At 42.5% G+C, this 144,179-nt stretch overlaps 3 protein-coding genes and 1 non-coding gene across 10 annotated transcripts; 2 read left to right on the top strand and 2 right to left on the bottom strand.

Annotated features, from left to right (window-relative positions):
* Window positions 1–4,169: 4,169 nt before the first annotated feature.
* Rbm18 (RNA binding motif protein 18) lies at window positions 4,170–25,305 on the bottom strand. Of its 2 annotated transcripts, none has more exons than XM_026410348.2 (6): window positions 25,217–25,305; window positions 22,308–22,426; window positions 14,660–14,786; window positions 11,226–11,312; window positions 9,448–9,533; window positions 4,170–6,083 (listed from the first exon to the last, which is right to left on the bottom strand). In XM_026410348.2, exons 2-6 carry the CDS (start codon window positions 22,418–22,420, stop codon window positions 5,924–5,926), a joined length of 573 nt encoding a protein of 190 aa, XP_026266133.2. In that variant the 5' UTR covers window positions 22,421–22,426; window positions 25,217–25,305; the 3' UTR covers window positions 4,170–5,923. The 2 variants fall into 2 exon arrangements, with proteins under 2 accessions (XP_026266133.2, XP_026266132.2); XM_026410347.2 differs by having other exon boundaries at window positions 22,308–22,436.
* Window positions 25,298–75,841, top strand: Mrrf (mitochondrial ribosome recycling factor). 5 transcript variants are annotated; one of them, XM_026410345.2, is made up of 8 exons: window positions 25,298–25,442; window positions 30,060–30,271; window positions 36,683–36,838; window positions 41,656–41,774; window positions 46,795–46,886; window positions 67,782–67,941; window positions 68,191–68,325; window positions 74,876–74,964. In XM_026410345.2, the coding sequence occupies exons 2-7, from the start codon at window positions 30,088–30,090 to the stop codon at window positions 68,290–68,292; spliced, it is 813 nt and encodes a 270-aa protein (XP_026266130.1). In that variant the 5' UTR covers window positions 25,298–25,442; window positions 30,060–30,087; the 3' UTR covers window positions 68,293–68,325; window positions 74,876–74,964. The 5 variants fall into 5 exon arrangements, with proteins under 5 accessions (XP_026266130.1, XP_026266131.1, XP_026266128.1 ...); XM_026410344.1 differs by having other exon boundaries at window positions 25,386–25,442; window positions 30,149–30,271; XM_026410342.1 differs by lacking the exon at window positions 25,298–25,442 and adding an exon at window positions 27,025–27,043.
* Window positions 63,838–63,906, bottom strand: Trnas-uga (transfer RNA serine (anticodon UGA)). The gene has a single exon. It is a non-coding gene; the product is annotated as a tRNA-Ser (tRNA).
* A 37,512-nt stretch (window positions 75,842–113,353) lies between the features above and the next one.
* Ptgs1 (prostaglandin-endoperoxide synthase 1) lies at window positions 113,354–133,502 on the top strand. Of its 2 annotated transcripts, XM_026410366.2 has the most exons (11): window positions 113,354–113,433; window positions 113,524–113,613; window positions 120,228–120,344; window positions 120,737–120,877; window positions 121,074–121,217; window positions 123,250–123,431; window positions 123,543–123,626; window positions 125,538–125,784; window positions 127,568–127,854; window positions 130,763–130,910; window positions 132,434–133,502. In XM_026410366.2, exons 1-11 carry the CDS (start codon window positions 113,427–113,429, stop codon window positions 132,787–132,789), a joined length of 1,803 nt encoding a protein of 600 aa, XP_026266151.2. In that variant the 5' UTR covers window positions 113,354–113,426; the 3' UTR covers window positions 132,790–133,502. The 2 variants fall into 2 exon arrangements, with proteins under 2 accessions (XP_026266151.2, XP_026266150.2); XM_026410365.2 differs by having other exon boundaries at window positions 113,427–113,613.
* Window positions 133,503–144,179: the final 10,677 nt, after the last annotated feature.

Genomic DNA, 144,179 nt, shown 5'->3' on the forward strand with positions numbered 1-144,179 from the left:
ACAGAACCAATAATACTCAGTGCATGGCATTCTGTAACCTCTATGCTGCTTTTTATTTTCTGTGTACCCCCAGAATTTTGACACCACAAAGGTTTTTCAGTAATGCAATGTCTAGAGCCACTCTCTGTTCTGTAAAAAAACAGATAGTAAATATTTTAGACTTTATGGGCCATACAGTTTTTGTTCTAACTACTCAAATATGCTGTTAAAGTAGGAAAGCAGTCATAGACAATATGTAAATGCATGGATGTAAATGTGTTCTAATAAAATTCATTTATGGACACTGAAATTTGAATTTCACATCATTTTCTTGTGTCAAAAGATTGTGTTCTTTTTTTCCCCCTCAACCATTTAAAAACGTAAAAACCATTTTTAGCTTGTGTGCTGTATGAAAAGAGGTGGCACAGGCCAGTTAAGACAAAGCAATGAACACCAGGATGCGTGTTTGTAGGTCTGGGTTCTACCTAAAGCTGTCCCATTATATTAGTCCATTTTGTATTACTAAATGGAATGCCTGTGGCAAGCTATTTTATAAAGAAAAGAGGTTTATTTTGGCTCATGGTTCTGGAGGTCCATCCAAGGTTGAGGGGGGTCACATCTAGTGATGGCCTTCTTGCTGGATGAGGTTTTTTAAAATTTTATTTATTCTAATTTGTTATATATATGACAGCAGAATGCAATTCAAATCATATTACAGAAATACAGCATAATTTTTCATGTCTCTGGTTGTACACAAGAGTCACACCATTTGTATTTTCGTTCGTGTATGTAGGGTAACGTCTGTCTCATTCCATCATCTTTTTGGTGGCTGTTTTGAGAAGATAGTATCACATGGCAAGATGGGGAGTAGGTGTGTGTGTGTGCTCTGGTCTCTCTTCCTCTCACAGTTACCAGTTTGTAATCATGAGTACATCTCTCTGACTACCCTGTGCAATCCTCATCACCTCCCAAGGGCCCCACCGTTAAACGTTATGGTGTTGGCTTAGAGTAAACTGCCATTCTTGTAATACTTCATAATGGGGATTAAAGTTCAACACATGAACCCTTTAGGGATACACTCAAACCATAGCACCCATTAACTATGTGGTCTTGGTCAAATCACTTTGTTTCTAGGTTTCTATTTTTTCCATATGGACACTGAAGGGGTGACATGGAATGGTTTCACAAGACCCTTCAATTCTCAAATACCAAGATTCTGATATTTTATTCAATATATATTTACTGAGCAGGTATTACATGCCAGGCCCTATTTTAAATTCTGGTGATACAGCAGAAGTAAGAGTTCCTGCTTACATTCAACTAGTGAAGAGACAAAATTGATTTATATATCATGTTGGGTAGTGATAAGTTCATTAGAAAATGATGAAAAGTGACGGGACTGTACTTTTAGGAGGGAGGCCAAACACAACCACTTAATCACTGACATTTGAGCAGACATGAGTCAAATGAAGGCGTGGGCTCTGTTCTGTGGCCTTGTGGCAAGAGTATTCCAGGCAATCAGAGAACTGCTGATGTCAAGGAACTGAGGTAGGTGCTCCCTTGTGCTATGGAACAGCACGGAGGCCAGTATGGCAGCAGCACAGTGAGCAAGGGGAGAAATGGAGGCAGCAGGGTCAGACAAGTAGTCAACAACAAGTCATTGCTTTCTTAAGTGGACACCTAAGTTCAGGAAATAATGCCAAGAGTTAGTAAATGGGACAACATCAAATTAAAAAATTGCACAGCAAAGGAAACAATTAGAAATGTGAAGAGAGAACCCACAGAATGGGAGAAAATCTTTGCTAGCTACTCTTTTGACAGAGGATTAATATCAAGAATATATAGAGCTCAAAAAACTTTACACCAAAAAAATCAAGTAACCCAATTAATAAATAGGCAAATGAATTAAGTAAACATTTCTCAAATATATGAAAAAATGTTCACTATTGCTAGCAGTTAGGGAAATGGCAAATCTGAGATATCATCTTATACCAGTCAGAATGGTAGTCATTAAAAATACAAATAATAATGATAAATGCTGGAGAGGATGTGAAGGACACTGTTGGTGGGACTGCAAATTAGTATAATTGTTATGGAAATCAATGTGGAGGTTTTGACATTGAGGAAATCAATGTCAAAAGACTATGCATGGAACTACCATATGACCCAGCTATATCACTTCTGGGTATTTATCCTAAAGAATTAAAGTCATCTTACTAGTGATTCATGCATACCAATGTTTATAGCAGCACAATTCACAATAGACAAACTATGGAACCAGTGTAGGTATCCTTCAACAGATGAATGGATAAAGAAAATGTGGTGTATACACACAATAGAGTTTTATTCAGCCATAAAGAAAAATAAAATTATGTCATTTGCATGAAAATGGATGGACCTAGAGACCATCATATTAAGCAAAATAAGTCAAACTCGGTTTAAGGGTTATACTTTCTCTCATATGCCGAAGCCAGAGAGGAAAAAGGAAAATGGGTGGGGGTGGATCTTCTCAAAATCAAAGGGAGATCAAAAGAGGAAAAGGACCAAAAAATGGGAGGTGGGAAGTGCTGGCGAGTGATATTAGCCAAATTATATATTATTATGTATTATGTGCATGCACATATATGCAACAACAAATCCCATCAATATGTACAACTATAATGACTTTTGTCATTTAAAAACTTATAGTTCTTTGGATTTTATTGTAGGTGTGATGGAAAGCCCGGGTTGGTTATGAACTGCCAGGCTGAATTAAATCTCCTGGTTCAGTCTCTTGAGTAGTTGGGACCACAGACATGTACCACCAAGCATGGCTTGAGAAATTGTTTCAAAATAATTTAAAAGGATTGCTCCAGTTACTGTGTGGAAAACTGGCTATAGGGGGCAACAGTTGAGGCAGGGAGATAATTAGGAAGATATTACAACAGTTCAGGAAAGAGATGACAGTGGCTTGAACAAAAATGGTACTGTGGGACTTGATGAGATGTAGTTGGACTCAAGATGTATTTTGGATAATTGACAGGACTTATCCAAGGACTGGATAGAGGCAGGAGAGAAAGAGAAATCAAGGATAAATAAGATGGGATCAAATGGTATTTTAGGAACATAATGATTACACACAGGAAACGGTTAATATTTAACTTAACTTTTTGGTACTGAGGATTGAACCCAGGGGCACTTCACCACTGAACCACATCCTCAGCTTTTTTTATATTTATTTAGAGACCGGGTCTTACTGAGATGCTCAGGGTCTCGCTAAGTTGCTGAGGCTGGCTTTGAAATTGTGATCCTCTTGCCTCAGCTTCTGATCTGTTGGGATTATAGGTGTGTGCCATTGTAGCTGGGTAACATTTAACTTATAAGGCAAGAAGAAGAGATCTTGTTCTTTTATACAGTAGAAAAATCCACAGATATATTGGCTTATTTGAAAATTAACTGCACATCTTAATAGACAAGGGACAGGGTTGTGGAATATCTAGATTCATAAAACTGGGGCAAATGATTTAAAGCATATTTTGGAAAAAAAAATTGCTCTTCATTTGATCCTTTCTCCCATTACTGAGATGCTAACCACAGAAAGTCACATTTTGCATTTGATAAAATAGGAGCTGAAATTAAGAAGACAGTTCATAATTCTTTCCTGAATATTTTCTTCAGTTCTTCACTCTTATATAAATAAAATGATAAGTGACATGATTTTAGCAAGAGTAAACCAAAGAATAATTTTACTTAAAGTACAGGTTACCTCTTAATAGTAGACCAAGTTAACACTTGTATTTTACAAGCCTTTCATGAGACTTCTTTCAGCATATTTATGATACACATATTTCTTCTGAAACTTCTATTTTGAGAGGGAGACTCACTAAGGTATGAACTGTAAGTTCAAATAGTCACATTTGCAATGAGAATAGCTAGTACCTTTTCTTATCGCTAACAATAGAGGAAGGTAGGCAAAAGGGTGAATTCACGCCTCTCAGGTGAATTCTCCAACTGGAGCCCTCTGCAGAGAAGACACTTGGAAGCAGAACTCCACCTGGACCCCCTGAGTGGAAATAAGCCTACTAGAGAGCTGCAGTCTTCATTCCAATAAATGGACCAGAGAAGACACAACCACACAGTCACTGTCTAGCATTTATTCACACGCAAGGGTAAGAATCGGTACAAATAATAAACAGTGCTTTAAATACAAATAAATAGTTCTGGTTTCTAAAGAAAACAATTCTATATAATTCTAAGTTAAGTATTTTCTAAATTCCTATTAAAAATAGAAGGCTATTTGCATTAAGTTCTACTCCACCATAACCCTTTGAGGACGTAAGGATAAGTGGTGAATTCTATACTCCAAGAAGTCACCAGAAAGATGGGAGATAGTTTACCCACCTCCCTGAACTATAACCCTCAACTGGAAAGAGAATTACTTGCATCATAGATAACATAGCTAATAAATGCAGAAATTATTTGCTATCTAAAGATATCTAAAAACACTGACCTTGGGTAAAGTGATAAGAATTTCTCTGAATCAGTTCTGTGGATTCTGAAACTTCACTGAACTGAATTTTGATTTCCAACGTCTTAAATTCATTTAAACTCAAGGAAGACTTAAATTCCCATAATGAAAGCTTCCTCTTGCTAGGAATGATGGTGGAAAACAGTCTGTAATCATCATGAATGGCACCTAGAGTAAGTAACAAAGTGATTTACCTAGTAAAGAAGCAACAGTGCTGCCCAGTGAAATAGTCGGTCAAGTGTGGCACCAAAATGACCACAACTGTGAAGGAACAAATCTCAAATCTGTCAGTTTATATATCTATCTAAGTTGTTATGTTTTGAATGTTCAAAATGGAAAAAATATCTAGGGTAAAGTATGTTCCATAAATGAAGGATCACTTTCAAGTCATGCAGTTTTTTAAAACTACATAAAACATGAGGTGTTTGAAATCTTGGTGCCAGAATGGTGCCTGCTCCACTGACTTTCTGCCCAAGATCATTTGACCTCTTCTACTCAGACGTCTACATGATTATCAGAAAATAACATATTTGATAATGACCAACATAGCAATGTTTAAATTTTCCAAAAAATTTTGCTTTCTATTCAGATTGATCATGATACAATTCCAAATAGAACAATCTCATGCTTTAAAAACAATCTCATGCAATAAGTGCAATTTTAAAATTCCTGTGTTAATAACAACATTTGGTATTATAAGAGGCAAGATTATTTGGATTTAAAAAAATGATTACTATAGAATAAAAATTAGATTTCCAAACAAAACTTTCATTGTGGTATAAAATGCTAAATTTGATTCTATAGTCCATTGATGCAAACAATTTTAAGATCTACACCGCATTTTCCTAATTGGGATTTTGAAACAATAAGCATAATTCTTAAGCAGATTACTACAATGTTTGCTCAAAGGACAAGCTCCCTTTTGCCAAGAACTCTCTTTTTTGGTTTAGTTGGAGGAATTTCTGTTATAAATTCTTGAACAGCAGTTCTAAACATGATTTAAAAGTCTTACTTTCCTCCCTGTCTCTTAACTTTTTCTTTATGTTGTAAAGACATGTGCACAGAAAAATGTTCTTTTGACAGAGGTTAATAAATTTAGTTTCCTGATTAAATAATAACATTTTGTATGTTTGACTTTCTCTCTGGCATACTATATAATGTTTCTGTAGTTATGAATCCAAACAAACCAGCCAACTAGAGCATCCCAGTGTTCAAATCAAAATTTTGGACACAATCCTATTTATTCTGGATGATGCTCAATTCTATACATAGTTCAGGGAAGACACATCCATAAGAACATCCAAAATGTTATGTTATCAAACTCTAACATGTGATTGTGCTCTGTTGGATAGTACCATCCACATCTACAAAGTACCAAGGCAGAGGAGTCAGGTGTGGAGACCAATTTGCTTTTGCTGCCACAGTAATTCACAACCATCATCTTCGAGATTTCCAAGCTGTTCTAGAATAAGGAGTAGTCCTTTTTTTATCTGGTGGCTTAAAGTAGGAATAAACAGGTGCTGCTGGATACTCCGCATCAGGATTTTCTGCCATCATTTTCAGCTTTGCTTCAATGGCTTTAATCTTTGCAGTGACACTGAAAAACAGCAAAGGATCAGAATGGGCCTATGTTCTTTCAGAACGTACTTGTATATTTCATCTCCTTGTGCCTCTTTAGAAGCAAAGAGATATTTAATTACAAACACTTAAACATTTCATATAAAAGAGAGAAAGAGGTAAAAAACAAAACAAAAACAAAACCCTGTCATTTTAAGGAAAAAAATCAACTCTGAAGCATGATTAAATTTTTAATACAGGCCTAGACATTCTTGCTGAACATGCAATCTACCGCTAGGCTACCCCCTCAGCCCCAGGCCTAGACATTCTTAACTTCATATGTTGTTATATTTAATTCTTTAATTCTTCACAGATGCTATTCTGCACCTTAGTGCTTAGCAGAGTAGGTGCTCAAGGAGGATTAAAACATGGCATCAGTTTATAGTCTTTATTTTCAATAAGAAAGTGAGACAGAGGGAGGTTAATTTGACCAATGTTAAATAGTAAATGATTGAACTGAGATTTGAAAACAAAGTGATTTCATAGCCTATGCTATTAACCATCACACTGCACCACCTTTTGAATCACTGAATAATAATGGAAAAAAATATTCTGGAGATCCTATGAAGTCTCCCTTTATTAACAGATATGTTTTATTTACAATGAACCAGGCATAGTATCCAGCATTTTATTTATGTTGTTTCTAATCCGTATAATAAGCCTATAAGGTTTACCATTCATATTTTATGGGTGAATAAGTAATTGCACGAGCAGAAATATGTTCAAGTTTCACACAGTTTACAAACTGCAGAGCTACAATTCAACCCCAGTTCATCACCAATGTCTTCGCTCTTTCCTCTCCACCAAAGTGGGAATCCAGCAACTTTGTATTACATAGAAAGGAGAGGCTGTGAAGTTGTGAGGAATCTGTTTCTGACTGAGGTCACTGCTAACTCCACACAAGAAAGCACTCAGACAATGGGAATTTTTTGGCTCATGGATTCCTTTATTTTCCATTCTTGATGCTGGCAATGGTCTATTGTAGTGAGAGAAATTTGGAAGCAGTGTATATATGGTCTTCTAGGGATCCTCAATAGGTATACATCTGCTATACATATCCATAAATTTTCAGAGGCAAGAAATTTAAAACTAAGTTCTCATAAAGAAACAATTAAATGTTTAAACATATGTTTATCCTGACTTGAATATTACACAATATACACGTGTTGAACATCACATAGCACCTCATAAATGTGCAATTTTATGTGTCAATTAGAAAATTTAAAAGAAACCCTCAAGTTACAATAAAAAGAGTATTGAGGTATTACCGGGATGCATTTTGGCTCCACTTCTATTAAAGTGACAGCCCTTCGTTCTGTTTAAAAAAAAAACCTTCTCTAGTTAGGCTTAGATGTTAGCAGAAAAATGTAAGTTGAGATTCTTTGGATTAAAACAGAGATGGAAAACACTAGGCTATCTGGTAAATAAGTAGCGAATACTGGTCATAAGAAGCTAAACACATGTTCATTGTAACATGGAGATATTAAAAAATGAGTCCAGTCACTCATGCAGTAAGATTTATGATAACCTCCATGGAGATTGACCTGTGATTGAGGAGGTTCAGATCTTATGGGGAGAAGAGTATAGTGGATATAAACTCCCAGTGAATCTAGAAAAATCCATAAATGTTTTGTAAAACCTTTATTTTTTAAAATTTCCAGAAGCACAGAATAATAAAGGCAATATAAAATAAAGAAAAATCATGACATTAAACTTATATAAATAAATATAAAATTAATTTCAATTTACCAGTTTATCATTCCTGAAAATATTCCAGGATCAATCCCCCTTCAGTTTAGTTTGGTGGAGATAATATATGAGAAAGGCATTTTCCTCTCCTGTTTGGTCTTTCATCCAAATAGATATCACTTTCCTAACTTTATGACTATTAACTTCTGATCCTTATGTACTTATGTTCCCTCACATATCTTCTTCCCCTGCCCTGGAAAAATCTTTAGATCTATATTCCTACATTTACTGTCTGGAGCGACCCTGAAGTAATAACTAAAGGACTGATTATATATATATAATATATATATATATATATATATTTTGGACTAGGGATTAAATTCAGGAGTGCTTTACCACTGAGCTACATCCCTAGCCCTTTTTATTTAATTTTGAGACAGGGTCTGACTAAATTGCTGAGGCTGGTCTTGAAATTCTGATCCTCCTACTTCAGCCTCCCAACTTCAGCCTCCCAACTCGCTGGAATTACAAGCATGTGCCATCACATCCAATATAAAGACTAAATTCTCAAGTCTGTTAGATCTTGCTTTGAATTCTAACTCTGCTATTTGCTACTTACATAATGGCCAAGATATTTCACTTCTCTAAACTTCAATTTTTTCATATATAAAGTGATTTTTATTATACTTAAATGACATACTGCATATAAAGTGTTCAGCACAGTGCTTGCTTCATAGTAAGGTTGTTAAATCCTGGGTATTATTACTAAAAATTTCTCGTAGGCTACAATGTGGGAAAAAAAAAAAGAGGGGGAGAAAGAAAACAAAACAAAAAGCCCAACTTCTACTTCTGTTCTACTACCCATTTACCTTCCCCTTTCTCTACCCAACCCTTAGTGTCCCTGTTTTGAATTAGCTCCAAAGAAATAACTGACAATTCACAGAAACTAGAACCAAAACTATTATAGTTGATGAATGGTACATAGAATTAAATATCTGAAAATGAAAATTCATATAAATGAACTCAGGGATAGTGAGGAAATCAGTGTATAATGGCAAATGCCAAAGGGACCCAAGGTTTTACTAAAATGCTTGTTTTTAAGGTGAGAGCTGTGTCTGATATATCTTTGCATCTCCAGTGTTAAGCACAAGGCTTAGTGTGTAGCAATTTTTTTTTTTTTTTTTTTTTTTTTTTTTGGTACTGGGGATTGAACCCAGGGGCACTTAACTACTGAGCCACATTCCCGGCCTCTTTTTATTTTGAGACAAGGGCTTTCTAAGTTGCTTAGGGTTTTGCTAAATTGCTAAGGCTGGCTCTTGCCTCAGCTACCAAAACTGCTGGGATTAAAAGTGTGTGCCACTGTACCAAGCTGATGTGTAGTAACTAAACCTGCCCTTTTAAAGTGAGTGCATTCTATAAATGGGGAGTACAGGATTATGGGGTGTACATAATCTTGGGGGAGATGTACGGAGAGGAGAATTTATACATTCTAGAGGTTAACTGAACCCATTTCTCAACACATCATGTTAGCAGATTCTATTCTAAATTAAGAGTCTGAAGATCCACTATGTTCTGTGTAAGTGAAGGTGTGCAACAAAGAGAGCTCGGGCTCTTGAACAACTGTGTCCTTCTATGGTACCTTAAGTTAGACTTACCTTAAGTTAGACTGAGTAGGCTCAGTGCTTGAGGAAGGTTCAAGACTGATTGGAAGAATCTTGTCATTTTTGTTATGATCGTATCTCTGAAAGAAAAGGGGTATTACTTTATGTGAGCAGAAACCAGTCCTTTATTTCAGTGCATGGGTTCAAAAATGCTAATCCCACCCAGTTTTTCATCAACATTTTCCAGATAATTTTAGGACTGCTTTACCTAGAATTAATGCAAAACTGTATACAAGTTGGTCTGAAAGCTGCAAGTTTAGAAAACAGTTGAGAAGCTTCCATCTAGCCATTAGTCCTCCTTATTTGGTAGGAAAAGAATTTCAATGTTTGAATTCACAGATGGTGCAAATAAGCAGCAGGGTTGCCCTCTTACATTTTTATTTTAACTGTCACATATCTCCTCTTACAATATTTGCTTTACCCAAAGCACTTTAAAATCCTGCTAGCTTTTGCAAAGTACCAAGCATAATATTTAACTCAACAGGACTGAGTGGAAGAAAAAAATATTAACAGCTTTCAGTTGCTGATACAGAAAACATTGTATAGTAAAGGAATTTAATTTGATGCCAGATAATTACATATTTCTTGTAAGAAGTAAATAAAATATTAAGAGAGCAATCAGGAGCCTCTGGTCAAAGATTTATAGGAAGAGAACCACGAGGTACAGATTTTCAAATGAAAGACAGGAATGAAGGATGATTTCTCTTGCATGCCTTTTCAATGAGATGCAGAGCAAGAAAACGACAGCCAGTTTGGCAAAAGAGACTTGATTTTCTTTTGAATAAAAAAGCATTTGGTAATTCTTCTTGTTTCTATTTTTAAGGCAAAGTGTCCTAGAAATTCAGAAGGCTCTGTGATTACCTGAAATGCTCATAAGGATCCAGTGTCTAAGCTTTTGTTTTTCAGTTTGGACTTGGTGCTTGAAAGTCTGTTTAGTTTCTATGATTCTTAACGGGGAAGCTTGTTGGGTAGGGTTGAAAACTATGCTCATATAGCTAACAGCCAAAGCCCCAACTCTGACTGTCAGAATTTTTTTTTGCAGGCAGGTCTGTCAAGACACACTGCAGAAGGAAAACTGATTCTTGGGACTGCTCCAGTCCACACACTTCACCAGCTCTGTGCCAGCTGGAACAGAATACCATTCATCTTCTTTTTCTTTTTTTTTAATGGCTACAGCTTTTCTAGTGCCTTCTCCCAAGAGACCAACTGCAGGATGAACAGGGCAGTTTGCCACTTCTCAGGGTTGGAGACAATATAGGCACTGCAAAGTCCCACAAACTCGCACTCTAATAATTCTCAAGATCTCTGGAGTAAGGAGATGCCAGTGCTATAAGCACTCAAGAGAAACTACCCATTTCTCAAGCATTTAGAATAAACAAATTCAAACTCTCCATAGAGACAAGAAGCTGGGAAGAGTCTAATAATGCCTAAAGCAACTAATTTTAAAAATAAATATATTTTTTCCCTCTGAAGAACAACCCCCACTGAAAAAATGATAGAGGTCTGAGTATACACATCAACCACATGGAAAAATCAATCAAAAACAGGATCTGTGGGCATGTGGACAGAAACAACGAAGGAACTTAATCCCTACTGAGATGCTTCTCAAAAGAAAAATCTGGCAACACACATGGTAAATACAAGTAGGAGACCAAAGTATGGCTGTTCCAGATGCGAAGAGGCTGGGATGCAAATGGAGACATGGGCAACTGTCTTTCAGAGACTCCCTGAAGATGAGGCAAGAAACTGTTTTTCTAGCCACTTAGCCATACCTTTACTTGAGCATGTGCCCATCGTACCACCAGCTTCTTAGACAGTGCCAGCTTGCCATTGAGACACTGGATGGCTTGTTCTGCTTCCTGTCCAGAAAAGAGATAAAAGTTGGTCATAAATTCAAAAGCTTACTTATCACTTTGTATTCTTACAGGGCCTTATTAGCTTTGATGGCTGAGTTTCTAACCAAATTACTTTTGGTAAATGCTTGGCAAAGGGTTTATAATTTTAAAAGGCAGAGTTAAAAAAAAGGTTTAAGTCTTTAAAAAGTAAGACAAAATTCAAATTCTGGCTGTTACTTGTTGGCAGTATAATGTCTGGCAGGTCACTTAATGTCTCTAGCTTTGTCACCTATAAAATATGGTATACTATTACATGCTCCTCAGTGGTGGCTGTAAGGATTCAGAGTGCATAGAAAGTGTGGAACATATGGTAAGCAATTAACAAGTGTTAGCAAACATCATGGTTCTTATTCAGTGATACCTTTCTGTACACCTCCAGAAATTTTAATCCCTACATGGACAATAGAACTACATCCTGGACCAGGACTTACTCCCTGGATCCAAAGTGAAAAACAGCAATGGCTTCAAAGGATATGGGAGTGAAGGGAACTAGGCCGGAAAAAGCAGGATTGAGTCAAAGAGACTGAACAAGGTATCTGTGTGAGTCAATCTATGCACCTGGTTTTAAGAGCTACAAGTTCCCTGACCCTTTCCCCATCAGATATTGGAGCAACAAGGTTGAGAGGAATTCCTGAAGCTGGATAACAGTCACTCTAGGTCACTCCCAGGAAACCTGGCTATACTTTCTCATCCTGACACATCTGTTTTGCCCTATTTCTGTCCATGAGGCACTGAGCCAAATGTAACCCAAATTTAGTGGAGGCAAAGAAGTCCTTAAGGAACAGAAGATGAATAGAAAGTCCTAGAGGGCAGGGAGAGTCTAAAACTGAGCATAAGACAAATAAGCACTCTAGTATGGTTTTACAGTAAAACCAGTGCTTATTTGTCTTATGTTCTGTCCCTCCAAAGCTCATCAGCATGGCATTCAACAAATATTTTTTTTGGTACCCATTGTGTGTCAGGCATTGGATATTAATTGACCATCCTGGTTTCTCTACAAAATAATAAGTCAGACTGCTAAATAAGAGACACATTATCCTTTTTAGATTTCATTTGATAAATTAGAACTTATATGGTATTCTATTAGTTCTGAGGTATTAGCAATAGTAAGATGTCAGCAAGGGATAAGTGTTTTTAAAAACAAATAATCTAAAACATTATTTCAAAGTTCAAGTATTCGATGACACTGAATGTCAACTGTGTTTTAATTTATTCTTTCTGTAACATAACATCCCATTATAATGTACATTTTTCAACAAAAATTGAAGCCAAAAGAAGTTGAGACATATGCTCAAAGTCAGTAAATAAAAGAGTTGAAAATACAGGTATGTTTTGTGACTTTTAGTCCAATGTTTTTAAACCAGCATTTGTTCCCAACATGACTTCTGATTTTAGGAGTCTGTAAGAATCCTCACCACACTATTATTAGTAAGGAAAATAAAGTATTTAAGAATACTAACTATATGGGTATTCTTTCACTTCTCTCAAAAAACTTGAATAATTAGAATAACATATCACTTATTACTATTTACAAAATTAGAGAAAATAAAAAATACCCAGGACTGACAGGAACAAATAACACCCTCAAACAGTCTCAGAACATATTGATACAACATTTCTAGAAGGCATTTTGATAACTGTATAAAATAATAAAAAAACCCTATATGCATGACCTTTGAGGTGCCAATCCATTTCCAGAAATGTGAAAAACATATTTATACATATAATTACATACATATAATATATAATTACATATACACATATAGTTAAAGAAGATATTCATTATTGTGATGTTTACACTAGTCAAACACTGGAGAAAACTTAAGCAGCTTAAGACATTGAATACTTGAACTTTGAAATAATGTTTCAGATTATTTGTTTTTAAAAATTTTAAGAATTTGGGATCAGTCGTATGTTATATAATGAAATATACAGTCATAAAAATGTCATTAGCTGGGCTGAGGTTGTGGCTCAGCAGTAGAGTGCTCACCTTGCACATGCAAGATCCTTAGCACCACATAAAAATATATGAATAAAATAAAGATATTGTGTCCAACTACAACTAAAAAATAAATATTAAAAAAATGTCATTAACTTTTATTTGCACTGTAAGTCACATGATGACAAAAAGTTTTAATATATTTTGAGGGGCTAACATAATAATATGATCTTATTTGTTTATCTGTATATATGTGTACGTGTGTGAATGTGAAGACAGAATAAAACTGGAAAGATACATCACTAAATATTAAATGATTTCTGTGTATTGGGCTTAGGGATTGAAAAATTTTTTGGTTTCTTATATTCATCCAAAATAAGCATGTATTACTTTGTTTTTTTGGTACCGGGATTGAACCCAGGGGCACTTAACTACTGAGCCACATCCTTAGCCTTTTTTATATTTTATTTTAGAGATAGGGTCTTGCTAAGTTGCTGAGGCTGGCTTTGAACTATGATGCTCCTGCCTCAGCCTCTCAGCTAGTGGGATTACAGGCACGTGCCATTACACCTGTCTGTAAGTTATTATTAATAAAACAGTAACTAGGCAATGTTGCTAACATATAACAAAGTCATAGAGAATACCAAGTGGCATCTTTATATATATAAATATATTTTTACATTTATTTTGTTTATTTTTATGTGGTGCTGAGGATCGAACCCAGGGCCTCACACGTGCTAGGCGAGCACTCTACCGCTGAGCTACAACCCCAGCCCCGCATCTTTACATTTAATAACATTCCAGTTCTATCTCTTATCAATGTATTTCTACTGCAAAAACTAAATTTAAATATAAGAAGATATATATAGATGGACACAATACCTTTATTAGATTTATTTACTTTTTATGTGATCTTGAGAATTGAACCCAGTGCCTCACACGTGTGAGGCAAGCACTCTACCACTGAGCCACAATTCCAGCCCTGAGAAGGGTACATTTTTAAGAAATCAAAATAAAATGAAGTTTGTGGGTGGCTCACTACAAAGTTTCTGTACCACAGGGCAAAAATTCTGAAAGAAAAGGAGGTTTTGTTGGCCAGCCAATAAAGAAACAAAACAGGATAGGAAGGGGGAATACCCACACACTCCATGTGGGTATCCCAAATCCTTTGCTAAATAAAGTAGGTTGGTCGCCTTATACCTTGAGCCTGGGGAGAGGAGATCTTGCAAGCCATTCCTTAACTGTGCATCTTTTTTAGTATTTGCCATAAGGCACACAGGCAACAAGAAACTGCTGGTCTAGTACACAAGAGATGCACAAATGATTATGGAGTGTGGCAATTACCAGGAAAGGGGGAGGAAAGCAAAATTACCTGCTTAGTTTCAAAGTTAACAAAACAGTACCCTCGAGGCTGTCCCTCCAAAGCACCTGACTTGTGGAAGAGGAAGTCGAACTGCTTCACCTTACCAAACTTCTGGAGGAGTTTGAGGAGGTGGTATCTGTGGAAAAAGAAGAGGTTATGAGATCACTGGGAATTCTGCTGGCCTCTCAGCCTCAAGTGAGAGATAAGAGTAGGAAATAATGTGTCTTAGGGATAAATCTCTTGCCCTTGCCCCTGCCTTCCTCCAAACTGCTGTTTACTTGGCAATCAGAGTTGTTTGACTCATTGGAATGGGAACTAGGAACTCTCATACCCATGTGTCTGTCCAACATAAAAACACCAAACAAAAAACCCACATGTAACAAACAGCTGTCTGGCCCACAAGCATCATTTGTTTTTCTTTTGGAGAAAAGCTCAAAAATAGTGTCAATTTATTTATTTTTAATTTCTTGGCAATGAAACTGTATTTGTGAATAACTGTTACTTGATCAGAAATATATGTCCACACTCCAAAGGCCAAAGCCTATCCTATCTCAAAGATAAACAAAGTAACAAACACATATACATTCATACAAGCAAGCACACTAAAACAGGGCTGGAAGACTTCCCTAGATTTTGTAGTTAATCATTAGACCCAAATTGTACTTGTAAGAAATACCAAAAACTAAACTATAGCTAGTGGCACTTCCATTCAGTGCTTGAGAGTTTCAATCCCTGATGTCCTAGACATCAGAACTATATGGAATTATGGGACCAGGACTAGTCTCACACAGGGCAGGGGAATCAGGCTAGACCCTGTGAATCATCCAGCTATACATAGGTAATTAACCAACTTCAGTCACCTTAATGCAGTTTATACTGTGGGGTATGATCAGTAAAGAAAGTAGATTGTCAAGGAAGAAAATTTATTCCTGGCAAGATGTTCACTCCAAGCTATTGCTTGCCACTCTGCTCTTCATCCTTTTCTTGGATTCCTTACTCTAAAAGGTACTTAGTTTCAATAGGGCTTTTAAGTTATTCAAACAGATGTGGCCTTAACAGGTTGCTGGGCCAATCTCAATCCCGACTTCCTGTCATCTGATGTAAGAGTGAGACAAACCAACAGCTCTCCCGTTTCCTTTTCCTTTGGCCTTCCTCCTGGCATCCTCCGTGCTATTGAAATGGAGTCAAGGCTTTCTCTAAACAATAATGTCCCTGTGATACTAAAAAGGTATCAGCCCACATGCTAAATCTGTTATTACTGGGAATTCTACCCCAGAGGGAGTCAGTCAAGATGTCATTATAGCCACATTTATATTTACATTGTTTTCTAGGAGAAGCTCATCAGAATTTTATTCTTGAGCAAGAATCTCCTTTGGGAGGCAGAAAGATATCAAATAGATCATAAGCTATACTAAATTTGATACTAATGTACATCAACAAGTAAGCCCATTATCCTGGATCAAGTATCTGACACTGTGGAGCAAAGAAGAAATAATACAGACTAGTACTGGGGCAGGATGGAAGGATCCCAAGGCATATTGTGGATAGTAATCCAGTTTTGGGAACTTGTTTTGAAGGGAAAAAAAACAGGACCCCCTACTTTCTTAATTCCCAACTCCCATCAGAAGACCTCAACAACCAGTGAGAATATAGGAGGTGACTCTACAGGAGAAAGGGAGGCACCTTGAGTGCAAATTTCTTTTGTGACTTGATTATCTAAAGGGCCAAGTCTCTCAGACAATAGACAAGACAGGTTAGAGTCTCCCCAGGGTCTTTCATTTGCAGCTGCACCTTCCACTTACTATACCCATTCAACCTTTATACAGTGCTGTGGAATGGTGGGTGAAACCCATTAAAAAAAAAAATCTAAGGCTACTGTGGGCTGGCCATCTTTTCATTAGTTTCATTCTGCTTAATAGCAGGAAGGTAATGTGATTGGCATTTCCTAGGAAATGAATTTTAATTTACTCAGGAAAAAAAAAAGCCAACAGATTATTCATTGTAAAGCTAACAAACACATTCTGCCTGAGAAGTGCGACCTTAAGATTCCAAGAACATCTGCTTAGGTCTGTGTCTTTCAACTTCTACAGGATTTCTTTTCTTGTTTGATAATTTCTTGAAATTATCGGAACACCGAAACAAAAGGAATGAAATGTTTACTATTTTCCTTCCTGGAGATGGGGACTGCAAGCTCTGATAGTGAAAAAAGCCTGAAGATCTTGCTCTCACATCTGCAAGCACTTTTATCTGCTGCAGGAGCACAGGAGAGCTGCTACTCAACAGAGGCTTGCTGCACTTATGAAATGTGTGCCCCACTGCCCTCTGGAGTGAGAATTAGCACTGTAGTTCCATCATATCTCTGCAGCTTAAATCAGTGTTTCCCGTAATGAGTTTTTAAAAAGTGTTCCTGCCCGGTTGCACAGAAGTAATCTATACAAATATTAAAACAGACACCTACTATGTGTCAAGAACCAATTTAGCACTTGGACTATTCAGATGAATAAAACTGTTTTTAAGGCCCTTACATTCTGGTAGTGATGTGTAATCAAACAACTGTAAAATGGTGTGATGCTTACAGGCACAGATGAAGAAAGTTCAATTGTGTAGGGAAGGTGGTAATTCAGGAAAGATTTGTGAAAGGTGTGGCATCTGAGTGAGGTGTGTCAGTTTGAGTAGATACCACACATAAAGATACAAAGATAAAAAAGAGTCCGATCCACGGGAGGAGAGTCTAACAGCAGGCAGGGGATAGGGTATGAAGGATGTTGTATGCTTAGGGAATTTAAATTTGATGTTGTATGCAGTAGGAAGTCAATGGAATGACATTTACAATTATCTCTAAGAGCTGGGGAGTTCATTGGTGGAGTGCTTGCCTAGAAGACCCAAGGTTCTGGGTTCAACTCCCAACCCCCCCAAAATAAGATTTTTGTTTTTTGAGATGGGGTCTCACTGTGTTGCCCAGGCTAGCCTTGGTCTCTTGCAATCTTCCTGTCTCAGCCTCTGAGATAGCTAGGATTACATAAATGTACCACTGTGCATGATTTAAAAAAAAAAAAAAAGGTCTGTTTTTTTTTTTTTGTGCATGATTTATCTTAGAGAAGAATTTCTTTAAAAGCACATAGAAGTTACTGAGGTCTTTATATTCTATGCTATGTACCTTGTTAAATGGTTTTATTGCAGTTCAGATTTAAGTAATCTAACAGGAAAAGGCTGTTTCATGCAAACCAAGACATAAAAAGAAGCTTGGAGTCAGAAGGAAAAATAAGAAATGGGTTGAGAAAGAAACAGGTTTCTCGGGGTAAAAACAATGCTCTCACATGCTCCTGCATTTAGTTTCCCTTGCATTCTAGTTTATCTAGTGAATCCCTGAAAGTTTGCATCAGGAGGACACTTCCACTTAGCTGGCTCTCCACTGATTTTAAGTTTACTTAATATACTCCAAATTGACCTCCCCACTACAAACTGGGATGGCTCTTTTTAGCTACTCTATGGTCCCTTCGGGGACATGAATTATTTATATTCCTCAGGCAAAACCCCTCAGGTGTCCTCAGCCACGTAAAATGAAAATGAAAACAAAAAAACTCTCAGGATCTTCTTCAATTCTCTTCTTTAATCATGTTCTTCCTGTCTCAGACTCACCTACTGTCTATAAGTTCACTGTCTCTACCTAGGTTGACAGTGATGGCTGGCCTGGTTTATGGTAGCCTATCCTAACTAATCTTGAGCTTCAGTTTCTGGTCTTCCAATTCATCCTATATGCTTGAGGTCTAATTTCTCAATTAAAACATCACTTTCATGAAGTCAGTCTCCTGCCAACAACCTACAAAACAAACAAACAAAATCCCCCACAATAAATCTCTTCTACATGGAATTCAAATGCATCTTCTTAAATTTTAGACTCTGTCTTAACCTGATGGTATTCTATCTATCCATCTGACTATTCATTACCATTTACTTTTTTTTTTTTTGGTAGCAGGGATTGAACTCGGGGCACTCAACCACTGAGGCACATCCCCAGCCCTATTTTGTATTTTATTTAGAGATAGGGTCTCACTGAGTTGTTTAGTGCCTCACCCTTGCTGGGGCTGGCTTTGAACTGGAGATCCTCCAGTCTCACCCTTGAAAGCCTCTGGGGTTACAGGCATGTGCCACCACACCAGCTTAATTACCATTTACTTTTTAACCTCTCCTTCAGCCAAAATATTCTGCTTACACATAAAGATCTTTCTTATTCCTACTCTTATATTTTTATTTATTATTTTACCTTCACTTAGGATGCTTTTTCTATTAAATTATACTAGCTTTGTTCTCACACTTCTCCTTCTTATGTATAATGTAGTAGTTATTATTTTGGCTTCCTACATAGCACATTCAATATTGAAAAAAAGCCAGTATTAACCCTTTAGAGAAAAACTACAATTCAGAAAAAATAGATGTCTAAGTATATCAGCTTTTTTGGTTTTTCCATTGAAGGCACTGGTAGTGATATTTAAAGATACGTTTAACCCTTATAGTTCAACTGGGTCCCACAATTTAAAAGAAATCCTTACATGTTTAAATTTAAAACAGGATACCTTAGGTCATGACTGTTCAATTACTCAGACTATTAGAGTATTTGTACAAAGTGCACTAAATTAGACAGTGGTAAATTAGTTCTATCATTAACTACTTCAGTAAATTAAGCCAACTCATTTAACTCTTTTTTTTCCTATAAAATAAGGAAAATAATATCTGTTCCACTTATCTCCCAAATTTGTTGTGAGCTTAAATAAGGTCACTATACAATATTAGAATTAGAAGATGTGTTCATATCATTTAGGTGAACACTCTCATTTTATAGTAAGAAATATGAGTTAAAATGTAGTTAAGGAATTATAGTTGAAAGAACATGGGTTTGGACTCTGTCACTTCCATAAATAAATGTTCATCATCACTTCCTCAAATCCAAGTCTCTTAAGATCTACTCAGTCTTTACCTATATTTCTGGTATGTAGTATAGGCTAAATAGGTCAATACCACAATAACAAGAAACCTAATTAATTAGGCAGTTAGTAAGGAATGCATGTTCTGTTTAGACTGATGGACTTTCTACCATAACTTGAGTAGGATTCGGATTAATAACCAAGAGGCGTGCGTGCACGCACACAGACACACAGACACACACACATGCACACAGACACACAATATGACCAGAACCAATCACAAAATAAACTCAGAAAAACTGAATGGGAAAGTGCTGTTTTTGAAAATTACCTGTTTTACATATTCTTGTAAATACTGATAGTAAATATATACTGTAATTTGTTTTCTAAAAGAGGTAAGAAAACACTTGTATAGGACAGACATTCAGTTCAGTTTATGAAAGAGATCAAGAAGAGAGGTGGTAAAGAGTAAGGATACATACATAGGACAGAGAGATAAGAAGGGTCAACTGATGGGGAAACAGTAGGAACTGGCAGCAATTCGTGGGTGGGGAATAAGTTTAATTGGGAAAACTGGAGGATGCTCTGCAAACCTCTGTCAAGAGTCATTACTAGTTTAGAGATTTAGATTCAGTTAATACTTTCTGAAGATTTATAAGATATACCTTATATATGTGTGTGTGTGTATATATATATATATACACATACATACACTTACACACATACACATAGGGAATGACTGTTAATTATACATCTAGACTCACTGTTATTTACCCTGAGAGGAGAGGGATCCAAAAGTTTATATATTTCAACAAACTTGGAAGAAAATCATATATTTCCATAAGTTAAGACTTTACTAAAATGTTATGTTTTTTTTTTTGCTTAGAATTAAGTAAATTAAATGAGGAAATGCTAGACTTTCATGTTAACCATAAAGTAGTTATGTCTTTATTTAAAAATAAATCAATTATTATTTAATAAATCAGTTTAATAGATGAAATATTTTTAGGTAAGGAATCCATAGAAGAAGACTAGCAAAAATATATACAGAAGTGGGGACACCCTAGGTAGAACACACACTTCTGGCTGGAAAGGCCGTAATCTGCAGTTTGGTACTTGATGTCGACCTTTGGCCTGATGTAAAAAGGACAGAGGTGTCAGTAGGAAAGTTTTGATTTAATGTTCTTGTTAAAGCTCTAACTGAAAAAATTTCATAATACTCCAACTTATGACATCAATGGAGATGGCCAATGCCCATTGCACCTTCCTGACAAGCAGGGCACAATTAGCATTTAATGGAATTGCAGCCAACACAACCAACACTGTTTCCAGGCTTGAGATTTCCATTCAGACAAGCAGAGGTGGGAATGGAAACCACTCTTAGAAGCAGCATCCCCTGAGCTAGGGTTTTAGATGATGGAAAAAATTTCTCTGATGAATAGACATTGAGAGATTGAACAGGTTCACATTCATCCTCAAAGCCATGGACCATTAAAGAGAACTGAAATATTTGCTACATTCTGGGGTCCCTGTGACCAAAGTAGTATAATATAGGAGCAACATATCTTATATACCACCATAATTTCTAGAGGGCCCACACTTATCTACAGTTAGCTGATCTGAGCTCCATCAGATTTAAGGAGCTAAACTTTCTATCATGACCCAGACCTATAAATTTACATACCTTTTCTTCTCTCCTCATCCTGATCCTTAAATACACCTCCTCTCATGCCAAGCAGCTCTCTCCTCTCTTCTTCCCTTTGACACTATTCCAAAAAGAGTAACTTTCTAGGGCTGATGAAATACTCCACACCTGCTTGATTCATTGGCTCAGCTCAGTTCCTTCACCCATTACTACTCTGCTACCAACCCTCACCTTCCCCCTGTAAAAAACAACTGGGAAAAGAGGAAAAAACCTCTCAATTGTCTGTGACCTTGTGACTTTTAGGCCCCACTTTCCTCTATTGTAGTTTAAGAGAGCTGGATTGTATCAGAGGTTTTCAAGTGTGCTCCATGGAGCCCTGGAAGTTCCACAGAGTTTCTTCAGGAATGCCACAGAAAGAATGGCAGCTAACAAAAGGCTTTGGATATATATATCCTTTTTGACATCAGAGTAGCTATAAGCTTTTATTTTATATGTAGTTTCTGATTATTTTCACTTTATAACAGCATCCCTCAGATTTAAAAAGCCTGAAAACCGTTTAGCATGGCACACAATTGACACTCAAATCATTTGATGAATAATAATAAAAAACCAAAGGAAAGTGGGATGATCTCTGAGATCTCTTCCCACTTTCGCCTTCTGTGATTCTGTAGTTGCTTACAGGAATTGGAGTCAAGTGGCACCCCTCTGCTCATCTGCAAAGGTACTGAGACTCTGCTTATTCTATCACACTAGGAGACAAAATATGTCCCAGGCTGATTTTCAAAAACAATTCCCTGTAGCCACTGGGTACAAGGATTCAATAGTTGGAAATTAGAGAACATCTTTGGCAAGTAGGAAAAAAAAAGGTATATGTTTTAAAGGATTCCCAAGTCTGTGTTCTCACAGTAGCAGAGTGCAAATACAAGAAAAATGACAAAATAACAGGCAAATGACATCATTTTCCATTCAAAGACAAAACATAAATAACAAGGTAAAAAATATATCCTACACCCTTTTGAAATTCTTCTGAGCAGCACCACTACAAACATCCCAACTTTATAGGTAATGAATTAAGGTGACTTAGACTTACTCTGTGATTTTGGGGTCCAGGTTGCCAATCCATAATCTGTGCCCTTCCTGTAGAGAGCCCTCTGAAAGGATGGATGCGTTCTCCAAGGGTAGAGTTTTGGTTTCTGCTTCCATCAATCTCTATGAAATACTAAAGGCAATGTGAACATTCAGGCAGGAGAGGAGCAACACTGTATGAACATGAGTCTTCAAATTCAACCCAGCAAACATTTACTCAAGGAGGGCAAGTCCTCCAGGCAGACTTTCTGAGGCCTCAGTTACTCCATAACAATGGCCCCAGAACCAGTTCCCTTGAGACAGCTCCTCCAGTAGCTAGAGCACAGAAGCTGCCATTTCAGGTGAAAGAGGAGTGGCTGTGTGGAGAAATTCAAGCTTTCCTCCTCTGCAGCTAGAGGCTGACAGGGGTGGAGGCCAAAGTTTCTATTACTACATGACACTTGAGTTTAATGACTGTCACTGAAATAAGCTTTGGAAGAACATTAACATCACTGAAGAGGATGGTCAGAGAAGAGCAGTGTTATATCCCTTTTCCTCATGGAAGAAGCAATACTGCCAAAGGAAGAGGCAATATAGAAAATCTGCAGATTTTGGAGTTAGGACTGGTCTGAAAGCAGCTTGTGTGACTTGGTGAATTATCTGAACTTTCTATGATTCAAATTTCTCAAATATACTAATAGAGACGACAATTCTTATATTATAGAATTATTGTGAAGATTAAAGATAGTACATGAAAAAAGCCACTAAGCACTGTATCTCCCTATAGTAAGTTATCAATATCAGTTATTATCCTGTTTAATATCCGGAGAGAAAGTGGGTTGAAGAGACTAATTTACCCCTAGTTATTCCAGTTCCACCATTAGATAGTTGAATAACTGGGTAAGTTACTTAACCACTTTTGCCTTGGTTTTCTCATCTGTAAAATGGGAATAATACCTCACCGAGTTGTGCAGATTCAGTAAGTTACAGGCCTAAAGCATTCAGAACAGTGCATGGCACCTAGGAAGCATTCAAGACTGGTAAATTATCACCAGTCTTAGTACCTCATGTTATGGCTAAGGAGAACAAGGATTTCGATGGACCCAGCAATGGAAAGAGCAGAAAGCTTGGTGTCAGAACACCTAGATTTGAACTGTGGCATTTCCACTGGAAGTTGCTTTTCTCTGAGCTTGTTTCCTCATCTTTAAGTAATAAGCTTTGCCTTGCTTATAAGTTAAGGTTGCTGAGAGAACAAAAAATGAGAAGACAGGTAAAAAGAGATAATAAATATATAATGTGATCGAGAAAAGAGAGGTAAAGGGGTTAGGAAGAGGGCAGGCTGTGCCAGACTTCAGAACTCCCTGCTAGAAAAAAACGTGTCCTATATATTCCAAAGGGCTCAGCACTGATATTGACACTGCCATTGCCTTTTATTCTTCTAAGTACACCCACAAAACCTAGCACACAGCAGTCCCTGGTTTAGCTGTTTGTTGAGCATGCTTATCTATTCCCTTCACACTAGGGTATTTTTCTTGCTTTTCCCACTCACATCTTTAACCTGTTCAGTAACATGAGATAAGCAATTATGAGCTGCTAAAGCCTGAGCCATGCACTGAAAACAAAGAAACGAATAAGCCACAGCTCTTGCCCTTACTTCCTGAGAGGAAGGTGATACAGACATATATAGAATCCCAGGAGTGAAAATGGAAGAAACATTTTGTCTTCATCCTGCTTTTGTTTCCCTCTATTTTCTCACAGTTCATCCCCCCCCCAAAAAAAAATTGAGTTTCAATTTTCTAGGTAATGTCTAGTTAATTATTGGGCAGTGAAGAAGCAAGTTCCTGCCCTCAGGATGCTTGTATTTGGAAGGAAATTAGATATAACTAGTGATAAATGCTGCAAACACAATTAATCTGGGTGTTCTGACATGGTTTTGGATTACCTTAGATTGAATGGAGAGGGAAGGCCTCTCTGAAGATGATGACATTTGAGTTGAAATTAGAATGATAGGAACTTCTAATTTTTTCATGTCTAAAACCACCAACAAAACGAAAAGCTACTTAATAGTGCAAAAAGGTACTATGTTTTGATGGGAAGAATGCAAAATACAGGGCTGGAGAGATCTGGATTTGAATCCTGACTTTTGAACCAATTTACTGTAATAAATAACGTCATCTCTCCCAACAGAGTCTCCTTGATTCTCTATCAGTCACTTTTTGTATTCTCATATAATACGAATTCAAGGAGTCGGTTAAGGGCTTATTTTCTGTTACCCTCACTAGTAGCTAAGCTCAAAGAGAACAGGGCCTTGCCAATCTTGATTATGCACTTAGTACACTGCCCGGCGGCTCATGGCTGGTGCTCAATATTTAGTAAGTGAATGAATGCAACAAGGCACTTCTCCAGTTGAAGCCTCAGTTTCTGCTTCCTTCCTAGAATGGTACAAACATTCCTATCTCTGAGGTCGTTCTGGGCCTTAAGTAAGACCATACTGGCGACAGCTCAGCACAGGGTTTTTCGAGGAACAATAAGGTGTTATAAAAGATCAAGACGGCACAGGACTATCAAAATTCTTTAGATCTGCAATGGCGATAAACCCTTAGGTTAACAGAGTTCACAGTCGACACCTGTCCTCCCAGCTGAGCAGCAACAACCCTGGTAAGCCAGTAATAGTTATTCGGGGAAACTCAACTCCAAAGAAGCAAAGGGACCTGCTCCCCCAGACTAACAACGGCGTCAAGCCTGGAACCCCGACTTCCCAATTCTTGGCTGCGGATTCCCAGAGGCGAGAGGTTATTACTCGGATTGTTATTTCCGGGCAGCAGCAGGACAATCCGGGGCGGGGCCTGCGAGCCGTCCTGCCAGGCGGCCTCTTCTAAGACCTCCTCGCAGGGCTGCCGGTGAGGTGCAGGGACAGGTCGCAGCCGGACTCACCTGGTGGCCTCGGCGTTGTATCCTCAGCTCATGCCCCGAAAGCAGGTCCTAACTCCGGGTCCGACAGACGTGTAGCTCGGTCCGCTTCAACACCTCCCGCAGCCAGGCCGCCCGTGACGCGATACGCCTGCGCCGCCGCGCTGCCCCGTGACGTCACGACGCCCGCGCCGCCGCCGTCGCCTCCGCTGTCGCACGAGGCTTGCCCTAGTAACCTGGGCAATAGCTGGTGAGTGGCCTCCAAGGGTCTCGCGGCGCGCGCAGGGTCCAGGTGCCAGAGACCCTTCTTCAAGGACCTAGGCCCTTATGGCACCAGACTCCCGCTCCCACCCGGTTCCAGTCCCGCCTGACCTTAAGGCGGGGGGCGGGACTTGTGGCTTCAGAGCGAGGCTCCCGGGTGGGAGCGGGGCTGTCTCATCAGCTAGGACTTTCAGGGTCGTCGAGGGACAATTAAGTAGCACACAACCTGACAGGAACATTTCATTTTCAGAACAGTCCCGTGGGAGAAGGTATTATTACTCTCCGTGATGAAGAAACGGAAGCTCGAAGAGATAACTTTCCCAGGGTCACGCGGTTGTTAAGTGATGAAGTATAAATTCAAACCTAGGGCTGACTCTAAACCTGAGCACTCCTCTCTGCAGCCCAGAGGAAGAACCCTGACACATTTTACAGATGAGCTTACAGATGAGCTTGAAGTCCAGAGAGTTTGACCAATCTAAGGTCACATATTTAGGAAGTGCTGGAAATGATTCTATTAGGTGTTGTCTAAATTTGGTGGCTTTTTCTTTAATCACACTCTATTATATTTTCCAGGATCTAGCAGAGCTTTATAGATGAAAACCTAGCCTGACCCCCCTTCATTTTGTAGTTGGGGAAATAAAGTCTAGGGAGGAGAAATAATTTGGTCCAAGGAGTGATAGAGCTGCCATAGATGTTTTTTTGAATACAGGTTGTTGTGGATCTAAAGGAGATGGATGACAGGGAGTGCTGAGGTAGGAAAATTGAAATCCACATCTCATAGTTCTTGGGCACAAGTTCTTCACTTGTTAAAATTTCTAAATTCCTTTTTTGGCTGTACCAAGGACATAGTGATTCTGTGTAGAGTCATATTACGAATATATTTCTTTACATGGCACTGAATTTAAAGAAGAGCATGCTCTACTCTCAGCAAAAACCTGGCAAACCAAGGGATAATGGAATTAGTTCTTGGAAGTAGAACCCAGGACCTACCATCAGGGTAATTCCAACTTTGGTGCCAGCGTTTTGACCTTGGATAAGGATTTACTCTTTCTGGGCTTTCATTCATGTTTTCATCATGTAGATGGTATCTTCTGTGTTCAGGCACTGTGCTAGGCATGGAGGAGGATGCAGAGGCAAACAAGACTGCCATAGTAGTGCTTTGTAGTGCATGTGGCCATCTGGAGACCTTTAGACAATAATAAAGTAATTACACAAATGTTAACTTGTATCATGAAAAGTTTAATGCTATCATGAGGGTGTTATGAAACTGGGATACAGGACCTGTGACCTAATTGAGTAGGAGGAGGTGGCCAAGAAAGACCTTTTGTTTTTTGGTACTAGAAATTTAGCCCAGGGATGCTTTATCACCAAGTCATATCCCAGGCCTTTTTATTTTTATTTCATTTTTTGAAATTATCTCCCTAAGTCGCTTAGGTCCTTGCTAAATTGTTGAGATTGACTTTGAACTTGTGGTCTTCCAGCCTCAGCCTTCTAAGCCACTGGGATTACAGGCATACACCACCACACTCAACAGGAACACATACTTTGAGGAAGTGATGGTTAAACTGAAGTCTGAAAGAAAAATAGGAGGTAAATAGGTGAGGGAAGATCATTCCAAGCAGATTCAGTGGCATATTTGAAGATGTTGAGTCATGAAGGAGCCCCTGAGGAAATGAAAGATCAGTTTATTTGTAAAATGTGATTTGTAATCAAATATTATAATGTGAAAGAATTTTATATACAGGGGTCAGTTTGTACACACATATTTATAAAAAATGTGCATATTGTAAGTTAATAGATTAGAAGGGATTGTTGGGACAGTGAAAGGGTCAGGAGTTGAGTTCATTATCTAGTTCTTTCCAAAATTAAAATGTACCTTCTCCAAAGAACAGGGAAATTTGAGTTTTGAAACCCTCAACTTTGGGAAAGAATGCATTTTTCACATAGTTTGAAAATATTGCAGAAGTTGAAGTAATGTAATAGCTAGCTACTCCTTATTGTACTCCTGCTGGAAGCCAGATATTGTGTTGAGTGTTTTATGTACACAATATAGTATAATTGTTAAGAGCATAGACTGCAGCTATATTGCCTGAGTTCAAATATGGGTCAATTTATTTGAGCCTCTTTTCTCATCTGTAAAATGGTAATAATCACTAATTACAGCTTGAGATACTTACATCTTGAGATTCAGAAGAGTTTATTAAGTACTTGGAATGATTTCTGGTCACTATATAAATGGTTATTTGTTCTTATTAATATAATAATTATGTTAAAATGTCATTAATATTTTAATGTGGTGGAATCTGTAGCTCAGAGAAGTTAAATGACCTACTTAAGGTCACACATTTAATAAGGGGAAAAATGAGATTCCAGTTCCAGACTATGTCTGAAGCTTAGACACTTTAGTTATATTGCTTCTGTATATGGCTTAATTTTGTTGAATAATATTTGTACTCTAATAACAAGCTTCTTAACTTGAATTCTGTATCTGTGCTGAACTGAATGTTAATATGCATGTCCATAAGGTAAAAGATCCAAGGGACTGCTTCTTTGAACCTCCACTTCCAAATTTCCTGATTTCTATGCAATTAAGATCTACGCCTTAAGCATTTCAGCAATGTGGTTTATTTATAGAATTGTTTTCCGGTTCACGTGTACTGGGTCTGCTTTTGGGTGCTGCGTTTTCTGTCAAAGGTTGTTTATTTCTAACCCATTTTGATTTCCTGTTGCTTTGTGGATTGGTATTATGACCTGCAACAGGAACACCAGGAAACCAGTCATAAATGGAGCAGCCAGATTGAGACCCTGTAGATTTAAAAAAAACCAAACAAGTTATTATGCAGCCATATTTGGATATAAGTATGAGTTAGGCATTGGCTATATTAGGCAAAAACCTAGATATAGAAACCTTACTCCTAGCCAAATTTTTGTGAACAGTTCTTCAGTAGAGCTAGGCTAATAGCTCGATGTTCTTAGATAGTAACAACCTCTCTGAGCCTCAGTTTCAAGATCTGTAAAATGGGGAATGTTATACTTCATTTGTAGCATTATTGACCGGTAAAATAAAAGGATACAGATACAATAAACAGCCCAGGCCAAACCACAATGAAAATAGAAGCCATTGATGACAAAGAAGAAAAAATGCTACTTCATTTTTCATCCAGATCTATTTGTACAGACTTCATACACTGATTGCTGAAATCTGTATGACTTGCTATTACAAATTCCACCGGGAAAAATTAAGTGCCTTTGAACTAATTTGCTTTCTTAAAAAATAATGATAATAATGACAGCCACATTTATTAAGCAGCTGTCATATTCTGTGCATTAGCTATGTGTTTTACATGCATTCATTATTTTAAGATCATAGTTATTTTTCTCATTGATGAGGAAAGTGATGCCCTTCTCCCCCCAAAAGAATGAATTACCCAAAGTAGAAATTTGCATCCAAGTCTGACTCAGGGCCTCCTTACAGATCAGAAATAACATATGTATAAGATTTCTTTACTGAATCTGACCTTGGAATAAATGTCTTTGAAAGGAAAAGTGATAGTTATTAATAGATACCATTTTGGGACTCCTGCTGTCTGCTAGGTCCTTGCCAAGTATTTTACCTGACTAACCTCATTATTCTCAATTCTAAGAAATAAGCATAATTATCCCAATTTTACAGTAGAGGAAATCAAGGTACAGAAACACTCAGGAACATTTAGTCAGTAGTGGAGCTGGGATTGGATTTGGGGCCTTTCTTGCTACGAAGTTCTTGCTTTTTTTATTCAGTCTAATTATCATAGTGCATCAAAATTTGAGGATGTGTAGAACTGATTTTCAAAGATAGCAGCTTCCAGATATTTGATGGTAATTGTTTAGCTGAGTGATAGCCAGATTCCTGGCAGAAGCTATTAGTGCTCCATTTGTTGGCTAGGATTGTGTTCTGTTTCAGAGGTAGTTGAGGGAATAGCATCTTTACATGGTCAAAGACCTTAGAAGTACATTGTGTAACTTTTTTTTAACCCGGTGGAGGATGTCATTTAGCAGAGCTTTAGTTCTATACCATGGGAGACCTGAAACCTCAATCATGCTTCAGACTCACATTAAAGTAAAGTGCATTCTAATTGGTAATCAGTGCATAAGGAACCAAAGAAAATTTTAATTAAATGCTGTCGTGTAAATTTTCCAGTCATTTTATGCCTGTTGAAATGGTTTTCTTATTTAGTTTAAAGCCCTCTTCTAGTACTCCCCCCCTTCAACTTTATCAAGATTTTGTGCTTTTCCTCATATAAGGGTTTAATTAGCTTCATTAAAGATTTGTGATGCTGCACATTTGCTTAATAGAGGCATTTTGGGCTGTCAAAAGAACTTAGGATTCAGAGTCCTACAAACTATGGGCAAATTACTTAAGTCTCATATTCTTAATCCTGTAAAAGGAGGCTAATATTTCCTTGTATGGCTGTTAGAAGGAAGGTTAGAAATAATGTGTTTAATTTGCCTAGTCTATAGCTGAATTTATAGCTTGATAATTGGTATGAATTATTTTCTGAATTTGCAGTAGCATCACTTTTACTTAGGTCTACTTTATGTCTTTATTTATTTATCTTTTTTTTAGTGGATATTCACAGGAATTGTCTTCAGTCATGGCTTTGGGATTAAAGTGCTTCCGCTTGATGCATCCTGCCTTTTGCAATTACCTTGCAGCCTTGACCAGACCTGTTTCAAATATTACACTGAAGACAGTGAGTGGAAGACAACATGACCATAAGCAACACATGGCCTATTCAGCTGTACCAGTTCGCCACTTTGCAACCAAGAAAGCCAAAGGTAGAGATACATGAATCCCTCTCCCTCCTAGTCATTTTCTTATATTTGGCAGTTGACTTATCATGACTGGCAGGGATCTCAGAGATGTACTGAATTTCTCCCCTTAATCCATATGAGGTAATGATATCTCAAAACAGTTCAGATGATTAGTTTAAAAGGTCACAGTGAGAGACTGTTAGAACCCAGGGCCTGTTTTCTTATTATCATGCTGGTTCATTTATTTTCTTGGTGGCTCAAAAAATGCTCAATTTATTTATTTATTTATTTTATTTAGAATTAGAGATAGAAGTGCCCAGCAAACTAGAATGCTTGTGACGGGATCAATGAATTCTCTTCTTTACGGGAAGATGCATGTTGGAAGTATAATTAAAACCAGAAGGTTTTTGGTGAAGGGGGTATTAAACCATGGAGTTAGATGGATGATCTTAATGGCTTGTGTCATCCAAGAATGAGATTTTGATGTACCGCAGGTCTTAGCTTAAATGCCACTTCCTCAGGGAAGCCTTCCCTGACCTCTTAAATTAGGTCAGTTCCCATTACATGTACTTGTGCACACAGTTATTTTACCTCTGATGCACTTAGAAGAGCAATCATTAATTAATTGCTCAATCATAAGATTTATTTTTATTTGTTACCTGCCTTCCATATTGGATCCAATGAAGATAGTCTCTTTCTTTGTTATTTAACACCTAACAGGGCCTGACACATAGTATATATTAAAATATTTTGTTGACTGAATGAAATGAGTGACAGAAAATTGTCAAGCAGACCAGCTTTTTGCAGTGGGGGTCGGGCAGTCCACTCCCAAGGATGGTGCTAGAAATATGCTGAATATTTTCCCACTGACTTTCCTTTTCTGGTTTCATGCAGACCTTCTCCTTTTTGTTGGAAGGAAAATTAAATGCTGAAAGAGCTTTAGTGCTTAAAAGACTTATATTCTGATAAGAGTAATAATTAGCCACAACATTTGATTTGTATTTATTGTATTACATATTTTTAAAAGTTACCATGCATTTATTTACTCATTCAATCCTTATACAGTAAAGGAATTATAATTTTCTAGTGAATTGAGATCACATTATTCTACAAATGAGAAGACCATGGTACATTTGTAAAAATAATTTGCCTGTGGTCATATCTAGCTAGTGGGTGAACTACAAACCTGGTGTTGCAGCTTTAGACTCTACCACAGTCTGTCAGCAGCATCTTTGCATAGTCTATAGGCTGCTCAGTTCCATCTCCTTTGATTGCCTCCTTATAAGATTGCTTGTTTGACTTTTTTTTTTTTTAGAGAGACAGAGAGAGAGAGAATTTTTTAATATTTATTCGTTAGTTTTCGGCGGACACAACATCTTTGTTTGTATGTGGTGCTGAGGATCGAACCCGGGCCGCACACATGCCAGGCGAGCGCACTACCGCTTGAGCCACATCCCCAGCCCCTGACTTTTTCTCTTAGATTTATTGGAGTCTTTCTACATTAGGGATACTAATTCTTTGTTGATTATATGTGTTACAAGTATCTTCTTTGCTTTTTACTTTGTTTCTGGTATCTTTGTTGAACATAAGTTTTAATGGAGTCATAATTTTTTCAGTCCTTTCCTTTATTATTTGGGCTTTTTATGTGTTCCTCAAAAAATGCTTCCTATCCCAAGGTGATTTGTTTCTGAATATGGAGTGCATTGAGAAATCTAAGTTTCTTTTAAGTTTCTTTTCCATAGGGGACACAGACTGTGTCACCATCACTTGTTGTAGCCCATTCTTTTCTCCAGATTTGTAATGCCTTTTCTGTTGAATGTCAGGTTTCTTTGTATGAATATTTTAAATTTTGGAGCTTTTATTTTGTTGAATTACCTTTCTCTCCCTGCACTAAATTCCTTACTACCTGAATCACTGTCAGAAAGTCTTGATGTAGTGGTACAGATCTTTCCCTCCATTAGACATATACTTTTTCTTTTTGGCTTTTTGCTCTTCTATATGAAATTTATAATCACATTGTCAAGTTTTCACCAGAAATATTTGCACAATTTTTTAATCAATTTATTTTTGTTAGTAGTATAATATTTTTGTTACTTTTATGTATGAAACATTTAAAAAATTTTAGTGATAACATATATCCAGAAAAGTGCATTCCTAAATTGTAAAGTGTGTAGTTTATGAATTGACATAAAATGAATACAACCATGTAACCATCACCTAGATTAAGAAATAGAATGCTGCTTATATTCTGGAAGCTTCCCTCATGTCCCTTTCATGTCCCTTTCACCCTCTGAAAGATAGATTACTATATTGATTTTAACATAGGATAGTTTTATTCTTTTCAAGCTCCATGGATTCTTTTTTTGTCTGGCTCCGATAACAGTCTATTTGTGGGATTTGTGAAACAGTTGTTTGTGCATTTTCCTCTCTTTGTAGTCTTCTGCTGAATGCGTATACCACAATTTTTGTATCCATTCTATAGTTGATGGACATTTGAGTTTGCTTTTAGTTTTGAGCTAAAATAAATAAGGCTGTTGGGAACATTCTTGTACACGAAGTACATATGTTTCCTTCTCTGCTTCTCCTTTTCTCTTTGTCCCCCTCCTTCACTAGATTGGCTATCAACAGAGGAGGTTTTACAAATCTGGAGGAAAGAATAGGCTATAACAGGATATGATGACATGACGTGTGACCCAATGGAAAAGAAACAATTAGATTTTTTAAAGCACACCATATTCAGAATGATCAATGTAATTGGTGATAATAGGCATTCTTGTTTTATTCCTGACTTTACAGGGAACACTTCTTATATGTTCACATCAAGAGTTTTGTTTGCTTGGTTTTTGGTAGTCTCTTTTAATCAAATATTTTTGTCCCTATTTTGCCAAAAGTTTTCATTTTGAATAGGTAGAGATATATATATATATATGGACATTTGAGTTTACTTTTAGTTTTGAGCTAAAATAAATAAGGCTGTTAGGAACATTCTTGTGTGTGTGTGTGTGTGTGTGTGTGTATGTATATATATATGTGGGTTTTTTTTTTTGGTGGTGCTGGGCATTGAATTTAGGACCTCACATATGCTACACAAGCACTCTGCCACTGAGCTACATCTCCAACCCTTGCCCTTTTTTTTTTTGTTACCAGGGATTGAATCCAGGGGTGCTTAACCACTGAGCCACATCCCCAGCCCTTTTAATTAGTTTATTTTTTTTTTTTTGAGACAGGATTTCATTGAGCAGCTTAGGGCTTCAGGCTAAGCTGGCTTTGAACTTGCAATCCTCCTGCCTCATCCTCCCAAGCTGCTATGATTACAGGTGTGTGACACAGTGCTTAGCTCTTCCTCTCTTTTAATCTATTAATGTGATAATTCAATGTCAGTAGCTTTTCTGATGTTAAACACTGTTAAATTCTTGGTACGAACCTTACTTGTTCTATTTATTTTTAATTTTTAAAAATATTTATTTATATATATAATTTTTTAGTTTTCGGCAGACACAACATCTTTGTATGTGGTCCTGAGGATTGAACCCGGGCCGCACGCATGCCAAGCGAGCGCGCTACTGCTTGAGCCACATCCCTAGCCCACCTTACTTATTCTTGATACATAATTTACATGTACATTTCTTGATATATAATCTGCATATATGTTTCTGGATTTATTGAGTTTATATTTAGGATTAAGTATCAGGATTTTTTAGTTTATATTTCTATGTGAGATTAGCCTTAATGTAACTTTTCTAATATTGATGGGCATAAAAGTTTTCTTTATTACTGTTGTCTGTTTTTAACATTAAGAGTATATTAGCCTCGGGGCTGGGGATGTGGCTCAAGCGGTAGCGTGCTCGCCTGGCATGCATGCGGCCCGGGTTCGATCCTCAGCACCACATACCAACAAAGATGTTGTGTCCGCCGAGAACTAAAAATAAATAAATATTAAAAAAAAAAAAGTATATTAGCCTCACTATATGAATAGGGGAGTGCCTCTCTCTTTTCTTTTTATTCTTTCTTTATTTATGCTTCTGGGGATTTAGCTCAGGGTTGCTTTACCATTAAGCTGCATCCCCAGCTCTCTTTTATTTTTTTGTTTTGAGACAGGGTCTTGCTAATTTGCTTAGGGCCTTGCTAAATTGCTCAGTTTGGCCTCAGACTTGTGCTCTTCTTGCCTTAGCTTCCCAAATCTTGCCCACCATGCCCGGCTGTTCTTTTCTTATAGGAACTCAATCCTATAAGTTTTTATTTAAACACAACTTTGAGTACTTCCAACAGGTTTTTGGTTGACAATATTTTTATTATGCTCATTTCTGTGCATTTTAAAATTTCCATTTTATATTTCTCTTGATAATTTTCACACAATGAAATCACATGTGTAACCAGCACCCAAATTAAAGAATAGAACATTCTTAGCATGTCAAAGACCCTCTGTGTTCTCTCTAGTAAGTACCACCTTTTACCCTTTGCAATTAATTATCATTGTGATTTCTAATGGCATAAGTTTGCTTTGTACTGTTCAGCGTATTTTTTTGTATGTGGCTTTTGTACTGTAAGACTGAACTATTTTTTATCTGGTCTCTTTTCAAATTCTCTGAAGTTGTAGAGCATTCTCTCTCGTGGCTGCATGGCATTTCATTCCTAAATACCACTGTTTATCCATTTTAATATTAATGGACATCTCTTTAAATTTTTAACTGGATACTTCGTTTAAAGAGTCTTAAGTTGTGGCTAGGGATGTGGCTCAGTGGTAGAGTGCTTGCCTGACATGTGTGCCTTGAGTTTGATTGCCAGCAACATTAAAAAAAAAGTGTCAGAAGTTATGCACAGGGTCCTAGGCTTGATCCCAAGCACCAAGGGAAAAAAAGATATTAAAAAAAAATTTGAAGATATTATTTCCATTGTGTCTGGCTCCTGCTGTTATTCTTAGAAAGTATTCTAAATTTTGATCCCTTATGGATTATTTGTCTTTTCTCTGGCCTTTTCAATATTTCTGTCCTTGGTTTTCTACAATCATAAGATGTCTAGGTATAGGTTTACTTTTATTATTAAGTTCCTGTTTGGAACTTGCATTTCTGAATTTGAACATCAGTATCTTTCAGCAGTTCTAAAAAATTCTTAGCTATTAGCCTATTAACTCAAGAGTAATAGTGTTTCAAGCATGATGGTGACATGAGTAAATGAATAAATGTTTTTTGAAAAATCACTGTGCTGTTTACTGCTTGGTTACTTTGGGGAAGAGATTTAAATGACTTTTGCCTTCAATTCTCATCTGTACACTGGACACAATAATCATCTCTATTCTTCCTACCTCAGAGAGCTATTTTGATTATCAAATAGAAGAATGTACTCAATTGTCTTGGAAATTAGAATATGCTATAGAAGTAGCACAGGATTGAGCTCACTGTAGATACTCAATAACATTTGTTGAGTGACTCTAAAAAGTTTGTCAGATATTTAATGATAGTGTAATATTCATTATCAAAGGTATTATTTAAATATTTTTTGCTCTTTTTATCCTTTCTTGGGCCCATAGAAAATATAAGAATATTTGTGTCATATAACATTATAAAATGCATATGGAAAATCACTATGATGGTTTAGACACAAAATAAAATTTTACTCAGCTTCCAAAGCAGTTGATTTTCTAAAATATAAGCCATTTTCATTTATCATTGGTAACATTTAATGTCTCTAAACTACTCTTCTTTGTACCAGCCCAACTAATGTTCTGTGTAACCTTGTCTTAATATTCATTTTAGATGAGTTAACATATTTCCTCTCTCTCCAATTAGATTTTGTAGAGATGGTCTAATGCAAAGTTCATGGATTTAAAATTAGGCAGTTTTGGGACCAAATCTTGACTTTATCATTTCCTGACCTGTGACATTAGGCAAGTCACTTTACCTCTCTCATCTTCTGTTTATTTTTCTGAAAAATAAGGAATAGATTACTTATGGATTTCCTGTAGTGTGGGTAGTACTGTTTTAGGTATTTGAATGACTTAATTTATATTCTTGTAGCAATTTTACAACACAGGTATTAATATTTCTCTGTTTTACAAGTAGAGAACCTGATACTGAAGAAGATTGAATAACTTGTGTAGTGTCAAAAAGCTAGTATGTGTTATAACCAGGATTTTATGACAAGGTCAGGCACATTTAGAGTGATATGGCCATAGACTACGGCCGGGATTTTAATCTGAACTTTCTAATTATGAAGTCTGTGCCCTCTTTAATGTCTACAAAAATGTTTAGCAAGTGCTGGGTACGTAGTGATATTTAATAAATAGAGGCTCTCTTTTTTAGGGCCAAGGTAATGTTTTATGATTTTATAGCACTTGACATTTTGCCCTGCACACAGTAGGCACTTTTACAAATCAGTTTCTTATTGTTTGTTTATACTGCTGTTTTTTTTTTTTTTCACTGAATGTTGACTTTCTAGCTAAAGGAAAAGGACTGTCCCAAACCAGAGTGAATATTAACATAACCTTGGTTGAGGATATAATAAACTTGGAAGAGGTGGATGAAGAAATGAAATCTGTGATAGAAGCACTTAAGGATAATTTCAATAAGACTCTCAATATAAGGACCTCACCAGGTTGGTATCTGAGCATTGCTTTGTGTATGTTGCAGGCTAATGGTGGGGGTGCATGGCTTTGGCTGAGCTGAGTTTTAGTCCCACTTTTGACACTGATTACCCACCAATTAGTTTACTAATATTAGTTTACTTTTCAGACCCTCAATATCCTTGTCTGATTCTTACCTTATAGTGTTGAGGCGGGTATTAAAATAGATACAGTGCTTACACATTGTTAACACTACATTTATTTATCCATTCAGCAAATATTTTTCTACTGTGAATGAGGCTTTGTGCTAATGCACAGTAGTGAACAAATAGTCATGGTCTTTGCTCTAATGGAATTATACTTTCAAGAAAAAAGGGAGTTTTATTGTGATTACAGTATAAACACATCTAGGTATTTAGACTCATGATCTGATACCTTTTGTCTGATTTTTCCACTTTGTCCTATTTGGTGGTTCTTATCCCTTATTGGGAACCAAATGGCTACAAACCTGCCCACCTGAGGCTTTTCTATACCCCTGAGCTTGACCAGGAAGATTCCGTTTGGGTTAATAACTTCCTGAAAGTGGCTTTTCTAAGTGGGAAATGTCAGAACTGTCTAGGGGAACTGTTTGCAGATGTGATGGAGAAGTGAGTTGTCAGCTAATGGTGCAAGCAGGCAGGAAAAATCCAATTGCTGTTAAATTGGCCTTTTGCAAATTGTCATCATCCTATAGTTAAGCCTGGGACCCCCTCTAAAGGTGTCTGTGGAGCTGGGGCTACTCCCACTCACATCTTGATTGGAGAAGTTCATAAGGAAGCTAGAAAGTATTTCATGAACTAATTCTAAAGGAAGCCTAGTGAAAAATACACAGCTTCATTTATAAACACTATCAGAAACATACGGAGTTCAGAGATGAGATCCAATGTGAAAGTGGATGACCATTCCCGTCATTTGTCAACCTTTGGAATGGTGCATTTCTGCCTTTGCTGACAGTAGAGCGTGCCGTTCACTCTCCCCCAACTGTTTATTTTAAACTTGCTTATTATTTTAGGTATGAAGCTGATAAAGTGCTGTGTCTCCCTTGTGCTTTCTGGCCTGTTAACATTCTGCAGTCGAAACCAGAGAGCAGTTTGAGAGGAGCTCAGGGAGAAATGTGATACTTAAAATTAGCCAGCAAGCTCCACTCTTGTTGAACTTAAAAAGATGATGGGCCTGGAAAGAGGTTGGGAGTGTAATTTGTTAAATGTTAACCTCTGAGAAAATGAGGGGCAGGAATGAGGCTGAGGGAGATTCTCACTGGGGACGGATTGAGGGAACAGGATTTGATGCATTATGTCGATACAGATTTAGGGAATGGGAACCACCACAATTGCATGCCTAAATGCCCATGTTGGGACTTCTGTGGTAGAGGATCTTACGGCAAATCAGGAAGGCTGAGTTAAGATCCATTTTCAAAAGGCCTGCCATTGGTATTTCCTCTTTGCTTCTTTTTCTTTAGGGTTATGTTTGTGTGATATTCTGGGTAGAACTTGGAGCTGTAAAGAAGTCTCTTTACGGGTGAAACAGGTTAAAACCCAGCCAGTCTTTTTTTTTTTTTGCCAGATTCTCTGTATCATCTTTCATTGCTATCTAAACCAGCAGGCTCTTTTCTTCTTACACTTTCGTGTCTAAATTTCTATCTTCAAGATAGTTGACAGTTGACACCTTTTAACAGTTGTCTGAGATATAGTTGTTTTGTTTCTTCTTTTTTCTCTTTTCCTTTCATCTGTCCCTTCTTCCATCCATTCCTTTACTATTTACTAATGGTAGCATTATTGACCAATTATTCCCTGCTGCTTATTTAAAATTTTTTTTCTTGTTTTTTTTTTTTTTTTTTTTTTTTGGTATTAGGGATTGAATCCCAGAGGCATTTTGGCACTTAGATACATCTCCAGCCATTTTTATTTTTTATTTTGAGACAGGGTCTCATTGAGTTGCCGAGGACCTTGCTAAGTTGCTGAGTCTGGCCTTGAACTTGTGATCCTCCTGCTTCAGCCTCCTCAGTCACTGGGATTACAGGCATGCACCACCATGTGGCAGTTTGCTGTTTAATAGGTGATTTGGAGATTAGAGAAAAAAAACATTGTTTCTGCCTTTCAGAAGTCTGACGTCAAGGAATAGACAAGTTAAGCAGAAGATTTAAAACCATACAGCAGAGCCATACAGAGTGGTGAGGATTATGACTTTGGAGATGGTCAGACTTGAGTTGAATTTAGGCTCCATTACTAAGAGCTGTCATAACCTTGAGAAAGCTACTCTCTATGTCTTATATTTCTTCATCTATAAAATGGTGGAAGTAATAATAACTGCATTATAGGATTATTGTTATATTGAAAGCCAGTAAATTATACAAAGCATTTAGCATGATATGTTTGCACATAGGAGTATTCAGTAAGTTCAAGTTATCATTATTATTTATAGAAATGTATGCAGGATTCTTAGGGCCTTATACTAGGGGTTTGTAATCTAGCTGAGGTCAGAAAAGATTTCTGTTATTAGCTGCTAGTATAGCTGACTGTTAATGAATGATCAGGAGTTATCTGAGCAGAAAGGAAGGAAGGTATTTGAGCAGTAGAAGAAAAATATGCAAGGGTCCTGAGGTGAGAAAAGTATTTTAGAGGAATTTTAAGTAGGTCAGTTTGTTTCAAATATAGAAAAAATGTCAATAGGAATAATAGTTAACATCATTGGGACATAGTTACAAAGGCTTTTCATATACTCTTGAATCCTCATTAAAAAGCCTATAAATGGCAGCTGGGCATGGTGGTGCGTGCCTGTAATCCCAGTGACTCAGAGGCAAGAGGATTGCAAGTTGGAGGCCGGCCTCAGCAACTTAGCCAGCCCTTAAGCAACTTAGCAAGACCCTGTCTTAAAATAAAACATAAAGAAAAGGGCTGGGGATGTAGTTCAGTGGTAAAGTGCCCCTGGATTATTTCCCTAGTACTAAAAAAACCTAACCAACCAACCAAACAAACAAACAAAACTCAAAAAACCCTATAAATACAATTTTTCATGTCCCATTTAGAGATAAGGAAACAGAAGCACATAAAGTTGAAGGGATCTGCCCAAGGTATCACCATCTTGAAGTGGCAGAGTTGGTATTTGAACTTAGGTCTTTGGTCTTTAGGATCATGGCAACTTTACCATTTATGCCTTCTGGATTTTCCGGATTGAAGCTCTTAAGATCAACAACCTTCTATCCTGTGATGATATTGAATACGACTGAGTACTTCAGATCACATCTTTGGGCCATAGTATTGTACTGCATTCTAACAATTTATTACCAGGACAACTCCAATTTATTTAAGACTTGTTCTCCCAACTCCCCTTGTGTTGAATGAGCCACCCATGAGTGGTTCCTACTGTGAATGGTAAGGGTTTTCTTCTCATTATCATTTGCATGGGAAGCCAGGAAGTGTGAATAATGTCCTCTCTGTAACTTACTTTATTGCTTGCCTTCTTGCATTTTTGGAAATTTTGCCCAGAGTTTTCCAGAATTTAGAGGGAGATAAAGATCAGATACAGAATAATAATGAAGTATTAATAGGGTTTTTGTTTGTTTATTTTCAAATGGGCTTGCTTCTAAAGGGGATATGGACACCAATATTAAGAGTGGCATAAGGGAATGGTTGTAAACCTGGCTGTGTGTCAGAATCATGTGGTGAAGTTAAAAAATTCAGACTCCCCCTAAATCACAAATTCCCAAATCTCTGCATAATCAGGATCTCTGGGCTAGTAGGGTCAAAGAATCTAAATTAAAAGACTCTGGTGATTCTGATTCACACCCAGATTTGAGTTCTACTTTTATATGAACCTTGATCAAAATCAAAATTAAGCACAACCGAGTGTGAGTCTTGGTTCTTGATTTTTTTTTTCCTTTTGTTCTGTTGGTCCATTTATCCTTCTCAAATCTCCATTTTCTCATCTGAAAAGGTGAGGTAGCAATGCAATTTTACAGGGTAGTTGTTGAGAACTAAAAAGGTAACTTTTTTAATGCTAATTCTTGGGTATTTGTTAGATACTCGGTTGTGCATATTTAGCTACAATCCATTAGCTACAGTACTCACTTTAATTCTATAAGGTGTTTTTTTGTTCTTTTAAACCGAGCTGGAAACCAAGGGGCAGATAAAATTAGTGACCTGCCAAGGATTTTTAAAAATCTTTTTTATTGGTACATTATAGTTGTAGGTATTGATGGGATTTGTTGTTACATATTCATTTGTAGACACAATGTAACAATATAATTTGATCATATTTCTCCCCAGCACTTATCTCACCCTCCCCCAACTCCTTGGCTCCTTTCCTCTATTGGTCTTATTTTGATTTTTAGGAGAGTACCTCCACTTTTGTTTTCCTTTTTCCTCTCCAGCTTCCGCACATGAGAGAAAACATATGACCCTTGACTTTTTGAGTTTGACTTATTTTGCTTAACATGATGGTCTCTAGTTCTACCCATTTTCCTGCAAATGCTGTAATTTCATTTTTCCCTTATTTGCCAGAGGTTTTATAGCTATTAAATGGCATAGCAGCTGGAAGGGAAACAGTTCTTAGTGGTTTTAGTTCTGAAAGTTCTGTGTTGCAAGAAACCCCTGGGGTTCAGGTGAACCAGAATGGTTGTCCCCTTAGTTGCCAGAAAGGAATTTAACCTAATTGTATCATTTCAAGCTTTATATCACATGACACTGCTGCTTCTATGAGTCACACTGATAATGGATCCCTAAATGTTTATTCAATCTGGATTAGATAGAAAATTAGATGTGGAGTTTCTAAAGTTCTGCAGAATTCTAAAACCCTATAATTTTTCTTTTAGGATCCCTTGATCATATTACTGTGGTAACTACTGATGGGAAGCTTGCTTTAAACCAGATCAGCCAGATCTCCATGAAGTCGCCACAGTTGATTTTGGTGAATATGGCCAGCTTCCCAGAGGTAAGATAGCCTTGCTGAAAGGGTCCCTCTCTAGTCTCTGTTGGAATAGACATTAGTAATAACATTAATCTCACTTTTGTAGGAAAGTGCAATCTAAATTGTTCTTCCACATTTAACTCTCTTATACAGCACATTTTGTTGTTGTTGTTGTTATTGTTGTTTTTATTGCAGATATCACTATTAATAGTTATACATAACTGGGTGCAGTGGCACATGCCTGTAATCCCAGAAGCTCAGGAGGCTGAGGCAGGAGGATCACAGGTTCAAATTCAGCCTCAGCAACTTAGTGAGCCCTGTCTCAAAATAAAACATAAAAAGCAAAGGGCTGGGGATATGGCTTAGTGGTTAAATTCCCCTGGGTTTAATCCTTGGTACCAAAAAAAAAAAAAAAAAAAAGCTCATACATATATTTACATGCTTATCCCCCAAATTCCCCATAGCACTTTTACTAGATTGTAAGCTTGGAATGTAGGAATCATATCTAACATATTAATTGTGTCCAGCACCAAACACAGTGCTTGGCACATAATAAGTGCTCAGTAAACTTTCCTTGAGTGGATGAATACTATTAGGCTAATGGAAGGGAAAATCTTATTCCTGGTGTTTCTAAGGAGCAGAGAAGTGGGCAAAAAGAAAATTGTCAACTCTTTGCCCTTACTGGCCCCCTCCAAACCACTGTGCCTCTCTGCCTTGTTCATCTAATCCCATAGGCACTGCAGAACAATTTAGGGAATAGCCTCCTAATTACACAGCTTGAAGACCTCATCAGGCAGATTGTTTTACAGGGCCAGCCACTTCTGTTTTTAAATAGCAAATGGCATTGACAGAAGAAGCACTGGATTGGCCACCAGAGCATCTTATGAGGCAGAAAGAGGTATTAACAGCTTAATTTTTTCTTAGGAAGTTGGAGTATATCTTCATTTTTCAACCAAAGCATCTTTGCAATTCTCCTAAGTTGAAACTCCCTGGGTTTTGAAAAAAAGCTTAACAAAATGAGGAAGTATAAGTTGCATTGTCCTTTGAATTCCTTTATCTCATCTGGTGTATATATTAAACAAATAGCTCTAACTAAACATTTCCTTCCTCCAGCGAAGAAGCTGTCTGTAGAGTACTCAGGTTCATAGCTTCAAAATGCTGAGCTAATCCTCTTTGTGTTTATATAATTTCTTTCTACTTCACATGTAGTTGGCTTTTTTTTCAAACCTGAGTGTTTCTGTGTCATCCTGTGGTGACATGGTGCAGATTTACATGTGTAATCTTTTCAAATGCATTGAAGACAGAAAACTGTGTTGCATTTGTTTAACACGTGTCCAGCTTGATAAATGATACACATGGCTCCTCCCTTCCATAAACTTGCTTGAGACTGGAGTTAATGATGGGAAAGGAAAGAAGGAAATAAAAACTACAGCATCATTCAAACAAAACAACAGAAAAATAATAATGCAGAATATCAAAAAAGTAAGAGTCATTTCCCATTTCCCAGTGTGATATTTGAACTAAGAGAAATAGTAGAAAAAATTCTGCAGGCTCTATTATTACTCTTATGGAGGAAAGAGAGCGAATGTGCATTGGGTGTCTCCTGTGTTGCCAACCACATTCTCATGTTTAGTTTCACATGAGGAACAGTAAAATTAGTATTGTCATTTTATAGATGAGGAAATCAGGCTCAGAGAAGTAAAATATCTCCCCTAGTTTTACACCATTGTGATAGGCCAATACTTTAATATAGCTGTGTTTGACATGAAAGTCTGTGCTCCTTTCAAGATTCATTCATTTACTCAATTCAGTGCATATTGTTGGAGTCCATATATGTGATTAGAGGTGCTCGGAATTCATTGATGATTAAGACAGACTGAGTTTATATTTTCATATACATAACATTCTAGGGACCTATTGGGATATAAAGAAGATGGAAGGCCAGTAATTGCCATGGCACTAACAGAGTTAACTTGAGTCCAGCTTCTCAAGGATTTGTTCACCTGTCTATAAAAGTTTTGTCATCTTTTGTCCTGTAGTATAGATAAGCTTAAGATTAGTGATGACAGACCTTGCTAACTGATCACCGTACTTTTCCTGATGTTTGTTGACACCATACTCCAAGCCGCCATAGCCAGTTGATTAGTGTTGCCATTTGAGAGCAACCAGTTTGCCTTGGAGTACTGCATCTTCCTTTAGTGAGGGGATGAAAGATAAGAGGTGAAAATTCTATAAAAATGTATGCCTTTTTACTTTAAACCATGGGTAGTTAAACATTATGCTGGGAAAATGACTCTTAATTCCCTGAGATTCTGCAGTCTATGTCAATGCAAAATATAAAATATATAATCTAGAATATACTTAAAGAATTCCTCTTTTAGTAGGTTTCTTTATAAAATGACCTCAATGAGTAGCATTTTTTTCTCATATGGAAAGACACAGAAGAAGCTAAAGTTTAAAATGAGGATTTCAGGGGATATATACATTAAATAAAGTAAGGAGATAAGTTTTAAAAATAGATTTAACCAGATCATTTATGTATTCATTCAGCAGCTTTTACTGGGCACAGGTACCTGGCATTGTGCTTTATAGTGAAAAATGTAAATATCAAGGCATAGTTCCTACACATCTTGGTGTTAGTAGCAGGTGCTCTTATACTACAGGGGGAGGTTTGTATAGAGTTACTTGGGCCAGGCTCTGAGAAGGGGGAGATGCTGGAATGTCACAACAGTAGATTATGTCATGCACTGAGAAGCTGTGGAAGAAGAATGGGAGATTTGATATCAGGATATTCCCCCTTTAATGTGGAGATTCTTTTATTAACTTTAGAAATATTTAATTTTAGTAAGGGAGATAGCTGTTCTCTTGCAAAGGAAAATTAACTTCATTTCTTTGCCCAGTTAACTTATATTTACCTTCCTGTGTCATATTATTGCATACATTGAGCTTGGGGATCTGGAAAAAAAAATAGACAAAGTAATATCTTTGGAAGAACCTCTATTTAGTCTCCTCTTAACTCTGCCAGTAACTAGAAGTATGATAAATCAGGTCTTCCATCTTTCTTGGACTCTCAGGGAAGACCATGTCTGTGCTTAGGGATTTGACCATACCTTGCAGGTCTCTGAATACATAATGAACAAGTTGTGCTTGGTTAGGTCAGAGATTCCCTTCCAACTATTATTATCTGTGGTTAAAGGCATCATTTTAGGAACTGTTTAATCAGTGGCCACACTTAGATTCTTTGTATACTTATGTTGTATACACTTAGACTCCATGTACAGCCTCCTTAGGGGATAATTCATCCATTTATATGTGGAAGTTCTGGTTTGTCTTCTTGATCTTGTGGTAATAACTGTATAGTGTCAAATTAAGGTCATTTAAAAATTAAATGAAAGACTGGGGGTGTAGCTCTGATAGAGTGCTTGCCTAGTGTACACAAAGCCCTGGGTTCAATTCCTGTCACTGCAGAATGAACATACATACATACATAAAATAAAAATGAAATGAAACCAGGCATTTGCCTATAGTCCCAGCTACTTGGGAGGCTGAGGCAGGAGGATCACTTGAGTTTGAGAATAGCATGGGCAATATAGCAAGACCCCTTCTCAGTAGTAACAACAAAAATGAAATGGGTGAGCTTTTTAAGAGGCATATCTTCCAAAATGAAAACAACAAAACACCTAAAAAAATAAAGTATTCGTTTAAACCACAAAGTCTAGGAAGGAACTCAAAAGTCAAGAATTAGCCTGTAAACCCAATGATGTGGATTGGCTCTCATCAAACCTAAAATTTTTTTGAAAATGTCAGACACTTTGTTTTTATGAATTCCACATTGACATGCCAAAGGCAGTATCTCTCTCTCACTCTGTTTTCTTGTTATCCTTTAGAATTGAATACCAGGTATAGTTACAATGTTTGAGTATGAGGTGGGGCACTTCAGGAAATCAGTATCTAGTATGCCAACTAGCATTTCAGGGCAAACCTGAAGGAAGCCCTAAAAGATGTGGAGAAGGGGGTGTAATACACACATGCTAGATGATGGCATTAACTCACCTTGTTTGGGGGTTTTATGGATTCCCCCCCCCCCGCCCAGTACTAGGGATGAAACTTGCTTCTGAACCACATCTCAGCCCTTTTTATTTTATATTTTGAGATGGGGTCTTGATGAGTTGCCCACTCTGGCTTTAACACCGCTTCGCAAGTAGCTGAGATTATAAGTATAAACAATCACGCTCAGCTTAATGCATTCTTAATAAGTGTATATAACATATTTATATAATATCTGCCCTTAAGTGGGTGTTACTTTGTATCAGGCACAGAGCAACATGCATTGCTCATGTTATCTAACTACTCTGAGGTTTATATGTCGTATTATCTCAGATTATGAAATGACAACTCAAAGAGGGTACGCTTATTGCTCAGGGTCATATGGTTATCAGAGTGGGTAGAGCTTGGGGATATTGAACTAAGATCTTTCTGACACCAGAGCTCATTATTTCAGTGATTGTACCATACTACCTTTTCTGGAGCACACACTAGCTAAGATTCATTGCTCATTCAAAACATGAATAAATTTGGTGTGAGTGTAGATGCGAATGAGTTAAATTTATTTACTCCTTCCAAATCGGCACTGGTATATTTTGAGTGTAAAATGTCAACTGGAATTTTTAACGTATGAAATCTTTCATCTGTCTTTACACCAATCTTTGCACAGACCAGCCCTCCTCCCTTGAGGATTTATTGTGGTTTTGATCTGTGTTGCCTCAAACCATTGAAATCTTTTCAAAGAAGCAGAGCTGTTTTCCTTTTATTTTTTTCTTCTCTTTCTTTTTTTCCTTCCACAGTACACTGGTACCAGGAGTGGACATAGTTTGCTATTCAGCTTGATCAAAGCACTCTACACCAATGTAACTTCCTGATCTTACTGGTAACAGAACTAAATGTTTCCATGTTCTGCCAAGATGGGTTGCCAGTTATCGGCAGAGGGCTTGCATCTGGTAATAATTATTTACTAATTCTGTTTACCTTTTGATCTGGTTTTCAGTGTACAGCTGCAGCTATCAAGGCTATAAGAGAAAGTGGAATGAATCTGAACCCAGAAGTGGAAGGGACACTAATTCGGGTACCTATTCCCATGTAAGTGTGGCTGAAATTCAGGAAATTCAATGAAATAGGGGTGATCATCCCTTAGAAGGAAACCAGTGCCCTACTATACTGTTAGGCCAATAACATACCTTACCTACACCTTTCATCCTAGCAAACATCTTTTCAGATCCAGTTTACTGATTCAGAATTATTTTTTGAGTGCTTATTTAGTGCTAGATGCTTGAGTGTGAAGTAGTCAGTAAGCTTGAGAAATATCTGTCCCCATGTAGTTTATATTCTGGTTAGAAACTTAGGACAAATAAATAGATAAAGTCATTTCCAGGTGATGAAATGCTGTTGGTATCCAACAGAGAGTGACTTGATGAGGGTGATAGTGGTTGGGGCAGCTTTTACCTGGGAGGACTCTAGAAGGAGGTAACCTACTTTTTTTTTTTTTTTTTTTTTTCCTGTGGCGGGGCGGTAACTGGGGATTGAACCCACTGAGCCAGCTTTTTTTATTTTTTGAGACAGGGTTTCACTAAGTTGCTTAGGGTCTTACTAAGTTACCAAGGCTGGCTTTGAACTTACAGTCCTCCTCCCTCAACCTCCTGAGTTGCTGGGATTACAGACATGTGCCACCATGGTTGGCTAGAAGGTAACATTTCTGCTGAGAGCTAAATGTTGAGGAAGAACACCATCAGCCTAGGGAAAAAGCCTTCCAGACAGAGTGAACAGCAAGCACAAAGGCCTTAAAGGCCTTGACACTTATAATCTCTAATTCATATTCCTTGAAGAGCTATTTTTACATTGTCTTTGCTAGTTGAAGAATTTTAGATATAAGAACAGAATATTGTTAATTACAAATATATAGTACTTAAAGTTTTAAATGAATAAAAATGTCTGTTTATTTATAAGTTAAAAAAGTGGTTGGGATTGTGGCTCAGTGGTAGAGCACTTGCCCAGCACATGTGAGGCACTGGATTCGATCCTCAGCACCACATAAAATAAATAAATAAAATAAAGGTATTGTGTTCATCTACAACCAAAAAAAATTTTTAAAAAGACAATATCTTGGCATATTCAAGAAAGAGAAAAGCTAGTATATCTGATGCTCTGGAGAGTGTTAAGAGAAGAGGTTGACTAGTCAGGAGAGCTGATGGTCTAGGCTTGATAGGCTATGGAACAGAGTTAGGACTTTATTCCAGTTGTGATGGAAAGCCACTGGAGGGATTGAATCAAAGGATTGATCTGATGTGGATTTGTGAGGGTCTGTCTGGCTACTGGATAACAAATGGAATGTAAGGGACAGTAGACAGAACAGTTAGAGGCAGCTGCAACAGTCCAGGTGACACATAGTGTCAGATTCCATAGCAGATTTAAGTGCCCCTTCTACATGGTGCCTCACATACTTATTAAATTATTTGTTCAGTAATTCAACAGTATTTTTTTAAGCTCTAACTTCATGCCAGGAACCTTCCTAGTTGTTGAAACAAAAGGTTCCTGCTTACCTGATGGTTGAATTGGCACAATGCACAGAAAAATAAATGCATAATGTAATGTCAAGTGATCATTAGGACCATGAAGAAAAACAGAGAAGGTAAGGAGATCTATTGGGGGGCTTTGTTATAGATGGAGAGGGTTGGGAAGGAAGTGACATTTGAATGAATGTAAAGCAAATGAGTGAATGAAGCTTCCAGAGAACTAAAAGGGAAATGAAGTATAACTCTAGTCAGATTTCCTTCTGAGCTACACATCATCCTGTGTTCTTTTATATATTTCACTGCATAATTGCCGCCACTGTGTTAACATATATTCACAAGTGTTCTGTGCATCTTAATCTTTCATCAAAGACAGTTTAAAGGATTTTAAAGTAATATCGGCACAAATTTTTTTTAAAAGCTTCACATAATGGTCACATCCTACTTTTTTTTTTAATATTTATTTATTTTTTAGTTATTGGCGGACACAACATCTTTGTTTGTATGTGGTGCTGGAGGATCGAACCCGGGCCGCACGCATGCCAGGCAAGCACGCTACCGCTTGAGCCACATCCCCAGCCCCCACATCCTACTTTTTTGCAAAAGAAAAAAAAAAAAAAGTGGACATAAAACAAACCTGCAACAATTATGCAGTGAAATATGGTATTTTGCCTCATTTATCATATAATCCCTGTAAAGTAGGTTTTTTTCCTCCAGCTATGGAAATTTAGGCTCAGAGAGGTAAAGTAATAATCTTTGAAGCCATTTAGCTCATACTAGAGCTGAGACCTAAGTCTAATTTTAGGTAATTCCAAAGCCTCATTATAGCAACAAGAATTAATCCCAATGTTGAGAGACCAGAAACTTTCCTGCTGAACTTTCATGTGTTATGGCCAGAAAATGGCTATTTTGTTTTCTTATATTCTCAGTACTCAGTAAGGCTGAATCAACACTCAGCTTTGAAATCATGCAAATTGAAAGCAATATAACCTGGTATTTAAAAGCTATATATTGACCTGTTTCAAGTCCAATACCTGTTTTCTTGGCGATTTGTTCAGTGAGCCTTCATAGAGTGGGTACCTAACTCTGCTGGGAATATACAAACTTGATGTTCTCCTTCTCAGAGCTCACACGTTGTGTGCCAGGCCTCTCGTTTATATTATCTCCAGCTTACTTGTGAAACTTACTGTGACCCAGTTTATAGACAAACTAAAGGACTGTCTAAGATCATATGGCCAATAAATGGCAGTCAGGATTTGAATCCTGAGTTTCTCTTTTACTCTCTATGTGGATGAGTAATTCTGGAAAGTTCTAAGGGTATTCTTGGATTATCCAAGATTTACAAGTGATATACATTATAGTCATCAGTTTAATTTTCTGGTTCTTATTCTACTGTCTGTGAAATCTTGGACAAGTCACTTTACTTCCCTGAGACTCGGTTTCCTCATATACCATGTGAAAGGGTCTTTCTCAGGTCTGCCAGGTCCCTTCTGTGATGCTATGAATTTGTGTTGCCAAATATTCATTGCTGACTTGGATTCTTTTAGGGTAGCTCAATCACATGTCGTATTTTTCTTTCAAAGACTGGGTTGACATAATGTACCTTTGCAGCCCCAAAGGACTTAACAATTGCCCTTCGTGGGTTATACATAAGTTTGAAGGATCAGTGAGTTTAATGTGAATTTCCAAAGACATGGGGATCTGTTACATTATTTTTTACATTATTTTATTTTGGTTAATGGGTGTAATCCAAGAGAAAGTTGATGGACCAAAACCGTCTGCTCCTGCAAACCTCATTTTTTATATACTTTGTTCCCTTTGACAAGGTGGTAGGGTCATGAGGCCCCATACTGAATTATGTGTTTGGTACTTTTCCAGATAAAAAATGAATGATCTGTTCTTTATTATAGTGGTCATGACATGTGAGGGGAAAAAGTTGATTTTAGAAGTAAGAGGACTGAGGTTTTTATTAGGTTTTGGCAGTGACTTCCATATGTCTCTGGCCACATCACTTAGCAGCTCGCTGCCTTTTAGTTCCTTATTTGTAAAGTAGTTGATATAGTGCACAATGATGGATAGAGATCAATAGAGAAAATAAAGTAGTATGATTTCTTTAAACTACCTAACTATAAGATGCTAATAAGAATTTTAAAATTTTAAATTTTTTTTAGTTGTGGGTGGACAGAATACCTTCTTCATTTTATCTATTTTTATGTGGGACTGAAGATCGAACTTAGTGCCTCACACATGCTAGGCAAATGCTCTACCACTGAGCTAAGTCCCAGCCCAATAATCTTATTTTAGTAAACTTAATTTCTGTTTATATGTAATTTTAGAAGAAGAGAAATGAGCGAGTCACAAAACTAATATGTTGAGCACCTACACTCTGCCAAGACCTTTTAGGTACTTGACATATACAGGGAAGCAGAAAAGTATACTGGTTAAATTATGCCTCAGCGTCACATAAACATGAAATTGAGTTTCACCTCTTCTGCTTTTTACCTGAGTGAAAGTGGCAACTGTCTTTGCCTCTTAGAATTTCACAGAGCTTATCTATAAAATAAAAATTAATGGATTTGCTTTATATAGTTTTGGGAGCTTTCAGTGTGATAATGTACATGAAGCTTTTGATGCTTAGTAAGCATCCAGTTAATGTTGGAGAATGATGCTGTGTCCTTCATTTTCTTTCTCAAATAGGGTTAGCATATAGAGAATATATGCTAACCCTATTTAGGGTTGAGAAAATTGAAATTTAGAGAGGTGAAGCATTGACTCTGGGTCATGCAGTTTGTAATTGGCAAAGTTGTGAGAAGGAAAATCACCAAAGCTTAACTTAGGAGTTAAAGAAGGGATAGGGAATAAGAAGCATAAATCCTCAGAATCAGATTCTGATCATAAGATTTCAAGATTAGTTCTAAGAAATTTGCCTTTCCTGGTTGATCACGAGTCTTCCTCTGCCTAATGATCATCCGCAAGTTTGCTTTTTTGCCTTAAGCTGGTTGCCCAGAACTGAGTTTTATTTTCGGTTGCAGCAGATCCCAGCTACTGCCTCATCTTCATTATACTCCTCTGATTCTCATATTCTTATTTAAATGAGTCTACTGAATATCTGTGTCTGATCTTTTTGGGGGAATAGGTAGAAGAAAATCCTTAATCAATAACAGGTCAGACTTGGAATCTGAGTGGTCCTTATCACCAAGTCCTGTTTTTGTAGCCTCTGAGGATCAGCTCTTTGTGGCTGTAAGTTTTTATTGAGGCTCTGACTTTAGGTAAGATACTGTTGAGTCCCAGAGACTGTGGGCTGTTTATTTCCTTCCCTATGGACGGTGTGTAAGCTTTGTTTTTCTTCTCTGGCACATGTTCTTTTATTTAGATAAGTCAGTGAACTGGATCAAATCTTTGAACATTTCCATTAAATGAGACTTAATGAAATAGTTTCTTCTACTTTTCTATTTCTGTAATCACATTTTGGGTTCTACTTATTAACCATCCTCTCTAGATATGTAGCACCCGGAGGTGCTGAGACTTACAGTTTGCCCAGATTGTCTCAATACTGTGGGGTGAGGGATCCATTCTGAAGCTCATTCATGGCCATTCTGAAGCTCCTTTGATTAGAGATCTGTAGTTCACAGATGTTAATGCCCCAGGTCAGATAGCTATAAGTGGCAGAAGCAAGATTAGAACTGGAGTCTTTGTTACTGTCTTTCTTCCTGTTCTTGTGACCTGTTTGGGGTCCTGAGAAGTATTGAGCAATAGTTGGTTTTGGTCAGAGCAGATTTCTGCCTCCACCTTATTCATGTCTTCATTATGCCCCACCAAACAGACAGAAATAAATAAACACATTCCCTTACTCATTGCTTTACCAGATTGCTTTGGTTTGAGATCACTGGGTTCATTTTTGGCTTTAAATAAATGCTATAAGGCAATCACGAATTGACCCAAGAGACAAAACTGCATGTATGATTGGCTCATCGCCCCCTGAGGTTGCAGCCTTCCTTTATTGTCCTCTTCTTTCATCAGGGTCTATGTTCATTTTATTTTAAGTAGAATTAAAAACAAACAAAAAAACCTCCATCCTATTCTTTATAGGGAATCACTTTTGCCACCTTGATTTTCTAGACTTTTTTCTATGTGTAGTCACGCACATGTCTTTACCTTCTTCATTTTTCTTGCAATGATATGGGAATATACTCTATATACTGTTCTGTACATTTTTAAAAAGGAATTTAATATGTTGTTGTTCTCTGATGAGACTTCTTCCTCACTCCTTTTAAAGGCTGCATAGTGTTTTCAATTTATACATAATGAAAAATCTTGGTTAATTTTTTTTTTTTTTCAAGTAACTGTTTTTGTGATCTTCTGAGGCTTGGCTCCCTCTTCTGCTGGGAGTGGGAAGTGGTGGTGGGGAGACTGCAGTTGGGAAAGAAATTGGTATTGCTTTTGCTGCTTGATTGCTTGGGTACTTGGCAACAGCACTGCACACAGTGTGAGTTGCTTAGGGACATGGACGTTTCAGGGCCAGATGACCATCTGCAGCACACCAAGTGACCCCTCCATTGGTTCTCAGACCCAAACTTCACATCGCTCACTTAGGAAGCCTCATTGGTACTTGAGTCCTCTGGCTCACTGCGTGGCATCACTCATAGCCATCAAACTTACTGTGTACTCAGTGCAAACTGTGTGCTGTTATTTAACTTACTTCATTCTGTTACTCTCTGTTTTTCTATCTGAACAATGTAAGCTTAAGAGAGGTTAAACAAATATGCTCAAGTTCATTTAGTTAGTAGAGTTGAGCAGGATTCAAACTTGAGTCTGTTTATTCCAAAGTCTGTATTTTTGCATTTATGGACTTCTAAAGTGATTTGTTTTTGTTTTGTTTGCTTGTTTTTATAATAAAGGACAACAGTTGATGTTTTAAATTTTAATTATGTGATAATCCAAACTCTGTGGAACATAATTTCCAAAGCTCAAATCAGGAGCGTAATCTGACAGTGAATTTGTATGTCACTTTTTGGTTAGATAGGCAATATGGGGATACAGGGTACTTATTAAAATCTAAATATGTTGAGGAATAACTTACATATGACAAAATGAACCCATTTCAAGTGTACACGATGTGGAGTTTTGATAGATGTATATGTCCTTGTAATTACTACCTCAATCAAGATATAGAAACAATTCAGTTACCCCAAGAATTTCTTGTCTGCCTATTGGTCATTCCTCACGTCTCCTCCTTGTCTACTTTTTAAAGAATAGAATATATCTAAAATATATAAATGTATTTATGCTGAAATGTAAAACTTTATAAATGTGTTCAGCAGATAGTTATTGAATATCTACTACATGCCCGGCATAGTTCTAGACACTGAGAATAAAGTAGTGAACAAGCCAGACAAAACCTTTGCCTTATGTAACTTCTACTGGGGAGATGGTCAGTAGCACACAAACATTTTGTGTGTGTGTGTGTGTGTGTGTGTGTGTGAGAGAGAGAGAGAGAGAGAGAGAGAGAGAGAGAGAGAGAGAGAGAGAGACCCGGCATGTTTTTCTCTCAGTGGAGGTATATAGAGCAGTGAAAGGAAATAAAGAATGCCATGGGTGGGGCTGGTGGGGGTTCACTGTTAAGAAGGGTGTTCATGAAGCTATAGAGGAAGGTGATAATTGAGCAGAGAACTGAAGGTGTGGGGGAGCACAGCATGCCTGCATTTGGCACCAAGGCACAAAAGCAGAAAGTGCAAATATCCTGAGATGGGAGTCTGCCTAGGATGTTTAGGTAATAGCATGTGGCCATAGCAGGGTGAATGAGGAAAGACAAATAGGAGATAAAGTCAGGAGTGGAATGAGGTGGCCAAATCATGTAAGGTCTTAATAGACCATGATAAGGATTTGGCTTCTGTTTGGAATGAAATAGGAAACCATTGGAGGGTTTTGAGCAGGGGTGTAATGATGTAGGTTTTGAAAGGTCCATTCTGGTTGTTAAAATTTTGAGAATTGTATTGTAGGAAAGCAAGGGTGAAACAGGGCCAGTTAGGAGCTATGGCAGTAATGCAGAGAAGAGATGATGGTGACCTGAATTAGTATTGTAATGGGGCGGTTGGTGAGAATGGTTGAATTCTAGATGAGTTTTAAAGGAAAAGCTGCGAAGATTAGCTGATGGATTGAATGTGAATTTAGAGAGGACTCAAGGATGACTCCAAGGGTTTTGGCCTGAGCAACTGGAGGGATGAAGTTACCGTTTACTGAGCTAGAGCAGGTTATATGAGGAGGTATTGGGTAAGAGAAGAACAGATTTTGTCCCTATTTGTCAAACCAGTTCTCTTGGAGGGCTATCAGAGTAGCATACCTCCCACTTCAGCAACCATGGGAAAGTTGCATGATTTTTTGAAGCAGAAGTCTCTTTATCTGTAAAATGGGAATAATTAGTCAATGATTATGAAAACTGATTGGATATTTTATATGAGGCTGCAAATGTAAGGTATATTATATGTACTAATAAAATTTAACCCCTTTATCTTATAGTGCTCATCATCTCTTCTCCTGGTTAAGGAGCTCTTAGAAACTGGTTATTTAGGAGTAAAACCAAAGATATTTTAAGTGTGTTTTCTGATTTCTCTTTTCATCCTTAATGCTGTCTTTGCTTCCTTACTCAGTAACCCCTCTTCTAAACTCATGTTCATTTTCCCCTCCAGTTTTAGGGATGGGAGGAGTTGAGTCATTATGTTGTAATTATCTTGGAATTTAAGTTGCTCAGGAACGTTGTAGTTTGATTGTTAATAAGCACTTGGTTTTGTTCTTTGAATATGAATTATGGTGATCAAGACCTCCTGGAAGGTACATCCCAAATAAGAAAACCTTGTGCCGAGCCCTGCCTGTGGTGTGAGATTTGCCGTACTTGTGGTGAAGTTGAGGGACCTTGGCTCTCCTTGGCTCTCTCCACTTATAGAACTGCTCCCTAAGGCTTCACAGTCGTTGGCTTTTTGCCAGAAAGAAAAATTCTAAGAAAATCAATGCAAGACTTTCTAGTTACAGGCTAGTTATTTCAACTCTCTGACCTTAATTTCTTGTCTATAAGATGGAATAATAAACACATTTGCTTTCATGAAGATTTATTGAGGGAAACTCCTGTGAAAGATAAAGAGAGGGAACAAGAGTAGACAAGGGAAAGCCATTCGCAGTCTCACACCAGCAAAGAAAGGAAAGAGGTCCGTCCATAAAGGAGCATTCATGTGGTTTTTAAAATTGTCCTCATCATGTTTGCTGCTGTTAGTGACTATCCTGTGGCCTTTTCTGCATGGTGATTATTAGCTGTTTCTGGGAGTATTTCTTTCACTGCCTGAGTCAGGTGGCCCCCCAGTTGTGTTCGGGGAGGATGCTAGAGGCCTATATATTTTCAACAGCTTTATTGGGCTCTAATTGACCTACTGCAAGTGGACAGCTTTGGCGTTTGTCCACGGAGGTGTGCGGCTATCACCACAATTTTAGGTTATTTTCATATTTATTCATTCCTCTCATTTTATTTACTATTCCTTGGTTGATAGACATTTGGGTTATTTCTACTCCAGGGCTTTTGTGAATAATGCTGCTGTGAATATTATTGTACAAGTTTTTGTGTGAACATGGTTTTAATTTTCTGGGAGCAGAATTGCTGGGTTATATGGTAAGTCTACTTAACTTCTTGAGGAACTGCCAAACTTTCTCACAGGGATTGCATGCTTTACATTCCTCCCAACAGTATCTGAGGGTTCTATTTTCTCTATCTCCTCACCAACACTTGTTATTTTTATTATGATTACTATCCTAATGGATGTGAAGGGGTATTTCATTATGGTTTCCCTAATGGCTAATGATGTTGAACATATTTCATGTGCTTGTTGGTTCTTTGTGTTTTCTGTAGAAAAATGTCTGTTCAAGTCCTTTGCCTTTTTTTAAATTGGGTTGTTCGTCCCTTTGTTGAGTAACAAGTGTTTTTAATATATATTTTGGCTGTTGGACATATTAGGTTTATGATTTTTATCTCTCTTTTTTAAAAAAACTTTCCTAACTTTTTTTTAATATTTATTTTTTAGTTGCAGTTGGACACAATATCTTAATTTTATTTATTTTTATGTGGTGCTGAGGATCGAACCCTGGGACTCACATGTGCTAGGCGAGCACTCTACCACTGAGCCACAATCCCAGCCCCTTTCTTAACTTTTTAAATTACTTTTTAAATTTATGTATGACAGTGGAATGCATTATAATTCTTATTCCACATATAGAGCACAATTTTTCATATCTCTGGTTGTATACAAAGTATATTCACAACAATTTATGTCTTTATACATGTACTTTGGATAATACTGTCCATCACATTCCATCATCATTTCTAACCCCCTGCCTCCTCCCTTTCCCTCCCACCCCTCTGCCCCATCTAGAGTTCATCTATTCCTCCCATGGTCCCCCTCCCTATCCCACTATGAATCAGACTCCTTATATCAGAGAAAACATTCTGCATTTGGTTATTTGGGATTGGCTAACTTCACATAGCATTATCTTCTCTAACTTCATCCATTTACCTGCAAATACCATGATTTTATTCTCATTTATTGCTGACATATTCCATTGTGTGTGTGTGTGTGTGTGTGTGTGTGTGTGTGTGTGTGTGTATATATATATATATATATATATATGCCACATTTTTTTATCCATTCATCTATTGAAGGGCATCTAGTTTTCTAACTTTTTTAAATTTTTTTTTTAGTTGTAGATGGACACAAATGCCATGATTTTATTCTCTTTTATTGCTGAGTAATATTCCATTGTGTGTGTATGTGTGTGTGTATATATATATATATATATCACATTTTTTTTATCCATTCATCTATTGAAGAGCATCTAGTTTTCTAATTTTTTTAAAAATATTTTTTAGTTGCAGATGGACACAATACCTTTATTTATTTATCTTTATGTTGTGCTGAGGATCTAACCCAGTGCCTCACATATGCTAGGCGAATGCTCTACCACTGAGCCACAGTCCCAGCCCCTTCATCTCTTTCTAATTGCAAAAATTATACATACTTATCACAAAAATTCAGATGTTACAGAAATATAAAAAGAAAAATTCGTTTACAATTCCCCAAGTATTCTTTCCAGAAATAGCCACTTCTAAGTTCAATATGTATCTTCTAGATTTTAAAAGATGCATATGTATTCCCATATATATGTATAGGTGGTTATTGACTTATTATGGTTCAATTTAAGGTTTTTTTTTTCTTTATGATGATGTGAAAGCAATATGCAGTCAATAGAAACTGCACTTTGAATTTTGATTTTTCATGGGCGGGCAGTATGCAGTATAGTACTTTCTTGTGATCCTGGCAGTGAGTAGCAGCTTCCAGTCAGTCATGTAAAGCAGTCAGGGAAGCGGCCACATTCTACAGCATGCTGTATTGCTAAGTTATGTTATTCAGCGGGTTAGCTATATGAAATGAATTTTTGACTTAGGATGTTTTCAGTTTACAGTGAATGCATCAGGATATATACCCATCATAAGTCAAAGAGCCTTTGTAATTTAGTTTATAGTAACACAACTATCTTTCTTTTTCTTTTGTTCTTGAATTAACAATATTGTGTACATTTCATAGCAATCTCATTGGGTTTTTTTTTTTTTTTTTGGCTTTCTGGAAATACCCTTTTGAGATGAATATAATAAGATGTGGAAACTGGGGATCAGAAAGTTTAAGTAACTTTCCCAAGGTTATAGATTAGTAAGCGGAGGAGCGTATATTCAAACTTGAACCTGTCTGTTTCCAGAGTCCATGTTCTTACCATGTTATCACATTGTTATGTGGGCTGATGACCTGGCATCTGTTTCCTTCTAGTTCTGACCTCCTTGTGCTAGCTGCTATATTGCCTTGTAGATCTAGTTACGGGGTAGTGTGTATAATTTGCACATTCCAGGAAGTTTTGGTAATATCTTTTTCTTATGTGAGCTAAACACATAGCGTTAGTGATCTTGAAAGGAAAAATAAAAATCATAAAAGAATTCCTGATGACCTGACTTGGGCTGGGCAGCCACAAACTGCATTTGAACAACTGCAGCTGCGTTTTCTACCTTTTCATTCCCACTGCCTGTTTGCAGTTGCTGCTTTTCAGGGCCATTCATTTCAAGATTAGTTCAGTACATTTGTTTTCTACCTTCTAGATCCAGTGAGCCTCCATGCAGGTTCAGGATGCCTGCCCAGTCCTGTTTAGTGTTGCTTCTCATCTGGCCTGTGGTGTTTCAGAAGCATCTCCTGCTATTACAGGCTCCAAGTGTGTGGGACAGGGACTCCCTCCCCGCACACATGTGCTGATTGAAACACTCAAGGAAGTACAATCAGGAAAGAATGGAACCTGGGCTGAGGAGAAAGTTGCCACCAATATTTATGCAAAAGCTGCACACAAAGGACATGTTTCCCTTTTCCCTGCCTCTTCTGTGTTCTCTACCCTTTGTATTATGTAAGTACCTAGCAATTGACTGCTGTAGGTCCATTGCATTTCTCTGTAGATTCTTTTTCCCCCACTGCTCTTGAATATGTCAGAACCTTGAGAGTTGCAGTGAATTATCTGTCTCAGAAGGTCTTAATATTTAAGAACAGTGCTGTACTTATTGCTACCACTAGTAAGAATAGGAGCTATGGTTGTCCAGTCCCAACATGGAGAAAATATAGTAGAGGGCCTGGAATTTAGGAGACAGAACACACTGGATTCAACTGTCAGGTCCACCAGGAAGTCATTGTGTGATCCTGGGCAGTTTATTTGATCTGTAAACAACTTTTTTTTTTTTTTTTTTATCTGTGAAATCCATGTAGAAATTCCACTGATGTCATAAGAGTATTATGAAGATTCACTGAGGTAATGCATGAAGATTGCCTCAGCTCAGAGCCTGGCACATTGACAGAGCTTTGCAAATGTTAGATTTTATTATTATCACTGAAGAGATGCAGATGACATTGGGATCAGATGATGAGGCAGATATAAATGGGGCCCTTATTGTATAATAAAATCCCTCCTTATTGTCTTGTCTTGCTTTATTTTTTTCATATCACTTATTTGTCATTTTTATATATTTATTTGTTTATCTCTCCTTCACTAGAATGTGAATGCTTTGAGAGGAGGGAGGAGTGTTGTCATTCCTAGCCCTGGAATAGGGCCTAGCATGTAATAGGTATGAGTCATGGAGTGTTTGTGGAGTAAGTGAATATGAGCACTCACTATGTGCTCACTGCTGTTCTAGGCACTATTTGTGTATTAGCTAGTATATTTATAGCAATCTTTTTAAGATAAGTGTGAAATTATCTCTATTTTGTAGATGAAGAAACTGAGTCACAGAGGAAGGAGGTTCATTGCACCCAGTATCACATAGTTAAGTGGAAGAACAGACAGTTTTTCTCCATAGCCTGGGCATATAGTCACTGTACTTTGCTCTCTCTTAGTAGACATTTCTATTTATTTATTTATTTATTTGGAGTATTCGGAATCCAACCCAGAGCCTTGCACCACTGAGCTACATCCCCAGCCCACCATTAATTTTATTACTTATATATTATTATTAATTTAGAATAGTATAGCACATACATATTAAAAATTCTTGAAACATCATCTCTCATTTGCTCACAACACTGAAATAAAGGTAGCATCTTAAATCCCCCAGCCCCACTTCAATTTGACAGTTGAGGAAATAATAACATAATGTTTATCGAGCACATCACTACGTGTCAACACATTTATTAACGTTTAATCCTCACAATGATCTGACTAAGTAAACGGTATATACAAATTTGACAGACCTAGGACATGGGTTCCCCTCCTTCTGGGTGACAGGGAAGGAAAAGATAAGTGATTTAATCAAGGGCACTCAGCTTCGAACATGGAGCTGGGATCCTTGACCTTAGCTCTTTCTCTTTCTGTCATGCTGGACTGTATTTCAGGATGGTTCAGCCAGGCTTCAGTCACAGAGAAGTCCTTTGAAAGCTGGTGGCCAGTTTTGTCCCCGGAGAGAACTAAAATTACTGCTTGTGGGGGAAGTCCTTCCCAAATGTATAATTTCCTTTGGTCTGATGTCTTTATGAGACATTAATACATGTGAGACAGGCTAGTGGGAGGAGTGGGCATGATGCACCCAGAAGCATGGGAAATCTGGCTGGGCTACTCAAACAAAAACATTTCCTTCAGGGCCAGTAGCTCCAGGGCAGTGGGCAGCTCCCACGGCAAACAATGAAGCAAGGACAGTGTCTGCTACTGATTGCAGGCCAACACTCCTACTGGGGGGAAGTCTCCCAGCAGCCCAGTGAGGAGGTAGCAAGGAACCTCCTCAGTGGAACTGTCAGAAATGTGTTTTTATTTGCCATTCCCTGGAGTGCTGCTTCCCTCTGCTTAGCCACTGGCACAGAACTCATGACTCCCACAACCCCCACTGCTTGCTACTATCATCTGTTCCTCTTCTGTTCCTTTCCGCTCACCATCTATTCTACAGCCCTAGCTCAAGTGACCAAATCCTTTTTGAGTATTTTCTTCCTCACCACTCACATCCTGTTGTCCCCAAGTCCTGGAGATTTCGTAATATCAGTACAACCCCCTTGTGTTGAGCTTTTGTAGTGCATATGCACTTGAAGTATGCTGGACCCCTGCCATCCCTCATTTCATTTAATCCTCATGTCCATTCTCCTGGTAATATACATACTCTTCAGAGTTCTGAAGCTAATAAGTGGCAGAGCTGGGATTTCAGTTTAGGTCTTCTTAGCTTTAAGGGCCCCTTTAAGTGGCCAGAGATCCTTCTGAAGTGGAGCGTCTGTCAACACTATAACTGGTTTACCTGTTTACATGTGGTTTTGTACATGTGTCCCATTCTCCTTGAAACAATAGGAAGTATCATTTCAGTTAGTGGGATTCTTTTTTGTGCTGCTTACCCGTGGGGCATGCCCTCTGCTTATTGTTCATGGGAACATGCTCAAGAAATTTTGCAGGAAGGCCCCCTTCCAGGATGTTACTGAGAGATCTGCCTGGTAAAGTTCGTGCAAACAAAGTGTGACCCTGCCAGTTCAGCCAAAACCCCTGCCTTATGCTGGCAGGCTCTCTGACCCCAGAGAAAAGACTGCTGTCTTCATCATGGAGCTTTGGAGCCAAGAAGCCGCTGCAGGGTGGAACCTGGGCTCTCCATCTACCTGCCTGGGGGCTTCTGTGTTGTTAAAAGAACCATGCTTAGCTCTGGTTTGTGCATTGCAGTCTCTACAGAACCCAGATCTTATCAAGTTTTCTTTGTCCCTTGAAACACTTCTTTTGTTTTCCTAGGAACCATCTACTAATACTCTTTTTTTTTTCATTTTTAAAAATCTTCAAATATACACTAAAAAATTAACATTTTGTTTATCTCTGAAGTATACAATTCAGCAGGATTAAATACATTCACTTTGCAATACAGCCAGTCTCCAGATTGATTTCTTCCTGCCATATTGAAACACTTAACCCATTAAATAATTCTACATTTCCCTCTCTCCCCTACCCCTAGACTTGGTCGCCACTATTTTTTCTGCCTCTGTGAATTTAACAATTCTAGGAACCTCGTATAAGTGGAATCATACAATATTTATCCTTTTGAATCTATCTTATTTCACTTAGCATAAAGTCTTCAGGGTTCATCCACATTTACCATGTATTAGGATCTCATTACTTTAAGACTGAGTAATATTCCATCATTGAAGTATGACATTGAAGGCCTGTAGCATTGCCCTTGCCAGCCTTTCCAGCTTCTCATTTGGGGTAGTCTTTACCCTCTGCTTTCTGCTTTCTGTTCTCTAGCCACACTGACTTTTTCCTGTCCCTCAGGAGCAGTGTGTTCTTCTTACTGCTTATTCTTGACCTGGGAATAAAAGCCTTTCCACGTGCCATTCCCTCTGGTGAAAATGATGTTCCACCACTATCCCTTCCACTCTTCCTCATCTTAATTAAAAGATCATCTAACTTTTATCTCTACATTTACTTCCTGGGGTAACATAGTGATTAGTTATGCATGCGTCTGTTTAATGACTGCCTTCCTTGCTAGACTGTAAACTCATGTGTTTACTGTTATATCCCTTGTTTCTGCCATAGTAACTGGAATAGTTGCCCAATTAACAGGTTAAATGAAGCTAAAAGTTGAATGAATCAATCAATACCGAAAAAAGAAAATTTCAAGGCTACATGCTGGATTTGGATTCCAAAACGTATATGAAATGTGCAGTTATGCATCAGATTGCAAAAGGTCATCTTGCTGAAGCATAGATCTTTGTCCTATCATTTCTTGTTGATAAAAATGTCTCATGAATATAAACTTCATTATTTGAAGATGCCTGAGGGGTTGCCAAAACCCGAACAGCAGCAACAGCAAAGGACAGTTTACATTTTACACCAGGTTTGGTGCTGGCTGCTTTCCAGATATTATTTCATCTTAGTCTTGTGATTACTCTGAAATGGAGGTGCAGTTTTGTTTTTAATTGCTACTTCTAGATGAGATGACCAGGGCTTACTTAGTTTAAATAACTTGCTTAAGGTAACTTAGCCTATAAGTGACAGGTCAAGAAGTGGGGGTAGACCATGGGATAAAGTATGCCCCTCCCACAGCACCCTTTGCTCATCAACTGGAGTAGTCTCTTTTTTTGTTGTTTATTTATAAACAGGGCCACTACCTTGCTTTTCTTTGAAGCCAGGGTTTTGTGGTTAAAGAATTTGAAAATTCCAGGCCAGTAGAACAAATTCAACCCTGGTGTGTCCTTTCCAGTCTCATACTTGCCCTCCCACCATTACATCTTCCTCTATACTTCTCCCCAAAATGCCCTTTCCTTTCTTCTGCAGGCAACAAGTTACTGTGCATCTCAAAGGCATTTTCCAGATCTCAGAACAATAGAATTGTTTTTTCTGCATGATTCCCCCATAGAAGGTCCATCCTACTGACCTAGAGGTGGTCAAATCTTTTAAAATAATGACTGACAAGTCTATTTCTACCACATGACTGAGTCTGGAAAAGTTGGACCAGACCTGTTTCCTCTCTGGAGCACCTCAGCTTTGTTCAGAATCTGACATGGAACACAGGGGGCTCAATCAGTGTTTGGTAACTGATGCTGAGTGGGCGCTCAGAACTAGCCAGCCAAGGTCAGAGCCTGGAATACACCCCCTACCACCAACCATCACCATGCCCACTCACAGAACTCTATGAATGGGAGGTGTAGATGATGAGATGTATTAATCACTGCTTTGGAAAGAAATTAAAATATTTCCATAATACAATATGTTTCTTTTCTAAAACAGATGTGTCCTTATTGTTTCATGAGGGAGTAATTAAATGTGTTTGATTAAACATTTATAAATGCTATCATTTATTCAAAGCTTATATTGCTGTGTTTGTTGGTATTTTTAATCTGTCATATCTGCTTTTCCCAATCATTCTTTAAAATCTTCATTTTAGAGACAAGGAAACTGAGGCTCAGAAAGATTAAATAGCTTGCCCAAAGATAGTCAGGTTTTTTTTTTTTTTTTTTTGGCTGGGGATTGAACCCAGGGCCTTGTGCATTCAAGGCACACACTCTACCAACTGAGCTATATCCCCAGCCCTGATAGTCAACTTTTGAATGAACGAGATTGATCTGCAAATGAGATTGATCTTCAAAACCAGTTCGTTGCCATTACCCTAAATGTCTGGTCTTGTATTTTCAGCTCAGCACTCCAAACTGGCATGCATTTGCCTTCTTCCTCCCAGCCCTTCCTGTGTCCAGCATCCCCTGCTCTTTCCCTCTTTCACCCTTTCCCCACTCCTCATTGTGCCTCCTTCTCCATTTCCTGTTAGAATCTTTTAGATGATTGAGTCTGTATTTGTATCCTGAAGCAGAAATGTTTTTGACAATATCAATACTAATTGTACACTATCTCATTTAGAAACTGGTGTTAATTGTGTGGTAATGTCATATTTGTATTAACAGATACTACAAAATAATACATTTTAAGAAGATCAAATCACATATGATTTTGGTTTTTTTTTTTTTTAATATTTATTTTTCAGTACTTGGCGGACACAACATCTTTGTTTGTATGTGGTGCTGAGGATCGAACCCAGGCCGCACGCATGCCAGGCGAGCGAGCTACCGCTTGAGCCACATCCCCAGCCCTGGTTTTTTTTTTTTATATAACCTTTTACTAGTAAGATTTTTGGGTCCCAATTTATATTTTTTTAAAAAATATATATATATCTATGTATAATTACAGTGCACTAGTAAAAATATTTTTTCTTCCATTTAAAATATAACAATGTATTGTAAAGTTGGTTAGAAGATTTTCTAAAGCAGTGGAATATCTATTTCAAGTTATATATGAAAAACAAGATTGAAATACTTCAATGAGCTCTTTTTAGGGAAGTTTAAGAGGTTTCTTACAGTCTTAAATGCATTTATTTTCTGCCCCTCCTAGGATTTCAGCAGGATTAAGTTTTTTGAATCAGTGGATCAAGTTTTAATTTTCCTGTTCCTTCCTTACACTGACATATGCTTTGGCAGAACAAAAAAGAGACCTAAACATGTCAGCATGATTTTTGTTCAATGAATTAAAAACCATAAAAGTAACAAGATCTGATCCAAATCCCTAAACTCCTGACATGGTGGTTTTGTCCTTTTTAGCCCCAAGATTCATGTTACTGACTTTGAAAAGCTCTCTGTCTGGAAGCAGAAGTGCATGATTTATTTGAAATAGATTATAAGGGGTAAGCAGCCTGGAGTAGTGGAAAGAATACAGTCCAGAAAGATTTGAATTTGAATCCCAGTTCTGTCACTCAAGCCCCTTGGCAAGTCCCTTGACATCTGTGAGCCTCAATTTCCGCATTGGAAAATGGGGGTATTAGACTTCAATCTGAAGAATTGTTGTGAGAATCAGTGAGACCACATATTCAGAAGTACTCACCTGGTATAGAGGGGTTTAATAGCGGTAGTGATCAGAATCATTTTTATTTTGAGAATACTTTCAAGTAGGTCAGTCCAGAAGAATTTACTTATAATACAACCGTCCACTTCATTTTCAGAGCTTTTCCTTTCTTAGAATTCTTTGAATTCTTTTTCTCATCAGAGAAAATATCAGATAGGTATCACTAAATGTTCAGTAGCTACTTATCACTATTCCACACTGAACATGTACCCAGAATGTGGAATTATCCTTACTCAGCAAGAACCACACTGATTTGAGGGCCAGGGAGCAAATACCAGTGATGTTAATTTCAGGACAGAGAAATTTTGTTATACTCAGAACTTCATTGACTTTTGAGACAGGTCAGCTTGAGTTTGACTTTGAATAAGATAGTAAACTCTCTTTGGACCTCATTTTCTTTATTTATAAAATGGGGTTCATGGCCTTATAAAAGACCCTCCATGATATGGCTTCCTAGCCTTTTCTCTCTCTTTAAAAAAAAAAAAAAAATATATATATATATATATATATATATATATATATTATAAATTTTTTTCCCTGTTCCTTCCTTACACTGACATATGCTTTGACAGAACAAAAAAAGAGACCTAAACATGTCAGCATGATTTTTGTTCAATGAATTAAAAAATTAAAATTTATATATACATAAATTTATATATATATATAAATTTCTGCTCAGATTTTATTGGCCATTTCATTTTTATGTTGAGAATACATTCAAGTAGGTCAGTCCAGAAGGGACTGAAAGCTGTGTAGCTTAGTTTTGGAAGGGGTCAAAACGTGCATTTCTCCTGTGTGCCCAGAAGGATAAGAACCATAATACTGGTAAACGGACCTAATGACTATCATGTTTAGATATCATTTCTCCAGAAAAACCTTCCCTTACTGCCCCCTCCCTAAACTTGTTGGACAGTCCTTGGTGATTTAGCTGAGTGGGTTTTTTCCTGTGGCACCTTGGCCTTCCCCATATCCCTTTCCATAGCACTGCTCATACTCCATTGTAAATGTCACTGCTTGCTTCACTCCTATTGCAGCTCCTTAAGAGCAAACAGTGGTCTGTCATCTTCATGGTAATATCCTCAGTGCTTAGCACTCAGTTTATAAAATGGAAAAAAGTTTTGATAAGTGGTAGGCACTCAGTTTATACAAATGGAAAAAGGAAGGCCGGGCAAACATGCTAGGCTAGTTTGCTAGGTTGTTGTGATTATTGAATGTAAACTAATAACTATCTCGTGGTGGTTGTAAGGATTAGTGTATAAGTGCCTGTCTCAGTGGCCTATTGTCAGCCTTCAGTATACTCTTTGCTGTTATGATGAGGATATTAAGTAAAAACTAATATTTATTAAACATTTATAATGTGATAGACACTTCCTGGGTACTTTTTGGAAGTTAACTGGCATAGTGGTTAGCACATGTTACATTGTGACTCGTGTTACATATTATTTGGTTTTGAGATCAATTGAAAGTCATTTGTTTTAATAAGATTATGAAGTTACTACTTGTTTTAGATGATTTAGCGATCAGAGATGCTGCTATTTCTATAACATCATTACTTATTTGCATTGCTTTCTTTAGCAGGAAGGAGGTGGAGTTATGGCTCATTTTTTATTGTTTAATTGAGCACTTAAAATGTACTGGGGTCAGTGCTAAATAATTCACATGTATCATCTCATTAATTTTTTACATCACTCTTTGAATCCACATTAGATGGACACTCTGAGGAAAGGAGACCATGTTATGTCTCATTAGTAGCATGATCAGAATTTGACCCCAGGTCTGTGTAAACTTCCTCTTGTACTTTTAACAGTATTCTTTTTGAAAATTTTTTGTTTGTTCTTTTTAGTTATTCATGACAGTATTTTGACATATCATACATACATGGAGTATAACTTCCCATTTTTTTGTGGTTATACATGATGTGGAGTTATACTGGTCATGTATTCATATAAGAATATAAGAAAGTTATGACCTATTCATTCTACTGTCTTTCCTATTTCCACCTTCTTCCCTTCATTTAAAATTCCCTTTTGTCTAATCCAGTGAACTTCTCTTCTTCTGCCACTACCCCAGTTACAGTGTGCTAGCATCTGCATATAAGAGAGAACATTTGGCCCTTGTTTTTTTGGGGATTGGCTTATTTTCACTTGGCAAGATAATCTCCATTACCATCCATTTACTGGCAAATGCCATAATTTCATTCTTTATGGCTGAGTAATATTCCATTGTATATGTATACCATGTTTTCTTTATCCATTCATCTGTTGAAGGGCACCTAGGTTGATTCCATAGCTTACCTATTGTGAATTGAGCTTTTAAGCAGTATTCTTATGGGCTGTCCTTAGCTAACTCAACATACTTGACCTTGAGCATATCCACAGGCATGTGTCAAGAATGTTCAGAGTAAAAGTTATAGACTGTGGAGCTAATTGAGTGGTATTAAATTCTTTGCTAGAGGCTAATGTCTAGATGATTTTGTTGATTTTTTTGTTGTTGTTTTTTCTTTTATCAGAGTAACCAGGGAGCACAGGGAAATGCTGGTGAAACTGGCCAAACAGAACACCAACAAGGCCAAGGACTCTTTACGGAGGGTTCGCACCAATGCGATGAATAAGCTGAAGAAATCAAAAGACAAGACTTCGGAAGATACCATTAGGCTCATAGAGAAGCAGGTACTATTGCCGACAGATGTAGAGTTTATGTTTCCAACCCAAGGAATCATTCATTCATGTGTGAAGCAAAGACAGTTTAAACAAACGTCTCTGGTCCTTTCATTCACATGACAATATTGACCAAGTCTCTGTCCTCATGCTGGGCCCTGGAGGGATCCATAAAAGAGGATAAGATGCTGTTGACTTTTTATTTGTGCTAGGCTCTCTGCCAAACACTTTATATTACTTCATTTATTCTCGTCACTACAGAACTGTGAGGAAAAGTTCAGTGACGAGCCCAATCATGTTGCTGGTACATGGAAGAAAGGGCATCCAGAGACAGGCAGGCTGATCACAGAGCCTACCTGCTAATGCTCTCTTCTCTGGTTTTCTGGTTGCTGAGAAGTAAGTACTTACGTTGTCAGTGTGCTGAGTAGTAGCACTTGAGCAAGTCTTAAAGGAGCTCTTGGATAAAAGAGTGAGAGACAAGAAGAAAAGAGACAAGAACAGCATGTGCACCGGGATGATGATATAAAAGAGCCTTGTCACATAGATCAGTGGGGCTTTAACCTAGGCTGAGACTAGGGAGTGAGTAGAGAAGATAGAAGGTCTTGAAGACCAGGTTGAGGAGTTTAAATTTTAACATGACCATAGTTTCCCACATTGGCTGTGCATCCATAATAGTCACCTGTGGCCGCAGTAATGCTGAATGACCAACTACTTCAAAACTCAGTGATTTGTAGTTTCAAAGCATTATTTGTTATTCTTGTTTCCATGGTTAAGCTAGGTAGTAGCTGTTCTAGGCTGGGCTCTCAGGGAACTTGGCTGCAGATCTTGGACTGGGTTCAAGTCTGCTTTATAAAAGTCTTCCAGAGTCAATAAATTTCCAGGGCGTCTTTACTTGGCAACAGCAGGTGCCACTGTGCCTGGCTCTCCCTTCTTTGTGTTGATTATTATTATTTTTTTCAAAGCAAAAATAACTTCCATTAGTTTTCCTAATACTTAAGTAATACATGTTTATTATAAAAGGAATGAAGTGCTGGGTGTGGTGGTGCATGCCTGTAATCCCCGGGACTTGGACAGCTGAGTCAGGAGGATCGCAAGCTCAAGGAAACTTCATGAGGCCTAAGTAACTTAGTGAAACCCTGTTTCAAATTAGAAAATAAAAAGGGCTGGAGATGTGACTCAGTGGTTAAGCACTCCTGGGTTTAATCCCCAGTGCCCCCCAAAAAAAAAGTAATGAAGAAAGTCATTGAAGTCTTGTCACTAAGAGGTGACCATTACTAACATTTTAGTGCTGTTCTTCAGGCTATCTCTGTAAGCGTATATGTGATCTATAAAATACCAGTGATCTATAAAATTTATCATTTTTCCATTGTAAAAATCTTTAATAAAGATATCCTTTGTGTGTGTGTGTGTAGGGGGGGGGTATTGGGGGTTGAACTCAGGGAGGAACTGTCACCAGGCTACATCCCTACCTCTTTTTTCACTTTGAGGCAGGGCCTAGCTAAGTTGCTGAGGCTGACCTCAAACTTTTGATCCTCTTGTCTCAGTTTCCCAAGTCACTGAGATATCACAGCTGTGCACCACCACATTCCGCTTACAGATGTTGTCATGTTAATGTTGGCTCTGACTGTTATTGGTGGTAACTTCACTTGCTATTACATAATTAAAGGTTGGGAGAAAATATTCAAGAGACAGCCTTGTGTATGCTTCATTTTGTTCTTTTTCCGTGTCAGAAGTCACCAAAATTTGAGTTTTTAGTGTGGGTTTTTTTGTTATTGTTTCATATAAACAAGGATGCAGTGGATTGTAGCTTCATAAACAGTTTTAAAAAACTTATCTGTTTACTTTTTTTATTCCTGATTATCAAAGTAATGTCTGCTCATTATAGAAAATATGGAGTACAGAAGACTATTTTCAAAAATGGGGGAAAATGCATATCACAAGCCCACATTGCACAAGTGGCTCCTCTTAATATTTTGGAATAATTCTTCTGTTCCTTTTGTTTGTTTGTTTTTAACACTATGTAATTGTAAACATGATGAGTACGTATAGTGTATATACAATTTTACATCCAGCTTTTCATTTTCCATTTGGCATTAAAGACTTTAGCATTTCCTTGTCATTATAATGGCCATTTCTAATGGCTGCTAGTTTGTCTTGAGGTTTTACCCATGATTCACTTTTTGAAGCCCTCTTTTTGGACATTTAGTTTGTTTTAATTTTTTTTTTTTAAGATTGCAGTGCATATCATTATAAGTCTTTATAATTCCTTAGGATAGAATGTCCCAAGTGTGGAAGTACTATGTAGAGGAAATACATATTTTTAAAGTTCTTAGTATATACTGTCTAAATCACTTAAGATTTAAAAAATATGTGTGCTAAAATTTTGCCTTTTCTAACTCGAACCTAGAAGTTTTAATGTGAGCTTAAAATATTGATGTCTTGAAACTATTGTTTTTACTCCTACACTATACAGAGAAGATTGTTTTTTTAATATAAATTCATATAGCCTTTCTAGAGGATAGTATGGCACCATATACCAAAACCCATACATTTCTAATTCAGTTAGTAACTTGGGAATTTATCCGAATTAAATTGTTAATAATTTTTTTATCTAAAGGGATGTTCTTTGATGTATTATGTATAATAGCTGTCTAAATTTCTGACAGTGGGAAAATAATTGTTTTATAGCTACTCATTGAAATCTGCATTGAAAAACAGTAAAAATATTTTTATAGACAGGAAATTTTTTTAGAATATACTTTAAGTTATATAACATGATGCCATTTTTATAAAGAAGAGTCACATATACATAGAACAGTTGGCAGCTTATATATATCAGATGATAGGATTATGAACAATTTCTATTTCATTTTTTGTGAGTTTTTTTAAATATTTATTTTTCAGATTTTTTTTGGTGGACACAACATCTTTATTTATTTGTGTGTAGTGCTGAGGATCGAATCCAGCACCCCGTGTATGCCAGGCGAGCGCGTTACCGCTTGAGCCACATCCCCAGCCCCTGTGAGGTTTTCTTTTGAAAGTTTTTTCCAAAATTCTTTTGAGGTCATTTTTTTTTTAAACTTTATAAAAACACTGTTTCTTTCATCTTTGTTATTTTAGAATCAAACGATGATTCAGTTGTAGTTTCTGTCTCAGCCATCGCATCTGACCCCCAAACTCCCCCAGCCCCTCCATACTTCCCCAGCCCTGGCCAGCTCTGCTAAAGAATGACCACGGTCTTTCTGCTCAGGACGCTGACATCTGCCTGCCTGCTGTTTCACCTTCACTTCAGTTTGCTATAAACGGGTCTGTTGAACATTAAAGTACTTGGCAGAAACCACCAGTGACTCTAGCCAATATCCTTTCACTGCTGCCTTTCTCTGAGAAACAGCCTGCTCTGAAATGAGTGAAGCCCGGTGCTGGTGAGGATGAAGGAGGGGAGGGCTCTTGGCAGACTGGGCTGCAGGCAGGGAGGCCAGACTGGTGAGCAGTGGGGATCCCAAGCCAGACCTCAAGAAGGATGACTTGTATGCAAGCCTGTCCCAGAGCTGTGTGCTGTGTTCTTTCCATATCTCTGTTCCTGCCTTTTATTTCCCTGAACTTGTTAAGTGCAAATGTAATTCTCAAGACAATGATGTTGGTGATAATATCATAATCTTTACAAGTCATATGATAATGAAAGGGCTTTTGCTTTAGAATTAAGATATTCAAATAGAATTAAGAATTCAAATCCTAGCTCCTTTACTTCTGTGCTATGAATGTGGCTTCACTTTTCTGAGCATCTGCTCATCTGAAAAGATTGACGTGAAGACCAAATGAATGATACAGCATATTTAGAAGTGACTCATGGTTGCTTGTCCTTGGTAATTTTTACTCTGTTTGTCCCATGTCATTCCTCTCCCAACCTTGGGACTTTAAGGGTACTAGGATTGATAAATTTTAATGACCCTATCATAGCCAGGCTGGAATGAGGAAGGACTTAGGCCAGGTGCTTAGACCCTTCAGAGGGAGCAGGAGCATCATACTGACCATTATGGGTGGGTGAGTTCCTAGCCTGGCCACACTACTGACTTTTTATGTGATTTGGGGACAGAGCAGTTAATGTTCTATGCCTTGCTTAATCCTCTGTAAAATAGGGATAATGCCTGTCCAGTCTGTACAGGGGTTGTGTGAGATGATTGCATTAATTGAAGGAACAGAGGATGAAAAACTTTGGCAAAGTAGGAACAATTATGCAACAGGCTGGTGAAAAAGTCTTCATAATATGTTAAAAAGACCTAATTGTATCCCCTATGTTGTGAGGATTCTGTGCAACAAAATGTGTGAAAATGTAGCCTAGTGAACATGTAGTATCTGGCATGTAGTGAACATTCAGTAAGTGGAAGCTGTTCTTGGTATGTTGGTGTTGATTATCAGTATTTTAAGAAGTCAGATAGAGATGGAAAAGATGAACCTGCAGGTAGACTGTTCCCAAGGACACTTTGTACTTATAATATGGTAAAAAGTTAGTAAATATTTCCATTGATTGATTAATTTGAAAAGAAGTTAGGAAATAATAGTAAAAATCACAGTAACAACTATTTGCACAGAAAATACCCGGTTTTAAATGTGCTCATATGTTCATGATTTTGTTTAACCTTCACAACCACTCTCTGAGGAAGGGACTGGCATCCTTATTTGATAGATAGGAAACTGAGGCTCAGAGTGGGAAAATGACTTGCACATTGCCTCTCCATGTCGTCATATTGTTACCCTGGGTGCTGTCTCTTCTTTTTTTTTCCATCCCTATGCCAAACTGTACTCAGTGCCATTTCTGTAGAGGAGGCTTATGGCTGGAGTGCTGCTGGGCGGTGTGCTCCACCTCGTGCAGAGCAGTTGCAGATGCCAGAAACATTTCAAGGGGTTTTGACTGGCTTAGTGAGGAGAGACCAAACTGCCATTCTAAATTCAGTCTAGAAAAGTGTCTGGCAACCTCAGGAGCTTTACTTTTCCAGCTTAAAACTGTACAGCTGTTGCTATGGTGAGAGATGGCTGCCTCCCTACATGGGAGGCAAGTTGCAAGTCTTTTTTAGTTTCTACTCTTTCTAGCACATTCAGTTTCCAATTCCTGACCAAAGCTTGGGGTTCACACATCAAAATGTCAAACACAGATCCTGGGCAGTATGCTGCTACCCTCAAAGCTTCCCATCTAAGCTTCTTCCCTTCAGTCCCATATAGATAGAGGGTGAGGCTTTAGTACCTAGTAAATCATACTGGCTTTTTTTTTTTAAATTCTTAGAGACATATATATATGCTTAATGCAGAAAATTTGGAAAACAGAAAAAGCATAGAAAACTTTAATAATTATTCACTTACTAAATGCTTTCTGAGAACTTGAGATGTGCTAGGTGGGATGTGACTGATAAGAGACATGAATAATATATTTCTATCTTCCTATCACTAAAAGATAACCACTGTTAATATTTTGGTAAGTTTCCTTCTTCTTTTAAAAAATATGCCTTTTTTTTTTCTTTTTTCTTTTGGTACCAGGAATTGAACTCAGGAGCATTCACCCATTGAGCCCCAGCCCCAGCCCTGTTTTGTATTTTATTTAGAGACAGGGTCTCCTGAGTTGCTTAGTGCCTCACCGTTGCTGAGGCTGGCTTTGAACTCACAATCCTCCTGTCTCAGCCTCCCAAGCCATGGGAATTACAGGTGTGTGCCACCATGCCTGGCTAGGCCTTTTTTTTGTTTACATATTTTATAGATTATTTCTAATATATAAAATATATATACATATGTACATAGACATATATACACATAGACCTATATAAAAAACATACATATATACATATAAATATATATATAAAATATACATATATATATAAAACATATACACAGAGTTTTGAATCTTGATTTTGCTTTAAGTGAAGGATAACATGAGTATGTCTCTATTTGAATTATCAAAGTTTTATTTTTTTGTAGTTGTAGGTGGACAGAATGCCTTTATTTTATTTGTTTTTATGTGGTGCTCAGGATCGATCCTAGTGCCTCATGCATGGTAGGCAAGTGCTCTGCCACTGAGCTACAGCCCCAGCCATAGTCTCACCCATTTTTAATGACTGTATATATTCAGCCACTTCTCTATTCCATAACTTTGGGTTTTCTGATTTTTCATTATTAAAAATAAAATCAGGATAAATATCTATGTGTTTAGAGCTTAAAAATTTTTCAGATCCTGTTCATATGATAATTTCCCAGTTGAGAATTCAGGGATTAAATGATAGGAACATTTGCATCATTTAAATTCCTATCAGTGATCTATGAGCTTATCCATTTTACTATAGCTTGCTAGCATTGAATATTGTAATTAAAAAACACATCAAATTTTGCTAACTATGATAGCCAAACTGTATCTTGTTTCAATTTGCATTTCCTCAGTGTCTATTGAATTTTCCATGTTTGTTAACCAGATGTACTTCATCTTTTTTGAAGGCGTTTTTTTTTCTGCTTAACTCTTGGGATCTTAATATTCTTTTTATCAGTTCATCTGAAAACATTCTAAACTGGTAGACTAGCTGAGGTGTAAGAATTCTAGAGGCCCATTAAGAGACAGTCTGGCTTCTTTGTTTCATATAATAGTTAAGAGTGTGGGCTGTGGAGTCAGACTAGATTAGATTTTGGCATTGCAGCTTTCTAGCTCTTTACCCTGTAAGTAGTGATCCAACTGTCCCAGTTTCCTTATTTGTAAAATGGGAACAGTGATAGTATCTGACTCACAGGGTTACTGTTGGGAATCAACAAGAATGTATATTTGAAGTTCTTAGTACGGCTGGCTGGTACTCAGTTAATGTGAACTTTTATCACTGTAATTTTTCCTAGATAACCTTTTCATATTTCTGGAATGTTTGTCCCCTATCTTTCTGCAGTCTTGGTTATCAAGCTATCTCATTTTGTGTTCTTGCAGATCAGCCAAATGGCCGATGACACAGTTGCAGAGCTAGACAAGCATCTGGCAGTGAAGACCAAAGAACTCCTTGGATGAAAGTCTGTCAGAGCCCAACCACACAACAGCCAGTTTCTGGTGGATCCCATGGGGGCAAATTGGCACTTCCCCCACCCCCACCCCGTCTCCATCCACGTGGAAGTCTGTCACTGTGCTGTCAGTGCAGGGAAGGCTATGCCTTCCAGTGGGATACTCAGATCTGCTCATTCTCTTCCATCTTCCCCCTGCTCACCCCATTCTACTCTGAGCCTTCTGGCCTGATTAGCCCTCAGAGAACATCTACTGCTGGCAGAGCGTCTTTACTTGGGCATTTGCCTTGACCACGATGTCTCCAAGGGATGGGGATCATTAGCAGGCTTTGAACTGCCTGCTCCTCATCTCAGGAGCCTCCTTTTTCAAACAGTAAATCAAGCCCTGTTCCTAATTTTAAACTCTGTTCAGACTGATGTGGGCCTTCCACTGTGACTGAACCCCTTTGCTAGAGGCCCATTTCCACTAAATGAAAAAATTATAAAAAATCGGAAAGAATAACAGTTACAAAGGAAAGGACATAGTTGGTTGGGGTGGATGATCTCTAAGTACCTATATTTAAAGCAACCAAGAACAGCTTTTGCCTCTGGATCAACTTCATGCATGCTCCATTCTCTGCCTGGATCATTTTTCTACTCCTCATCAACAGGCCAGGCCTGTTTACTTTTCTTATCATGTCATCTGGGAATCCTTCCTTTACCCCCTAACCTAAAACCCTCACTGTTGGCTCTCAGTTCAATCTAATGCTTTTATTTGTACCCAAACTATGATTATTATTATTTTGCCAGTTAGTCTGTGACTTGGCATAATACCCGGAACATAGAAGGCATTCATATTTTCGCATTGTGAATAAGTTGCACATAGTAGCTACCTAATAAATGCTGTTTTTTTCTGTGATGTAACAGTCCCTCTGTCTTTTTCTATTCTTGTCCTTATTCTCAACTTTTACTGTAATTAGATACCTTCTCCACCCCCAGGGCCTACTGCCTGTTGTTGATAGACACGTGGTTTATTTTGGCCCATCTTTGAGTGCCAAGTTAAGTTAACCCCTATCCCCAAATATTTTTTTCTTTCATCCATTCACAATATAGCCACTGTGAGCTAGAGTCGCTAAAGCTTTATAGTTATAATGCATAGTAAACTTAACAGGTGTATATTACCTCCTTTTAAATAAGAAAACTGGAGCTGGCCTGTGTGGCATATGCCTGTGATCCCAACTACTGGGAAGGCTGAGGCAGGAAGGCAGCAAGTTTGAGGCCAGCCTCTGCAACTAAACAAGATCCTGTTTCAAAATAAAAATTTAAAATGTCTGAGGATATAGCTCAGTGGTAACCTATCCCTGGGTTCAATCTCCAATGTCCAATCTCCCCCACAAAATAGCAAACTAAGATTTGACAATATTAGGCACTGATCCTCCTCAAGTAACAGAGCTGGAAGGTGGTAGAGGATTTTTATTATTTATGGTCAGTCTCATTTTACAAAGGTAAAGTTTCTTGCCCAGATTTACATAGCTAACAAGTGGCAGAGCTGGGATTCAAATTGAGGCCTGATTCTAAAGCCTGCTCTGCTCACTAATGAGTGGAAAACACTGCTTTTTTCCTACTCTCTCACACTCAAGTGTGGATCACTTCTGTGACGAAGATGTGTGAGGTCTCCCCCAACACGCAGGCCGTTCTCCAGTGGCTACCAACTGTATGTCTTACACTGGACTTCAGTTCTCACCCTATCTACCTGGAGACAGTGTCACATCCCACAGGTTAAGGGCTCAACCCCACAAAACTGCCCCCTCTTCAATGCCAGTCACAAATCAGGGGCTACAAACTGGTTTTCCAGCCCCCTCCTTGACCATGATTCAGGTAATTGGCTGGGATGGCATATAGAACTAAGGGAAACAAGTTTACTGGTTTATTGTGAAGGATGTAGGTGAGCAGCCAGATGAAGAAGTGCACAAAGGCAGCTGTGGGAGCGGGGGTATTACACCGAGCTCCCATGGCCTCTCTGGGCAAGCCACCCTCTCATATCTCCTAGTGTTCAGTCACCTGGAGGACGCCACAGCATCCTGCTGCCTGTGCAAGCATTTAGTGAGCATTGGTTGTTTATCGGATACTGTCCTTTGTGCCAGGAATAAAAAAATGTGCAAGGTGTGACCCATGTTCAAGTGGTAGCTAGTACACCCAGCTAAATTGCTGTTTATAGTGTCTTGGCTGGAGTTCTAGTTCAGCCAGGCATCTGCCTTGGGATTGGAGCTACTGGGACGGCAGCAGACCCTGGCTGAGTTCCTTTGATGCAACATCTTGCTTCTCTCTACTAGTTGACTCCTCCAGACTCAGTCCTCTGCTATAGGTAAGAAAGTTATGCTGTTTCCTCTGCTTATCCTGGTGGGAACTGCTATGAAATAGCCAGTGAGGATTTAAGGTCAGGATTAGGTCCAAGATGAAAGGAACTAACATAATCTCCTGCCAGGTTTACCTGTCCTCACATCTCCTTCACCACCCCTTGGTGGCTAGCACAGGATCAATTGAAGAACAGGAAGAGAGCAAAGGAGCCCCTTTGGGGGCCAGCCACAGGGGTTTGCAACAGTCTTTCATGAGTGGCCGAAATCCCCAACTCACTGCAAATGTGCTTTTCAAAGATGCAGGATTTTTTAATAAACAGAGGAAATGATAAATTATGTTGTAACTCCACTCCAAAGGCATTTGGTTCTTAACAGCCAAATCCTCTGTAGTCTTTAAATAAACAAAAACTTATTTGGTGAACAGACCAGGGAGGAAAGAATGAAAGATTTTCTGTACTTGGGTTCCACATGTCAACAATTTCTCTCCTGTGTGTATGTTGGCCAAAGCTGCATATCATGATAAATGAATAAAGGAAAGTCTCAAGCCCAGGGCAGTCAGATAGCTCAGCAAATGGCTTTCAGCTGATTGCTCCATTTCGGTTGACATTTATCAAAGTTTCTCTGTTGTTCTGTGTGTCAGGGCTGCAGTGGTGGCAGGAATGAGACTACCTGCTAGGATGTGCTGAGTTACGAGGATGCTTGAGCAGTCTTTCCCCCCACCCTCCTGCATTCTCCCTCTCTAAGGTAAAAGCTGTGTTGGAAATTCTCACACTTGGCAGAAGAATTAACCACCTCCTCTGTTCAGTTCATCAACATTTAAAGTTCCATAAAAACAAAACAACCCCCCCCCAACAGGCCAAAGAGCTTTTCCCCACTTTTTTCCTTCATGTGTGTGTATGTGTGTGTATGAAATTATAAAAGAAACAATATAAAGAATTAAAAATAAGGGCTGGGGTTGTGGCTCAGTGGTAGAGTGCTTTCCTTGAATGTGTGAGGCACTGGGTTTGATTTTTAGCACCACATATAAATAAAAAAAGGTCCGTCAACAATGGGGGAAAAAATTAAAAGCAAGACTTCTTACAATTTTCTAGTTTTACCCCCCCCCCTTTAAAATCAGGTATATATCCTTCCAGATCTTTCTCTGTACATAAATAATTTTTTAAAGGAGGGAGGGGAACTCTTCTTTCATATTCTGAAGTTTGTTTTTAACCCAGAAATAATGGCCATCTGTGTTTGTACATACAGCATTCATTCTTTCCTTGCAGTACATTATTTTATAATAGGGATCTACTATCATTCTTGCCTCTATAGTATTATTGAATAAGTACACTGGAGAATATTTCTACTCACAGACTTTTTTAATTAAAAAAGGACCCCTGTTCTAAGATAATTTGATAAATTGTGCTCCTCTTTCTGCAACCTCAGACTAATATTGAATACCTACCGTAGACTACATGTAGACCCTTGACATGTGTCACTACCTTTAAACTTACCCTAGTTGATAGAGATACTACAATTTTCTCTGTTTACGTATGAGAAAACTGAAGTTCAGAAAGGGAATACTTGCCTATAGTCAGTCACATAGTTAGTGAGTACTAGAGTAAAATCTCAAATCCAGATTTAACTTTGATGTGAGTCCTTAATCCAAGTGCTTCACTGATTGCTTGCTCAAAATATGGATTGTAATGTTCTGTGCCTGGAAGGTGACGTAAGAGAAGCAGAAGTCTTACTTTATAAAACAATTAGAAAGCTATGATAATAAGAATACAATAACATAGAACAGTACCTGAAGTTTGTTTTTTAACCCAGAAATAATGGCCATCTGTGTTTGTACATACAGAATTCATAGTAAGCACTGAAGATGTGCTATCTGTATTCATAGCCTCCCCTTGCTGATTGTCAGAGTTCTCTAAGTGTCAGAGAACTAGGGAGTAAGCAAATGAGCATGAAGCAGTGAATAATGACAGTGATAGTATTGACACAATGGCTAACTAATATTTAGTTGGTGCTTTTTAGTTTTCAGTGGGCTTCTACATCTTTTATTCCATTGAAACTATTGTGAAAGAAGTTAGAAAAAGATTATGATCAATAAAAGTTCATATCCTGGGGGCTAGGGTTGTGGCTCAGCAGTAGAGCGTGCGAGGCCCTGGGTTCAATCCTCAGCACCACATAAAAATAAACAAAATAAAGGTGTTTTAAAAAAAAAAAACTCATATCCTGAAAAGCCACTTATTGAGGCTTTCTTTGTCCTAATAGATGGTTAATTTTCATGATGTTCTCTTGAAAAGGAATATTTTCTAGGAGGTACACATTTTTCTCTACATACAGGAAATATGGTTTGTAGTGTTTAGTTTTCTCTATCTGAATTTTTTAACCCTTTGATGAGTCTGGACTAGAAGTTATGTATTTCAGTCTTCTGTTACTAACATATCTATTTCTTCCTCCTATAATTTCTGTTTTATGAAAGTGTTGTTTTGATGCATAGCTAGACTCCAAACTCTTATATCTTTATTTTGTGCACTGAGTATGAATTCTGTCTCATTATATACCAAGATCATAGCCCTTGCTTGCTTTCTGTTTGCATTGCATGGTGTATCTTTCCCTGTTTCTTTATTTTTAGCCTTTCAGATGCACCATGTTTTGGGTATGTTTCTTTTTTAGAGTTGGGTTCTGTTCTAGGAACCATTCTGAAACTCTTTTTTCTTATTATTGTTAATCATGGTAAAATACACATATTATTCACTGTCTTAGCCATTTTTAAGTATACAGTTCAGTAGTGTGAGGTACATTTATGTTGTGAATCAACCTCCAGAACACTTTTCACCTTGCAAAACTCAAACTCTTCACCCATTTAATGCTAAACCCCATTTCTTCCTCTTATCAGCTCCTGGCATCACCATTCTGCCTTCTGTCTGTGAATTTGACTACTCTGAGAACTTTGTCTTTTTGTGATTGGCTTATTTCACTTAGCTTTAATTATGTCCTCAAGATATCCACGTTGTTGGGCCTGGGGTTGTAGCTCAACAGTAGAGTGCTCACCTAGTATGTGCAAGGCCCTGGATTTGATCCTTAGCACCACATAAAAACAAACAAACAAACAAACAAACAAGTAAAGGTGCGTCCAACTACATCTAAAAAATACATATTTTTTTTAAAAAGATATCCATGTTGTAGCATGAATCAGATTTTCTTTAAGGCTGACTAATATTCTAGTGTCTGTATATACGAAACTCCTTTTAGTGGTAACTTAAACTCATGTACATTTATTGATAATACTGATTTTAGAGAAGCCATTTACTCCTTTCTTTATAATTCAGTGTTAACACTAAGTGATTTGGAGTATCAACCCTCTGCAGATTAGTGACTAGAGATTATATTAAGGAGAAAGATTACTTCTGCATAGGAGTTCAGTTTTCATTGAATGAAAAATAAGTAGTGATGATCCCTGTATTGTATTCCATTCGTGTAGACTCTCCTTTAATCTATTATATGCTGTTAAATTAGAGCAACCTGAAACTTCTCATTATGTTACTCTTCTGCTCAAAAGCCTTCAATAGCTCCCCATTGCCTACTAAATTACGTAAACTCTTCACCTTGGCATTCAGTGACTTCTGTAATCTGCATTCTGGCCCGTATGTATCTTTTTAATTGTGATATACTTCTCACACCTACCTTGACAACTAGTGCCTGAGCTAAATCAAATTATTAGCTTTTCTGAAATTCTGTACTCCTCTCTCCCACCTCCTAGCCTTTCCTTAGGCTTTTTTCTTTATCTAATATGTGTCCCTTAAATCCCTGCCCCACCCAATGGGCAAAACTTATCTAGACTTCAAAGTCCTCTTAGTTTTCTGACCTCCCTTGCACCAACTCATTCATTCGCTCATCATGGTATTTCTCCTGCTCCCTTGACCTGCACTTGCCTCAGAAGCATCACACTCAGCCTCAGCTAACCCTGCCTGGAATTTCAGCCTGGCTGCTTGCCCTTGTATCCTTCTCAGGGTCAGAGTCACTGCCCACTCAGGTACCCAACCAGCATATTGGGAGCCACTTTTGCCTTATCTCCCTCACGCCCTGCTGCCACATCCAGTAAGTCACCTGTCCTGTTTTCCTTTGAAGCACTCCTACTTTCCTTTCTGGTGATGCTCAGCAGGGGACAGATGTGGCACATGACCCAGGCAGGGTTTACCTGGGCTCTGAGCTCAGAGGCCCACACTTCAGAGGCAGATTCCTCTAGATGATCCCTGTGTAAGTTCCTAGCAAGAAATTCTCCTTTTCCTCTAGTCTTTACATCCCTGACCAGCACAGTGCTTAGTACTGAGCAGATGTGGAGGAAATATTAGTCTGATTCATGAACATGCCAAAGCTTGAGGACAAACGGAGTCACATTTATATCAGTTACCCAGTTTTTCTAGTTCTCTCACCTGCTTGCTCATATCTTCTACCTAAGTTTCCTTTGAGAGTTTCCAGACAGCTGCTGAAGGTACTACCTAGTGTCCACAATCACTGGCACCTACCCAGGCTCCTGGTTCTGGATCTGTAGCCAGGAATGCTACTTGAGGAATTGTCACTTTTGCTGCTACTTGGTGAGTTGGCATGATCTATGACACGATGCTGACTTCTGGACTTGGAGTGCCTGAACATGCTGGGTGGGATCCCTGGAGAGGCAGGGGTGGTCTTTGCCCTAATCCCATACCTGCCTTGGACTCCTGAGTTCCCAGGCAGCCTTGCTGGGCTCTAGAGCCTCTCATATCTCCCAGTATAGCAGCTCCTGCCTGGCAGAGCACCTGCCCCTTCCACTCTTCTTTCCAGGATCTGGCCTCAACCAAAATAGCTTCCCTTCTTCTAAGATACTGCTTTACAGTCCCCTCCTTCCAGATATAGTGTCTAATAAGCACTAGACTCTTGACTGTTAGTAACTCTAGAAACTAGTAATTTTGCTCATTTTGCAAATGAGAACACAAGCACTAGAGAAGTCACGTGGTCAAAGACATCCAGGGGAACAGGGAACCCAGGGAGTCTTGTGTCTGACCCCCACTAGGCAGTCTTATAAATTTAGAGACCAGTGGGGCTGAAAAGGGCCTTGTGTGGTGCTGAGTGGGTACCAAGACCTTCCAGATCCTTCCCCAATTTTGTTCTTTCTACCTCCAATAAAGGTCACATCATTTTTCTGTAGGTACCAGGGAAGGGATTGAATAGGATAGGTGGTTTCCACCTGAGCCAGAGAAACTGGTGGTTCCTGACGACAACTTCACCCTTATGGAGTAAAATTAGTAAAATAAAAGCAATGTGGTAAATGTTTTAATAAAATTAAATTTATGGACTTTGTCTAAACTTAATTTAAAATTAATATTAAAGGGCTGGGGTTGTGGCTCAGCGGTAGAGCACTCGCCTAGCACATGTGAGGCCCTGGGTTCGATCCTCAGCACCACATAAAATCAATAAATAAAATAAAGGTATTGTGTCCAATTATAACTAAAAAAATTAATATTAAAGACTATTGTATATTCCTAGACCTTGTTCTTCCTGCTTTTGTTTTGGGTATTAAAATGTTCTTTCCATTACGAAATGATAAGAAGTTAGTGATCTTTAAAAAAAAAACAAAACAAAAAAAAAAAACTCCTCACTTAGAAAAATGAAGAGTTGGTCAATTTCTGATGGTTCTCTTTATTTATTTATTTATTTAAAATTTTTATTTTTTAACTTTATAGATGCTTGAATTCCTAAGTCTGAGAGCTGTGGGACTCACGCCTACTCCTGGTGCTGATGTCCCTGAGGCTATCATCCATGGGAAGCTGGTGCTGTAGCTAGGGAGAGAAGCAACCCAGGGAGGCGGTTTGACCTGTGTGGGTGTCAGGAACCTCGTGGGTGAGTGAGTGGTGGTGAGGCAGAGGTTGGAAACAGGACAATAGTCAATCAGGAGGGTTCAGAGACCCACAAGAGAGGAGGGATGGGTAGGAGGAGGTGAGTCAGAAGAGAGGGAGGGAGACAGAGACAGACACAGGGACGAGGAAGGGAGACGGAGGCAGAATCAGACAAAAGTAGAAACATTCATGTACACGCGTCCATACTGTAAGCACAGAGACCCCCAGACAGAGACAGACCCAGCGAGAGAGGTGGGGACAGTCCAAAGACAGAAACAGATGATGACAGTGGGCCAGGCCTATTGTTACATGCTCTAATTTCAGGACTCAGGAAACTGAGACAGGAGGATCACAGGTTCGAGGCCAGCCTCAAAAACTAGCAAGACCCTGTCTCAAAAAAAGAAAAAAAAATTAAAAAAGGGCTGGGAATATAGGTTAGTGGGAAAGCACCCCTGGGTTAAACCTCAGTACCAAAAAAAAAAAAAAAAACCCAAAAACTTGAGACAGAGTCATCTGCAGAGAGACCATGAAAGTTACTTAGAAAGACAGGCACTGAGACACATGGAGACAGAGACAGAGGGAGCCAAAGCACATGTGGAGAGAAGGCAACAAGTCCAGGGAGAAAACCAGAGAGAAAAAAAGAAAACCAGAATGAGGCTCACAGAGAGACTGAGGAGGCAGAGGAGAGGGGAGAGAGCTGCAGGGCTCTGCCCAGCCCCAGCTCCTGGGGCGGGGTGTGGACTGAGGAAGTACAGCATCAGCCCTGGCTGCTGCAGGGACTAGATAAGGATGCCTGCCAAAGGGAAGCCGGGAAGGAAAGACGTTTACAAATCCCCAGGGGGAAAAGCCAGGGAGGCTGCCCCAGACCCAGGGAACAATGGGCACTTGACTTCGGTGGGTCATTAATGAGACAATTAATGGAAAGAGCAACAGAGGCCTCCCCAGGGAGGACTCTGAGAGTGGATAAGTGGAATTATTGAGGGCATGCCATTAACTCTGAGTGGGGAGCCTTTCCACACACTCTCTGATGTCCAGTGTGCCAGCTGCAGAGTCCTGCCTGGCCATGGGCCTCCCCCATTTCCCCTGCACATGTCCTGGACCCTCCCCAGACATCTCCCAGCTTTCCTATCCCCTGGCCTTTGCCTCTGCCACTCCCTCTCCCAAGAATGTTGGCCCTTGATTACATCTATCCATGGAGGACGTAAACCCCACCTTTTGGAGGGTCAGCAAACCCGGTACCTCCATTTGGTGCATTGTTGAGCCAGGGCCATACGTTTCAACAGTGAGCCCCCAAAGCATGATGTGTACAGTGCAGAAAGCAAGTGCAGTCCTATGGACTGTATCATTCCATTTATATAAGTAATAATGACACAACATAAAATGATTCTTATAAAATTATTTCTGACTCAATTTTTGCATTGTAACATTTTGAAAGGAGGCATTGTGAGGGATACTTACTCAATTCATAATGGTGATCATGTAGAAGTTTATGTGGACATTTGTATATATATAAGAAAAGTTGACATAACTGGGCGTGGTGACCCACACCTGTAATCTCAGTGACTCAAATGGCTGAGGGAGGTGCAAGTTGGAGGTTGGCCTGGGAAACTTAGAGAGAGACCCTGTCTCAAAAAATAAAAATGGCTAGAGATGTAGCCCAGTGGTAAAGTGTCCCTGGGTTCAGTGCCCAGTATAAAACAAAAGCAAAACACCCCTCCCCCCGCCATACACCTTGACATAATGTTAATTCGGGACTATGAAAATAGGAGTGATTGTTACCTTATTTTCTTTCCCTCTGTACTTTTAAATTTTTTCCCAGAGAGAGAGAAAGGTACAGATATCGTAGCTCTTTTTCAAACCAGCCAAGTGCCACCTCCTGTAGGAAGTCTTCTGGAGCCATTCTGATGTGGTCTTTTTTACATGGTTCTAAGCACTTTCCCCCTGTGTGTTCCCCTTGTGATGTTTAGGGACTGTCTTACCTCACTAGATGGCAGTCCCCTGAGAGCAGGGGCGGCCAGCACAGGGGAGCTGCACAGAGGTGTCTGAGACTGAACCTAGTTCTCCCATCCTACCACCGTGGAAGCAAACCAGGAAGGCTCTGACCCCATCTCAGATCCAACACATACAACCCACTAAGGGTGGGGAGGGGGGCTCCTGAAATTCTAAACATGGCTACTAGAATAGGGATGGACGGGCAGCTGCTATTCAGAAATATTCAGGGAGAAAGGAGGAGGCCATGTTTGAGGTGGCCAGGGAAAAACCCCATGGCTACTTTGCTGGCAGTTTGTAGCAGTACTGCTAAAAGGCTGCCAGCTAGAGACCAGCAGTGTCCCCTAAACCCACCCCAAAGGGGCAGAAAAGTATTTAATCCTTGTACCTAAAGCTGTAGATTAAAAGAACCCCTAAATTCCACAAGCCACCAGAAAATCCAAGATGCTTTAAAATGGAGTCATTGTAGAGAGGAAATAAGGACCATCAGTCCTGGGCCATCTACCCAGGCAGACGCTATCTACAGAGCATTTACTCCACCCCAGCCCCTGAGCTGTTACCTAATTTAATTCTGCCAACAGCCCTCTGGTTTCCATCTCATTATCCCCATGTTACGGATGAGGAAGGCCAGACAGAAAGGCTGGATGGCTTGCTCAAGGTCACAGTGGGCAGTAAGTATTGGACGTGGAGTTCTGGTCTGACCTGTTGAGTCTAGGTGAGCCTTAGGTACAGGCAGGCTAAGCCCTCCCCACTTCCAGACAAGTCCCTTGGTGTACAAAAGGGGGTAGTGAGTCTCAGAGGGGCAAGAACTTGTCCATAGACAACCAAAGTGAGTGGACTTGAACTCAGATTTCCTGGCTGCTTTCTGCTCCCCTGGTGCCCAGTGGGGTCTCCCATAGTAGGTTCGACCTCGTGCTGAGATTTTTAAGTCACTGGGCTTGAATGTCTTGAAGTGATCATGGGACATAAAATTGTAGGGTTTGGGGAGCAAGGAAGGTCCTTACTGATCATCTAGGCGGCCTCCCTGCTTGTTGTGATGAATTTAAGGCCTGAAGAAGCAAATGACTCACAAGAGCCCTTTGATGTTGGAAAGTCCTTGCTGAAAAAAAGCAGCCTTGTGATCCACAGTCTCTTGGATTCTCAGAACTGACTGACTCCAGCTTAGAACCCATGTTAATGATAGGTGACTGGGTGTCCAAACCCAGAGCAGATTGGGAACCATCAATTAGTGTGTGGAGAGGACGCTTCCCCACAGGGATGACTGGAATGTTGAACCAAGTGGCCGCCAGACTGATTTCTGTTTCCTACCTGATTTCCCATCATCTGCTCCATCTCTCTCGGTCAGATTAGCCATTTTAAAGCGTACCTGTTGCCATGAGTGGCCCTACTCAAAAATGTGCAACGGCTCCCCCTTGCTTGGAAAACTGAATTGACTCTTAACCAGTCTCCTTCTCTGCTAGCTGACCCTCTGGCCATTCTCCATTTGGTGAGCTCCTCAAAATGAACCACGACACTCCTGTCAGAAACTCTTATCACTCCCAGGAAAAAAGTTCACAATTCTTCTCTTTCTTTTTTTCCCTTTTTTTTTTTGGACTAGGTGTTGTAACCAGAGGTGCTTTAAATTTTTATTTTGAGAGTCTTGCTATGTTGCTTACCTCACTTAGATACTGAGGCTGATCTCAAACTTGCAATCCTCCTGCCTCAGCCTCTCAAGCTGCTGGGATTACAGGCATGCCTCCCCATGCCTGACCAAAGTCCACAGTTCTTAAGATCTCAAAGGTCTAAAGTGGCAAGGTTTGACCCCTCTCATTCCAAACTCTCCTTCTCTGGCTCCTACCACACTGGTTTCTTCCAGCTCCCCACATGCATCTGTCACTCCAGGGACTTGGCACATTCCCTTCCCTCTGCCTAGGACACTCCCAACCGTATTTCTAACTCCTATGCATCCTTTAGCTCCCAACTTGCCTGTCACTGCCTCCTGGCAGACTTCCTGGTTGGGAAGTCTGTTCACACAGTCTCTGGATGTCCCCAGCACCGCACTATTCTGATTATATGTAACATTTTTAATAACTGGTTCTCTGCCCAGACTGTGAACTCCAAGAAGACCGGGACTGTCCTATTTGCCACAGCATACTCAGTGCCCAGAACAAAGCCTTGTACACACTGTACGCTCAACAAGTATTTGCTGAACGCGTGAATAAATACATTTGGCTGTTCATGAAACTTACGTATCTATTTAACAAACATGGCAGCATCTTAGCCCATGCCCATGCCAGCATCCTTAGCACCACGCCAGGTTCTGCATGATCCGAAGCAATGAGCCAACCGTCACAAGGCCTTTGCCCTCACCCTGCACACAGTTTGTTTGGGAGAGAAAGACATTAAACAGATAAGTCCCTGAGATGATGCCAGGTGGAGCTGAGCATGGTGGAGGAAACAGCCTGGGGAGGAGTTAGAGAATCTCTGTGTGTGAGAATTTAGATGGTGTCATCAGGGAAGGCCTGTGGGAGGCGGTGACATTTCATTGGTGAACCAGGGCTCCTTTGAGACATTGACTCTCCCTGCCTGGGGCTGGCTGGGTCCCAGATGTGTCCAGGTGTGTCAGTCCCACATCCTCAATCCCTCCCATCCTCCCAGTTGTAGCGAGGAACACAGAAGGGGCCTTGGGAGGTTTCTAAGGCGGGTGTGAGAGCCTCAAGCTGCTCTTCACAGCTGCTGTGATTGGGTTCCTTCTGCGTGGCGAGAGGCGGCGATTGCTTTGTGCACCGACGACTCGGCTGATTGTGGCCGGGCGATTGGCACCCACAGACCGCGGCCGCCAGGGTTTACCACGCACCCCCAGCGCGGCGGCGGGCCGTGCGCAGCGCGCCAGCCCAATCTCGCCTCCTGTATTCAGAGTTGATTAGACGCTATTTCTGCCTGGATTTTCAGAAGGCTCAAGAGCTTTTTTAATCACTACAGTGGCTCATTACGGTTTTGCAGTGACACTCATGTCCTTCAGTTCTCTTCTCAGATTAGATTCTATAGTCAGATGAATATTGGATGATTTCATTACATACAAATGCAATCAACAGTTTTGCATAAATTTCTTCTCTTTTCTTGAGTTTCAATTGACCCCAGCACCCATGGTGGCAGGCGCGATCCACATGCAAATGAGCTGGGTTTGCAGCCGAGGGGCGGGGCCGGGAGGAGGCGGGTACTTGCGCCGGCCCAGGGAGGCAGCTAGCCTTGATTGCTCAGGCTTTGGAAGAGGGGCCTCGGGGAGGGGGTGCCCCTCAGTGAGCAGCCTCTATGGCTGAGGCTGGCCTCCCTGTTCAGGATGTTGGTGAACTGAGGCACGGGGATGCCCAGAATCGGGTGGCCTCTGGCTCTGGGCAGAGAAAGGAACATGGAATTCCTTTGGGGCTGGCAGCTGGGTTCACAGAGATGTGCCCAAGACGCTTGGGGCCGTGGCTCTTCAACAACTGATAGGGGTGGTTTAATGGTCTAATCAGACAGTGCGTCCCTGCTGCACCCAGCTCTGTCCCCACCAATGCTGCCGTTGGTGTTGGTGTCAATTTTAAGTGGCCATTACTGACCCTGGAGACTTGAGCGATGGCTGGAAGGGCGAATCAGCAAAAGTCCAAAGCCAGCCCAAGGGAGTGGGGCAGTTCAGAGCCTGGGGAAGTTGGGCCCTTGACTAGACATCTAGGAACCTGAACCAAAGCATGGGGCTTCCATGTTATAGGTGTGGCTACTGAGGTCCAGAGAGGGGAATGTCTAGCAAAGAGTCACACAGCATTGGACCCAGAGTCTCCTAATATGGTCTGGGGACTGCTTCCCTCTTCTTCTGGCTGTCCCTGGTGACCATTCTCTTGTCATTCTGTCCTTCTGTGTGTAGTTACAAGTCCATTCTTCCCTCACTGAATGGGCCCGCCCCTCACTGCTCATGAGTTTGCCTTCAGCTCTTCCTCAGCCTTCTCAGGCTCGTTTTCTGTGTGCATTTCTTTCCCATCTCTCCCTGTCTCTGTCTTCCTTGCGGCTCTATGGTCCTCCTCTCCTCTCACCTGCTTCCCTGGTCCTCTCTCCATCTCTGTGTCTCATGAGTCACCTGGTCCCTTTGCCAGGCTGCATCTGCTCCTTTGCTCTCAGTAATGTGTTTAGCCAGAACTGGCCTCTGCCTGGGATTGGGAGATTTGAGACCCCAGACCTATCCCCAGGAGAACTCTGAACGCTGGCTCCTAAAGGGGAAGGTTGGGGTGGGGCTGGTTTCTGAACTCTTCTGAGCCTTCCTGCATGGGCCTGCGCTGGGCCTTCCATCTTTCCCTCCAGTCCAGAAGGAGCCATTTCTCATTCTGGGTCTCACAGCCCGCCTCTGTCCTCACACAGGCCTGGAAGAAGGCCTGGAGTTGGTGGGGAGGATTCCAAGGCTTCACTGAGTCCTCAGGCAGACTGGGGTCATCCTATCTAGACTCCTGTCTTCAACTGGGTCCACGTCTGCTGTTGTCTGTGGCTAGCTCCTATGGAGGTTCCCTGCCTGCCTCTTCCACCTCTAGGACCACCCAGCAGAATGAACATGTTCCCCAACCCAGTCAAAATCTGGGCCTGGCCCACCTGGCCAGTCTCCTTTCCTTTCTACTTACCTCTCCCACCCAGTCACGGAGGGCTGCTTCCCTGAAGGTGCCTGCTTTCTGACCCTGTGCCAGGTACATGGAGGGTGAAGAGGAAAGAACTGGGTTCTGGAGGCTAATAGATCAGTGCCAGGTCCCAACTCTGCCTCTCGCCAGCTGGGTCCTCACAGACAAGCAACAACCTCTCCGAGGCCAGTTTTCTCCTCTGTAAAAAGGCAGACACTCTCCTTCCCTTGAAAGGCTGTCACAAGGGTTAACTTATGTGAAGGTGCCTGATACAGAACTGGGCACAGACTAGACACTCAACAAACAGTTATTAGGAATAAATGGATAATATTGAATGAATTATAGATCTAGATCTGCATAAATAGGATGTAGAGAGGGAGTGCCAGGTATCAGGAATGGCACAAGCAAGGGCGTGGGGATAGGAATCCTGGAGAAGCAATGGGGAACTATGAGTGCTCTGCACAGATGCAGCAAGGATTCCCCAAAGGAAGCTTCAGTCAAGAAATGAGGCAGGGGCCACACCCTGGCAAGTCTACAGGCCACGCTCAAGGGCTTTAAAAAAAATATATATATATATATATATATATCTATATATATATATTATTTTAAAAATCAAGCATCTCTTGTTTCAGGGAAAAGAATGATCAGAGGACCTTATTGTCATCAACACTCCAAGTAGCTAAGAGTGACTGTAGCAACAGGCACCAGGTACAGTTGAGGCCTTGAGCTGGGGCCTTTGAAGAGCATCACTTCACCTGGTTTCGAGGACAGCCCTGTGAGGAAGATGCTTCTGTTAATCTCATGTTGAGCAATTTGGGACCTAGAGGAGGAGAGTGATTGTCGTGGATCAGACTGTCGTAACAGGTGCAGCCAGGACTCCAACCCGGGTCAGGCCTGGCTCCAGGCCTGGTGCTGTCTCTTAGCACCACTCGGCCTTCCAAAGGGAGGACCCCACATTCCTGGACAGGGGAAGCTGTGGGCATCAAATACTCAAAAATGCTTTAGCTAGGGCAGGGGCGTGAAGAAGGCAGCATGGGAGGGTCCTGGCCCACAAGGTGGAAGCTGGCTGCAGATGACCTGGGGAGGGCTTTCTGGAGGGAGCTGAGAGCCAGCAGAGAGCGAGCCGCAGCAGCAGTGGAAATGGGGATTGTGGCTGTCACCCAGAGGCTGTGCTGCCTGATGGCCTAGCTGAGGCTCTTGATCCTGATCAGCTTTTGGCTGAGGTCCATTTCTTGGCCCCACCTGGCCCAGCTGTGCCTCCATCTTGCTGGTCCCTGGGAAAGAATGTGAGGGTTCTTCCAGTTTTGTTAGCCTCTTGCTGTAGGACTTTGGCCAAGCCAATGCCTCTCTGATTCTGACTTACCTTGTCTATGAAATTGGGCTAGTAATGTCCACAAACTGCCTGCAAGGTCAGGGGCTAGCAGAGGCACACAGGCCCAGGTGCAGAGATAGTGCTGGACCATACTGACTCCTTCTCCCATCCCCAGGGGCCTCTCACCCCTGGGTCAGGAACCACTCTCATTTCAGTGCATCAAAGGCTAAGAACAGAGGGGTGTGGTGGCATATACCTGTAATCCCAGCAGCTCAGGAGGCTCAGCTTAGAGGCTGAGGCAGGAGGATCCCAAGTTCAAAGCCAGCCTCAGCAACTTAAGGAGGCCCTAAGAACTCAGTGAGACCCCGTCTCTAAATAAAATCCCCCCACCTTTTTTTTTTTAAAGGGCTGGGGGTGTGGCTCAGTGGTTAAGTGCCCCTGAGTTCAATCCCTGGAACAAAAACAAAAACAAAAAACAAAACAAACCAAAAATGCCAAGAGCAGGTAAATGTGTGTGAGGGGGTCTGATTCTTGAAGTCATCTGTCTGGCTGTGTCTTGCTGTGTCACAGAATCCCCCTCTGTATAGATTTGAAGTCCAGAATTCCTTCTATAAAACTTGTAAAGTCAGAGAGAGTTTTCTGCTTCTAAATCTAATACAAAGCCCATCCTTTATGCTGTGTAACCTCCCAGAAGGGTCCATGACCCCGAAGAGAAAATTCTTTCAGCTGCAGTCTGTGGCTCACACCTGTAATCCAGAGACTTGGGAGGCCGAGGCAGGAAGATCCCAAGTTTGAGGCCCATCTGGTCAACTTAGCAAGACCCTGTCTCAAAATAAAAAATAAAAGGGCTGGGGATGTAGCTCAGTGGTACAGCATCCTGGGTTCAATTACCAGTTCCACACACACAAACACCAAAACAAACCAACCCACCCACTTCATTCACATTTTTTTTTTCAACAAAACCTATGAATACACACACCAGGTAATAAAATGAAGACCCAAAGCAGGCTCTCTTTATTAGTTCAGGTCAGTTTCAGCATCAGACCTAGGAAAAACTATTTTAGTCAGTGAAGCTTTTGAATGTCTACAGTGTGGAGGATGAGGGATTGTGGGCCTGGGGGAACTGCTACGAGGGGCTGATGTTGGGGTGAGTCAATACATGCAGGGCATTCGAACCTTGTCTATTTGGGTCCTTCCCTTACCTAAGATCTTCCCATGGGGCCGGGCATGGTGGTAAAAGCCTGTAGTCCCAGCTCCTCTGGGGGCAGAGGCAGGAGGATCTCTTGAGCCAGGAGTTCTAGGCCAGCCTGAGCAACATAGCGAGACCCTGGCTCTAAACAAAAACCAGAATCAGGGCTGGGGATGTGGCTGAGTGGTTAAGTGCCCTGGGTTTAATCTTCAGTAAAAAGTAAAAAACAAAACAAAATAAAAGAAGAAAAAACAGATGAACACCCTTTCAGTGGCTCCCATATCCACAGGATAAAGTGCAGGCAATTTAATCTGGTCTCAAGGCCCTTTCTGATCTGAACCCCACTTAGCTCCCGTCTCGGGTCTCACCTCTGGCTCTCACTCCTCAAACTTCAGCATCATTCTTTTTTCTTTTTTTTTTTTTAGTTCCTCATACCTCCCAGCCCTCCTCCCTCTGCAAGCCGTTGCACTTGCTGTGTCTCCTACCTGAAGTGCCACCTTCCCTGTCTGTGTCATCCTCCAAGGCCCCAGTCCAAGCATCCCAATCCAAGCATATATGCTGTGAAAATCGAGGTCTGGCCTCCAGCCTGTGACCTCCAGGAAGGCAGCGGCCATGTGTGTGTTCTCTGGCGCACAGTTGTTGTGGAGCGAATGATCACCCTTGCTCAGCAAGGGATTGATTTTAGCTCAGGGACTGAATGCATGTTTGTTGAATGAATAAATGAAACACAGGTTGGGAAAGAAGATTCCCTAGGGGTCCTCATATGCACCCCAGGAGAAGATTCTTGGAATGCTTTTCCTTCCCTCCCCAAATTCCTTAAGTGATTTAAAAAAGGGGACCCAGTACATGCAGGGGGCCTCCAGGATGTCAGGGCCTGGGGGAAGTGGCAATAGAACATTAGGCAGAAACCACTTGTCCGGGGTTGGTAGAGGCCTCTGGGGCCTGGGGAGCAGGGGCAGGACAAAGGAGGCCTCTAGGGCTCTGGAGCAATTGCTATAAAATAAACTCCATAATCAGGTAAATGCGTTCGTGTAGGGGATGGTTCCCATGCAGCTGTGGGCGTCTTCAGCCAGCCGGAGGGGACCTGTCTAATCTCAGGGTAATGAAAATGTGGGTCTAATTAAGACAGCGGGCCAGGGCCTGGGCTGAGAGTGGAGTGGGGAAGCTGGGCCCTGGCAGCGGAATTAGAACATTTAAACTGTCAGGCTGAATCCGGGAGAGGTCTGATTACCTGGGCCATGAAGAGGCCGCTTTGGTTTGGTGTTGAATACAATTTCCTGGGGACCGGCTGTGAAGCCAGGGGCCACCTTCTCTCTCCTACCATGGAGGTTCAGCTCTGACTCTTTGACCTCCCCAGCCCCATGCCAGAGGCAGCCAAAGGAGCTGATCTCTGCCTCTCTAGCAGCCCATGTAGGGCACTCAGGAGGAATCAGGCACATGAGTCACACAGGCTGGGAATGTGTAAGGTGTGTCTACAGGTAAATGACCTAAGGGAAGTGTGTGCTGATGGGGTGGGAATGACACAGTGTAGGAGGTACATGTGGTGCAGGGACATTTGTGTGTGTGCACTGCCTGTGGAGTGCATGTTTGGATGCAGGTACAAGTGACAGCATATGTGTAAAGGATATGAGGCTTACATGCAGCTCATCTCTCAACAAGGCACGTGGGAGGTATGTGTATGTGGGTCGTGTGTTCATGGCCCCTGCACATGGGATCTTGCACACAGTGGGGCTGTGTGCACAGATACTGGCTGGGGTGTTCACCAGGGTGTGTGTTGGTGTGTTCGCTCAGGGGCTGAGTATATATTGGTTGAATGAATAAACGAAACAGTTTTGGAAGGAAGAATGCTTTGCCTATTGGTCACTGTCCCCAGAGAGAGAGAGAAGCCCTGTCCCACTGTGGAATCTGGCAATATGACCTCTGGAGCCAGGACCATGGAATGCTTTAAGAGGCTGTACCATGCTATCACACAGATCTGACATCTGGGCCTGGCTCTTCTGCTGACAGGTAGTGTGACTGCAGGTGTCTTTTAACCTTTGGGAGACTGACTTTTCTCATCTGCAAAATAATAATCCTAACATTTACTGATCACTTACTATATGCCTGCTGCTGTGCTGTAGCTTATCTCATTGATGTCTCTATAACTGTATAAAATACTACTATTTTACAGATGGGGAAGCAGAAGCTCTCCACAGGCTAAATAATAGTGAAGTAGGACTCAAATCCATTGTAGTCAGACTATGGTGTGAGCTTTCAACTGCCAGAATTAATGGCAGTACCCATAGCATGGGCTTGTCTGAAGGACTCAGAATGACATAATCCACCTGCATGGTGTCTTAGCACATAGCAATAACCCAGTAAATGTCATTGCTGTTATTGGCGTATGATACGTGCATATGGAACTTATAAAACAGCTTCAAAAGAAGGTGCAGGAGCCGGTCATGGTGGTGCATACCTGTAATCCCAGTAACGTGGAAGACTGAGGCAGAAGGATCACAAGTTTGAGGCTAGCCTCGGCAACTTACTGAGACCTTGTTTCAAAATAAAAAGGGCCTCGGGGTTGGCTCAGTGGCAGAATGCCCCTGGATTCATTCCCCAGTAACACCTCCCCACCCTCACCACACAGAAAAGTTGTGGGAAATAAGCCTGAAACTTACTTGTGTGTGTATGAGCACAGAGGTGACACATAATAGTGTGGACACAGATGCAGTGGGTACAGATAGAGATATGCAGAGTGGACATGGGTGCTGTATACCATACATGTGTTTGGTCCAGTAGGTGCAGATAGATGCAGAGTGTTTCAGCATGGAATATATATGTAGGCATATTGGTGTAAACAAGGTATGCATTTGTGTAATGCTTATCATTGAGTGTATATTGCACATACTTTTGAGATGTATCTATTTGTGGTTCAAGTTCTGTGCATCCTTGTTCAAATGTCACTTTCTAAAGTTAAAATACCAATAACTACCCTATTTAAAACAGCCTCACTTCCCCAGGCCATTTCCTTCTCTATTTTTCTCCATAAAAGTATCATTTACCATAACAGATAATTCTGTTCTTTAAAAGGATGTACAGGGTTTTCTCCTCACGAGAATATAAGCGTCAGGTGGCCAAGGCCATTCCAGTATTGTTCACTGCTGAGTTCTCAGTGTCTGGCCCAGAGCCTGGGCTGAATCAACAAGTGCATGTCCGCAGCATGAGTTGCAGCAATGTGGGGGCAAGTGCGCTCTGTAGACGAGACTGAAGTGCATAGCCCAGGCACGTGCATGTCACAAGGGGAGTGTGAACTACATAAACTATAAGTGTGCACAGTGGGTGCATGTACACCGGGCGTAATGGGGTGCTCCGTGCACATTTAAATGATGAACGCGTCCCCGCTGCCACCTCGTCATCCCTGGGTCTCCTTGGACTCTGCAACGGTGGACCTCAGAGGGCAGCGGAGGCCCCTCCCGGAGGTCTCCCGGGGCGCGACCCGGAGAGAGGGCGGGAGGCCCTGCTCGGGCGTGTTTCCCGGCGGCCGCAGGGCGGAGCGAGGGCCGCGACCGGCCGGGCGGGCAGGAAGCGGCGCATTGTTCGGGGGCCACGGCCCGGCAGGGAGTTCCCGGCCGCGCGGACATAAAAGGAGAAAGCAGAGCCCGCAGAGCGCGGCCGGACAGCAGCCTGGACGACCGAGGAAGCGCAGCTCCGCGCTCCGCTGACCCCCGCATCCGCTCCGGGCACGGCCCGGGAAGGAGGAGCGGCCCCGCCCTGCAGCCCACGGGGCCCGGGTTCGAATCCTGGCTCGCCGCCCCCGGAGCCTGCAAAGTGCCGCGAGCGGTTGGAGGCCCCTCCCGGAGAGGCGGGGGCTCGCCGCGTTCCCGCCCCCAGGTCAGCTGGCCTGCCTTTGCAGCAGCCAAGCCGAGCTGAGTCCCTCGGCACCCTCGAGGGGACGCAGGCCGAGAAACCCAAGTTTTGGGGAAATTTTTACCTGCTAAAGGGACTGCTCTCGTGGGACCTGAAAGACCCTCTTCTGGGCGACACTTTGCAAGCACTATCATGGATGGAGAAACTGAGGGCTGGAAGGAGAGAGCCTTGCTCAAGATCATCAGTAATAAAAAGCACTGTCATGTAGAAAATTTCCAAACCCAGGGGCTTTCTTCCTGTGCTTGGAAGTGTGGTGGTTTTTTGGTTGTGGGTTGTAGACAACAAGGAGGGCTAACCCGCTTGTGCTCATTACTCCAATCCTCACTCTGGGCAAGTGGGCATGAGTCATTTGAGACCCAGGGAGGGGAGTGTGTCCCCTAAAGAGGCTGAGGAACCACAGCTTGCTCCTGGTCTGTTCTATAAGCTTGCATGATGATTTTGTGCAGGGATATATTTAAGATCTAGACAAGGCAGGGAAAAGTAAGCAGTTAGCAACTCCCCTTCGTTCCAACCCTGAGCTCTGCCCTCTTGGACCACTTGGCCTCATTGTGGGAAAAAGGCAGGAAAAGAAAAGGTTGATCTTCAGAGTTTCCCAGGGGGCCTGGAGAGGTCAGGGGAGCTGCACTAGGTCACAGAGCAAGATGGCTGTGAAGCAGACCCGCTTTGTCTCCACTCACAGTGCAACCTGTCCTTCTGGGCATAACCTTCCCGCGTCCTGAAATATTGGGGACCTGTCCAGAGGTGACCTCATCGGCTGCACCAGGAGATTCTGATTATGGAGAATGGCCTCCCCTCCATCCCTGCCCACCCCCAGCCCAGGAACCCTACACCGGGGGTGGAGTGGGGGGTAATTGAGATCAGATGCAGCGGTGACCCACGGAACGCTCCCCAGGAACCTGGAAGCATTTATTGTCTGGAAGAGAATCCAGGGCCCTCTTGCAGCCGCAGCCGCAGCCGCGTTCCCTCCCTCAGTGTCCCCTCCCCAAGTGACGGAAGGTGGATGGGCCCTGAGGAGGCTCTGGTGGTGCCCGGGGTTGAAGCAGCGGCCTTGATGAATACTACTGCTGAAAGCGCCTTCCTGGCTTCCTCCTTCCTGGGGATATGGTTACAGGGGCCAGACTTCCTGCCAGCCGCCAGCCTTCTCCTCCGTAGTGTGGATCTGCAGCTCGCAGGCAGGCTGCTCCGCCCCTGCCCCTTGCCTTGCAGCTGGCCCCATCTCATTCAGAGCTCAGCTCAAATGTCACCTCCTCAGGGAGGCCCTCCCTGACCACCCTATATGAAGTAGCCCACCTACGGACAGCCCCTCCTGCTCAGCCCATTTCATTTTCTTCATTTCACTTATCTCCAGCTGGTCGGCTCATTTATTTTCTTATAATAATGTTTATTTCCTCGCATCAAGAATCTGAGCCCTGGGATATCATAGGGCCTGGAACGCTGCCTGGTACATAATAGGTGCTCAGTAAATACTGACTGAATGATTATAACCATGAATGAACTCCCACCTTTGACCTCTGAACGTGGAACTTGACCTTGAATCTCTTTGGCGAGAGCTTTGCTATCCCTGATCTCCAGTTTGTCCTGCTTTCACATTTTTAGTGTAAAACTCTAGTTTCCAACACGTACTCTCCTACCTGTGTTTGAATGCCTCTGGCTCTCATCTGGTCTCTCCAGGCTGACCTCTGACCTCATGTCTCGGAGGCCTCTTCTTTCCAGACTCTGCTGTGTGAACTCTGGGTAAGTTTCTTGCCCTTCCTGAGCTAGGAGCATTCTTCAAACAAAAGTGTACCCGGGAAGCCCAGTACATAAGACAAATTAAAGTGTGAATGGTGGGAGGGGGCCCATTCCTGGGTGCCTGGTGTTTCCCATGTCCTCTTGTCCCAAAGATACCTTTGCAGGTCCCTAAGCTTTGGAGAACATAGTTTGAAAACTCTGTTAGAGGATTTACCCATCTTTTTTTTTAGTGCTGTAATTCTTCAAGCTCCTATTTAGAGGGTTTTGTTTTTTGTTTTTTGTTTTTTGTTTTGGTGCTGGGGATTGAACCCAGGTCCTTGTGCATGCGAGGCAAGCACTCTACCAACTGAGCTGTATCCCCAGCCCATGGTGGAGAGTGGTGTCTAGTCTTCATTGTCCATGTGTCCATTCATTTACTCATTGATCAGACATCATGGACCCACATGTGAGTGCTTTGTGCTAGTCCCTGCTCTCCAATTTCTTGTGTGATGTTTGTTCCCTCTCCTCATCCAACAAGCAGTCTGGAAGCACAGTTTGCATGGCGCGGCGTGAAGTCTCAGGGGCCTTGGGCAGGGTGCCTGCCAGCCAAGCACCTTTGTGTGACTTGGCTGAGTTCCCTTGTTTTGGGAGGATGCAGCACTGCTGGGACTCAGCTTGATCAGCAGAAAGTGACCTTGAGTGAAGAAGAGGGTGACCATCTTCTTGACTGACAAAGCCTTCAGCCTATGGTTGGCTGGATTTCAGTCCCCGTGTGTGGTGCAGACTCCCGGGGTTGGCTTCCTTGGTGTGACTGGTGTTTGTTTTAATGTCCCACTGTCATTGTCTTGAGACACTAATACGTGAACAAGGGACATCAGGTTTTCATTTTGCACTGGGCCCCATGTTTGCTCAGGGAGCCTGGTCAGGCAGAGGCCAGTCTATCAGCTCCCTGCTGGATGAGCTGGACACACTCTGCTGTGTGGGGGGGAATCCGCCATGTCCCCACCCTGGAGGCACACAGAATCAGGGGGAGGGAGGTGATGTCTCCTTGTTTGAAGTGCCTGGCCACAGCAGGAGCTTGGTGCTGCTGGAGAACTCAAGTGCCACGGCAGTGGGGGGTGGGGGAGGGAGGAGGTCACAGGGACCTGACATTAAGGGACTAATCAAGAGGAAAGGGAGAGGGCATTGCAGGGTGGGTATAGATGGCAAGGTCTAGAGAGAAGGGGATGAACAGCATGGGGGGAGATGACAGAGGTCTGGATTTTATCCTGTGTGTGAGTTTGGAAGGGTTCCCAGCAGAGCAGAGTAGCCGTATGCCCGTTCTCCCTTTTATACATAGGGTAGCATTGGGGTGTGGTTCTTAGGATTTTGTTTGTAAAAAAAAAGCTTCTGCCTCTAAAAATATGCTTAAAATCCACAGCCATCAGAGGTAGGAAGCCAGGGAAGGAATTAAATCTCTCAAACAGGAGTGGCAGAGGGGCAGGCTCTTGCTGCTGCTAGGTCCCAGGCAGCATTTAGAACCCAGGACTCCCGCCTCTTCAGTCGGGCTCTGTGGACTCTGTACTTGCAGGAACTTGCCTTCTCAGGCCTCTGCTGTGACCCCCATTCCGGTTTCTGTGTTCCCCTGGTGGATCTGCATCCCGGGCAGACAGAAGCTCTCTTCTCCCTCCATCCAGCCCACCAGGTCTGCCTTAGGAAAAGGTGGCCTATGCTGCCATCTCGTGGTCACTCAACAGAATTGTCCTGCTAACTGAAGGTCTACTGAAGGGATTGCAAGCTTTGGGTTGGAGAAGCCCTGTTCTGGGGCATTGACCTTTTGAGGACTCTGGGACCATTAATGACCCACCCCAAATCCGTTTTTTTCTTCTGTCTTTCTGGATAATAGGGTCTTAGCACCCTAATTGTCTAATTCATAACCTGGGTTTAAATCTTGGCTCCTTGATGTCCTGAATCCAGTCTGTCCCAAGTCCTGTCCTGTCCACTTTTTAGGTAGATCTACTCTCCATCCCTAAGACCAGCTTGGCTCTAGCCATATCTTGACCTTAATTTGAAGTGCCGCAGTAACTTCCCGTTTGTCTTCCTCCTGTTCGGGCCTGTCAACAATCCACTCTCCACGTTGTATCCAAGGAACCTGGCTGAAACCCGCAGATACCCAATAGGCCTTGCTTAAAACCAGCAAGGGCTCCCCCTGCCCCCAGGACAAAGCTCAGCCTCTTTGCCAGGAAACCTCTCTGGGAGCCTTACCTCCCAGCTCTCCCAGGTCCCCTCATTAACACAGTGGTTAAGGCCCAGACTCTAGGGCCTGACTGCCAGCTTTCAGACCTCACCTTTGTCATTTGATAACTGTGTGATCCCAGTCAGGTTATGTAACTCACTCTCTCAATCTAGAAAACAGGATTAATGACAACAACCTTCTTAGGGAGTTACTATGAACAGCCAATAAAATGGCATATAAGAAGCTGTGCTACCTGGGGACGTGATACCCAAATCACCCTCAGTTCACATAGCTTGCTGGACACACAACTCCCAGAAGGCTGTGGTATTCTGGGTTACTGCTTATTATAGGGAAGATACACATTCAGACAGGCAGAGTCCCAGATGCTCCTTCCAGACAGAATTCCATTGTCCTCTGCCTGTGGAATCAGGGATCATCATTCTGCTAGTGTTGACCATAAGTCTGGGGTGTTGCCAAGCGCAGAAGCTCTCCTGAGCCTCGCTGTTCAGTTCCCACCTGGTAGGCCTGGCTGATTCCTTGTTAGGCTGATTGTTCATGTGGTCCATCTCTCTCCAGTTTGACTGACATAGCAGGATCCAAAGCCCAGGCCTAAGGTCACAGTTTTGGTCTTTGGGGCATGGCCAGCCCCCACCTGAGACTTTACAGGTGTGGCCAGCCCATTCTAATCACATCTATTAATCTATCTAGTAAGACCCACGGGCCCCAGGAAAACAAAGTATCTCCTATCAGGCGTAACATTCAAAATGCCCAAAGATGACTTCCAGGAAGCCCAGAGAAAAGCCAGGCATTCTTTTAGGGCAAGACCAATTTCATAACTACACAGAAGTCTTAGAACGCTGCCCAGCTTCTCGTGAGTGTTGTCAGAGTACTGGTTGTTATGTGTTCATTGCACCTGCTCCCTCCTCACAGTGCCCCTCTGCCTCTGGGCCTTTGCACATGACATTCTCTCTGGGAAGAGTACAGTTTCTCCCGGGGGATCCTCGGAACTGAGTTAGGTGCACTGTCTCCCTTTGACCCAGGACTTATCCTAAAGTCATAACCTGCTCAGTGGTGAATGCTTGCCTCCTCATCAGAGCATGGATACTCTGGGACCCGGGGAGGATCTGTCTTATTCTCTGCCATCCCCAGTACAATCCCCAGCATTAAGAAGCTGGTTATTCAGTGCTGAATTCCCCACTAAAGGACAGAATTTAAAAACTGGATTAGACCCAGAGAAAGGATCTGAAAATAAGTAGTACAAATCCAGTGAAGAACTGTGGCCAGAACTGGGGAACAGCCTCGACCTCCTAATAATATTAATCATTGACTGGCATTAACCAGATCCCACGTGGCATGCCACGCTTGCCCACGCTGTTTCTTTGCTTGGACAAGTGGCTGGCCCAGGGTCACACAGCTACTAAGGGCTGAGGCAGGACTCAGGCCTCTTGGAGGAGCTCACACCCACACTTCTGGAATTGATGCTGCCAGGGACTGTGATCCCAGTCTGCCTGTCACTGATGGGCCATTAGGCAGAGAAGGTGACCTGAGCCATGGGATCCTGAGGCAGTAACAGGGCCAGCGAGAGGCCAGGGAAGTAGATTTCAATTTCTGTTGTCCCAAGACCTTTTAAGAATGGGGACTGTCTGGTGGGGAGGGAGTCAGTGAGCCCCGACCTTGCAGGTCTGCCACAGGATGGGGACCTGTTGTGCCTCCAAGTCCAGATGTAGCTGAGCACAGGGAAGTAGGGTGGAGATGCCCCTTCCCTGTCTGCCCCATCTCAGCTGGGCCCAGGCTGAGGGGAGGAAGGGGGTGCTGGGAAAGGGGAAGGAAGACCCGGCAGCCGAGGTCACTGGAGGGGCAGGGGGAGGAGGGGAGGAGGGCAGGAAGGCAGGAGCTTCCGAAGTTTCTGGGAGGAACTGGGATTCAGGGTCACTCTCAGGCTGAGCTCTGGGATCTGAGAAACAGGGCCTATGGGGGCAGGGGTCGGGGTTTCTGAATTGAACTCCTTGGGCAGATGGGGCAGACATCAGGGCTTCCAACCAGCTCCGTCTTAAGAGTCTTCTAGGGAAGAACCCAGGTCCAAAGGCCAGGAGTCCTGGATTCCAGTTTCTCGGCTGTGTGTCTTTGGGCAAGCTCTGTCTCTCTCTGGGCATCAGTCTCCTGATCTGTTGAATGGAGGTTTGGGTTCAGTGACTTAAGACCCCTTCTAGAATCAGGAAGCAAATGGCTCAGGGCAGGGTAGAGAGGGAAATGGACACGAGGTCCAGATGGGTCCTGGTGGTGTTTGTCCAACCAACGCCTTTGAGCCTGGTTCCTCCTCACCCCACTCCCGCCTCTCCTCTGCCGCCACACAGCCCACAGCCTTCTCTTCTCCTTTTCTATTTTCGGACACCCCAGGGTTCTGAGGAAGACCCAGCGGCGCCTGCCCAGGAGCTCTGAGCTGCTGACGGAGGTGTCTCCAGAGCTGGAGGGGGTGCAGTCGGCTGTGCAGCATCTGGGGCGCAAGAGAGGATCAGAAAGAGCCCCCCTCTGGGCTGGGGAGGGGCCGGTGGACACCACAGGAGCTGTGAGAGAGACCCCGGCCTGGATCTGGCCCAGCCCCCAGGGGACACTGCTTCCTGCTGGAGTGACTGCCCAGGAGGCTGGCAGAGGGTGGGGCAGGGAGGAATGCAGTCCTGGCCCTCAGCCTGCAGGCTCACCCTGACCAGGACAGTCTTGGGGGCTGTTCCTGGCTGGGCGGGGAGCCTGTGGCTAAGGGCTCAGTGGCCGGCTTACGGATTCCTTCCGTCTGTTAAAACTCTAGCCCTGTCCTTCACAGGGAGCTGTCGTGGGTGCCTGAGGCCAAACACCTGTTGCCTCCACTCCCCTGGCCTGGGAGGACTCCTGTCTGCTCTCAGAAGCGCGTCTGGGTTTTGACCAGAAGTGGGTGACTGTCACCGAAGGGCCCCTGAATGCTTCCTGTCTTCTTTCCTGTCCACCCTCCAGAGAACATACTTTCGGAGATAAAGAGAGGGAGGGAGGGAAATGGAGATAAGGAGATCCAGGGGCCCTGTTCTGAGCTGTGTGGCAAGGCTGATGTTGTTCCATTCATAGACACGGCTTTCGTAGCAAGCACTGTAGTTCTGCCACTCCCTGTCCAGCAGGCTGCTACCCAATTTCCCTTGAGGTTCAGAGTCTGGGGTCTCCAAAGTCAGGGTCTCACTTTTATTCCACGAACTCCCAAATGGCCATGGGTAACCCCCTTTCAGTCTGTGGGTCTGTTTCCTCATCCATAAGAACAGAAGATGGGCCTAAATTTCCTTCCGGCTCTAGCGTGCATGATGCTGATTTCCCGGCTGGGGATCCAGCGTGAGCTCCTGGGTTCAGGAGGCCTCAGGCCTCATCAGCAGCCTCTGAGTGGTTCTCAGGCAGCCTGGGGTGTAACGATGTTCCCCTGGTGGGGAAGGAGGAGGGAAGGGAAGGATGGAGGCTTCTTTGTTCAGGAGAAACAACTCCTCAGCCAAAGCTTGGAACATGGAGCAGATGGTGCCAGAAATAAAGACGGGGACAGGAAGGGAATAGAAGAGTCAGTTTGAAAGAGATGTCAATATAAAGATACTGAAAGAGGAAGAGAGAGCCCAAGACAGAGATGAAAACGCAGGACACACAGAGACGGACGCAGAGATAATGGGGGGGGAGGGGAAAGAGAGACCAAGGCTGAGTTAAAGGTAGGAAAAGAAGAAAAGGAGGACAGAGAAGGCAGGACAAAGTGGATGGGGCAGAGGATCAGGGACAGAGCGTTCAGTTCTCTGTGGGTAAAGCCAGACTCTACTGTCCCCTGCCAGGTGCCCAAGTCAGGTTGTCTCTCTTGTGTTCTTGAAACCTCCCTTGGGGTTGGATCTCTATTACCCTCTAATCTCTTATCTCCTGCAGATCTTGCCTCCCTGGGGGTAGTGAGAGGTGAGAGTCCTCACAGGCCTAAGGGTTCACGCCTGAGGTCTTCATTAAAGGGTGCTGGTAAGTGGTAAAGTCAAGGTTGAACCGTATGGGGATAGGGTCAAGGTGGGGAGAAGAGCGCGGAGGTGGAAAGTCCAAGGAAACATGTCTTCACCTTTCTTTAGATTAGTCGTTGACTCTGTGTCTCCCTATTTAGGGGCAGATATGTAAGTGAGGAGAGGAAAGTATTTAGGTTGGAATGAAGACAGATTCAAAGGGACAGCTGAGCCGGGTAAGGATGGGTTTGCATTGAATTACGCAGTGCTGGGTTGAGTGTAGTTGGTTTGGTTAGAGCAGAGTTGTGTTGCATCATGCTGGGCTGACTGGGCTGAATAAAGTGTAGTTTGGTTGAATAAATGGAGTTGGATTGGGGATTTGGTTGAGTGGAGATGAGTTAAGTTGGTTTGACCTGCGTTCAGTTAAGCTGTGTAAGGATGAGTTGGGTTGGGTTGGGTTGGGTTGAATGGAATACATTGATCTAAGTTGACTGGAGTTGAATTTCAGAGAGTGGAAATGGGTTCATCCAGTTGAACTAGGCTGGGCTGGTCTGGATAAGAAAGTGAAAAGACTCCAAGCAGACAAGAGTAAAGAGGAGTGCAGCTCCAGGAGAACCACGTCACAGGAAGTAAGTGAGATCCCAGGAAGAAGAGACCAGGCGAGGGAGATGTCCATGGCTGAGATCAAAGCAGACCTGTGAACCTGAGCTGTTTGCCATATAAATGATCCATCTCAACGTTACTCTCCATTGGTAATGGAGGCTCACAACTCTGACTTGCATCCTGAGATGGAAAGAAGGGAATCGGAAACTCATTGCATGTGTGTGTGCTCACCTGTGTGTTATTTATTATGTGTGTAATTTGAACAAATATTGATAGTGATTCCTAAATGCCTCCTAGGCTAGGGCCTGTACTCGTTGAGATCAGAATTCCCATGGAATCTTCACTCCCCCAGAAAGGAAGTTCTGTTTGGGTGAATTCCTGGTAAAGAAGATTTTTGAAGGAGAATGAAAGGGAGAACAGAGGTCAGGTCTCCCCTCCTCATCTTCTAACCAACTCTTGGGTGGGAGCCTTTGGAGAAAAGGAAGGCTAGGCATTTTTATATGCATCGTTGTGTTAAGTCCTTACAAAAATGTTTCCTCTTTATAGTAGTGCATCTGTGACCTAAGGAATTTAAGCGCCAGTGCCAGTGTCAACAGCTGGTGTAAGGTAAACCCAGGTAGGTATGTTCTTGTATGCCAAGAGAATGGGAGAAGACCAAAAGACACCAATGGGCAAAGGAGGTGAGAGGGAGTGAAGAATCTGGGGGAAAGGATGGATCGGGAGGGAGAGAGTGACCATCAGAGGAGACTGAAGGGAAGGCAAGGTGGACTGCAGGGTTGGAGAAGAGGTGAGAACTCAGAGTGGGAAGCCCAGAGAGGCCAGGCTAATGGAGGCCTAAAAATGGAACCCACAGCCTCAGCTAGGCAGCAGCAAGGCCAGGCTCTGGTTAATGGCCCTCTAGCATTTGGAAACTGGGATCCTTCTGGAGATCTGGACAGGTGAGTCCTTGTAAGGTTCCCAAGGCTCTTCCCTTATGCTTCGTCTTCTGTTCCTGAGGCTCACCCCCTGGTCTGAGAACTCCTTGAGAGAAGAGGTGTCCAGTGGCCTGTCTGGAGGTTGGCCAAGATGCCATCTTGTGAGTGTAGGAAGGGTGCAGTAGAACAGAAAGGAATTGCAGAGCGGTGAGGTCATTCATATGTGCTGTGTGTTGGGTGTCCAAGGAGATATCCAGTTCCTGTCCAGAGGGTGGCCTGAGGGAGGGGTAGAGTTTTGGGGTTCTGGGATGCCCACAGAGCCAGTGCTCTTCTCCTCCAAGAGTGGGTGGCTATGGGCAGGCAGCTGACCAGAGCTTGCTCACCACTCAGTTCTTTCTTGTGGTCCTGTGGTCCTGGTGAGATGGCTGGGCTTCCTTCCCCCAGCCTCAGTGACTCACACACACCCCACTTCCCACTGGGCTGCCCCATGTTGGATGGAGGGAAGACCGGCTCCTCACAGCTGTGGGGTCAGGATGGACCCTTCCTGCCAGGGGATCTGAGAGGTTGGTCTCTTTGCAGCTCTTGAACACACCTGTTCACTCACCATTGACTTACAAAATGTATATTTGCAAAGGATGGAAAATGCAGAGAAGTCAGTCTAAAATTCTGAAGCAGTTAAGTAAACAGAAGACCCTTGCTGTGAGTTTGGTCATCTGTGCAATGAGCACAATGTGCTCTTATAGGTAATGAAGAAGATTAAGTGAAATAACAAACAGAAAAGTGTGTGTACACTATAATGAAGATCCTATAGCTTACAAACACACACACACACACACACACACACACGTGCACACAAGCACATATACAACGGTCACTCATTCAACTGCTTATTTTTTCAACAGATGCTGATGCACAGTGCTTATTTCGCATCAGGCAGCGCCCTAAGCATTCATTCTATGGGAATTGACCCATTTAATCCCTTCAACAATGCTACAGGAATAACGCAAGCATTGCTTCCATTTTGCAGTCATGGAAACAGAGGAAAAGAAGGGTCAAATGAGTTGCTTAATGCCATATAGCAAGTAAGTGGTAGAGTTGGCATTTGTACTAGTACTGTTTTGCTCCAGAGTTTTTCATTCATTTGCTCAGCAAACATTTATCAAATGCTTTCTCAGTGTCAGGTCTTGAGCCCACAGAAAGGAGCCAGACTTGCTTTGGGTGGTGGTTGTGGTTCTTATCTGGAGGCAGAAGTATCTTCCTGGGCTGGAGGTTGGGTATGAAGGGCAGCAATATTTGGTTGTCGCTGTGACTGAGCTTACTCTGGGCCAGCTAGACCTTTCTATCCTGTGCAGAACCGTCCTTCACAAAATGTCAGTAGCACCCCATTGAGAAAACATTCGAGCAAAGGTTACAGGCTTTGGACTCATTCTAGACCTGGCTTGAGTCCTAGCCCTTCTATTCCAAGACTGTGTGACTAGGGCACATGGCTTCACCTCTCTGAGCTTCAGCTCCCACCTCTGAAAAACATGGTTGGAGACACTATGTCTGTATAGGGCCCAGCAGTACCCAGCATGCCTTGGTTGCTCAGCAAACACGAATGTCTTTTCCTGCTCGAGCAAATGGCAGGAAGTACAGAGCAGTTCAAACATGGCTCCCAGCATCCCTGCAGAGGAAAATGCTCCAGGAGACTGAAGCAGACTGGACTCTGGGGAGCTCCCACCCACATGGACCTTCTCTTTTCTCTCCATCCAGACCTAAGAGCAAAAGTCAGTAAACTTCCCCCATCCATCAGCTCTGAGGCTGCAGGAAAAGCTATAAGTTTCTGAGCTCTTCTTTTCTTGTCTGTCCAGTGGAGAAAGAGAGTTCAGTGGACATCAGTTGTTCCTGCCTGCTCTGCACCCTTTCCTGCCTCTTTTGATAACTGTACCCAGTTTTCTTTTGGGGAGCATCCTGCTCCCCTTCTCAGTCCTGTGGGCATATATTCTAGGACGAACAGAATCAGGACATTCTATCTTCATGGTCACAGCAATTGGTTCAAGGATGGGCACTTTAAGTGTCCCAGGAACTTTTCTTGAGGCTGCCAGAAAAAAGTATTCTATTCTCAAAGGGCACTGGGGCCGGAGGACAGTATAGACGTGGAGATGTCTAAGTCCTTATTCATGCCACTGTTGGTGCACCCAAAGGGAAAGAGGGGTGAGAAGAGCACAAGGGGAAGCTGGTACCTGGATCAGCCACACCTGTCTCCAGATTTTCAGCTTGAGAGACTACTCTTCCTATTCTTTTGTCAAAATCAGAGTCTGGTGTTTGTCACTTGTATTGGAAAACATCTGACTTATTCAGGGGTACCTATTCATAGGTGAAAACATATGAAAAGTTGCTGAGTAGATCAAAGGAGAAAATGAAGTAAGTAGGATGTTTTTCCAAGCTGTACATGGCTAAATGGCAGTAAGTTATTAACAAGGCTCTAAACAGGGACATGTATTCAATGCCCGGGGTGAGTCAGACCATTTCTATCTGAAATGCTCCCGACAACAGAATTGTACAGCCCTTGCCTGAGAACTGAAGAGCTGTTTGGAAGTATAAATTCGTGCTTTCTAAATTTCAATTTGCAGGGTGCAGGTTTCAAGGAATGAGGTGCTTTTTGCATCAGGCACAACTGATTCTTATACAGTTTGTTACAAGGTTGCTCATTTTGTAAGAGGCCATAGGACACAGAGGAGAGATATCTTGTTTTGCTCTGAGTCTGATTCTGTCACCTGCCTGGGGCTGGATTAGATTTTCTCTTGGGAACTCTTGGCTGAGACTCACTAGGGTCCTGCAATTCCCAGACCTCATTCTGGGACAGGAAAAGGCTGCTCATCTTGAAGTCTGAAGCATCTATTTGTTCCTGAATTTTTCCGAGAAGCTACACATCAGAACCACAGTCCACACCAGAGACTTTTGTTAGAGTCTGGTGGATACTGATGGCTGACTGTCCCCATCTCCATTTCCAACTCCTTATCCCTTGCCTGCTGTCCTCCAAATTCCATTTCCCAACCTCCTTTGCCTCTGGATGAGGCCATGTGACACAGTTCTGGTGAAAGAGATGTACCTTGTAACCTGCAGGGCTGCCTGTTCCCTCCCCACCCCTTCCTGCTTGGAACAGGGGTCTGAGGTCGATGGACGAGGATGCACCGCAGCACATTCTGGGATGGTGGAGCACAAAGATGGAAGGAGCCTGGATCTCTGAAGGCATGACTGAGCACGTCTGTGCTGCTTACCTCTGCACTGTCACTTGAGGAAAAGAGTCCCCTCTCCCTTCTTAGGTTTAAACCTCTGTGTTTGGGAGTTTTGTTACATGCAACAGAATGCATTCTTTTTTTTTTTTTTTTTGGCAGTGCTGGGGATCGAGTCCATGGCCTTGTGCATGTTAGGTGAGCACTCTGCCACTGGGCCAAACCCCCAGCTCCCAGATGCGTTCCTGACACAGTAAGCTAGCACTTGCCTGCAGCCATCTTCTCTTAAATTCTTTCTAGGGGTCTAGAACATTTCCTGCCCTCACACCTCAGAAGACCATAATGACAGAATTAATTATATAATTCTTAGTTACAATTATTCCAACAGTAATGATCACTTCCTCAATGCCTCCTGACAACTAGGAACTAGATTAAGTGAATCTTATCCTCACAATCATCTACTATTATTATCCTCATTCTCAGGTGATGAAACGGAGGCTCAGATATGACAGCTAACTCGCTTCAAGCCACTCAGCTAGAACGCTGAATCTGCGCTCTGAACCTACATCTGCCTGACTCCAGAATCTGCTCCTCACCTAGAGCAGGTCTAGATCAACAGACTGATCTAACAAGTAGGGAAACTGAGATCCAGGAGGGAGAGTAACTTGACAAAGGCCACACAGTGACTTCAGGGGATCCTGCTACAAGAAGTGAGGCCTTCTGGGTCTTTGTTCCAGGGCTCTTCTGTGACAACCTGCTGCTTAGCAAATGATGGGACTTGAAGTCCAGGCTGACGTCTGGGGGCTGTTGGGAGCTTCTGAAGGTTCTAAGCAGAGTTAGGAGAGTACTCCACCTGCTAAAGGAGGGCCGTGGAAAGCTTTTCTTCCTTTAACTATGGCAGAAGGAGAGGGCGGAAGGGATTGACATTTTACAACCCCAGTAACCTCTTGAGCAATTACTGTTCCTTAGCCAGACAGTTGCTCTCTCCCTGGGCTCCTCCGTCATAGGCAGCTGGGCCTCCTGATCCCAGGAGCTGATGTCTGATGCTCTGCAGATTACTCTGATGGCGGGGAGTGGGAGGATACCAGTGGCATGAGCACTCAGCCACCCTGTGCCAATCCGATGGCGACAGCTGCCTAGTGTTGAGGTCTGTAGGTCAGGGGACCCTGCAGTGGAAACTCCCCAGATGAGCTTGGGGACTCTCCACTTTCCAACATCTCACTTGTTTATCTTTCTTCTTGGCCTGCTGTCTCCAGGATTTGAGTGTTTGTTTTAAAGACACAGGAAACGGAAGATCCAAGAGAACCAGCCACGGGGTGTAGCAGGTAGTTGATTAAGCTTGTAATGTTGAAATCAAACAGATCAGGGCTCAAATCCCATCTCCACCTAATAGCCTGTGGCCTTTATCAAGTCAGTTGGTTTTCCTGTTTATACAAATAGGAACCAGAAGAAAAGCTACCTCATGGGACTGAGGTAGATGATGTACCCAAAAGCCTCAGTATCTTGAGTGCTGTCTAGAAAGTGGTCCAGCTGTAAGCCACTTCCTCTGCATGATCTAGGGAAATCTTTGAGGCCTGAGTTTTCCCTTTCACATAAACTAGCATGGAGACTAAGCAGGTAAAGAGAACTTTCCATGGAACCTTCCTGCTCAGGAAGGGAAAGTAGGGGAGAGGCAGTCAAGAACCCACACTGAGCTCCCACTGACAGCTGGGGATGCTCATATAGACTATCTCATGTCATCCTCACAATGACCCCTTATGAAGACAGAATCATTAAACCCACTTTACAGATGGGGAAGCTGAGGCCCACAAAGGGCAGCTGGCTGTTGAATGAGAGCTGGGGATGGGGGCTTGGGGCTGGAATTTGAAGAGTTGTTGGGTTGATTCCAGAGCGTTGCTGCCTGACTGTGAACCTGCCCATAGAGGTGGGGCTGGGTGGGGCCGGGCCCCTGAGTGATTCAGTTAGGAGTCAGCTCTGGATTTCTAAACAGTGGGTGGGGCCCAGCAGCAGTAGGCAGGGGGATTGCAGAGACAGAAACCTCACCTTTTGTTACCAATGGGGTATAGGGAAGGGGTTCCTGCTGACTTGACTGGGAGGAGCTCAGGGCCTGGGCTGAGCTCAACCTGTGGGACTCTTGGAACTGCTGATCAGTGTGCCCAACTGAGGAAGGCAGAGTCACCGAGGCAGGCACTGACACTTTCAAAGGTTGTCACAGTAGAAGGATGGGTTGGTAGTCACCTGGATGAACCGGCCCTGGACCCCTCTCTCACTTACAGAAGGTCTACATTTAATGATTTGCCAGAGCAACAACATCACTGGAGGTTTCTATCTGCAGATATTGTGCTTGGCCTTGGCCTTTAGAATGACCAAGACACTCAGAATCCAGTAAGGAGGAGACAGGGGTGACCCAGGCAGCCCTGCTGTGACTGGGGAAGGCACAGGAGCTGCCTAAGGGAGAGAACAGGGGGAGGGATTTCAGAGGAAGCTTTCCAAGGCCACTGGAGCAGACTGGAGAACTCACCATCGGAGGCTCAGCAAACCTCCTGACCATTCAGGCTATAGGGTTTGGAGCAGAGGGGCTGGGAAAGGCGGCCTTGTGTGGTGGCCCCTCTCCCAGGGCTGGGACAAGGGCAAGCTCAGACATCTCCCCTGTGAATTCAGCTGCATGCTGGACCCCTCCCGTGAGGTGCACCAAATCCAAACTCCATCTAGCCCAGCTGACTCCCCTTCCGTCTCCAACACCAGGCCAGAAGCCTAGGTTCCCTCACCATCTCTTCCCTAAGCTCCAGTGCCAGCTGGGCAGTGAGCCCTGGAACTTTGGCCACCATTTCACCTGTCCTCCTATTCCATGCTTCTGTCCAGCCCGTCACTGGAGGACGGCACTGCACTGTGTCCTCTCTCTTGGCCTCCCCGTCGGTGCGTCCATCTTGAGACCTGCAGTGTTGGTCACCAAGCCTGGTCATTCACTTCCTGCTGGAACTGGATATGTCCTCAGAAACAATCTGATCTGGTCATCCTGCTGTGCAAATGGGAAACAGAGCCCCAGAGAAGCCCAGAGTTTTGTCTGAGGTTATAGCGTGGAAAAAGTGAGACTTGAACTCAATTCTCCCGATTTAAGGTGCTTCCCCTGTTTCCAGGGTCACACAGTGTTTGTTGTTCTGAGTACAGGCTGGGGGGCTTGGGAGTAAGGTGCTGGCAGGAGGTACAAACATGGTAAGTCGCTGGGCCCAGGGCACACAGGGAGGGAGAGCCTGGGAATGGAGGATGGAACCCCATTGCAGCTCCTCTCATTTCTCACCACCAGAAAGTCTACTTTTCTCTGGGCAATTGGACCCCAAATCTCCACCTTGACCCCATCCCTCTTGCTAATAATCCCACGGCTCATGTCTTCTTGCCTGTCTTGGTAGTTATCAAGGGGCCTGCATCTGGTGTGGTGGGAAGGCTAAAGCTGGCCCCAGCACCCTCAGGGGCCCAGTCCCTCCCCAAGTCTGCCCTGGCTTGCTCTGTCTCCCTGGGGCAGCTGGCGTGGTTCCCAGTAGAGCATGGGAACAGCTCTGGCATGAAGGGGGGAGGGGCACCCAGCAGGTCTCACCTCTCCCTCCTGGCATGGTTCCCACCTGGCACCCAGAGATGTCTGGGAGCTGGCACCAGGATCTCGGATCCTTCTGCCAGGCCTTCTCACCGTGATGCCCACAGAGTGGTGGGGTGTGCTGGGATAACGGAGGAAGAGGAACTGAGGGTGTGTACTGTGACATTGGCCCTGTTCCTTGTCCCTCCTAGGTTCTGTCTACCCAGCTGTGAAAAAGAGGATCCAGATGCTGGGATTCTGTAAAGTGTCCAGCTAGAGCATCAGACCTGGCCCTGAAATTTGAGTTAGGAAATCTTTGGGGGGAAAAGAGAGAGAAATAAAGAAGCCTCTTGCTACCTGAGCACCTACTGCATGCCAGCTCCAAGGTATTGAAGCGTACAAAACACTTATGGGATGTTTTTGTTGTTATGCCCATTTTATAGATGAAAATACTGAGGACCAGCAACAGTTAGTACCTTGTCCAAGGTAACACAGCTAGTAGGCTGTGAAGTCTGGACTTAAACTCGGGTCTAGATTTGAATACTTGCTTTGATTCTTGTGGAGGAGACAATGCCCACAGAATGCCCCAGAGAGTAGAGTCCGGCCCATGGGGGAAAGTAAATCCTCCCTGTTGGACCTGGGACCTGTCTGAAGGGTGGTGAGAGTCCCATCCAGGGAAATACGTGCAGGCTGGACTGTTCAGGCTAGTCGCTTCCAGCCTCAGTTCTGCCCCAGGTCCCGGCTGTCCTGAGCTTTGCCCATGGTCCCTGATCCTCCGTTTCCTATCTACTAAATGAACGCATTTCTGGCACCGACTGGCTTTAAAAGGCCAAGCGCCTTGAGGGTCTCAGGTGAAAAGCCGCCTTAGCGACAGTCATACAATAATTAATAAAATGTTTTGGCTGGGACTGGAGCAGAGGAAGTAAGCGGCCGCGGCCCGAGGTGACAGCTGGAGGGAGGGGCGGGGCGGAGCCCCGGGATGGGTGGGGAGGGGGCGGGCCGGGTGGCCGAGCTGGGGCAGAGTGAGGACGCACCCGCACTCGGCCGTCCGCTCGCGCGCCCGCAGCTGCCCCGCGTCATGAGCCGTGAGTGGGACCCCGCTTTCCCGTGCGTCCTCGCGGCCTCCCGGCGGAGCCTTGAACGCCAGGCTCAGCCCCTGTCTCTCTCCTCTGCAGGGAGGAGTCTCTCGCTCCGGTTTCCGCTGCTCCTGCTCCTGCTCCCGCCGCCTCCGGTCCTGCCGGCGGACCCTGGGGCGCCCGCACCGGGTAGGCGGCGCCCTCCGCGCCCACGGGGAGCGCCCGGTGCTGCGCCCCTGGTTTGGTCCAAGCCCCTCGTCTCCCCTCCAGCGGGCTCAGCTTCCCCTTTCTGGGCAGCGCCTGCGAAAGCGGAGGGGGACGAGTCCGTTGGTGGGAAGGAGACCCCCGGGGATGTGGCCGTGGCTGGGGGACTACCAGGCTCTTTTCGCGGGACAGGGGATGGTAGGCAGGGAATCGTGCCGGCGGCAGAGGGGCAGCAGGGACAGCTCCTCTCCAGACCCTTTACCTGTTCTGGGCCCCAGCTGTGCAAAAGCCTGCTCCCCCGGCTAGCCCGCTGTTTCCTGCAGGGGCCTCTTTTGCAGGAAGCGCTGAGGCAAAAGCTGGCCGACCAACGAGTTCCCTTTCTGCAGCCTCTAATTTTCTGGGAAATTATCCTAATTCCCAGCCCCAGTAGAGAAGGTGTCCCCTGGTGAAGACCCCACTATATCAGCCATTCCGAGAGGATGGGAGGTGGACATTCATTTACAGAGCCAGGATTCTCTAACCGGGGTTTAATCCTCCCTCACCTATGAGGTCTCCATTGAGCAGATGAGAAAACTGAGGCTTAGCAGGTGCAGACACTCCCAGGCTCACATAGTACATGGCGGGCTCAGGATTTGAACACAGGACTCTCTGACTCCAGGCACTCTGCAAAGTCTTTGCACAGAAAGCTCCCCTTACCGGCTGCTGGCAGTGGGCCCCTGAACTCTTTTGATTTTATCACCAAGAACTATGGGGAAAGTCAAGTTCTAAGCAGTTCCATCCCTCCCTCCCACAGGCATGAGCCAGGTGAAGGAATTCACTTCTTATCCAGCCAGTCTTCCTCCTCCAGCTTATACTGTGTGTGTGTGTGTGTGTGTGTGTACCTTTGCACACTCAGAATGCAGCTACCCCCACCACCTGCCTGGCCCATCCTTCTCTGAGTTCCCATTTCCTGTATGTAAAACGGGACTAAGAAAGGACAGGAAAGGAGGAGGGTGGTCTCGCTTTCTGCCCCGATGCTTTAGGAACTTGGTGCTCAGAGGAGAGAGGAACGGTTTCTGCATGGGCTGTGAGCTGGACCAGGTCTCTGGTTGAGTCGGTGGCATTGGGGAAGCCAAGGAAAGGATGGAGGCCCTAGGAAAGGATTTGGGTCAGCAAAAACCTGGTTTGGGGAAAGAGGAGAAGGAAGATCCATGTGGCCAGCACTTTACAGTTTACAAAGGCTTGCTGTGGGCATCAACTTCTGTGGTATTCACAACAGAACCGCCAGGGAGATGTGTTTGGTTCATTCTACGGAAGAGGGACTGGAGGTCCAGAGTGGTGAGCCCACTCGTCTGAGGCCCCACAGTGAGCTGGCAGAGCAGCAGCCTGACCAGGCTGTCTCCCCGATCTATTTTTCTAGTCCCCAGATGAGCCCAGCCCTTTCTCTAAGGCCCCATCTGACCCCATCCAGGCCTCTGGGTCCAGCCTCTTTCTTTGCTTGTGCCTGTTGTGGGGGATGAGATGGAGTCCTTCTTGGGGGGCAAGGCTGTGCCAGAGGATCCATAGTGCTCGAGTTTATCCCTGTCCACTCCTGGATTTTGCTTGGTATCATCTTCCTTGCTAGGACAGAGCACTGATGACCAAAGATGCACAAGAAGCCACAGCCTGAGCCACATATGTATGTATAGTTTTAACTTTTTCTACCTGTTAATCATAAGTGTTTCAACAGAATTGCTCTCTTCATTCCTGAGGGCTTACTTCTGTCAGTCTTTGGCTGGGGCTGGGAGACATAGGCTGGAGGAGTGCACAGTCTGATGGGAGAGACAAATGCTAACAGCGGGTTATCCAGGGGATCAAGGGCCATGGCTTAGGAACGCAAGGGGTGGGGCTTAAGAGTAGTTGGGGGGGAGTAGTTGCCTCTTAATGTGAGGAATTGAGGAAGGCTTCTTGGAGGTGGTGACATTTGAACTGGACTTTGAAGGAGGTGGCAGGTGGGAGAGACACCAGGACCACGGTGAAGCACTACAAAGGTCTTTGTGGTAGAAGCAGTGGCATGAGCCAAGGTGCAAGGAACTGAGAGGTAGATGGGAGAGTAGGGAGCCATAGGACCTGAGGCAGGTGCTAGATGACAGGGCCTACAGATGCAGGATGAGAAGCTGGGACCAGAGTTGAGGGTCATTGGGAGTGAGAGAAAGAGGATGGATGAATGACTTGAGGCAGGACTGGAGGTCCAGGAACCCAGTCAGAGGGCCAAGAAACCCAGCAAGGCTCAAGGAAAGAGTGGATGGCCGATGGGGTGCAGGGTAGGAGATTTGGATGCCCTGTGAGTAAATTCAAGCCCAAGCTACCCGGGCATCTGCCCCAGGAAGTTGAAGTCTGTGGCTTTCTAACCCCAGAGGAGGTCAAAGGAGACAAGAAATGAGAAGACCAGGCTGCAGACTTACCCAAGAGGGCAGGGGTCCGCAGGGAGTATGGCTTCTGCTCTATGTAGGGAAAGAGATGGGGCCCAGCTCGGGGTGGGGGGGAAGGCTGTGTCGGGGGGGCTTTGTAATACTCAATTTCATTCCCTCCAGCTCCCGAGTTTGGCTTTGTGACCTCTTCCTAGGTAGGGATAGATCGGGCACGACCTGATACTCGAGCTGTGTGCCAGGTGGGGCAGCCAGGGCCAGCTAACCTTGGCATGTGGGGTGGGGGCCCAGCCTGTGCTGGCTCTCCCTCTGCCTGCAGCCTGCCGCTCCCAATCTCCAGGACCAGCTGGGCCTGTGGGCAGGAGGGCTTCCTCTCTAGCGGGGCTCCTCCAGCTGCCTGCTAGGCTGTGAGGGCCTCGAGCTGCCAGCCCAGCGAGGTGTAGGGCTGGCCCAGGCCTGGCCACTCGGGGCCAGTTTTTCCCTTTGGCTGTCAGGCCCGTGGATTTCTCTAAATATTATTCTTAGGGGATTTGGGTGCAGCCTCTTCTCTTGCTGCCTGACGCCTCCACATCCTGGAGGACTTGGTGTTCCCTGGCTGTGTCTGTCTCCTAGTCACGCTCAGCCCTGTGTCCAGAGCCCCAACTCTTGGGCTGGGGGCATTTTCTTGCCGAAATCCTCAGAAGGGCTCTGGAGCCAGGTGGTCCTGGACAGTGGTTGTCTGCGGGAACATAGCCCGGCTTGGCCTCCAGGCCCGTGTGTCTGTGGGCAGCCTCAGGGTCTCTGCCCTCAGCGAGAGTAGGCTGTAGAATTCTCTGCTGATAGGATGTGGAGATGACATTGATGAGAGTGGTGGAGAGAGCTAGACTGACTCCACCTACGTGTGTGTGTCTGTGGGGTGTCAGGGAAGGCTGCCTTTGAGCTGCCTACTCCATCACCTCAGTAGGACATACAAGGAAAACAAGGCCCTGAGTGTTCAAGGGACTTGAAGACCACACAGGGCACACAGCCAGCAAGAGTAGTAACTTTCTAATTTCCCTTTCCTGTATACCTATGTGGAATACCTGGCCTGTGCTGGGTGAGGGAGATTCAAGGTGAACTAGACCAGTGCCTCACCTCCCCACTTGGAGACCTTGATGGAGGGGTGTCCTGTATTGATCACAGAGCTGGAATGGAATGAAAACATGCAGGATTGAAGCTAGACTCAAGGAAGTCTTCCGTATGAATAGGTCCTGGAGGTCTGGTTGCATCAGGAGATGGCGATCACTGGGGTCTTGGTTTTGCACATTCAGGATTTTCAAGGTTTATCTTGAAGGAACAGGGACGAACCTACCTCACCAGTGGTCATTCCCAGCTTGTGGATCCAAGTGACTCTCCTTTCCCTTTCCTCCCCAGATCTAGACCTGGGCACCTCCAGGAGTGGGAGGGGAGGTAAGGGAAGAGAAAGGGCTTCGAGCCTTGGCTCTGCTACTTGGAAGCCAAGGGGCTCCGGCAGGTCTCCAGCCTCCTCTGGGCCTGTGTTCCTCATTGTGCAATGGGGAGGCCTCCCGCTCCTAGGGAGTGCTGGGAAGATAAATGGGTGTAGGAATGTAAGGTCATAGACTTGCTCAGCTACAGCCCTGGCTTCCCAGCCCTGCGGTGACAGTCCAGCTGTGGTCAAGCAGCACCAGTCTCCTCCCTGACACCCTGGGGCTCCAGGGCTGTTGTCTTCACTGGGCAGGAGTTTTCTTGCCCGGGGAAGCTGGTGTTTATGTAAACAGCTTGGGGAGGAGAAAGGAGAGCTGGGATGGGGAGGGAGGGAGGGGTCCTCCTGGCAGGGGCGAGGCCTTGTGTGGGCAGCCACTGAAGGTCCTGAGCGCCCAGGAGGGGCAGAACTGGGGGCACAGCAGGAGGCCTTGCCTCTAGCTGCGGAGGGTAGGCTGCGAGGGTGAAGGCTAACCTGGGAGTGGCCAGTCTCCTCATGCCCTTTTATTAATTCCACAGACATTTGTTAAGCTCTGGCCACCTCATCTGGCTCCCTGAGTGACCGGATCCCCCTAGTTCCTGGGCTGAGCCTAGGCTGTGTGCCCAGCCTGGGTGGGGAGGAGGACCCTGGGAAGGTGTGGCCCCCTCTTTTGGAAGCTTGTGGTGGAGACCAGCCAGGAGGAGGGAGAGTGGGAGGAGTCAGAGTGGGGACATTGGGGGGAGCTTTGGAGGACAGGGTGAGGGCTCCAAGGGAGGGTCCAGTTGATGGGGAAGAGACTTCTGGAGGATGAAAACCTGGATGAGGATGGAGAAGCCTTTGGTTGTTGGGTGGTGAGGGAGGGGCTGAGGCAGCCTGCTGGAGTTTCAGGACCCTGCAGAGAACCCTGCTGTGGTGGAAATGGGGACCTGGAGCCCGGGGAGGCTTGGCCTTAGCCCCATGCCCCCTGAGTGAAAGGACTGGACCTCTGGTGCTAGAGAGCCTGGCTATCACCGGGAGCTGGGCAGTGGGGAGCTCCAGGGGCTACTGGGCAGGTGAATTGGGCAGGAGTCCTGATCCTGAGCCCCTTTGGCCTTCCTGGGTCTGTGGCCATGGGAAGGGGAGGCCCCTTCCCTGGGTCCTGCCTGCCAGGTCTGCCTGTGGCAGCCTGATAAGGCCTTTCTGTCCAGCCTTCTTCCCCTAGGCCCCTTCCTCCTACACCCCCGCTGGCCACAGAGATGCCATTGTGAGGCTGCGGGGCGTCACTAGGGCTTAAGCAAAACGTTTTGCATGAGTCTTGCTATTTTTTCTTGTGTGTATGTGGGGGATGCCGGGGGCCCTCTCAGAAGGCAGTTTGGGTGGGGGGCAGGCAGCTGCCCAGGCTAAACCCCATGCTGTGAAGAGAGGCCATGGAGACTGGAGGGCCAGGACTTGCTCAAGGTAGTGCCCTTTGACCCTGGCACCCTGCGCCAACTGACCGTCTCACACCAGTTGCTCTTACTCTTGCTACCCTCTTGGCCCCCGCTGATCAGTTGCACAAAGAGTAAGAGTTCCCTATACCATTGGCTCCGAGCCCAGTTAAAGAAGTGTCTGCAGAAGGGTTTCTGGTATTTTCTGCAGAAGGCCAGGAAAGGAGCCACCTGCCAGGAGCCAGGAGTCCAGGGTCTACCTGGTTCTGCTGTGTGTCCTTGGCCAAGTCTCCACCTCTCTCTCAGCCTGGGTTTCTCCTGCTGAGCAGGCAGGGGGGACTCTGTGAGGCAGGGGGGTGGGGTGAACCTGAATAAGCCTCAAGAGTCTACCTTTGCCACTAAAGAAGCACTGAGGTGGTGTAGACTTGAGCAAGGTCAGGGTGGGTGGCCACAGGGATCTGGATTAGATGCAGGGAGGAACTTGGGGGTTTCTCCAGGAGGAAGGAGGCGGCTACCGAGCTCCACTCACTCTCTCTGGAGACTTCGCTGGCCATGTCTCTCCTGTTCCCTTGGTCCACGACCTTCCTCAGGATCTTAGGGTGCAGACAGGACCCTGACAGGTCAAGACTGGGCCTCTCAGGAATGGGGGCTGAGGCCTTTGGGGCGTTGGAGTTTCCCTTCTCTCTCCTGTGCACACTCTGTCCCCAGGGTCTGAAAAACTTCTTTCCTTGGACTTGCTGTCCAGCCAGCGGGGGCAGTGGGGGAGTGAAGGGGAAGGCGTGGTCTGGTGTGACCGTTGTCTGCTGTCCTCTCTGGCTTTCCATTTTTCTGGCCTCAGTTTCCCCTTCTGCAAAGTAAGCATTGTGATGGCAGATCTCATTTTTCTAGTGTCCAGGTGCTCAGAAATTGGGGGCTAGTTGGGAAGAACACCCCCATCTCTGTCCCCTCTCTGAACCCTACAAACCCTGCTGTTGGTGCTGGGCTCTGACTCGGCAGGAAGTGATTGCTCCCTGAGCCTGTGGCCACAGCCTCTTATCAGCTATTTCCTAGCCTTGGCCACAAAGCTGGGGGTCTGGACTCTGCCGCTGCCCCCTTTGGTGGCAGCAGGGAGGAAGAGGGGACTATCCCTTGGGACCCAATGTGGGCTGCAGCTGGGCCTGGGAATGCAGAGTGGGGATTTATGCTCCTGGTTGTGGGAACTGGGGGGAGGGCACCTTAGGGGACACTCAGCGTCCACAGAAGGGCTACCCCTGATTTAGGACAGAGCTGCAAGCCAACTCCATTCCTCGGGCTCCTCACTCCCCCTCAGGGCTGGACGGGTTGGGAGACCCCACATGGTCTTTGACACGTGTTTCTCACCCGCAGTGAACCCCTGTTGTTACTATCCGTGTCAGAACCAGGGTGTCTGTCTCCGCTTCGGCCTGGACCGCTACCAGTGTGACTGTACCCGCACCGGCTATTCCGGCCCCAACTGCACCATCCGTGAGCCAGACCCCCACCCCACCCCTCCTCTCCTCAGCTTTCTTCTGCCCCTGGACCCTCCTCCCAGACCCCATTTCCTGTCCTCATCTCTGTCCATGGCCACCTTCTCCTTCCTTGCCTGGCTCTACCCTCTAGCTGGCCTGGCTTCTACATGAGCTTTTGCTCCTGGTCTACCCACACTCCTTGGTTCTGGCTCTGTGGGAATTCTTTACCCCTCCCTGGCCCTGGCCCCTGGCCCCACATCTGGTTTTGGCCCTGTCATGTCTCCATCTTTACCCCTGTCCCACCAGTACTACTCTGTTCCCTCTGGGCCCTCATTCCCAGTCCCCACCTGCCACCTGGCTACTTCTGGTTCTGCCTGACTGACTGGCTCCCCCCCCCCACCCCTGCAGCTGGACTCTGGACCTGGCTCCGGAATTCCTTGCGGCCCAGCCCCACTTTTGTCCACTTCCTGCTCACGCACGGGCGCTGGCTCTGGGAATTTGTCAATGCCACCTTCATCCGAGACACGCTCATGCGCCTGGTACTCACAGGTGGGTGTGGGGCAAGGCCTCCCTAATCGGAGGAGCAAGAACTCCTGCCAGTTCTTGGGATTCTTGGCACCTGATAAAGGCAGCGGGCAGGGAGACTCTACAATGCCAGAGAAAACAAGCCCCAACCCAAGAGGAGGAGGGAAGGAGGTACAGCTGGGGTGTGAACACTGTTGTCACCATTATTTTCACCCTGCAGTGCGGTCCAACCTTATCCCGAGCCCTCCCACATACAACATAGCGTACAACTACATCAGCTGGGAGTCCTTCTCCAATGTGAGCTATTACACCCAAATTCTGCCTTCTGTGCCCCAAGACTGCCCAACGCCGATGGGGACCAAAGGTAATGGGAAGGGGTGAGGAGCTGGACCTGGGGATTGTATGGGGCGCTCAGTTCTCCTCGTTGGGAAAATGGAGGTAGAAGAGCAATTATTGACCCATTTCACTGATGGGTAGACCAAGGCAAGACAGCTGACACATCCAGAACCAGGGATGAGGACAGGAAAGGATAGCAAAGGGTTAGGCCTGAGGTCACCTAAAAAATGTCAGAGGCAGAGAGAGACCAATGTTTCCCTATTTCCAGGGTACCTCTCTGCCTGAACCTTATCTACTGATGAGGGGGACTCTGCTGGGGTAGGGGTGACTTGATGAGGAAATGTGGGGAGGAGTGAGTGGGGTGTTGTGTTGGGTCCTAACTTTGTGCTGGTTCTTTACTAATGTAAATCATTTCCCATGCTTTACCAGGGTAAAGTTCAAATAAGGTTAGGGTTTTTCTTTAGTTGTCCAAGACCCACCTGGCCTCATTGGCAAAGGTCTTCCTTCTAAGACCTTCTTCTCACTCCACCCTTAATGATCCAGAAGCCTGGGGGTTACTCAGTTCAGAGTTCTTCAGTTCAATTCCGCTTCAAGAACTAGAAAAGGAGAGAGGCTCGTCATTCCACCACGGCTGTTGCTCCAGTTCCCACCACATGGTGTCGCTGCTGAAGCTGTTTCTGTGCAGCCTGGTGGTTGCACTTTTGCAGGTTTCAAGCCTTGCATAGATATTGAAGTCCTGGCTTGGGTGTCCGTGGCTTTCATGCACATGGTTAGCTACCATTCCCAAAGCATAACTTATTCTCCCAGCACAGTTGGGTCTTGCCAACACTGCTGGAATCAATTTTTGCCCATTGTCAATGAGTGAGGATTCCAAATTATGGGTCATGAACCACTCCCTCTAACTTTCCTTTTGGTGAGCTTCGTTTGGGGTACTTGATATCTCTTTCTGTCAGAGAAATCCAGCTGGCTATGTCAATTCAAAGAGTTTCCATTTTTTATAATCTTCAACATTGAGTCTTATATGAGGTGTGGTGAAGGGACACCTTTATCAGAACATTAAAAAAAAAAAAGAAAGAAAACCAAAAAACTATTATTCCTTTCTGTGAGGGGGATTTAGTGCCAACTCATAATTAAGGACTCTCGGTATGTATTCTCATAATGACAGGCACCTGCTTCATGATGATTTTTTTAAGCCTCAGACAGAAAGTCTGACATCATTTAAATTGGTTGGCAAACTAAAAAGCCTGCCAACCAAATCCAGCCCACCCTCTGTTTTTGTAAATAAAGTTTTATTGGAACACAGTCACATTCATTTGTCTCTGTGTTATCTTTGGCTGCTTCCCTGCTATTTGGTTTCCTACAAAACTGAATAGATGAGACAAGAGACCATGTGGTCTGTGAAGCTTGAAAAAAATATATATATTTATTTTAAAGTTTGCTGACTCTTGGTCAAAAAGATTCAGCCTCACTAGTTCTCTGTCATGATTACATCATCTTAGGAAGTTCCTGAAATCCACTTACAAAATAGGTATCATTTGCCCTATTTTACAGATGAAGAAATTGAGGTTCAGAGAAATGAGATGATTTATCTATGTTCACATAGTAAGAAAGTGGCATTACCAGTTGCAAACACAGGACACCTTGCTCCAGGGACAGGAATTGAGTCCTGTGTGTGGAGGGGGGTGGTTAATTTTTCATTATGGAAAAATTTCAAATATACACAAAAGTCAAGAAGAAGGTATAATGAACTATGTACCCATTCCCTAGTTTCAATACTACAGTTTTCCAATCATATTGCATCTATTCCCTCTTAGTTTTCATTGAAGTATTTAATTTTTACTTAAAGCAGATTCCAGATATCAGTTTCAAATATCACCCATAAATACTTCTATGTCTTTTGACAGAGAGGGTACAGGGACTGCTGTGGGTGGGGAGGTGGTCCAGAGGAGGTTGCTCTGGGTGTCCTGCTTGGGCCAGTTTGCTTGGTGAGCCCAGAAATCCCTAGGTCAAGAAGACCCAGACAGGATCCGGGCAGCTATATTTCCTACCTCTGCAACCAGGGAAGAAGCAGCTGCCAGATGCCCAGCTCCTGGGCCAACGCTTCCTGCTCAGGAGGAAGTTTATCCCTGACCCCCAAGGCACCAACCTCATGTTTGCCTTCTTTGCACAACACTTCACCCACCAGTTCTTCAAAACTTCTGGCAAAATGGGTCCTGGCTTCACCAAGGCCTTGGGCCATGGGGTGAGTAAGTAAGAGGGGCTCAGGACTGCTGTGAACCTATCCTGGTACCTGCAGGTCATTACTGGTGGGGCAGGACTCAGGTGATGTGAGTGGACCTCTCTCTGTCCTCAGGTAGACCTGGGCCACATTTATGGAGACAGTCTGGAACGCCAGTATCACCTGCGGCTCTTTAAGGATGGGAAACTCAAGTACCAGGTAGTGCTGGGCCTGGGGGTGGGGCAGGGGGAAGGGTCTCCCATGGTCTTCCTGGCACAAATTGCTGTGGGGAAGGGTGAGTCATGTCCACAGAGGGCCAGCCATGGGAGCTGGAGATGTGTGCCAGGAGAAGAGACAGTAAGTAAACCCTGGGAAGGAGTGCCAGTCACGCAAACCAAATGAGGAACATTCCTGGCACCCTGTGTCCTGCTGGGAGGGGTTTGGTTGTCTGTCTCAAACATTTGTAATTTGCATATATTCATTTAATTTTTCCACAATATTAATTGGGCACCATGATGTGCCTTGCACAAGTGATTGAGCAGTCCTGTCATCAGGGAACCTCAACCTGTCAGGGGCCACAGACATAAATGCTAGGAGGTGAGTTCCATGAGGACTTCCCGTCTAAACTAGCAATGTCCTACAGAAACATAATGTGAGCCTCATAGGTAATTTAAATTTTCTAGTTGCCCCATGAAAAAGAAGCAGGTGTCATAGATTTTAATAATATATTTACTTGATATGGTATTTCTGAATATTATCATTTCAACATGCAATCAATACAAAAATTATTAATAAAGTTCTCAGCCAGGCACAGTGGTACACATCTGTAATCCTAGGTACTCAGGAGGCTGAGGCAGGAAGATTGCAAGTTTGAGGTCATGCTAGGCAATATAGGGAGTGCCTGTCTCAAAATAAAATTTTAAAAAAGGTCTGGGGATGCACAAGTGGCAGAGTACTTGCCTAGCTTGCACAAGACCCTGGGTTCTACTCCTGGTATTGAAAAAAAAAATCTTACATTACTCTTTTCAAACTAAATCTTATAAAATCTGATGTATATTTATACTTGAAGAATATTTTAGTTTGGATGCTAAATTTTCACTGGTAATATCTGTATTTAGATTCTATAAAATTTATAGTTAAGTAGATTCACATAGCCAAATTGTTCTCAACATTCCTAAAGATTTTACAATAGTTGCAGTATCAGTTTTAAAATTTAAATCTTAGTCTAGTAAAAATCTAAATAAAATTTAAATTAGATTCAGTTCTTCATTCACGCTAGCCAAATTTCTAGTACCTAAGATCTGAACATGGCTAGTGGCTACCATATTGGATTTTGTAAATCTAAATGAGCAAAAACCAAAGCAAAGTTTTGAATCTTTTGGACTAAGAACAGTAGTTGGCATATAGTAATTCATCAGTGTGTATTTAATGAATGAATGAATGAATTAATTAATGAAGAAACTGCCGTGTAACCATTTACACTGGCGACAGCTGCCACTAAGGAGAAGCTGTGGGTGCTTCTAGAGTGTTCAGAGGCTGGGGAAGTCTTCCCTAGGAAGTTAGGAATAAAGAGAGAATTGCATAAAAGGGAGGAGGGATTAGGGAGGCCAAGCAGGGGTGAGGGCTTTCCAGGTAGAGGTTTAGTGTGTGCAAAGGCTTGGAGGCAGGAAGCAGCCTGGGTGACTTGGAGGGGACGTAAGATGTTTGCTGAACCCAGCAATCAAATGTAAGATTCCCAATGAGGGTGTTTATATCTGCAGGGGGCTGTACTAAGGATTTCTGATTTCTAAGATCAGAGAGAGGACTTGGAAGGGTTTCAAGCCTGCGAGGGATATTAGATGTGAGTCTTTTAAAAGGTGGTGCTGATTTCAGTGTAGAGAATGGACTATGTGGGGTAAAGAGTGGACATAGGGAGCCCATTTAGGGAGTGGAATCTGGGAGGAAGATGAGGGTGGGTTGGACAAGGGTGGTGTTCGCAGAGTTGGCGTGCAGGAGCCTGATTTGAAGAGAGGTTCAGGAGGTAGACTTGACAGCCTTGGTAAAGGTCAGGCAGCAGCCGAAGTGTGGGGGTGGGGACTTGGGTGCTGCGGATGCCCCGCCCCCAGGTTGCCAGGCAACTCCATCCCACAGGTGTTGGATGGGGAGATGTACCCGCCTTCAGTGGACCAGGCTCCGGTGTTGATGCACTACCCACGGGGCATCCCGCCCCAAAACCAGATGGCGGTGGGCCAGGAGGTGTTTGGGCTGCTTCCCGGGCTCATGCTCTATGCCACACTCTGGCTGCGAGAGCACAACCGCGTGTGTGACCTGCTGAAAGCCGAGCACCCAACCTGGGATGATGAACAGCTCTTCCAGACCACCCGTCTCATCCTCATAGGTGAGGCCTCCGAACAAGCCCTGCCCAGGATGGCCACCTGCTCAGTCCTGAGACACAGGGCCGGGGTTAGAATCCTGGCTCTTCTGCTTACCTGCCGGGAAACTGCTTGCAGGCTGCTCCAGGTCTGTGAGCCTCAGTCCTGGAATCTGTACTTGGGGGTGGATCATGATTGAAAGGATCTGCAGAGTTGATGAATGGGATGCACCTAGTAGGTCTGCAGAGAATGAGTGACTGTGGTGTTTGATGATGAGCTGAACTGAGTGACACACAGCACATTTGATCAGCAGCCCCCCAGATGCACACTTGGTGTCCCCAGCACACACAGGGTCAAACCCCTGCCTGCCCAGCCTTCAGGCATCTTCCTGTTTCCTGCTCTGCATGTGTCTGCTTTTCTGGAGTTGGGCAGCTTCTAGGTGACTCAGGGACAGGATATTTTTGTGTTCCCTACGGGGGCGAGTCTGCAACCTAAAATGTCAGAAGGCTTCTTGCCTGGGAGCTTAGCTCCTCACACTCCTGTCCAGACCATGGTCTCTCTGAGTCACCAGTAGCCAGCCCCTGCCCCCACTTCTGGGCACTACTGGGCATGACTGGTCCCAATTATAGTGCCTAATTTACTGGAGCCTGGAAGGCAAGAACTGCCTCAAGAGGGTGGAGGAGCTGATTCCAAAGTCCCCGCCCTGAAGAGACCTTGAGCAGAGAGGGCAAGAGTAAGGCTGGAGGCCGCTCATCGCACTAGCTGGTTCTGAAGGCCAAAGGCGGGAATCCTAGGGCACTGCACATCCAGGGCTTCATGTAACTCCACAACAGTTAAACATTATTGGTTTGAACCAGATAAGATTACACTTGTGAAAATTAAGACTCAGAGAGATTAAATGAATTTTTCACTCAGCAGAGGGACACTTGAAATAGGTCTGATTCAATGAATATTGTTATCCTGAGATTAGTATACATTTTACAGATAAGGAAAGAGAGATTAAATGAATCTTCAGAGAGATTAATTATCTTGGCCTGAGTCTACAAATGGTGAAGTTAGGATTTGGACCCAGGTCTGCTCATTCCAAATTCTGTGGCTCCTGGTCAGTTTACTAAAATCCAATGTGTGTAATGGCTAATTGGTCAAACGATTAGTTTACTTTAATATCTAATTGGCCAGTTTTCATTTTGTTATGGAATGTTCAATTTGCTTCTTCCCTGATATTTACTATGTAGCTGGTTCCTGAGAGGGAAAAGGAAAATAATCTATCCATAAGAATTCTTATATATAAGAACCTATAAGAAATGAATGTATTTTTTTCAAACATATTCAGGGAGAGGCTCACCTTCTGTCCTTAGGGACCCTCCTTTGGTTGCTGTAGCAGCTGTCGGGGGGGGGTCTCTTTGAAGTCCCCTCCTCCATAGAGGGTGCCAGTATAGAGACTCCTCACTAAGTCGAACTCATCTACTCCGACCTATTTTAGTGGGCTGTGGGAGGGTGGTCACCCACGAGTTGCAAAACCAAACCTTGGACACCTCCTTTGCATGTTCAGCTTACGTGGGACTAGAACTTCCCTTTGGGATGTGGGGGTAGTGGTGTTTCTGTCTTGGGACCTTGGTCAAACCTGAGAAATAGACAGTTCTATTTTCATATCCTGTTTCAAGGAGACAAAGTGGAAGTGGCCAAATAAAATTAGCAACAATAAGGAGACCATAGCAAGCAGTACTTTTTGTGAGTGGGCATGCTTTGCCAGCCAGGTATCTTGTCACTGTGCTCTGCTGACCCGATTTCTAATCCTCCCCTGCGCAGGGGAGACCATCAAGATTGTCATTGAGGATTATGTGCAGCATTTGAGTGGCTACTTCCTGCAGTTAAAGTTTGACCCAGAGCTGCTGTTCAGAGCCCAGTTCCAGTACCAAAACCGTATTGCCGTGGAGTTCAACCAGCTCTACCACTGGCATCCGCTCATGCCCGACTCTTTCAAGGTGGGCTCCCAAGAGTACACCTACGAGCAGTTCTTGTTCAATACCTCCATGCTGGTGGACTACGGGGTAGAGGCCCTGGTGGATGCCTTCTCTCGCCAGAAAGCTGGCCGGGTAAGCCTGGGAGCGGTGTGGGTGGGCTCAGGAGGGCTCTAGGCTCCATAGACCTGGGTTCAAATCCCAGTTCCTTCCCCTGTAAAGTGGGGGTGTTGTCACTTTAAAAGGATGATTTATGGGCATTCCTTCATGAATTGTCTTGTTCATTTGTTCATTTGATAACACCAGACATTATTAATGCAGGTGCTGAGGATATACTGATGAACAAGACTGATGTGGGTCTTGGGTCCTTGTTCCTTTGGCATTTTACACCTCAGCAAGGGATAATCATCCGATGACAATTCAACATTATTTGAGCCCTTGCTGTATGTGAGGCATGGTGCTCAGTACTGTTCTGATGTAATTAGAATCATACTTGCAATTGAGGAACAGGACATCCAGGGTATAGTAACATGAGAAAAACCTTGCACATAGTAAGTGTTTTTTAGATCCACACTTCTGTCATGGACTGAACTCTATCTTCCCTCAAGTTTGTACATTGGAATCCTAACCCCTCAAACTTCAGAATATTTGGAAATAATGTCTTCAAAGAGTTGATCAAGGCTAATGAGGAAATTAGAGTGGGCCACAATCTAATATGATTGGTATTCTTCTAAGAAGAGATTAAGATTTGGACCCGCACGGGGGAAGACTGTGAAGATGCAGGGTGAAGATGGCTATCTGCAAGCCAAGCAGAAAGGCCTCAGGAAAAACCAGTTCCCCAGCACTTCTGTCTTGGACTTCTAGCCTCCAAACCCTGAAGAAATAAATTTCTGTTGGTTGAGCCACTCAGATTAGAGTCACTCAGATTGTCTTGGTAGGAAGCTGTGGCACCATATAGACGTGGACTTCCTTCTGGGATTTCAACTGGAGTTAGCACAAGCTGCCACCAGCCTCTGGTGGTTGGTTTATGGCCTCTGTTCTTTGTGGGGACACAGATGTGAATAGAGACAATATAACCCTGTGTGAGACTGTGTGGTTTCCAAAGAATTTATTAAGAATGACCTTGACGATGCCCGTGAAAGACAAGACAAAAGGGCAACAGAAATGCACTGACTCTCAGGATATTCCAAAGAGCATGAGAAGTGATCAAATCTGGCTTTCCCTGAAAATCATCTCCCAAGGCCACTCTCTGGGGGGGGGGGGGTGACCGTGTGACCAACACTCCAACTGCTTTGCATCTTTTCTGTCATTTATTTTACCATAATCTATCAGGTAGATGCTTTTACCTTCCCCATTTTTGCATATGAGGAAACGCAAAGTTAGCTCAAATAACTGCCCAAGGTCCCTATGTTTGTCTGCTAGGACTGGCGTCACAAAGTCCCCCACAAACTGGGTGGCCTAAAACAACAGAAATGTATTCTTCCACTGTTCTAGAAACTAGAAATCTGAGATTGAGGTACCAGTAGGGCCAGGCTCTCTCTGAATGCTCTAGGGCACCCTCCGTTCCATGCCTTTCCCTGAGTTTCCGGCGGTTGCTGACATCCTCAATGCTCCTTGGCTTGTAGGTCTATCAGTCCAATCTCTGTCTCTGTTGTCACCAGTGTTGTCCCTGTGTCTTTATTCTCATTTTACAAGGATACTGGAACATAGACTTATTGGATTAGGGCCCACCCTAATCAAGTATGATTTCCTTTTAACTTGATGATTACATCTGTAAACACTACAATCTCCACTTATCAGTGAGGGATACCTTCCAAGACTCTCAATGGATGTCTGAAACTTCAGATGGTACTGAACACTATATACGCTGTTTCTTCCTATATATACATACTTAAGATAATGTTTAGTTTATAAAATAGGCACAATAAGAGGTATATCATAATAGCTAATGATAAAATAGAATATCTATAACTGTAATAAAAGTATGTGAATGTGGTCTTCTCTGTCTCTCAAAATATCTTATTGTACTGCACTCGCCCTTCTGCAATGGATGAAGTGAGATGAATGACACAGCATATGATTCAGGGTTAGTTTTCCACAGAAGGGTTACTTGAACATAAGCACCCTGATATCGTGACAGTTGATCTGATAACCAAGAAGCTGTTAAGTGATTGACTAGCCAGGAGCTCAAAGTGTGGATATGCTGGACCAAGGGATGATTCACATCCTGGGCAAGACTGAGTGGGGGCTGAGCTAGATTTCATCATGCTACTTAGAACAGCACGCAATTTAAGACTTATGAATTGTTTATTTCTGGAATTTTCCATTAAATAGTTTTGGAGCAAAACTGGGCAAGGAGGCAAATGTATTCCAAATAAGGTCCCATTCATAGGCACTGCAGGTTAGTACTTCAGTGCACCTTTTGGAGGGACAAAATTCAACCTACAACAGTATGACAACTTCTTGTAAATGTTTGAGCTGGGATTGGTACCAGCCTCTGCTTCCTTTGTTCCAAGTCTGCTTTGCTTCAAGCTGTTTAGTTTCATTCAACTGTGCTTTTCTTTTTTCTTGTCCAATTATACTTGTTCGGTGGAAAACAGACCTGTCTCTTTAGCATTCACATTGTCATTTCATCGGAGCCGTAGAGTTTTCTTTAGACCAATGCTCCTTAAATACTATAAATAGGAATCTTTTTTTTCTGGAGACTTCTTTCCTTACCTCATCAGGTTATCTGGGCTTTGAACCTTATTTCTCTCCTTTTATACAGGATTATACCATGTGTTGATGTGACTCAAAGGAGTGGGGAACAGTGCAGCTTTTGAGAAACTGTAGAGGTCCACTTCAAAGCTGAGGAAGCTGAGAATCTATCTGAAGGGCATAGCATGGCAGAGCTAGGCCAGACCCCCAGCATCATGATGGGCTGAACCAAGCTCTCTGTCCTCGCTTGGAAAGAACTCATGAGGTTCTTTCCTAAGGCCTTATGCAGGCTCCCAGAGGGTCTGGCATGACTCTCAGACCAACAGCTGCGCTTGTCTCTTGGCAGATCGGTGGGGGTAGGAACATAGACCACCACATTCTTCATGTGGCTGTGGACGTCATCAAGGAGTCTCGAGAGATGCGGCTGCAGCCCTTCAATGAGTACCGCAAGAGGTTTGGCATGAAGCCCTACACCTCCTTCCAGGAGCTCACAGGTGAGCAGCCATTTCCCAGCCATAGTCCCTGCCCTGGAGGGACTTGTGGTAAAGTGAGGGAGACATCAGGGAAACAGAACGGGACAACACAGGTGGCTAGCACTGTGGCTGTGGGCATAAGGGGTGGCCAACGACCCCACTTGAGGAGAGAAGGTGACTTCAGCTGGTTTGAAGGATGAATAGGAATTTTCCAGATGGAAAATAGAGGGAGGAGCATTTAGGTAGGAAGAGCAAGAGCAATTAGCAGGGTGCCCACTGGGTAGAACAGTTAAAGATGGGACTTGGTGGTGGGGTGTGCATTGGTGCCAAACTGTAGACTCTTGCATCTTGGATTTCATGCTAAAGATTTTAAGTTTTATTCTGCCTCAAGGTTCCTCAATACTCATTAATGGACAGCTGCATAAGAATCACTTAGAAATGTTATTAAAATACCAAATTTGGCTGGGGTTGTAGCTCAGTGGTAGGGTGTGTCTTTAGCCTGCTCAAGGCCCTGGCTTCAATCCTCAAAACCAAAATAATCAAAACTCCACTTCTTGGGGCTGGGGTGGTGGCTCAGTGGTAGAGTGCTCGCCTAGCATGCATGAGGTGCTGAGGATCGATCGGCACTGGGTTCGATCCTCAGCACCACATAAAAACAAACTAATATATCCACCTAAAAAACGAAAAGATACATAAATAAATAGATATTTAAAAAATTCACTTCTCAGATCCTCTTCCAGGGATTCTGGTGTTCAAGAATCTGCATGCATGTGTATATGTGCATGTTCTCTCTCTCTCTCTCTCTCACACATACACACTCACACACACACACCTTTTCCCCTAAGATTCTCAGATGTTGGAAACCCTTGTCACAGATGATGAGGAACCACTGGAGCAGGGTGTGACATGCCCCCTGTACAGTGCCTTGTGGAGAACAGGAGGGAAGCCCCCTGCTGCCTTCCCTTGGTCACTGTCTGTGAACATGTGGGTCTCAGAGTGCATCCTGGGATCAGTGGATGAGTTCCCCATGATCCCAGAAAAGCAGTCTTTGTCATTCTTTAATCTCTCATGACAAATGGTCCAGAGGGCCACTGGATGTCTGTGTGAACTTGGACATGTTACATTGCACCCTTGAACTCTAGTATACAGAGGGGCTTGGACTAAGATAAGGTCTTAAAGTCTACCTGAGAAGGAAGCCACACAGACCGCACACTCTCTGTTGTAAAGACCAGGTATTTTGGGCCCATAGTTGGGGGATGAGTTGCTTGAGGTCACAAGCACTGTGGTGACAGATCTAGGTCCCTAGACTCTCTCTTCGGTAGCCATTCCTTTCCTAAACTCCATCCAGGATGAGGGTCAATTTGTACTTTTCTTTCTGACCCTTTCCCCCAATTCCAGAGAGAACAGATTTTGTAGGGCATCTGCTCAGTTGTTCAAATTTTGGAGTTTCCATTATCTCCAGAAAGAGATGGGCCTAGAAAGTTCCCTCCCAAGGTCAACCTCAGTGGCACTCTGACTCTGACTCTGGCTTCTCCCCGTGGTAGGAGAGAAGGAGATGGCAGCTGAGTTGGAGGAGCTGTACGGAGACATCGATGCTTTGGAATTCTACCCGGGGCTGCTGCTTGAAAAGTGCCTTCCGAACTCCATTTTTGGGGAGAGCATGATAGAGATTGGGGCTCCCTTTTCCCTTAAGGGTCTTCTGGGAAATCCCATCTGCTCTCCAGAGTACTGGAAACCCAGCACATTCGGCGGCGAGGTAGGCTTCAACATTGTCAACACGGCCACACTGAAGAAACTCGTCTGCCTCAACACCAAGACCTGTCCCTATGTGTCCTTCCAAGTGCCACACTCCAGTCAGGACAATGGACATGCTGTAGAGCGACCATCCACAGAACTCTGAGAGGGACTAGGAAGCAGACTTTTGGAGGGTAGGGCTTTGTGCTTGTCATTCTAGAATGCTGAGGCCAGGATTGATATTCCAAAATGGTGGTTTTGGGGTTTGGCATTTGAAGTGTTGGGGTTGACATGTAGAACTTTGGGTCTCTCCCCTTCTCTGGAATATGATGCTTTTTGTCACTCTAGAATGCTAAATTCCTTGTTGACCATTCAGAATGTTAGGAGTGGTTCTCATTTGGCCTGTCAGAACACTGGGTTTCTGGTTGACAACCTTGAATTTCAGATTTCTGGGAATATAGGCATTCTAGATTATAGAGCTCCTTATGAAATCTTCAATAAATTAGGGGGTTCTTATTTTGCATTCTAGAATCTGGGTGGCCCTCCAGAATGTTGATGGTATGATGGGTGATTCAGAATGTTGTGCTTCTGGTTGATGACCCAGAACAGAAGCTGGTCCTGACCTGAACGTCTAGACTGTTAATTTGATTAATTTTCCTGTTCAGTGAGATAGCCGTAGACCAGAAGGACCTAAGGACCAACTAGAATGCACTGCCTGAATGTGTTCTTGCACTGAGGGGCAAAGAAGTGGGGTGTTCTTCTTGGTACCCCCACTAGGAACCTGGTCCAAGGATATAGAGAGAACAGATGGGCTTTTCCATGCCATTGATTGGAAGCCATTCGAGCTCCGTCCCCATCCAGGTCTTGACTCATGGCAGCTGTTTCTCATGAAGCTAATAAAATTCTCTTTCCAAAGTTACCTGCTATGTATCTCTTGTGGTCTCATTCCCCAAGTGCAGAGATAACACCAAAGTGGCTTTCTTTTTGGCTCAAGCCAGGTGTACTAGAGGCTCAGCATGAGACTCTCCATGGGGATCCTTGGGGCTGACCTTGAATACACTTGAATACCTCGGTGCTTCATTTCTCCCTGTGGGTCAAGCACTTCCTTTTTTCTGGCCACTCTTCTAAAATAACCAATTCCCCAGCACTGGAGATGTCACATTCTGTTCCCACCAGTTGATTTAAACAACTTCCTCCCTGACAGAATAGACAACAGAGAGGAGGAGAGCACTACCGTGCACCAACTCTGTACACCTGATTCTTATTTATTTCAACAGTACGATGTGGGTGGAGGAATCCCCATTTCAAAGCAGAGGAAACTGAGCCTCAGAGTGGCCGAGTGACATGCTTGCCTCACAGGTGCCTTAGTCAGGCGTGGACTCCAGCTCCAGTGGAGTCTAGAGCCTGTGTTCTTCTCATCCCTGGTTTGACTCAGTGCCAGGCCTCCTGTTGCTTGTCTGGCTCAGGGTCAAGACCCAGGGTGGGTGTAACCTTCACCTTACACGCTAGCTATTCATTCAGTCACAAATGTTTATTGTCCTAAGTGCTTACGATGTGATGTGCCAATTACTTTGCTGAGCTTCAGGATACACAGTGAATGATCATTGTTGATAAGGTTTCTGCCTGTATAGGGCTCACATTCCAGTGTGTGGGGGGGCAGGTAGAATAGCTAATAAATAAGAAAACAATGAGATAGGGATAAATGCAAGCTGAGTGTGACTTCCCTTCCCACCTCGTCTGCTTTGTCCTCGGAACTTCACCCTGGAGACCAGAGTTGGAGTGGCAGAGATCTGGCAGCCAGTTCCCTCTCCCTCCAGTTCCAGCCTGAGCTCTTATTAACCCTGGTACAGAGACCCTAGTGGCCAGGAAAGAGAGAGGCAAGGCCAGAGGGGTGAGGTAAGAAGTTGGAAAGGTCTGTGTGTGCCACATTTTGGACAACATTTTTCAGGAGAACCTTGGCCCAGAATCGACAAGGGAAATTAGGGCTGGGCCAACTATCTTATAGTCCAGAAAATTTTCATTTCTCTGTAGTTGGTTAGGGCTGCTCCAATCACGCCGTCCTGGCCCCGTTGCATGCAGAATTCTGCTCCCCCCGTTGCTCTGATGAGAAGGATCCTTTGGGTGCTGGAAGTAGGTGTGGTTGCTGTATCTTGTTCTTGTTGCCCAGAATCTGTTTTCCCTCTTCTAAAATCCCCTACTTCGCCATTTTCCGTGCCTTCTCTTATTAACTTCAGTCTTGTTCTATCAAGAGCATATCCTGGCCAAGGCATAGGTCTGTGAATGGATCCTGGGCTATTTCCCTGGCCTTGAACGTTTGCTCCTGAGAAGTGGTGTTGCATGGAGATGAAGGTGCCTGCGTCTCATTCATCCCTGCAGCTGGGATCTGAAAAGATTGTCCATTAGTTCCAAGATCCAGATTCCTGACCTTCTCAAGCCTTGACCTTTTCCTTTCATCCTGTGGGCTGCTACAAGGGTCTCTCTTTTGCTTATACCAGAGTTGATATCTGTTGCTTACAACCAAACCTTAATGGATGCAGGTATGGGTTGACAGAAGGAGTATAACGGTTCTGTGGGACTTTTTGTCAGAGACAACACAACCACACTAGTTTGGAAACAGTAGCCTCTGGTGGATTGGACAGCAGAGAGAGCAGGAAGGATGGGACATCTTGGCCATGGCCCAACAAGACACAGTAGCAGTTGGAGCCAGGTAAGGGCTGTGATGATGGTGGGTGAATGGGATGGGTTGCAGGGGGATTCTCCCTTGAGCTGGACATGTGATTTTTTACAAATGGAAACATGTCAAGAGCACCCGGAAGGCTTCATCAGAATGAAGGCCATACTTTGAACACTCATTCCGAAGTTTTGGTTTGGTGAGTGTGATCGTTAGTTTTGTGTGTCTATTTGGCTGGGCTATTGTGCCCAGTTATTTGACCAAACACTAATATAGATGAGTCTGTGAAGGTATTTTTTGTAGATGTGGATAACCTCTCCTGTTGGTTGACTTTGATGGTTAATCTCGGTAATGTGGGTGGGCTTTATTTAATCCGTTGAAAGGCCTTCAGAATAAGAACCGTTTTTCTGGCAAAGGAGAAATTCAGCCTCACAACTGCAGTATCCACTCCTCCTAAGTGTCCCGCCTGCCATCCTGCCCTGTGGACTTCATACTTGCCAGTCTCAACAATTGTGTGAGCCAACTCCTAAAATTAAAGATATATCCATATCTATAGCTCTATGTCTCTATATCTATCTATCTATCTATCTATCTTTCTTTCTATCTAGCATGTATCTAATATGTTCCTTAATTATAGGAGAAACTTAGACTCCATTGGTTCTGTTTCTCTGGAGAACCCTGACTGACATATGGGTGATTCATTTAGGGTTCTTAGTGCAAACAGCATGACTTTCTCTATTCCTTTTAGGTAGGAAGGAATTTATTAAGGTCATTGTATAGCTCATGGAATCTTTAGGAGAATCCAGAGAATTAGGCTTGGAGGCTTTGCGCCTAGGAACAGTGGCCACTGGTCCTGTGAGGATGCCTCTGATGTTACCCCAAGAGGTAGGCACCTCTGATTATATCTTTGCTGCCAAAACCTCCTCCTGCTGCCCACAAAGCTGGCAGCTATTATTGCTGCCCTTGCCAGAAGGTGGATTCTGCATGGTGCCTGCTTCTCAATTTGTTCTATTTAAAGTCATGTGTATTTTGTATTTGATGCGCAGAGCCTGGATCATGTGTTTATACTCCAGCTCCAAGAGAGGGTAGGGAAGATTGTTTTCTGACATGAGTCTTGGAGAGGAGGGACTCATAAATGTGAGAAATTTACCATATATAGGAAAGGTGTCCAAAGGAGCTGGGAAATATGAAAAGCCTGCCTCAGTGGGTCTGAATTTTCCTGGTTGTGTTTTGTCTCTGTGGCTCCTATCTTTAGACCACTGTTGATGTGGTAGCAGCTCCGTATGGTTGCAGGCAAAGAGCTTAGGAAGTGACATAGGTATAGAGCAGCAGAGAAGCAAAGGCTGTAAAGTACACATAGTTCATCTTCTAATAATGTCTGAGTAAAAAGTGTCAAGAATGTTAGACCTGCCTACAACTCACCTTTCTATTAGTTATGCTTTCCCTACAAAAATGGACTCAATTAAAACAGCTATGGGGGGCTGGAGATATAGCTCAGTTGGTAGAGTGCTTGCCTCACATGCACAAGGCTCTGGGTTCAATCCTTAGCACCACAAAAAAAGAACCGCCGCCCCCCTCAAAAAAAAAAAAACCAACTATGGATGTTTGACTAAGAAAAACTGAAACTTAAAGGACACTTTTATTGAGCACTATTAAGACCAGGGAAGCACTTTCCTCACTACCTTTCACTACCTGTTATTCTTGTTTCGTTTAAAGCTGGTCCCCCCGACCCCAGGCTTGGCCAAATATTTCTTTTGCTCCCAATCTTTATACTTTCAGTCAAAAAGGTTTTTGAGCCATCTGTATAACTGCAGGCTTGGTATTTCAGGTTTTAGGGCAATGTGGCAGTACATCCTTGCAGATTTCTGTGGCAGGTCCCCCCTCCCACTCTCATTGTGATATAATATATATATAATAAGGTGCACTGATCTTAAGTACATACCTGGATGAATTTTCACATATGCATAAACCTAAGAAATCAAGATACAGAACATTTCCAGCACTTTAGAAGTTTCTTTTGTCCTCTTCTCTAGTCAACCCTCTCAAAGCTAACCAATATTCTGACTTCCATCACCACTGGTTAGTTTTGTCTACTCCTAAGCTTCATCTGAATACAGTCACACAACCTGTGCTATTTTGTGCCTTCTTTTGCTGAATATAATGTCTGTTGACATTCATGCTGCTGTGTGTGTCAGTAGTTTTATTTTCTTTACTGCAGTGTAAGCATTTAATATATCGCATAATTGATTTATCTAGTCCACTGTTGATAGATATTTGGGTTGTTTCCCTTTTTTGACTATTATGAATAAAGCTGCTTATGCTCTGGTTTTATTAAAACTCATCTTTTGCACACATTCATTATGGGTCATAGATCCTGTTTTCTATTCAAAATTCACTTCTGTTTTTTTTTCCTCTTGCTTTCTGGCCTAATAGAAGAGAAATGAAGGATTCATGAGTGTACACATGCCATTGGAGAAGGAGAAAGACAGCATCTGTTTGTTAGGAGCCTGCTGCACTTTACCTGCCCATTTCATTAGTGCTAACAACTCAATGAGTAGGGGTTCCTATTGCACAAGGAAAGTAATCGAGATAGAGAAAAATCAGTTGACTTGTCCATACTGCTACAAATTTGGGGAGATGGTAGTGAAATTTCAAAGTGTGGTCTTTTCCCACCGTGTGCCTCATCCAACTCATCCAGAAGCAGAATCACAGGAGGTTTGGGGGAGGGCACAGTGGTGTGATAGGCAGGGGTGACTCTTGGTGATTCTATCAATGAGCCTCACATGGAGCCCTCTGGACCTTATCGTGCTGCCTGTGGTCATCCTTTTCCTCTGTGGATGACTGACATTTTCTTTCCTTTCCCATGACTCACTTTTTCCAGACTTGCCATCTCCTTTCCAATCTATGGCTCACACTCTGCATACCACAGTGTAGCCGGTCCCTTGAAGTCTGAAAAGCTGTGCTGTGTACCTCCCGTTCCCTTACTCTTCCCTCGCTCCCCTCCAGCCCTGATCGGTGGTGCCCAATTCAGCTCTGCATTCCCCCCACCTTGGTGACCCTCAAATGCTTGCTCTTGCCTTGGTTCTTGGCTCTTTTCCCCATGGATGGGACTCATGATCTTAGTACCTTCTTCTCTTTACCCCATGAGTGAAGAAGAGAATCTGGCAGTTATTTTCCTTTTATTGTCATAAAATACATGTAATATAAAGTAGATTGTTTTAATCAAGTGTACAATTGAGTGCCAGTCAGTACATTCACAATGTTATGAAATCATCACCAGTATCTAGTTCCAGAACATTTTTATCATTCCACAAGGAAACCTGTACCCATTAGGCTGTCGCTCCCCACTTTCGACTCCCCAGCCCCTGGCAGCCATCATCTTCCCTCTGTCTGACAGTGTTTTGAGTACCCACTACATGCCAGGTGCTGAGCTGCCCGCGTTGTACACGGACCTTACTAATTCTCGAGAAAGCAGTTCTGTGGAATTGGGAGTCTTTATTTCATGGATGAAATAACTGAGACTCAGGAAGTATTTATGTGAGGCCACAAAGCCTGTAAACAGTAGAACCTGGACCAGAGCTCCTAGCTCAGGGCTTTTCCCAGCTCATGCTAAATGATGATCTCAGAGAACTTTCCTGGGATGAACGCGAATGACACAGGTCTGGGTGATTTCTAAACCCATAATATTTCCATTCTGAAAGAAGATTCCTCCACTCTACCCTGAAGGTCAGAGGAAACAAAAAATGTAGCACACATTCAAATGGCATATGCCCTAGGAATTTTCCAGAATCTGGGATGTTGTGTTGAGGGAAGTAGCTTGATGGCACAATCCTAAATCAGGTGACCCAGGAGTCTGCCAGTCACCTTCACAAACCTTGGGATGGCACGCAGGGCAGAAGAATAAGAAACAGAAATGACTCCACAAGTGCCTCAGGCTCAGGGATCTCTCTGACAAACGTCAGGCGCCTAGTTCTTGTCCACTGGCCACAGCAGTTTCTCTGTTCAGGAGCTTGGGCCTCTGGTTCCCAGGACCATGTAGGCTAACTTCCTTTGTGATTGCAGAAATGAAAGAAGCCATTGCATTCACCATGTCTATAAGAAGGGGGTCAGGGAAGGTGTTAGAAAAGTTCTAACATGACATATAATCAAAGAAATGTTTTCCCGGCCTTTGTGCCATTGAGGTAAATTGTTTTTGGATGCCTCATTCTACATCATGTCAAACGTATTAAAATACATTCATGTATCTCATGTAGTATCATTTACATACATGTTGAGGTAGTTTTTAGTCTGTTAACATTACATCTTGCAGACATTTACATATACACTTGTAATTTCAATTTTGTCATTTTATTTTTAGCATTTTGGACAATACAGTCTTTCTTCCAACTCTTAAATAATTCCACAAATCTTTGAGAAACTTGGTGGATCAGGCATGTGCCCAGGGGTGTCTCCAATAAACTGTCTGTGCAGGCCTCTCTGGACGGTCATCATTGTTGGGTAGCATTCCATTTATTGGTCTGAAACTAATTATCCTTATTGCACAGCCAGACAAGAGATCAGAGATGAAGTCTTTGATGATTTGGAAAAATACAACATAAGTTTTCCAACTAAGAGAAAATATTCCAATGGAATATTTTAATGTATTCTGTTTATAACAGAACTTGTAGCTGGCATTTAAAATGGCAGCTGATCTGGACACTAAATTGCTAGCAAATGAGGGAAGGAGCAAGAAATCTCACTATTGAAAGGATTTCAAGAAATGTCCAAGTTGGCAAAGAATATGGGTACTTGTGGGCATGACTGTGTTAGTAGAAGAGCAGGGAACAGTTAAATGATCAATGACATAGTGTGGTGGCTTAAAATTATTTGAGAGCATAGAACTGATGTGCATTTGACATACATTAAAGTGTTCAACTCTTAAGTGTACAAATTAAACTTTTTTTTTTAACCTACAGAGGTAACTAACTACTAGTCTGACTACTAGACTATCAGTGTTTTTTAAAAATATTTTTTTAGTTGTAGTTGGACACAATACCTTTATTTTTATTTATTTATTTTTATGTTGTGCTGAGGATCGAACCCAGTGCCTCGCACATGCTAGGTAAGCGCTCTGCTGCTGAGCTACAACCCCAGGCTCTAGACTATTAGTGTTTTAGTCAGCTTTTTTTTTTGCTGCTGTGACTAAAGGACCCAGGCAGCACACTTGTAAGATAGGAGAAGTTTATTTGAAGGCTCACAGTTTCAGTGGTCTTAGTCCATAGAAGGCTGGCTCCATTCCTTAGGGCTCCAGGTGAGGCAGAACATCATGGCAGGAGAGTGTGGCAGAGGGAAGCAGCTCACATGGTGATCAGGAAGCAGAGAGACTCCACTTGCCAGATACAAAATCTGTACCCCAAAGCCACATCCACCAAAGAACCACTTCCTCCAGCCACACCCCACCTGCCTCCAGTTAGGTTAAGGCTATAACCCAATCACTTCTCCTCCAAACCTTCTTGCATTGTCTGACCTGGGGCTTTTGGGGGACACCACATCTTAACCATAACAATTAAGCATACTGTGCATGACCTCATACTACATATGCTTTTTTTTGTTGTTGTTGTTGTTTTTTGCCTCCCTGCTCAATGTAACGTCTTGTGAAATAATCCATGTTGCTGTCTTACCAGAAATTTGTTCTTTTTAAATCCTGGGAAGCATTCCACTGTGTATATATACAGTAATTTGTTTACCTTTGGGCTATTGCATATACAACTGTCACGAACATTTGATGCAAGTCATTTGTGAATATTATTCAGTTTCTCTTGAATAAATATTTGGAGGAGAATTGCTGTGTCATATGCTAAACGCATATTTAACTTTATGAGAAACTGCTAAATATTTTCCAAAATGTTTGTGCCAAAGTGCATGCCCCTCAACTATGTGTGAGGAGTTTGGTTGTTTCACATCTCTGGCAACACTTGATTAGTATAAGTCTTTTAAATGTAGCCATTCTCCTTGGGGGTTGTCAAGTGGACCTCACTGTAATTTTAATTTTAATTTCTCTGATGACTAATGACATTGAGTATCTTTTCATATGTCACTAGTCATTTATCTAATCTTCTTTTATGATATGTATGTTCAAATCTTTTGTCCATTTCTTGTTAGGTTGGTTGTCACTATTATAAGTTGTAGCTATTCAAAACTTTTCTCCTATTCTGTGACTTGATCTTTTATCTGCCCATTTTATTAGTGCTAACAATGAAACTTTTAATGTTAGCTTGAAGAACATAATTTAAAACATTTTAATGAAGTCCAACCTACCATTTTTCCCTTGTGGCTAGTGTCCTACCCCACTCCCAACTCTAGTCTAAGATATTCTGCTTACTGCAAATTCATGAAGATATTATCTCACTTTTTTTTCTAGAAGCTTTAGATTTATTCTTAGGCTTGAAATCCATTTTAATTTATTTTTTATGTATCATGTGAGATAGGGTCAGATTTTATTTTTTTTCCCCAATGAGACATTTCATTACTCTGGCATCGTTGTTAATTAGACTATTCCTTTCCCCATTTAATTGCACTGACACTGTTATAGTAATAAGAATCAGGTGACAGTGTATGTATGTCTTTCTGGACTGTTACATTTCACTGATTTATTTATGATTATTATTACTCATACTGGTTTGTAGCTTGATAGTAAGTAGCTCTTAGTAAGTCTTAAAATTGTCCATACAAGTGCTCCAATTTTTTTATTTTTGAGGTTATTTTGACTTTTTTGCACTTCCATTCAAATCTTAGAATCATTTGCCAATTTCTATAAAAACATCTGCTGGGATTTTGATGGGCACAGTGTTGAATCCATAGATGCAGTTGTGAACTGACATTTTAGTAGTGAACCTTCCAATTTAGGAGCATGGTGTATCTTTTCACTGGTTTAGTTTCTTAAACTTAGTGTTATTTTCTAATGTTCCGTGTATAGGTTTTGTGTAATTTTATCAAATTCAGGCAGAAGTATTTTAAGGCATTTGATGATATTGTAAATGGATTTTTAAAAAATTAATTTTGGATTATATTTTTTTTTGCCAGTAAGTAAAAATACAATAGACTTTTTAATGTGTTTTATAACCTTGCTAAATTTGTATATTGCTTTCAGTAGATTTTTTTTTTTTTGTAGATTTCTTGGGTCTTTCTATGTAGATGGTAGTGTTGAATAAAAAGTTTTACCTCTTCCTTTCAACACATATGCCTTTTACTTCCCTTTCTTGCCATGGTGTATCTCTACCCTGGAGTAGAGTATTTATCAGGATCAGTGAGGGACGACTGTCTTCCCTTGTCCTTATCTTAGGGAGACTGTGTTTAGTTTTTGCATTAAGTGTGCGATTAGCTGTGTTTTGTGGAATGACCTTAATGAAAGTTCCTTTCCATTTTAGGCTCACTGAGGTTTCTATTTTACACAGAATAATTTTTTTTTGGTAAGTGCTTTGTCTGCACCTATTGAGATGATCATTTTTTTCTTTTTTCTTTATTACTCTATTGATAAGGTAAATCAGGTAGGTTCATTTTTCAGTGTTGAACTTTGCATATCTGGGATTCATCATTGGAAATGCAATTGTTCCTTTTTCTATTTTGTTCGATTTAATTTGATAATATTTAAAATAGATTTTTGCATCTGTTCATAAGGTATATTGGTCTGTAGATTTCTTACAGTATCTTTGGTTTAAAATCTATGCTATCTTTTTTTTTGTTTTTTAATGCTATCTCATAAAATAGGTTGGGAGATAGCCACACCTTTATTTTCAGAATGAGTTTGTGTAGGTTGGTATTTCTACTTCACATGTTTGAGAAAGCTTAATGAGATCATCTGGGCTTGGAGGCTTTGCTTTGGGAGGGTTTAAAATCATGTATTTAATTTTTAAGAGTTATTTAGATTTCTTATTTTTTTCTTGAGTCTGTTTTCATATTTTTAAAGGTATTTGTCCTTAGGTTTTAAAATTTATTGGCAGAAAGTTGTTTGTAATATTTCTTTATTATACTTAAGTCTATAAGATGTGTGTGATGTCCCTCCATTGTTCCAGATAATGATATAGTAGTTTTCTCCTTGTGTTTTAGGCACCCTGCATGGTGTGAACTGGAAGTGCCCTCAGGGGACAAGCCAGTTACAGAAGAACTTCACCCAGGTTCTCTTCTTTCAGGGTTAATTCCCATAACTTTGGGTTATGCTCCAACGCCTTCAAGCAAATATTTTTCTCCAAGAGTTTTCCTCCCAATAATTTAAAATTATTAATATGAAAGGATCTAAGACAAGATACTTTGCCATTAGTGGAATCAGAATTCTACCATCCTGATATATATTTTTTCTCTTTGTCCTTTCTATTTTCTGTTCCTTTTTTGCTCTTTTCCTTCCTATTTTTGGATGATTTTTATTATTTAATTTCAACCTTTTATTAGCTTGTTAGTTATAAACTTGGTGATTAAACTATGAGTATTTACCTTAGACATTATGATATACGTTCTTTGTCATTAAAGCCTATTTTTTTTAGTATTTTATTGTTTTTGCCATTATAAAATAGCAAACACAAGAACCTTAGAACAATTTATCTCCATTTATTCACCTCTTGCCTTTTGAGGTACAGTTGTAATGTATTTTAATTTGACAAACATTTTAAACCTCACACGACACACTTACTGTTTTTTTTTTTTTTTGGTACCAGGGATTGAACTCAGGGACACTTAACCACTGAGCCACATACCCACCCCTTTTTTGTATTTTATTTAGAAACAGGGACTCACTGAGTTACTTAGTGCCTTGCTTTTGCTGAGGCTGGCTTTGAACTCGTGATCCTTCTGTCTCAGCCTCCTGAGCCGCTGGGATTACAGGCGTGTGCCAGTGTGCCCAGTTTATTATTGGT

The sequence above is a fragment of the Urocitellus parryii genome, chromosome 4 (genome assembly GCF_045843805.1).
Source record: "Urocitellus parryii isolate mUroPar1 chromosome 4, mUroPar1.hap1, whole genome shotgun sequence".
NCBI lineage: Eukaryota > Metazoa > Chordata > Mammalia > Rodentia > Sciuridae > Urocitellus > Urocitellus parryii.

Coding starts and splice junctions, on each gene's coding strand:
- Rbm18 (XM_026410348.2), bottom strand. CDS start 22,420: ATGGAAGCAGAAACCAAAACTCTACCCTTGGAGAACGCATCCATCCTT. Junction 11,313..14,659: donor TTAACTTTGAAACTAAGCAG/GTAATTTTGCTT, acceptor TTTTCTGGACAG/GAAGCAGAACAAGCCATCCA. Junction 9,534..11,225: donor GGGCACATGCTCAAGTAAAG/GTATGGCTAAGT, acceptor CTTTTCTTTCAG/AGATACGATCATAACAAAAA.
- Ptgs1 (XM_026410365.2), top strand. CDS start 113,427: ATGAGCCGTGAGTGGGACCCCGCTTTCCCGTGCGTCCTCGCGGCCTCC. Junction 113,614..120,227: donor CCCTGGGGCGCCCGCACCGG/GTAGGCGGCGCC, acceptor TCTCACCCGCAG/TGAACCCCTGTTGTTACTAT. Junction 123,627..125,537: donor ATGGGAAACTCAAGTACCAG/GTAGTGCTGGGC, acceptor TCCATCCCACAG/GTGTTGGATGGGGAGATGTA.
- Mrrf (XM_026410345.2), top strand. CDS start 30,088: ATGGCTTTGGGATTAAAGTGCTTCCGCTTGATGCATCCTGCCTTTTGC. Junction 46,887..67,781: donor ATTCGGGTACCTATTCCCAT/GTAAGTGTGGCT, acceptor TTCTTTTATCAG/AGTAACCAGGGAGCACAGGG. Junction 67,942..68,190: donor TTAGGCTCATAGAGAAGCAG/GTACTATTGCCG, acceptor TCGTCACTACAG/AACTGTGAGGAAAAGTTCAG.